Genomic DNA, 129,087 nt, shown 5'->3' with positions numbered 1-129,087 from the left:
GGACAGAGAGAGACAGAGCATGAACGGGGGAGGGGCAGAGAGCGAGGGAGACACAGAATCGGAAACAGGCTCCAGGCTCTGAGCCATCAGCCCAGAGCCCGACGCGGGGCTCGAACTCACGGACCGCGAGATCGTGACCTGGCTGAAGTCGGACGCTTAACCGACTGCGCCACCCAGGCGCCCCTGGAGGGGTTGTCTTTTAAAAGTGGCTAGCAGCCTTCTGGGGTTTTTTTTGAGGTGGATGTTTCAATTCAACAAATACACTGTTCATCTCACCTGAGTGTAGAGGTTCATCGTTCTGGTTTCAGCACGTTAATCATCTGTTACGATAAGCCAGGTCTGAATCCGGGGGAGCAAATGACTGGAGAGCCAGTGATTCCTAAACTCACTCTTACAGAAACTGGTATTTTTGTTGTTTTTTTCTTCCCCCTTGGGGGGAAGGAGGTGGGTGGGGAAGGGGCGGAGATTTGCTGCAGGCTGCTTGCAGGAGATGGGGCGAGTGCAAGGGTGCAAGGTGCATCTTCTCCATCTCTGCACAGAATCAGCACTGGTGGGTCACGTGGGGCGTGGGGGCTCTAGGGCGTGGAGGCGGCCCCTCTGACCTGGAGACTTACAGCCTCACCATGGGCACTGTGCCATTAGCAGTGGTGGCCCTGGGGCTCTTAGTGGTGGTTTGGGGGCCATGGATCTCAGCCAGGGAAGTCGGGGCAGAAGGACACAGTCGTGACTGGGACTAATTGGGGAACCCTTTTGAGGACTCCCTGAAAGACCCAGGGGAAACTTTCAGGGATGGGACTGAGCACTGACATTCATCCAGCATCTCAGAATCACTGTGATTTGAAGTAGCAATCTGAAAGGGATCAGATTGGGGCGCCTGGGTGGCGCAGTCGGTTAAGCGTCCGACTTCAGCCAGGTCACGATCTCAGGGTCCGGGAGTTCGAGCCCCGCGTCAGGCTCTGGGCTGATGGCTCGGAGCCTGGAGCCTGTTTCCGATTCTGTGTCTCCCTCTCTCTCTGCCCCTCCCCCGTTCATGCTCTGTCTCTCTCTGTCCCAAAAATAAATAAACGTTGAAAAAAAAAATAATTAAAAAAAAAAAATAAAAGGGATCAGATTTCACCCCAGGCTGCTGAAAACTCAGTGCACACGCATGGTTTCTTCAGAATGATTCAGGAAGACGGACAGGGTATTTTTACCCTTATTTTATGGATGGGGAATCAAAGTCTCAAGCGTGTCTTTAATTTTTTTTTAATGTTTATTTATTTTTGAGAGAGAGAGAGATTATTTATTTTTGAGCAGGGGAGGGGCAGAGAGAGAGGGAGACACAGAATCGGAAGCAGGCTGCAGGCTCTGAGCTGTCAGCACAGAGCCCGGTGTGGGGCTTGAACCCATGAACCATGAGATCAGGATCTGAGCTGAAGTCTGACGCTCAGCTGACTGAGCCACCCAGACGCTCCTTGAAGAGGCTTGGCTTTAAGCAAGAAATGGACTTGGCCCCCTGGCCCAGGGCTTTTCTATTTTCGTTGAACACAAAATTCAAGTTGCGGGAAGGTACGAGGGGACATAACAGGCCCATCGTACAATTCACTGGTCCTAGGTGCGAGGTATTTATTACATTCAGTATGGGCATCACATTTTAAAAGGCACAAGAGTAAACTCAAGAACTCCCCGGACTTAAATAAGCTTCACGAAAGCAGATCAAGCCTGACCTTTTCAATGTTACCTCCCGTTGCCCAGCAAGACTTGGCACGTAGGTGCACAATAATTATTTACTGGACAAATGAATGAATCCTGGGGATGACGAAAGACCTAGAAACCAAGTCATTTAGGAGGTTGCTGGAGGTGCTGAAAGCACTGAGGGGAGGAAGAGAGCACAGGAGAACTGTCTTCAAGTATGAAAAGCCACCGCACGAAAGAGGGATCGGACTGATACGTGTAAGTCCAGATCAGAGACAGCCGGGGCGCAGGACAAGAGCCAGTGGGCAAAAGCTAGAGTGACGCCAGTGTTGGCTTAGAGTGACAGGACAACTTGCAACACTTAAAACTGTCCAAAGGGAAAACGGAATGTTAGGAGCGACCGTCACAGGCTCTGCTTTGGGAGGTTTCGCTGTGCCACTTGGGGTGCAGGCCGCTGGTGCTGGAGGGTCCCAGGGGCCCATCTCCCCACGGGCTCCTGTGAGACCAGGCTGCGGTGGTCTTCACTGGAACCTTCTGTCTGCCCCTAGGACGAGCCAAAGACCTGTGGGCCCCAAGAGCCCGTGAGCCCTCCGGACAGAGTGGTGCCCCACCCCGGGGCCCAGGGTGGATTCCTGGAGAAAGGTGCTGGAGGTCGCATCACTGGCGTCGCTGGTGGAGACCAGCTGTGTCAGGAATTGCGTTGAAAAGTGAGCCCAGGGCCAGGCTGCTGGGAAAGGAGTGAAGACATGAAGAATGTCACTAAAGGAACTACAGGACTTGCTGGCTGATTTAATGCTGGGGGAAAGGAATCCTGAACTTTCCAGCCTGGTAGTTGGACCTTCACAGCAGAAATTGGGAAGGAGAGACGTTTCTCAGATACTGACCGAGAGAGGTACCTTGGAACCAGCCCGGGGTCTGGGCGAGAAATGGGATGGTGAACTGATGCAGTGTTTGCAACCCGTCAGTGTAGACTGGACGCATAAAACCGTGTGGGCAGAGGGGCTCTGAGATGAGGAGTTGGGCAGAGTATGGAGCCGAAGAACACACACAAAAGCCACGGTGTCCCAGAGCCCAGAGTCCCGGCTTCAGGCCTTTGGACACATCCCCAGCCACTGGAGTTATTAGTTTCCCGTTGGGTACTTTCTTAAATACCACGGGTGCTCCGCTGGGACCCCACAAGGCTGGTGTCTTCCCACAGTTGGGCATCGGTCTGTTTCCTGTCTTTCTAGCCTGATTCCCCCTGAAAGCGGAGCCTGAGAAGATGGACTTGCATGCCGGCCACCTCCCCTGGGAAATGATCCCGAGGAACTAGAGAGAGGACCGGGCAAGAGAAACAGGAAAGGGAAACGTCACCCCAATTGGCTTTGGGTAACCAGGGCTCAGTCCTGCCGGGGGTCTTCCAAGAAGCCGTGAAGACCACGCCTGTGACTTGTTTGCCCAAGCAAAGGGGGAGGAGACTCCCCACTGGTTCTTGTTTCCTGGTAGTGAGAGCTGCCCCACGGTGAGTGGGTTGCTGCAGGTTACCGATTCCACAGGTGACAGTAGAGAAAAGCCAGGGCAGAAGGCAGGAGATACGGGGCACAGCTGAGGCAAGGTGCCGTAGGTGACACCCTGTGTGGCTGGTTGCTGTAGCAACAGCTGGAGCAGAAAGAGGATGTGAGGCACGATGTCCCATCCCCGTATTCGGCATCACAGCGGGACCTCCCCCATCCATGCCTACACTACCCGGAAGCAGAGTTCTCTCTAGATTTTCTACACGACGATCTCCATGTGCACCACAACATGCTCAGTGCCGGGGGCCCGGGCACCCGTCACCTGCCTCTGGACCACCTCCCATGTGGCTAATCTCTTCCACGGGCCGCAGCCTTAACAATTGAGATGGTTGCAAATGATTAATGATTAGCTCAGCCTTGTCAGGGAGTAAAGTTGCTTTTGGTTGAGTTTCCTAAATTCCGGGACCCATACACTCTCCCTACAGCCCATCGGTCTCCCTGGCAGCTAGGAAAATGCACTAAGAAGCTGCTGGGTGTCTTCCCGCTGACAGGTGCAATCTCCCCACACCTTGTTCACTCCCAGCACTGGGGCTGGACCAGGAAGGAGGGGCGGACAGGTGCTGGAGGGACTGAAGAGCTGCTGACCTGTGACGGGCTGAGTCTCCCAAGATGCTTCTCCTCAGTGGGAAATGGATGGGAATTTCCTATATTCTGATCTCTTCAGGCAAGACTGAACTTATTGCTGTAATGGGAAACTCTTCTAGTGAAGGCTTGAGCATCCCATCCCCGCGATTTCTACCACTATTGGATTCTAAGCTCTTTATATTTACAGATTTGCTCTGCCTCACTCACGCTACTAAGTGTACTTTACTGAATTTCTATGAACAGGTTAAGTAGTTTTATTTCCTGACTTCTTGTGATTTTTCAATGACCCCCGTTTGGAGTTCATGATCATACAACCGCAGGGGTTTTCTGAGGTTAAGAGAAAACAGCAGCTTGAAGGCTCAGGAGGTGGATGGACTTTGGGAGTTCTGGAAATAGAGCCCAGACGTAGATTTACAGATCCTTGATGAGCCTGGATTGGCAGCTTGGATGACCTGATCCTCCAAGGATGAGTAATGTTGCTAGATTGGTCTCCTGCCTCTGGAAACACAGCACACAGAAGCTTCGAGAGGATTGGTCTCCTGCCTCTGGAAACACAGCACACAGAGGCTTCAAGAGTGAGTGGAAAGTTGCTGGTCATACCTTCTCAGGCCCAGATATGCATTCCGGGCCATATAGTTAGGAATCATCCTTATGGTTTAGAGAAAACAGTTGAAATTTCCTGATTTATATCAATTAGTTTAGATTCAGCCACAACAATAGCAGCTTCAAACAGACATATTAAATTGCTTCTCATGTACACAATCTAGTTCTAATACGTCAGCTTCAGCATTATCAGGGGTACAGGCTCTTTCCAGCCCTCTGTCTGCCCTTTCTAGACTGTGTGTCTCATCCTTCATGGTCCAAAATGATTGCTGGGGTTTCAGCCATCACACCTGACTTCTAAGCAGTAGGAGAGAGGAAAGAAAGAAGGCCCTATACCTTCTTTTAAAGACACTTTCCTGGAAGAACCATGCTGTTTGCTTATACTTCACTGGCTAGAACTTAATGGCCAGACCCAGCCGAAAATTAGTCCATTAGCAGGGGGTAATTCTACTTGGAATAAATTTGGGGTTCTGTTACCAAGTGGGAGAAACAGCATTGCTGTTAGGCTGGGCAGACATCTAGCAATCTCTATCAGAGAAAGCTGTATTTAGTAGCTGTGAAATAAACAGGTTTTGGGGATTTGTAATTCACTTAACTCTGTGTGGCACCGACCCTAGGCAGATCACTTTACTTCTTTGAGCTTCGGCATCTGCACTGAAAAAAGAAAAAAGTTAGACTTCCTGACCGATAGCCGTGGCTGTTAAACTGTGTTCCATGAAGTCCTGGGGTTTCTCGGAGGCGCCTCAGAGGCTAACGGAAGCACCTTGAGCTGAGACAGGAGAGGAGCCCAAGCCAGGACCTGCTTTTTTATTTGCTTTGTTGTGTTACCAGGGATCTCAGCAGTTGTAAAGTTCCATGGCCCCAGGGAGAAACTTCAGGAGCAATGGTGGAAAGTTTCTGGGTTTCAAGAGAAGCAAATCGAACAGGTTATGTGGGCTTAGGTTTCTGTGGTTCTAGAGACAGAGACACACATTTCTGTAATTCAGGAAACCCAGGCTCAGCTAAAAAGCTTGGTAATACTTTTATGATTTTGTAGGTAATGAGACATAATTTTCTTTTTTTTTTATGTCTATTTATTTTTGAGAGAGGGAAAGAGGGGGAGGGGCAGAGAGAGAGGGAGACAGAGAGTCCCAAGTAGGCTCTGTGCCGGCAGCACAGAGCCCGACGCAGGAGCTGATCTCACGAACTGTGAGATCACGATCTGAGCCAAAACCTAGAGTCAGACGCTTAACCGACTGAGCCACCCAGGCGCCCCCAGACATAATTTTCTTAACTCGGGGACGTTAGAATATATTTCCTAAGGGCTGGAGTGAAGAGACAATGAACTTTGGAATAAGATCCAGGCTTGTTCCTTTTCTGCTTTTTGCTGCTTGATACTCAGCCTCTCTGAGCCACAGTGTGCTCATCTATAAAATGGGGATAATAATGCCCGCTTGGAGGGCTGCTGGGAGAATTGAATGTAATTGAGTATAGGAAGCTTAGGCCATCTTCTTTAGTTGGTGTTGGTCTTCTTTAGTGTCACCCATTGAGCAGAGGGTCCCATACTGCCTGGGGTAGTGGGGAGGGAGAGCAGAAGTGATTCAGCCAATTGGTTCCTAAGGCTCAAGATAAAAATGATGACACCCGCGGTACCTGGGTGGCTCAGTCAGTTAAGCGTCTGACTTCAACTCAGGTCATGATCTCACAGTTCGTGAGTTCAAGCCCCGCGTTGGGCTCTGTGCTGACAGCTTGGAGCCTGGAGCCTGCTTCAGATTCCGTGTTTCTGTCTCTCTCTGCCCCTTCCCTGTTTGCACTCTGTCTCTCTCAAAAATAAGTCAACATCTTTTTATTTTTTTATTTTTTAAAAAAAATTTTTTTTTCAACGTTTATTTATTTTTGGGACAGAGAGAGACAGAGCATGAACGGGGGAGGGGCAGAGAGAGAGGGAGACACAGAATCTGAGACAGGCTCCAGGCTCTGAGCCATCAGCCCAGAGCCCGACGCGGGGCTCGAACTCACGGACTGCGAGATCGTGACCTGGCTGAAGTCGGACGCTTAACCAACTGCGCCACCCAGGCGCCCCAGAGTCAACATCTTTTTAAACAATGGTGACACTGGACCCGGGAGCATCACCCTGATGGTGTCTAGACTGAGCCCCTATCCTGTGGGGGTTTGATGTTCCAGTGCCCTAAAACCAACCAAGTCGCCCTGCTGTTGTTACTCTCTTCCCTAAATCATTAGTCTTTCCCTCCTTACTGGCTTTTCCCCCTCGCCATCCATTACATACTTGAGGTCTTTCTCATCTTGAGACAAAATTCCTTCTATTTCTAGGCAGATGACTGTAGATACCTGTGTCCTTCCTCCCGTCGCAGCCATGGCGTTGTCTGCGTGGGCCAGCTTCCCTTTCTCTCCACCTCTGCTCTGCCGGCTCTTGGGGAGGGGGTTTGTGCCTGACCTCTATATTGAATCTGCTCCTGCCAAGGTCATGAACATCCCCAGTAACTGGCTTCAGTTCTGCGGCCTGAATGTCCCTAGTTCCTGTGACTTCCTGAGGTCACTCTTTAACAAAGGAAGGTTCAGCATGCAGTTGTAAGTAGAATGTATAAGTGGGGTGTGAGCCCCAATGTTTCTGAGGGAACGTGGTGTGTGTATGTCTTTAAATTCTTGCAGTTTTCTCTCTTAAGTGTTCCCGTCCCAATTCCTGTGGCTGGTCTCAGCCTCACTCTCTGATGCGCGTTATCCCAGATATGAGCTCACCTCTTGTCTTCATACCCAAGGACAATGCTCACCCAGTGGCGCTGGGTGGAAGGGACTGTTATTAAAGTCTATAGATGCTTCCTGGGAATTATGGCACGGAGAGCGTGAACACTGAGTATCTGAACCCACATTCCTGATGTCCGCTGTCCAGTGAGTCTGTGGAAACTCTTTCCAGCAGCCTCTCTTCTTGACCAGTCTCCTGCCCTGTTGACAGAGCCTTCTTGCTCCCCACATAGAATTTCCTCCCACATTCATTAGCTTCCCTTCGTGCCAAGGTCCATCCCAGAGTCCTGTCTCTGAGGTCACCAGGGTACCAAGGGCCCGTGAAAATAACCCTTACCTTTCACACTAGGTAATTCCAGTTCCCTTTTGACTCAACTTTCCTTTTGAGGTGAGGGTGGTGAGGGTGGGTGCTGGGGGGTGAGCCTCCCCTGCTTTTACACTGTGGGCCCACGAGGCATCTTCCATACCAAAATGCAATCTCCCCTTGGGTCTCCACCTTCAGCCACGCAGAACACTGGCAGAAATTCTGAAGCCATCTTTTCTTTCATGGAGTCAGTGGTTTCCAAGAATATTCCAGGCTTCTCTCCCCACCAGTAGCGCCTGTGGATGGAGAGTGGAGAGCTTTTCTAGGGCAAACTTGTGGGATTGAGGTTTGTTTGTCTTGTCTCCCCCTTGCATTTATGTGGCCTTTCTGCAGCCTTGACCCCTCAGACCACAAACGTCTGTTTGACTGATGCTCTCCTCCCTGGGCTGTTACCCCCTCATGGTCTGCTGTTTCTCCTCTACCTCCATGCCTGTTCTTTCTGTCTTCTCCTCTGGTGCCTCTCCTGCCTCTTTTCTTTTCTTTTCTTTGCTTTGCTTTGCTTTTCCTTTTCTTTCTTCCCTCCCTCCCTCCTTCCCTCGCTCCCTTGCTTTCTTGCTTTTTTTCTCTTTTCTTTTAAAATAATTTCAGACTGAGGTGCCTGGTTGGCTCAGTCAGTAGAGCCTGCGACTCTTGATCTCAGGGTTGTAAGTTCGAGCCCCACGTTGGGTATAGAGATTACTTAAAAGTAAAATCTTAAAAAAAAAATTCAGACAGAGAGAGTATATTTGCACAGCCGTGCAAATCTACTTAACGCTGCTGAGTTGTACCCTTAAAAATGGTTAAGATGGGGGGCGCCTGGGTAGTTTAGTTGCTTAAGCGTCCGATGCCTGATGTCAGCTCAGGTCACAATCTCATAGTTTGTGGAATCAAGCCCTGCGTCAGGCTCTGTGCTGACAGTGCAGGGCCTGCTTGGGATTCTCTCTTTCCATCTCTCTCTGCCTCTCTCCAGCTTGTATATGTATGATCTCTCTCTCAAAATAAATAAATAAATAAATAAATATTTAAAAAAAATGGTTAGATGGCAAGTTTAAAGTTATATGTTTTTTTAACCACAGCTTTAAAACAGAATGCTGTTTGAGGGACGCCTGGGTGGCTCAGTTGGTTGAGTGTCTGACTTCGGCTCAGGTCATGATCTCACAGCTCATGAGTTCAAGCCCCACATCAGGCTCACTGCCGCCAGTGTCGAGCCCACTTGAGACCCTCTGCCCCCTTTCACTTCCCCTCCCCCACTCATGCTTCTCAAAAATAACTAAACACTGAAAAAAAAAAAGAATGCTGTTTGAAGGCATAGTTACATTGCAAAGGGGAAGGAAGAGATGGAGGTTGAAGTTCTTAGAGAAACAACGAACAAGTCAGTTTTCAACTCCATTTAATAAATATTTAGCATGTAATACAACCTCAAAATAATCTCAGATGTACAGAAAAATGTAAAAGAATGCCGCAGAAAATTCCAGTACACTCGTACCCTACTTTCCCAAGTGTTAACTTGTTTTATCATTATCCATCCATTCATCCATATTACTTTTTTCCTGAACTGTAGAGAGTGAATTGCAGACACAATTCTCCTTTGCCCCTAGATACTTCTATTGGTTTTTACTTTCAAGGGCATTCACTTACAAAGAACAATGCTCAAACTCAGAAAAACACTGATATTGTACTGTTGTCTAATCTGTAAACATTATTCCAAATTTTTCTAATTGTCCCAAAGTCACATTAATGGTAAACTTTTTTTTTTTTTCGCTTTTTTTTTTCCTGGTCCAGGATTTAACCCAGGATTATACACTGAATTCTTTAGTTATTGTGGTTTTTCCTTGGTATCCTTTATTTAAAAAAAAAATTAATGTTAATTTATTTTTGAGAGAGAGGGAGAGAGACAGAGTACGAGTTGGGGAAGGGGCAGAGAGAGGGAGACACAGAATCTGAAGCAGGATCCAGGCTCTGAGCTGTTAGTGCAGAGCCCAACACAGGGCTCAAACTCACAAGCCGCACGGTCACGACCTGAGCCGAAGTTGGATGCTTAACCGACTGAGCCACCCAGGTGCCCCTTCCTTGGTATCCTTTAATCCAAAACAGTTTCTCAGCCTTTCTTTCCTTTTTTTTTTTTTTAGCATTCTCTACACCCAACATGGGGCTCAAACTCATGACCCCAAGATCAAGAGTCATATACTCCACCAACTGAGCCAGCCAGGCACCCCTCTTTCTTTGTCTTTCATACTCTTGGAATCTTTGAAGGGCCTGCTTGGGATTCGAGCATGGGCTAGTTATTTTGTAGAATGTCCTTCAGTGAGGGTTTGTCTGATGTTCCCTCTTGATTAGACTCAGATCATGCATTGGGGCAGGAATATTACAGAAGTAATGTTTTGTCCTTCTTAGTACATCATATCAAGAGGCACATGATGGCTATTTGTCCCATTACTGGCAATAGTTATGCTGATCACTTCTTTTTAAAGTTTATTTATTTATTTTGAGAGAGAGAGAGAGAGGGGGGGGGGGTGGGGCAGAGAGAGAGAGAGAGAGGAAGAGAGAGAGAATCCCAAACAGGTCCACATTGTCAGTGTAGCACCTGACAAAGGGGCTCGACCTCATGAACTATGAGATCGTGATCTGAGCCAAAATTAAGAGTCGGACGCTTAACCGACTGAGCAACCCAGGAGCCCCTGGATGACTTGGTGAAAGTGGTGTCTTCCAGGTTTCTCCATCACAAAGTTACTTTCTTCCATCACAATTAATCAGCATCAGCTGTGGGAGATACTTTGGACTACGTGGAATTTCTGTCCGTCTCTAAATGCTGATCTTTCCTGGGCTCCATCCTTAGCCTCTGCTTTTCCCATTGGATCGTGTTCCTGGCTCCCGTTCCTCCTCTCACACTGCTGAGTCTCAGACCTCTGTCTCCGGCCAACATGGCTCCTGGAGACACAGCTCCCTCACCGGATGCCCCTCAGGACCGCTCTCCCTGGCTGTCCTTCCCTGAGCCCTCCCTCCTCTGTGCACTGATGTCAGCCCGGGCTGGAGCTCCCCTCCTGGACTTCTCCCTTTCCCTCAGCTTTGTGCACAGTCTTAAGTCCTGTGGATTTTATGTTCCTCATACATTGTACTGCTTCCTTGGTTCAGGCCATTATCATCACAGCCTCAGAATCCTGCCACTGTAGCCTCTTCCTGCCAAGAACATTGCCTTCCCTCTGATTCATTCTCCATCTCCATCATGGGAAGCAGGGCGAGCTTCCCAAAGTGTGGATCTGAGCATGAAATTCAGAGCAGGTGAGATGGGTATTACTTAGAATCCCTCAGTGCCTTCACATCACCCTCAGGATACCAACCTACTCTTTTTTTTTTTTTTTCCCTAAAGTCGTCTCCATGCCCAATGTGGGGTTTGAACTCACAACCCTAAGATCAAGAGTCACATGCTCTGCTGACTAAGCCAGCCTGGCACCCCCAACCAACTCCTTCTTGATGGTCGGGCCTGACTACCTCTCCACTTGCCCTGGTCACGTTGATGATTTTCATTTCCCTTTTGAGTTGCTCTCTCTCCTTGACCTTTCACACATGAGATCTGGAGTGCCCCCTCCCACTTGGACTCACTCACTGGCTCTCACTGTCATTCAGGATTCAGTGTAGACTCACTGTGGAAGACATTCCCTGTACCCCTGGGCAGGAGATATGCTCTTGCCAGGTGCTGCTCCCATTACCTTGAACTTGCCCCAACCCTACTGTGACGTTGTCTACACTGTTGAGATGAATTAGCTCTACTTTGATGCTTTCTACTGGGCTATGAGCTCCTCTCATCCAGAAACCACGTCTTGCCTATTCCTTGCTGGGAAACCTGAGCTAACATATTATGTGGCTCTAAGATACATGCTTTATAAACATTTGTGAATAGATAAGTTGGGTGAATGAGTGTGGGGGAGGGTGAATGAAGGCAGGACTCTGACATGACTGCACGGTTTTATTGATCTAGCAAAAGTAACCAAGGCTCAGGGTGCCTGGGTGGCTCAGTTGGTTAAGCATCTGACTTCAGCTCAGGTCATGATCTCCCAGTTTTTGGGTTCGAGTCCCACATTGGGCTCTGTGCTAACAGCTCGGAGCCTGGAGCCTGCTTTGGATTCTGTGTCTCCCTCTCTCTGCCCCTCCCTTGCTTGTGCACTCTCTCTCTCTCAAAAATAAATAAAACATCAACAAAAAATAAAAAAAAAAAAAAAGTAACCAAGGCTCTGGTGACTCAGATACTTGGGTTCTGGAGACAGGGTGGCCGGTTCTCAGAGCCCAGGTCTCCCAGGCCTAGGACACCAGGAACAAGATGAAATATTTCAGAGTACAAAAGACTTAATTAACGCAGGACATTCATCAGATATCCAAGGTGCCCGTGACCCAGGAGGACTGGGTTTCCAAGTTGCAAATGACTCCAAAGGAATAGGTTTCCAAGGCCCAGGTGACTCAGATAGGGTTGGGCTTCGGAGCTCAAAAGGGGAAGTGATAGGTAAGAAAGCAATCAGCGAGGTTTCTGCCCAGGTGGCCAACCACATGGCTGAAACCCTCCATTGACTTGGCAGCCAGTTCAGCCTACGGTTTCCTAGGGAACCAAGGGCCAATCTGTAGTGCAGCTCGGCACGGAGCCAGGGACACTTTATGAGGGCCAGATGGCTGGAGTCCGGGCACTGTCAGTGCTGCGGGGTGGGTGGCTGAGGGTCCGGGGGTAGGACTCAGCCCTGGAGCTGGGAGAGCCTGGAGAGGGCTGGAAACTCACATCAACCACACAGGCAAAGGGCATGGGAACAGAGGAGACCAGAAATATGGGTCGGTGTTGAGCGCATGGAGCCCAAGCCTGGTGAGCAGGCTGGAGCCAGGGGCCATTGCTTTTAAAAGTCAAGAAAGTGAGTTAAACAGGGACTCAGAGTGAGTGACCACACGGTTGGAATCTGGGTCAAAAATATTATTTTGCCCCCTGAGAGCAGGAATCTTGTCATGACCTGGAGCAAAAGAGTCACACGGGTCAGACTGAGAGACAGGATCAGGGGGGCTGCTTGAAGGTCGAGGTAATCGTGACTCATTGAGCCCCGGAGGAGAGTTCTGGTGAGAGCACTGGCCATGTGGTTTTTAGTTTATTTACTAGGATTAATGGCTACATGAAGCCCTGATGGTTAAAAAGAAAATCATAAGGAATAACAAGCGGACAGTGATGATACGAGGCATCTTTGCTGGATCCCTAGTACCCTGGACACCTAACCCGGCTGGAGAAGGTGGGGCAGCTTGTCTGGGACGGCCCCTTGCCAAGCGGACCTGGGGCAGCGAGGGGCTTCATGGGAAGCTGAGGAGCCAGGAGCGAACTTCTACCTGACTTGTCCTGAGAAGGCAGGAAATGACTAAAACGGAACCTCATCGCCAGATATTTTCTGTCTTGATTTTACTCAGTAGATAATGTCGGCGAAAGGCATTCCGAGCATGCGTGCTGGCGGTCTGGGTTCGGCTGAGTTATGTAACGGGGAGGAGGACCCGTTTGTGATATGTGGTTGGAGATGGGTGCAAAACGCTCCGTCTGTTGGATTTTTTTTTCCTGGTGGCAGCAAGAACTGGGATGTAGGCACATCCGGGCAGCGATCTGAGGAGCTAACGGACAAGTGGAAAGGCCAGGACCGCTTACAGTCAGGAACGTGAGCTGGAAGTCCAGGCAGGGAACCCCCGCCTCCGGCAACGAGGGGCTCTGGACTCCGAAGTGAGCGTGGGCCAGGATGCCTCTGATACGCGCGGGATGGGCTGCTTCAGTGCGTAAGGGTAGGGGCAGGGAGACAAGTCAGAGAACTGAGCAGACCGGGTACCGCGTGGGAGGCAGGCACGAGAGGGCAGAAGACACGTCAGCTTCTGCTACCATCCCAGACCCTGCTCGTGGTTCCTCATTTTCTGTAGCATCGTAAATGACTCCTCTTTTTGAGTTTCAAGGCTCCTCACCACCACCACCATCATCATCATCATTGTACCATTGACTGAGCACTTCCCATTTGTTTAGTTGCCTCGCTTAGTTCTCATAAAACAGTACTGGGGAGGAGCTGGAAATGAGTAAACTGGAGGCTCAGAGAGATTAAATGACTTGCTGAGGGTCCCTGTTATTCCATCATTACCTTGTAAGTGGCAGAGCCAGATTTTGAACTAAGGTTTGATGGGTTCCAGACTCTATATCGTAGCCTAGAGGTTAGGAACCCCAGCTGTGGACACAGTCGCTAGTTGTGTGACCGCAGCTACTTAGTTTTCTCATCTGTAAAATGGGGATGATGGTGACAATAGAACTACCTCATGGAGTAAGTGGGGGACCATAAAATATAACTACTTGAGGAACAGGGTTGCCCAATGTAGCAGATAAAAATACAGGATGCTCAGGGTGCCTGGGTGGCTCAGCCGGTTAAGTGGCTGACTTCGGCTCAGGTCGTGATCTCGCAGTTTGTGAGTTCAAGGCCTGCGTCGGGCTCTGTGCTGACAGCTCACGGAGCCTGGGGCCCGCTTCCGATTCTGTGTCTCCCTCTCTCTCTGCCCCTCCCCCATTCATGCTCTGTCCATCTCTCAAGAATAAATACGCATTAAAAAAATTAAAAAAAAAAACGGTGGATAATATTTTAGAACAGAAAGTCTTGCAATAATTGGGACACACTTATACTAACAATTATTCTTTGTTTATCTGAAGTTCAAATTGAACTAGGCATCCTGTGTTTTATCTGGCAACCCTGTCGGGGAGGCTCCCTAGGCTGGCCTTGACCCATCGCCTGGTGTGTTTTGCAGGACCCTCTGCTCCAGTGGGACTTGTTTCCTCCCTGGCCTCCCCGCCTCCCTGCTTCTGGTCCTGCTCTTACTGGCCCCCACGCCTTCTCCTCCTTTTCTCCTGGCCTCCTGAGCCTGTCTTTCCCTCCAGTTTCCTCCCGGGGGTCTTCTGAGACTTCACAGCATGCTCCCCCCCCCCATAGATCCCACTGAGATCCCCACCATGCCATTTAGCTCCTAGGTATATGGGCCAGGTTCATTTGTCATTCTTCCAGGTGACTGAACCTGCTCTCTCTAACAAGGCTCCATGCACCTATCACAAAGGGCTCTGTCTTCCAAGACCAGAGCGTGGACAGGTGCCAGTAAGTCCTGACTACCGCAGCCGTTGCCCAAACGGACCAGAGGGAGGGAGGGAGGGAGCCGCTTCCGTTTTCCTAGCACTGCTGGGGTTGTACCGTCAGATCAAACCAGAAAGTTTCGGCATCTCCAGAAACCCCATTCGGCCCTCCTTCCTCCCCAGCCCGCAGCCCGTTTCACTTCTCCTTCCCATAGAGGGTAGAGGCTTGGACAGAAGCTTGTTTTTTCTCAGCCAAGGAGGTGGCACCCGGTGTGCCTCCCTTCAACTGCGATAAGGAAGCCACAACCAGCCCGGGACCCTTTGAACGCGGCGAGAAGCAGGATGCCAACAAAGATACTCTTACACCTTTGCCACAGTGCGTCTCAGGTGGCATCAGGTGTGCGCTGAGTGTCGGGGCCTGCCTGGCTTCTTCCCCTGGCCCTTAGGCCAGAGTGGACACACCGTGCTCTTGGATGGACACGCTGACCCTTGATACTCTGTCATTCCCGCTTTTTGTCTTTTTCTTCTTCCCTGGCCAGGTGCGGGCTCTTTTGCAAAGGCGTGATTCATAGGCTCCCTTGATTCATAGGATCCCTTGCCTCCCACACTTACCATGCTGTGTTACTAACTCCATGCTTCTCAAACTAGTGAGCCTGAGTCACGGGGAGGGCCTGTGAGAGCACATATCACAGGACCCCGCCCCTGGAGTTTCTGATTCAGTAAGTCTGGGCTGGGGCCCGAGAATTTGCATTTCTATGGAGTTCCTAGGTGATGCTGAGGCTGCTGGTCCCAGACCACACCGAGACCCACGGTCTGCAGATCTCTAGGTCAGCGGGAGTGGAGATTCCGAGAGGCCCCTTGACCCTCAGCTCCTGATTTTCAGCATTTTGGGAAGATGAGGCATCCCAAGCCAGCATGACGGTCCCCCGAAGGCCCCTTTATCGTGGCTGGCATCCCTGTAGCATAAAGGACTTTGGTATTTGCAAATTTGGTAATCCCGTCCAGGGAGGCCTTCAAGAGGCAGGGCCTTGTGAGGGATGCTTCTAGCTGAAAGGGCAAGTCTTTCCCACAACATGCTCATCATCCAATGTGGAAACAAATGAGAAGTACAGGTAACGATTGTTCATTATGTGACCGTCCCCCTCAGGAGTGGGTTCTGTGAATGCTCTTTCCCCCGCCTGCTGGGAGGAGGTGGCTGGTGGCTCTGAGTTGAGTCTCTTTCCAGAAATTGCCGTCCTTGCTCAAGGTCACCCGCCTTCTCCCAGGACTTCCCACATCTACTGACTGGTGAGTGCTGGGGTGTGGCTCCCTTGCCCCATTGCTAGACACCGATGGGCCATCTCAGCTCCAGAGCTCCTATCGGGAGAGCTGAGGCCTTTGTTGTGACCACATCACACCCCAAAGCCTCCCTAGTGCCGTCCTGTTTCCCTCTGGCCCCATCAGCGATGAACCTTCGGGCATTCCCAATAACCTTCTTGTCTGTCTCAGAGTCCGATTGCCTGGGAACCTGGCCTAAACCTGTTTGTCCCTAAATCTGGGGAAGCTAGAACAGATGATAAAATCTTCTAGACGTTAGAGGAGGGTGTTGTCGTCAGCACCTAGTGTTCACCTGCAGGAGGAAGTAGACGGCTGTGGCGGAGTCTGACTGCCTTTCCCCACCTGCTCTTGTAACCTTGGCAGCCTGCTCTGAGGTCCCAGGCTTGCTCTCTCCAGGCCTTTGACCCAACTTGTCTGCTCACCCCCTTCCACTTGGACTCCTGTTCCCTTCACACCCTTCCTCAACCGTGACCTTTGGTCATTCCCATAAAAGCCACTCAGGTAGACGCCATCTTCAAGAAGGAATGAAAAGAGGGGCACCTGAGTGACTCAGTCAGTTAAGCATCCGACTTCAGCTCAGGTTATGATCTCATAGGTTCATGAGTTCGAGCCCTGCGTTGGGCACTCTGCTGCTAGCATGGAACCCACTTTGGATCCTCTGTTGCCCCCTCCTCTGCCCCTCCCCTGCTTGCTCTCTGTCTCTCTCAAAAATAAATAAGCATTAAAAAATTGTTTTTAATACAAAAATAAAAAAAATATTTAAAAAGAGAAATGAAAAGAATGTCTGGAAAAAAAAGATACTGAAACTCTGTGGTGAATCTTGGTAAGGTCCCCTATAAAGTGCTGTGAGTGTTTGTGAAAACCAGGAGTGCCTTAAAGTTAAGGGTGAGGTACCCAAAGGACTTCTAGATGTAAGGATCCTTGTCCTTGAGAAGAAGGACTTCTGGGCTCACCTTGGGGAAGTCCCCGAAGGAAATTAGGATAATAGTCACAGGGGCCTGCAGGAGGCAATCAACAAACACTGGGGGAGGAAATGGCTGGGCTGAGCATCTCTCTCAGTCATTTCTTAACGAATAACACTGATGCTCTCAGCACATATTGGGACTGTAAAAATATTCCCACATTTGTACAAGGCCTTTGCAAGCCACGACCCTTGATGACTTTAGAGGCCCCCAAGTCCTACAGAAAAGGAAAGAAGGAGGCCAATTTGGAAAGCATATCTGAAAAGGGGTCATCAAATACATCCCCTGAAAACATTCGTAACCCTCCCACTGACGGGCAGACGTAGGCTCTTCTCCCTTTGGGTGGGCATGTCCCTGAGTGCCCCCCTCTAAATGCCAGGCCCTGCTGCTCCTATAGCTCTCCAGTGTGCATAATTTCTCACCTGTCTCCCGCACAGCCTGTGAGCTCCTTTGGGTCAGGGGCTGTGTGTGTCCTTATGCCCCCCACCCAGTGCCTGCCACACCGGAGGGACTTAATCAATATTTATTGAGTGAGCAAACAAATGACATGTATTTGTTCTAGAAATAATCTAGCATGGGAAAGATAGGGCAATTAATTTTAGTTTGGACAAAACCTCATTCTTCCGAAATCCTTGAAGGTGATGCAAAAGAAACAAAAAAGGCAGAAATTTATGTTAGTGGCAGCACCAAAACAAGACTAATTAGAGCTGTGGGAGAAAAAAAGAAAAAAAAAAAAAGATGTTCTCTGTGAATCTGGGTTCATTTTATTCTCAGCTCCTTTTCTGGAAATCAGGGCTTTCTGTATCTTTTTTGAAACAGTGGAGGACACCGAGTGCAGAGAACATAATGACTTTCTTTGTTTTACTGGAAGGCTACTTTCTCCCCCAGTTCTTAGAGTTTGTCTGATTCTTGCAAATAGGCACAACTTAGATTCCTAACGTCTTGTAGTCCCATCTGCAACAAGAATTCAAGAACATACGATTATCGAGTCAACTGATAGTTTTAGAGTTAAATCTCAGATAAGCTCTCCTTTTACAGTTATTATATAAAGCATTCTAAGAGCAGCAACCTATACAGAGTACATTTCCATGTTTCCAAACATCAAAAGGATTTTAATTTTTTGAAGGCCATTTTTGCATCTTTCCCATTTAATATAGTTCTCTTTCCTCCAAGTTTCCCCGTCCCCTTCCCCCCATCAGAAATGTTTTGTTTTGTCACGTCTTCAATCTTTCATAACAATCTACAACTCTACCCTCAAAATTTCTTTAAATGAAACCAGGTACTTCAAAGAACATTCGAGAAAGGTCTGAAAAATAAAATAATAGCAGTTCAGATTTACTGAGATGAACGGAGGACAGGGACATTCCAAATGCCTTACTTACTTGGATCTTCACAGCAATCTCATGAGGTAGGTGTTGCCAAACTCTGCCCCCCCTTACACGTGAGGGTCTTGCCCAGGGTCACAATGGTGTTAGGTGGTGGGGCCAGCCTGCAAACTCTGGTGTGTAACTTTCTGAGCCCGTGCCCTCAGCCAATGTAACGTCCTGCCCAGCAGATTCTCTGACTGAGATGAGAAAGAGGGAAAAATGGGGGGCTCTTTCTCAGGCCCCGTCAACGAGAACTGAGATATTATTACTGCGTAAGGTGCTCTCCTATGGTCAGCTGAGCTCATCAGATCTGAGGCTGCTTGGCTGTCTCCAGCCTCAGGATCACTGGTGTTCGATGCAGAAAAAAGGGATCTGGTTCTTTCTCTCTCTCTCTCTCTTTCACCTCCATTGTATTCTGTTGCTATCTATCTTAAGGCTTCTTGGTGGATTCTCACCAAAAGAGAATTTCTTCTACTTCCGCTTCATAGACAGTTGAACTTCCTTCTACCCCTTATCCTCCCCCACTGCTCCCAGAAGCGATTGAGAGGTCAGAGGTCAATGACAGGAGTCAAAGGTCATCAGACTGGCCCCTTAAATGGTTGAAGGTCAGACAATTGAAGACTTAAAGTATGATAAAAATGTGTGCATCTGTGAGCCAACTAATTATCGGGCCTCTGTCCCTGTGGTGTGAGTGTAAGAGTGTGAGTGTAAGACACCCCAGATCTGGTGTTGACAAAACTACCAAAACACTGGCTAAAGGTGAAACCATCAGGGAGAAACAGAGCTTTCCAGAAAAAAATTTGGCTTCTCAGAGACCTTCTATCTTCTCCTTCTCCTTCTTCTCCTTCTCCTTCTCCTTCTTTTTTTTTTAGAGAGACAGGAAGATAGAATCCCAAGCAGGCTATGCACCTCCAGCATGGAGCCCAACGCTTGAACCCATGAACCATGAGATCTTGACCTGGGCCGAAATCAAGAGTTGGGTGCTGAACCTACTGAGCCACCCTGGCACTCCCCTTGGTTCTATCTTCCATTCACCAATTATAACCAATATTTGTGTTGGGCCTTCGATGAGCAAGGCACAAGGAGAAGGGCGTGAAGCACGTTCTATCCATGATAGCAGGACACTCGGGGTTTCTCCTCCTGCGGTGTAGCAGGGCATCACCTGGGCAGGACCAAGCACCTCTGACCTCTCAGATCAATTCTCCCCTCCTTCCGTTATTCATTTCAGACCAGACTCCCTTAGCATGCAACCAGACGCTCCGTTGTTCTTTTCTGGATAGAGAGTAGTCTTTGTCCTGGAAAGAGAGGCTTTGGGGCCTGCCAACTGAGAGCAACTCACACCTCAAAAGCAGATCAGGTTTGGGCTCTGTGTTCTGACTCCGGTTGTCCACACTCCCTAAGTAACTTCCCCGCTGCAGGAACTTCCGTGTCCAGCATCTGCATAGTGGCAGGGTGCTTCTCTCTTAGGATCCAAGAGGATTCGTGAGTGCGTGGTCCCAGAACGATTTTAGCGCCAATTCACAGGTCTTCATCCAAAAGTGTTTACTGAGATGGTTAATAATAATGATAATAATAGTTCAAGCCCCGCGTCGGGCTCTGTGCTGACAGCTCAGAGCCTGGAGCCTGTTTCAGATTCTGTGTCTCCCTCTGTCTCATCCTCCCCCATTCATGCTCTGTCTCTCTCTGTCTCAAAAATAAATAAACATTAAAAAAAAATTAAAAAATGATGATAATAAAAGAGTCATAAAGGGATTTATGGAGAGAGTAATATATTCACAAAAAGAAGAAGATTACACAGCCAAAGGTGTGGCCTCTTTTTGCCCTTTCTGTGATATAAACAGCTTCATTTTAAAATTAGAAAATAGAGGGGCGTCTGGGTGGCTCAGTCGGTAAGCGTCCAACTTCAGCTCAGGTCAGGATCTCGCAGTTTGTGAGTTCGAGCCCTGCATCGGGCTCTGTGCTGACAGCTCAGAGCCTGGAGCCTGCTTCAGATTCTGTGTCTCGCTCTCTCTCTGCCCCTCCCCTGCTCATGCTCTGTCTCTCTCTGTCTCAAAAATAAATAAAACATTTAAAAAATGTTAAATTCGAAAATAGAAATGCTATTTGATGAACATGAGCTTAGATGAACAAAGCACTCCTCATAGCATGATGTAGAAATAAACTTCTGCCTTGAGCTATAATGGAGCCACGGGGACTGGATTTACCCTCCCACCTAAAACAATTGACAAACCAGACAAGATGTATAAGAGAACAGTTTTCAGACTTTGTACAACAGGCAATGCAAAACAGTGATCACTGAAAGAATTGGAACCAATAAGGGGCACCATTAAATTCCCCCAGATTACTGCCTGGAGAGAGTTTCTGCCTGCCGTGTAAGGGAGAGGATTCTAAACAGAGCCTAGTGGTGTCTTGAGTTGAGAGAGCCAGTGTCAGAGTTTGGAGAGGCTGTGATGGTTAATTTCATGTGTCCACTTGGATAAGCCACAGTACCTAGAGAGTTGGTGAAACACCATTCTAGATATTTCTGGGAAGGTATTTGGTATGGACTGAAAATTTGTGTTCTCCTAAAAATTCATAAGTTGAAGCCTTAATCCCAGTGTGGTGGTATTTGGAAATAGGGCCTTCAGAAGAATGGAGCTCTCATGATGAGATGAGCACATGAGCATGCGAGACAATTTCTCTCTCTCTGCCATGTGAGGACACAGCAACAAGGCATCCATCTGCAAACTGGAGAGCAGACCCTCACCAGGAACCGAACTGGCGGGAAACTTGGTCTTGGACTTCTCAGCCTCCAGAACTGTGAGAAGCAAGTGTTTGTTGTTGAAGCCACCCAGGTATGGTGTTGGTCATAGCAGCACAGGTTGACCAACCCAGCATTTTTTTGGAATGGGATTAACATTTGAACCAGTGGACATCACCTCCATAACGTGGGTGGGCCTGATCCAATCAGTTGAAGGCCTTAAGAGAAAGACTAACTGCTCCAGAGGAAGAGGGAATTCTGCAAACAGGCTGCCTTCGAACCTGAGTGGCAACATCAACTCTTCCCTGGGTCTCCAGCCTGCCAACCTGCCCAGAGATTTTATTTGTCAGCCTCCATAATCTATAATCAATCACACGAACCAATTCCTTAGACTGGGAGCCTGCTGCAGTCTAACAGCAGGGCAGTGTGAATCAGTGAGGTGCTTTAGGAAGATGCCTCAAGCCGAACTGGAGGAAAGAGGGGCTAAAACTCAAGGCATCCAGGTGTGTGGTAAGAAGGAAGGAAAAGTGTGGGAGGGAGGCAGGGAAGAAAACAATTTTAATTTCTTTTTATTGATTTTTTATTTTAGAGAAATTAGTTAATTGTTAATTTTAATTATTAGTTCATATTAATGGTATATTATTATAACATATTACAATATAATATGTATCATTATTAATATATTATTACTTATTAATTTTGTATGTTAGGGATGGGTGGGGGGCAGAGAGGGAGACACAGGGTCCAAAGCAGGCTCCAGGCTCTGAACTGTCAGCACAAAGACTGATGCAGGCCTTGAACTTACCAAACATCAGATCATGACCTGAGCTGAAGTCAGATGTTTAACCACCTGAGCCACCCAGGTGGCCCGAGAGAGAGAGAGAGAGAGAGAGAGAGAGAGAGAATCTTAAGCAGACTTCATGCTCAGTGCAGAGGCCCACGTGGGGTCAGCCCTGAGCTGATACCACAGCCCTGGGATCATACCTGAGCTGATATCAAGAGTCGAGGGGCGCCTGGGTGGCGCAGTCGGTTAAGCGTCCGACTTCAGCCAGGTCACGATCTCGCGGTCCGGGAGTTCGAGCCCCGCGTCGGGCTCTGGGCTGACGGCTCAGAGCCTGGAGCCTGTTTCCGATTCTGTGTCTCCCTCTCTCTCTGCCCCTCCCCCGTTCATGCTCTGTCTCTCTCTGTCCCAAAAATAATAAATAAACGTTGAAAAAAAGATTTAAAAAAAGAGTCGGGTGCTCAACCAACTGAGCCACCCAGGCTCCCGGAGAAAACAATTTTAAAGAAAGATGGGGCTCCTGGATGGCTCAGTTGGTTAAGCATTCGACTTCGGCTCAGGTCATGATCTCGCAGTCTGTGAGTTCAAGCCCCGCATCGGGCTCTGTGCTGACAGCTCGGAGCCTGGAGCCCGCTTCGGATTCTGTGTCTCCCTCTCTCTGCTCCTCCCCCACTCGTGCTCTGTCTCTGTCTCTGTCTCTCCCTCTCAAAAGTAAATAAACATTTAAAAAAAATTAAAGAAAGAACTCGTAGGGCCTGGTAAGGACTATTTCTCATTCACGTGACTAGGATGAGGGCGTTAAAGGTGGGGTGGCAAAGCTCGGTGGAAATCCAAGAAGATAAGGGTTGAAGGTGCACGACTGGAAGACGGGTGATGAGCAGGAATGAGGAAGAGAAGCGGCCGTGTCTGAACAGGGATGGAGACTGAGGTCGGCTCGAAGCCTCCGAAGGGGAGCTCTCTGAAGGGAGGGGAGGTCTGAGGTGTGCAGAGAGTGGAAAGCAAGAGGAGTCGGCAAAGACCAGGCCCCAGAGCAGGTGCCGCAGAGAGAGGGCCGTGCAGGCCGTGGTTGGTTGAATTACGAAGAGAGCAGGGGCTGCCGCAGCCGAGAGGATACTTCTTTTAGAGAGTGAGTCATCATCGCTGCCCAGTGTTGCAGAGACTGAGTGGAATGAGGACGGGCAGAGGGCCCTCGTTTGGCATCCTTGGGCCTTGGTGCCCTTCCTGGAGCCCTTTCAGTAATTTCCTAGTGGTGCCAAGCACAGCATCAGGGACCGGAGAGGAAACAGAGGCTCCGAAGTTCCTCGTGGGGGGAGGGCACTTGGGTCAGTTCCTTCAGGAGTGACAAGCCCAGAAGCAGCTTATTTAGGATTCCTTCTGTTGTTGTCGTCGTCGTCCCGTGTCAAACCTTTCTTGAGCAGTTACTGCCCTCAGACACTCCGCTAGGCGGTGACAGGGAAACTCGGGCTTTGCAGAAAGAGAGAGAGAAAGGGGCTAATGGGGAGCAGGGAGGGAAGGAGGCACATGGGGGGAAGGGGACGAAGGCACAGAACAGTTGGCCAGAAGAGGGAGAGCAAGGGGGGTGAATCTCGGGTGGAGGGCACGGAGGGCCAGCCTGCTGCTGCTGAATGTAGAGACGCACAGGTGGTCTGGGAGGTGACGGGAATCCAGGGGGTGGGCGAAGTGTGGCCTCCATCTGCCCTGGGGGTCTCTGGGAAGCGGGTTCCCGCCTTTGTCCCAGGCGACTGTTGACCGAGTCCTAATCACTGCTCACTGAACGCGTGGCTGTCCTCTGCCTGTTCGACAAGTGCTGTTTGTTGATCTGGCAAAGGGGACTTCTGATTTCTGGCCCGAAGGTATCCCGGGATGTGAGAAAAAGGTATGTTTGGGGCTGGAGAGAACTCCTCATTACAAAACTTCCCTTGGGACATGGAATTTCAAGGTTTTCTCACTGAGGGGACTTTGCTCCTCGTTTTCCTGAATGACTCAAATGTTTGCTTCAGACAATGGCAGAGTATCTTGCTTGAATCATTGGATTTCTGTTATTTTTGTAAGATGTGGGTGGGCAATATGACTCAGTATTTTTCCAAGAGATGTGAAAATTATATTGCCTATTTTGGATCATTTCATGCTGAGATCTGGAACATTTTTCTTGACTTTCAAATCTTGAAGCTTGGGGAATTTTTGTTTTTATTTTGCCTTTCCATCATTTCAGATCTTTCCCAGACAGAAATTTAAGGGAAAACTACTTAGCAATAGCTCTCAGTGATGAAATAGACTTTGAATTATAACAGTCGACATTTCTTAAATAAAAGATTTGCTAAATCTAGTGATGTGGTTGTCATGTTGATTGTGAAAAAAATTGGAGAATGTGGGGGTAGTGGAGTCTTGAAGGTTGTTTAATTTTTTTTTAATGTTTATTTCTTTTTGAAGGCGAGAGAGATAGAGCGTGAGCCTGTAAGGGGCAGAGAGAGAAGGAGACACAGAATCGGAAGCAGGCTGACAGCTCAGAGCCTGACACAGGGCTTGAACCCACGGACTGCAATGTCATGACCTGAGTAGAGTCGGGCGCTTAGCTGACTGAGCCACCCGGGTGCCCCGAAGATTGTTTAACTTAAAACCTTGTCTAGTGCTTGAATAGCCTCAGACTAGTTTTCCAGCTTCTGCTTGGGCACCTGTCTCTGACAATTGAGTTCTGTGAAGGCTTCAAGTGACGGAGAACTCTTCGGGTACCAGGCAGTCCCACTTTTGTACGGCACTTTTCACACTGTCATCACCTGCCTCCTTGTAGCTCCCAGATGTGAAGTCCTCCTTATGATCCCATTCTCTGTGAATCTCCTGAATAATTCTGCAACAGAATGATAGTTTTTGAAATACTGCTATATTTTCCTTTTTGATAAATGAGGTCTTTTTTCCATCAGTCTTATTACTATCAGTGTTAGGACAAGAGGCTGAGCTTAGTGTCTCCCGAGAAGGTTAGCGTTAAGGGGTAAATTGTGTCCCCCACCCCCACCCTCCACCAAATTCACATGTTGAAATCCCAACCCTAGTACCTCAGAATGTGACTGTATTTGGAGATAAGGTCTTTAAAGATGATTAAGTTAAAACGAGGTCTTTAGAATGGGTCCTAATCCAATCTGACTGGTGTCCTTCTAAGAAGAGGATATTTGGACGCAGAGAGACACTAGGTCATGACAACACAGAGGGACAACCATGGGAAAGTCCAGCAAGAGGACGGCCATCTTCAAGCCAACAAAGAGGCCTGAGAAGAAAACAAACCTACCAACATCTTGCTCTTAGACTTCTAGCCTCCATAAGCGTAAGAAAATTCATTTTTATAGTTTAAGGCTTCCAGTCTGTGGTATTTTGTTGTGGCAGCCCAGGCAAGCTAATGGCTTTGTGGCAATGAAGAATGAGAAAGACATGCCCCTAGGGCAGTCTCTTTCAGAGAGAAATATTAGACGGGGAGGGGCACAGTCCTTCCAGCATGTGTGTTGAGAGCCCTCCCCCCACCACTGAGTGAGCATTAGCACAGAACGTGCAGAAACATGTCAGATGCTAGAGCTCTCAATGTCCCTCACCCCATGTTCCCAAGCCCCGAGTCAACTCTGGTGGGAGCCACTGAGGGGTGATGGAAGCATCCAGAAAGTTCTGGAACAGAGGTGGATTTACCATGAGGTCCATGAAGCTCTAGCTTCAGGGGCCTCCTACTTGCTGGAGCTCCTCCCAATGTCTTAGGAGGGGCTCTAGCAAGGTATTCACATATCGTGTTTTGGGGTTTTTTTGTTTATTTTTGAGAGAGAAAGCTCACGCAAGCTGGGGAGGGGCAGAGAGAGAGAGAGAGAGAGAGAGAGAGAGAGAGAGAATCCCAAGCAGGCTCCGCACTGTCAGCTGGGAGCCCGAAGCGGGGCCCAAACCCATAAACCACGAGATCATGACCTGAGATGAAATCAAGAGTTAGAGACTTAACCAACTGAGCCACCCAGGTGCCCCTTCACATTATCTTGTTTTTAACAAATTTGCAAAAAAAAAAATTTTTTTTGGTATTTTAATTTATTTTTTTTATTTTACATCCAAGTTAGTTAGCATATAGTGCAACAATAATTTCAGGAGTAGATTCCTTAGTGCCCCCTACCCATTTAGCCCATCCCCCCTCCCACAACCCCTCCAGTAACCCTCTGTTTGTTCTCTATATTTATGAGTTTCTTATGCTTTGTCCCCCTCCCTGTTTTTATATTATTTTTGCTTCCCTTCCCTTGTGTTCATCTGTTTTGTCTCTTAAAGTCCTCATATGAGTGAAGTCATATGATTTTTGTCTTTCTCTGACTGACTAATTTCACTTAGCATAATGCCCTCCCGTTCCATCCATGTAGTTGCAAATGGCAAGATTTCATTATTTTTGATTGCCGAATAATACTCCATTGTATATATACCACATCTTCTTTATCTATTCATCCGTTGATGGACATTTGGGCTCTTTCCATACTTTGGCTGTTGTTGATAGTGCTGCGATAAACATTGGGATGCCTGTGCCCCTTTGAAACAGCATACCTGTATCCCTTGGATAAATACCTAGTAGTGCAATTGCTGGGTCGTAGGGTAGTTCTATTTTTAGTTTTTTGAGGAAGCTCCATACTGTTTTCCAGAGTGGCTGCACCAGTTTGCATTCCCACCAGCGGTGCAAAAGAGATCCTTTCTCTCTGCATCCTCACCAACATCTGTCGTTGCCTGAGTTGTTAATGTTAGCCATTCTGACAGGTATGAGTGGTATGTCATTGTGGCTTTGATTTGTATTTCCCTGATGATGAGTGATGTTGAACATTTTTTTTCATGTGTTGGTTGGCCATCTGGATGTCTTCTTTGGAGAAGTGTCTATTCACATCTTTTGTCCATTTCTTTGCTGGATGATTTGTTTTCTGGGTGTTGAGTTTGATAAGTTCTTTGTAGATTTTGTATACTAACCCTTTATCTGGTATGTCATTTGCAAATATCTTCTCCCATTCTGTTGGTTGCCTTTTAGTTTTGCTGATTGTTTCCTTCGCTGTGCAGAAGTTTTTATTTTGATGAGGTCCCAGTAGTTCATTTTTGCTTTTGTTTCCCTTGCCTCCGGAGACGTGTTGAGTAAGAAGTTGCTGCAGCCAAGATCAAAGAGGTTTTTGCCTGCTTTCTCCTTTAGGATTTTGATGGCTTCCTGTCTTACATTTAGGTCTTTCATCCATTTTGAGTTTATTTTTGTGTGTGGTGTAAGAAAGTGGTCCAGGTTCATTCTTCTGCATGTCGCTGTCCAGTTTTCCCAGCACCATTTGCTGAAGAGACTGTCTTTATTCCATTGGATGTTCTTTCCTGCTTTGTCAAAGATCAGTTGGTCATACGTTTGTGGGTCCATTTCTGGGTTCTCTATTCTGTTCCATTGATCTGAGTGTCTGTTCTTGTGCCAGTACCATACTGTCTTGATGATTACGGTTTTGTGATACAGCTTGAAGTCTGGGATTGTGATGCCTCCTGCTTTGGTTTTCTTTTTCAAGATTGCTTTGGCTATTTGTGGTCTTTCCTGGTTCCATACAAATTTTAGGATGATTTGTTCTAGCTCTGTGAAGAATGCTGGTGTTATTTTTATAGATGTGGCATTGAATATGTAGATTGCTTTGGGTAGTATCGACATTTTAACAATATTTGTTCTTCCTATCCAGGAGCATGGAATATTTTTCCATTTTTTTGTGTCTTCTTCAATTTCTTTCATAAGCTTTCTATAGTTTTCAGTGTATAAAATTTTCACCTCTTTGGTTAGATTTATTCCTAGGTATTTTCTGGGTTTTGGTGCAATTGTAAATGGGATTGACTCCCTGATTTCTGTTTCTGTTGCTTCATTATTGGTGTATAGAAATGCAACTGATTTCTGTGCATTGATTTTATGTCCTGCAACTTTGCTGAATTCATGGATCAGTTCTAGTGGTTTTTTTGGTGGAATCTTTTGGGTTTTCCATATAGAGTATCATGTCATCTGCAAAGAGTGACAATTTGACCTTCTCCCGGCCGATTTGGATGCCTTTTAGCAAAAAGATATTTTGACGGCAGTTGGTTAAAACTGACGTCTCTTTCCACTCCAGTTTCCTCTCCGTCACATGTACCCTCCTGGTGGGTTGTGGAGGAGTGGTGCCCCGACAAGGAAGTTTGAACTGGGGTTTCCTTTTGTTTGGGTTTGTGGGACAGATTTCGATAGGTCGCAGTCGGTTCTGTGTGTGGTTATGCGACGGCAGAGCGAACCTGGAGTAGGAGCGGCTACCAGGCCGTGCTAGGAAACGCTTAGAACCAGGTTGGTACCGAACGCTGATTTCTGTGGTATAAATGCTCCCACCTACTCCACGCTTTTGGTGTCATCACTGTATGTGGGGCGGGAAGAGTATATACCATCGTCTAGTATAGGCACCGTATGAATACAGTAGATGTAAATAACTCCGAGAGCATAGTGATAGTAAAATGGCATGAAATAATTAGGAAAGGATGTGTCTTGAGTATTTATTATCTTTGTTTTTAGCATTATTTCATTATACGTTTATGTTATTTAATTTTTAAGAATGGCTATGATAGGGGCGCCTGGGTGGCTCAGTCGGTTGAGCGTCCGACTTCGGCTCAGGTCACGATCTCACAGACCGTGAGTTCGAGCCCCGCGTCGGGCTCTGGGCTGATGGCTCAGAGCCTGGAGCCTGCTTCCGATTCTGTGTCTCCCTCCCTCTCTCTCTGCCCCTCTGCTCTGTTCATGCTCTGTCTCTCTCTGACTCAAAAATAAACGTTAAAAAAAAAAAAAAAGAATGGCTATGATCAACAACGACCTCCCAAAATTCCTGAAAAGCTAAGAGTCGGCGCTGGTGAGCCACAACGAGCCAGCCCCCTCACAGCGCTGAATACCAGGAGTACTCCTACCGCCACTATGTTGATTCACTCCGTTTTATGACACGAAGGTTCGGGGCAAGAGTTGGTAATTTGATACGAAATATGTGAATAAGGGAGAAGAAACCAGTTTTTTTAAATGTATGGAGCCAGGGGCCAGCCAGTGGAAAATTCTTTCAGTCATCGGGTATGTGAGCTTTGCACAAATGATTTGGTTTTCATCAACGCCTAGTTAAAAGTTCCTGCCTAGGAACTTGCCTATCAAGAATGTTCTTGATAATGTGGGCTATAGCATCATAAATGCCCCATAGATTTAAAGGAGAATTTTGATGGTGTATGAGTCATCTATTGCTGTGTAACAAATTGCTCTGAAATTTAGTGGTTCAAAACACAAACATCTATTATTTCACAGTGTCTGTGGGTCCGGAATCTGGGGGTGGCTTAGCTGTGTCTCCTGGCTCAGGGTCTGTCACAGACTGCAGTCGAGGTATTTGATAGGGCTGTAGTTGGCTTGATAGGGGGGTTGATTCTGTGTCTTTTCTTTTTCTTTTTAATTTTTTAAAGTTTATGTATTTATTTTGAGAGAGACAGAGACAGCGTGAGTGGGGGAGGGTCAGAGAGAGAGAGGGAGAGAGAGAATTCCAAGCAGGCTTTGCACTGTCAGCACAGAGCCTGATGCAGGGCTCGAACCCATGAAATCATGACCTGAGCGGAAACCGAGTCAGACGACTAACCGACTGAGCCACCCCCGTGCCCCTGATTCTGTTTCAAGCTCACTTAAGTGGTAGTTGGCAGGATATAGTTCAACATAGTCTGTTGGACTGAGGACCTCAGGTCCTCACTGGCTTTTGATCGGAGTCCTCCGAATGGAAGAGCCTGCTCATTCTTTAGGTACTATTTACCTGAAGCAAATAGCTCCATCCAGCCGTGTGAATAAAGTCTGTAGTGCTCAGAGATTTTATTTTATTTTTTTTTATTTTTAAGTTTATTTCTTTATTTTTAGAGAGAGAGAGAGAGAGACAGCACAAGTGGGGAAGGGGCAGAGAGAGAGGGAGGGAGACAGAATCCCAGGCAGACTCCATGCTGTCAGCATTAGAGCTTGATGTGGGGCTGGAACCTAAGAACCATGAGATCATGACATGAGCCGAAGTCAGCCACTTAACCAACTGAGCCACCCAGGCGCCCCCAGAGATTTTTAAGGTAGCACGTCCCCCTCTGTTGAAAGCTGTCTAATGAGGCTTACTTCTGCTTGGGTCAGCTACTCTTACTACTCACAGTGTGGTTCTCAGACCAGCAGCGTTGTATAACCAGGGGGCTTGTAAGAACTGGAGAACCTCAACGCCCACCTCAAGCCTGCTGAATCAGAATCTGTGTTCTCACATGGCCCTCAGGTCACGTGAGTGTTTGCTAAAGTTTGAGAAGTTCCGTGCTCTACCATATCACAGGGCTCTTTCTTGCCATTTTGTTCACTAGAAAAACTGAAGTCTTTCAAAGGGCAGATAAGGCCTGTGTCATCTGCCCCTACTCTCTTACCTCTCTTATATCATCTCTTACAACACTCCCTTTTGCTCTCCCCACTCCAGCCACTGGGTACCTGGAGCTTACTCAGTGTATTCCTGCCCCAGGGCCTTTGCACTGGCTATTCTACCTGGAATACTTTCCCTCAGGTATCCCCATGAGCACTCCCTTATCACTTTCATGTCTTTGGTTATTTAGTCACTTTCTCAGCGAGGCCTTCCCTGGTCACCCAATCCAAAACTGCCATACGCCCAGGCATCCCTTGACCTTTCCCTAATTGAAGTTGCTTTAGACCTTACCACCTAGGATGTGAACTTCCTGTACTTGCATGTAGGTTCAGTTTTTTGTTTCTTTTTCTTTTTAAGGTTCACTACTGCATCCCTGGCTCCTAGAAGAGGGTCTGGGACATGGTCGTAATGAGTTATCTTGATCTACCAGGCTAGTAACCAGGAAGAAAATCAAGTTCATCGAGCCATACTGGCTCCTGCTGATTCCTATCACTCTCATTTCCTTTCTTGATGCACTGATTTTTAATTATAGAAATAATGCACACACATAGCAAAATTAGAATGATACAGAAAAGTAGAAAATGAAAATATAAAACGAAAAATAGACATTGTATTTCCTTGCCAAACTACTCCCTCAGTCTCACTCTTCAGAATTGTCAAGAATTCCTGTTTAAAAATTTTATGGTTATCACAGAACCTGAAATAATGTGCTTATACCTTTGTTTTTTGGTTAATCAGAAAGCGTCTACTAATGCCTTGCTATGAAAATGAAGAATCTAATACATCTTACAATGCCACCTACTTTCCCTACCAGTCTTTATTCGATATATTATTTTAGTTCTTTAGTTTTCCTATGGGGTATTTTACAATTTCAGATAAAATACTAAAACCTTTATTTCTGGATTTATCAAATTCTGGCAGATCCAATGGGCTCTCTGCTTTTCTTATCTGTCTCTTATTTCCTTATGTGACTTTCTTTTTTCTTACATTACCAAGGTTTACGTTCTGTTCTGTAATCATAATGATGGTGTGTGTGTGTGTGTGTGTGTGTGTGTGTGTGTGTGTGTTTTGACTATAGATTGATTCTACAAATAAAAATCATTAAAAAGGCCATTATAATATTATAATTATTTAAAAAAATTTTTTTCCAACGTTTTTATTTATTTTTGGGACAGAGAGAGACAGAGCATGAACGGGGGAGGGGCAGAGAGAGAGGGAGACACAGAATCCGAAACAGGCTCCAGGCTCCGAGCCATCAGCCCAGAGCCCGACACGGGGCTCGAACTCACGGACCGCGAGATCGTGACCTGGCTGAAGTCGGACGCTTAACCGACTGCGCCACCCAGGCGCCCCCATTATAATTATTTAAATATTATTTACCACTGAACCACCAATGATTGGCTCTATAGAAAAGGAATGGAATCCACTGTCACTAAATCTTAGAAGTTTCAAGAAAAATTGCTTAAGCATCAATACCTAATGTATCCCATTTTCTTTTCATCTTCCTTTACTTCTAGGTCATTCCCAGCTACCACTGTGTCTGGTATTTCAAGCCACTTTATTTCTTGGAGTCCTGATTTATTTTTCTGGAAGCTCTAAGTTGTTTTGAAAGCTACTCAAATACCATTTTCATGTAGGATAGGTGTCAAATAAATTTTCTAAATTCTTACAAGTCCCAAAACATCTCTATTTGCCCTTCTACTTAGTCAACAGTTTGGCTGAGTATAGAATGTTAGGTTCAAAATCTTTGCTTCTCAGAACTTGGAAACAGGACTGCCTTTATTGGCATGAGACCTGTGCTCTCCAAGAAAGAAAATAGCATGAAGTATTATAAGCCTTGGTAGCTGGGAAGGACCAGGAAATAAAGGAAGCACAAAATAAGAGGCCCCCGTGCTTAGAAGGACCCTGTGCTTGGAAGTGCCCACCCTCCCCTGTTTGGTATAAGACTCTCCTGTCACCATCTTGAAATTCTTAATACTTTTTTATCATGGAGTCCCACATTTTCATTGCCACTGAACCCTTAAGTTATGAAGTTGACCTTGCTTAGAAGACATTCAAGCATCTGGCAATCTTGGTAAGTCTGAAGTCAGACTGATTCTTATTCCTTGGTAAGTAACATGCTTCTCTTTCTGGAAACTTTCCACATACATACACATAGATATTTTAATCTGAATTTTATTAGGGATTTTCACCAAATGCACCTAGTTCTGGGTCTTGTTATACCGCGCTGGCCTGGCATTCTGTGGGCCCCTTCATTCTGAAATCACTCATTCTTAAGCTTAGGGATATATATATATATATATATATATATATATATTGCCTTGTTGTTTCTGATTTTCCCCCCTTCTCCATTTGCTTTCCTTGAAGAACTTCCATTTGATGAACATAGGACTTCCTTCCTCTTCTGTTCATTTTCCTTCACATATCATGTATTTTCTTGTCTTTTGTATCATGTCCTGGGATATATCCTTGGGTTTATCGTCCAGATCACGAATTTGGCCATTAATTTGTTCATTCATTACTCTGCTCATTCACTTTTTTTTCTTTTTTTTAGTTTTGATAGTCATGTATTTTACGTTCCTCAAACTCTGTGAGAAGCTGGACTCCTTTGTCATAGCAGTTTGCTCTCGTTGCTTGACATTTTCTCTCAAGTTTCTCCGAGGCTACTCACTAGAATTAGGACAAAAATACATTTCTCTTCCTGAATTATACTTCTTTTAGGGTGAGTTGTTTTTGTGTGTGTGTGTTTCACGTTAGACCTCCTCTTTTATACCGTGGATTTTCTTCACATGCCTTTTCGTCCCTTCACATTTATAATACACGTTCCTGTGGGGCACCTGGGTGGCTCAGATGGTTGAGCATCCGACTTGCGCTCAGGTCATGATCTCGCGGTGGAAGAGTCTCCCGTTTTGTGAGTTCAAGCCCCGCATTGGGGCTCACGGCTGTCAGCGCCGAAGCTGTCAAGGCGGAGCCAGATTTGGATCCTCTGCACCACCCCCCCTTCAAAAATAAATAAACATTAAAAAATAAACAATACACGTATATATATATAAAAATATAGACGTTAGTGTTTGGCTGCTTTGGGGTTTTCCTGCAGTTGATTGACGTGGTTCTTCCCTGTATGGGAGCCCTGAGTGTGGGTTTTAGGTCAGTGGGTGAGGAATATTTGCAGGCATTCTGCTGGTCAGGATGTGGGCAGCGTGCAAGCAGGTTGGGGACCTCCTCAATTGTCAAAGTAAGAAGAGCTTTATTCTGGGAAAATAGCAAGTTAGCGTGTTTCTATCCTTGGCTTTTACTCCTGCTTCTTCTCTTCCTTCTTTTTCCTGGCATCTGTTGTGGAGGCCTGGAGTTAGTTTTAGCTGTGCTGCGTGTCTCCCGGCCCTCAGTCCCCTTATTAAGAGCCCTCCTGAGGCACGTTGCCTGCCGGTTTTCGTGTACTTTTTTTTTCTTTTCTTTTCAAGTTTGTATTTAAATTCTAGTTAATTACCTTACAGTGCAATATCGGTTTCAGCAGTAGAATTGAGTGACTCATCACTTCCATACAACACCCTGTGCTCATCATGACAAGCGCCCTCCTTAGTCCCCATCCCCCCACCTAGCCCACCTCCCTCCAGCAACTTTCGGTTTGTTCTCTGTTGTTAAGTGTTATGGTTTTGGCTGTTTAGAGAGCAGTTCTAGCTTCATCCCGGATTCGAGGTTCTCACTGTGGTCCCAGATTCCCTGTAGCCGCAGCAGCAGCTTTATCAGGAAACTGCTGGAAATGCAAATTCTTTGCCCCACCCCAGCCCGACTGAAACTTTGGGGGTGGGGCTCAGCGATTTAGGTTTTAACAAGCCCCAAAACAAGCCCAGTAGTGTGACACCTATTGGCCTAGGGCGAAGCCACCGCTGCCAGCAACTCTGTTTCTGAGAAGGAGAGGGGAGGGTACACCTGCTCCAGCTGGTTCTCACGTTCTTTAGTGAGTTGCTTTGCTGACTGTCCCATGGCTCACTCCTCTATTACTTTTTGTGGTGTGGTTTCTTGTTTCTTTTTCAATCAAACCCCATCTGCTTTTAAAAAATTAGCAATTTAGGGGCGCCTGGGTGGCTCAGCCGGTTAAGCGTCGGACTCTTGGTTTCTGCTCAGGTCACGATCTCAGGCTTCGTGGGTTCAAGCCTCACATCCGGCTCTGCGCTGGCAGCGCGGAGCCTGCTTGGGATTCGCTATGTGTCTCTGTCTCTGTCTCTCTCTCTTTCTCCCCCTCTCTCTGCCCCTCCCCGACTCGTGCTGTCTCTCTCAAAATAAATAAATAAGCTTAAAAAAATTAGCCATTTAGGGGCACGTGGGTGGCTCAGTCTGTTAAGTGTCGCATTGCGACTCAGGTAATGATCTTACCATTTGTGAGTTCGAGCTCCACATCGGGCTCTGTGCTGCCCGAACCCTGCATTGGACACTGACAGCGCAGAACCCTGCGGGTGCCCGCTCTCTCTCAAAAATAAACATTTAAAATAAATAAAAAATTAGGAATTTTGTCATAATGATATAAGCAACAGATCAAATAGTACAAAAGTGACTTGCAATGAAAAAAGCAGTCTTCTGCTAACATCACTACACCTTGCTGCCCTCACCCATGCCACCCAGACTCATTCTCTACTGGCAACTGTTTTGAACTCTTTCAGCCCCTTTTTCTGTTATTTAACTCTGTATTTCTAAAAAATTTTTAAATGTTTCTTTATTTTTGAGACAGCGAGAGCATGTGCGAGGCGGAGGAGGGGCAGAGAGAGGGAGATGCAAGATCCAAAGCGGGCTGTGCACTGACAACAGAGAGCCCGATGTGGGGCTTGAACTCACAAACCACAAGATCATGACCTGAGCTGAAGTCAGACGTTTAACCAACTGAGCCACTCTATAACTCTGTATTTCTTTTTTTTTTTTAATTTTTTTTAACATTTATTTATTTTTGAGACAGAGAGCATGAACGGGGGAGGGTCAGAGAGAGAGGGAGACACAGAATCTGAAACAGGCTCCAGGCTCCGAGCGGTCAGCACAGAGCCCGACGCGGGGCTTGAACTCAGGGACCGCGAGATCATGACCTGAGCCGAAGTCGGCCGCTCAACTGACTGAGCCACCCAGGCGCCCCTATAACTCTATATTTCTAAATAACATACTTATAGGGCTATTTCTCAATGTATCAACTTTGAATATTACCATTATCATGACTTGAGCTTAGATCAATAGTCTGATGCTTAACTGACTGAGCCACCCAGGTGCCCCTATATGTATTAGTTTTTTTTTTCTTTTTAAATCAATAACCAGACTTTAAATAGGATTCACTACAGAACCTTATAGTGTACTGTTTTTCGTTTACAATTTGAGTTTGTCCTAATGTTAAAATCAACCAATTTTTGAATTTGCTTCTTTTTCTTTTTTTTCCTTTCTAAAAGTTTATTTATTTTGAGAGAGAGAGAGAGAGAGAGAGAGGGAGAGGAGAGAGGGAGAGTGAGAGGTAGAGAGAATCCCAAGCAGACTTCCCACCATCAGCGCAGAGCGCGATGTAGGACTTGAACCCATGAATCGTGAGATCATGACCTGAGCCAAAACCAAGAGTTGGATACTTAACTGGCTGAGCCACCCAGGAGCCCCTGAATTTGCTTATTTTTTTTAGTGTTTATTTATTAATTTTTTCCCCAAATGCTCCAATATACTTGTCACACTCATCAGTTGTATTTTGTTTGTTTAAAATACCATTTCAAGCCATTTGTCAGTTTCATTGTTTTTGTTTTTGTTTTAGTCCCTGGAGACCTTCCTCTCCTAGCTGTCTGCCTTTCCCATCTGACAGGTTGCTTTGCAGGCTTCTGCTCAGCTACACTCCTGGGGTTTCCCTTAACCATTTTCCCATGTTGCGTGAATCTTAGCAGGAAGTATTTAAGCAGGTCAGCGCCAAGTCATTCTTCCTTGAATTGTATGTCAAATTCCTGGCCTTCTGGCCTAGTCCCTGTGATTAGGTCATTCTTTTGATGTATTTCAGACAACATAGGCCTAGTACCTAACTTTGCTCTAGTCAGTTTCCTCGCCTAGGGAAGGTCACCCTAACCCTAGACTCCAGTCCCAAGAAGTGGGGGGCGGGGGGCTGTTATAGGTGTTCACAGACTTACTTGATGCCAATGGGCACCTCTGATTCTTGAGTTTATTATTCCTTAGATTCCACATTATTGGGCCATCTTCAGCACATAGAGGAAGATACTGTGAAGTCATACAGACCTGGGTGAAGAGCTCACTGGTTCCTCTCACTTGCTGCCTAACCTTAACCTGCACGTTAAGCCTTATTTCCCACACTAGAAAAGTCTGAGGATCGGGGCGCCTGGGTGGCGCAGTCGGTTGAGCGTCCGACTTCAGCCAGGTCACGATCTCGCGGTCCGTGAGTTCGAGCCCCGTGTCAGGCTCTGGGCTGATGGCTCGGAGCCTGGAGCCTGTTTCTGATTCTGTGTCTCCCTCTCTCTCTGCCCCTCCCCCGTTCATGCTGTGTCTCTCTCTGTCCCCAAAATAAATAAACGTTGAAAAAAAAAATAGAAAAAGAAAAGTCTGAGGATCATCCTACTCCCATTAAGATTGTTGAAGACATTAAATGAGAGAATGTATACTAAGCATCCAGGATAGTTCCTGCATAGAAATACTAGCTCTATTCTCCATGCCCTATTACCTTGTCTCTGATCCCACAGTAAACAGCTTTCTTTGCATTGCCAACTGGTTTTACTCTTTCCTTTGCGCAAACTGACCCTCATACATATGAACCTACATCTGTCTCTGGCATCACCTACCCCTGCCTCTCTCATACTTTGATACTTCCCTTTGGCCCACTCAAAAACTAAGTCTAGTTTTAAACAGAGAACCTTTCTAGTCTTCCCAATCCTGCTACAAATAAGTCGGGTCAAATCAGTACTTAGTTCCACATGCCATCTTTTTTTTTTTTTTTTTTTTTTTTTTTTTTTTTTTTTTTGGCAGAGAGTATTTTCTAGCTCAAAGATGTCTTCTGGTAAGAGTGATGAAAATGAAATAGATAATTGGGCAAGTTTGCTTTGTCATCTGTCAATATTACACCATCAGCCCCAAGCATCCTGCCTATGCCTTCCTTGTTCTTTTCTCACTCTTTTTCTCAGAGTCCCTTTAATGTCTTTAACTTTTTTTGGCAAGGCCTATCCCATCCCATGCTTTAATCTTCCTCATATCTTTTATACAAGTCTGTGCTGCAGTTCTGTATTTGTTCTTGATTGAATGTCCCTTTGTCCAACTTCTCTGAAAATCTTGGCTTTCCAGGGCTCCTTGTGTACCACACGATTAGCCCTTTGCTCACTATTTTTACTCCTGTAAATTATAAGTTACTTAAAAGCAGGAGCCATTTGTATATTTCTTTCATTTTTCTCCATCACATCTAGCATACTGCCTTACATGAAACAGACCTCAGCAAAATCTTATTAACCCACTTTATTTTTGTTATTATATGCTCCGGTAATTCTTAGTGCATTTGTTAAAAGCATCTTTAAAGCTATTCTTTCTCAAACATGTGGAAATGCAAACTTCTTTCCCATAAATGGCCCTAAATATTAAGGCTGACTGTACATTAATTACCATTTTTAAGTACTTAAGCAAAAGAGAGCTGGGAATTCTAAACTCTATCTCCTATACTATGAAGAAAGATGTTCAGTGGCATTTTACAGTTTTTGAGCAATTAGAAAAAACTAAGGGGCGCCTGGGTGGCTTAGTTGGTTGAGCATCCAACTCTTGATTTCTGCTCAGGTCATGATCCCAGGGTCGTGGGACTGAGCTCCACTTCGGGCTCTGCTCTGAGTGTGGAGCCTGCTTGAGATTCATTCTCTCCCTCTCTCTCTCTCTCCACCCTGCTTCCCTGCTCACCCACTCGTACTCTCTCTCTCTCTAAGAAAGAAAGAAAGAAAGAAAGAAAGAAAGAAAGAAAGAAAACAAAACATAACTGTAACTTCAATTTTGGTCTTATTGTTAATTTCTCAATTAGGGTTTAGAGAGGAATAAATCTGTGGGACAATAAACTCAAGAGGCAGGACTCACAATTGAACTAAATTTATAGACTTACTAGGCTGTAAATATAGTTACGCATAGGCCATAGGTGATATATGAGGAATTTAAAGACAATGAACAATATCTGTACTTATTACATATATATTGAATGCTGCAGTTTTCAGGTCACAAAAGAATTACCTGTCATTTGGGGTCAGTTTGAAAGAGATTCTTTGCATTTTAGAAATATTTATTTATAGGTTTTTAGGAGTGACTACTGATTGTTATCAATCAGAAATGAGGATGAATTACCCCTGAACTAGGAATGGAAACAAAATTTAGTAAGAACTTGTCCATAATTTTCTATTATGGTATTTATCCAGTTTTTCTTTATATCTGCAGTTTTGTTAAACACACTGCCTTGGGTGCTTAAAAAGTGTTTGTGGTTGTTGGTACCCTGGTGATTTTGCCACTGTCTCTTATTCAATCCCTTTTAAAGATATACAACCTGACTTGTTTACTAGTAAGCACTATCTTGATTATTTCATTTGCTTCTTATAGCCTGAAAACTCTAAAACCAATATCTATATCTATATCTGTATCTATATCTATATTTATAAATATATATATCTACTTGAGATATATATATAATATATATGCACACAGTAAATATATATATATATAAGTATATGTTTACTTGATATATATGTATAGTATATATGTACTTGATATATATGTGTCTATATATATGTGTAGACACACACACATATATATATACACACACACATATATACATACACAACATACATACATACATGTGTATATATTACTTGATAGATACATCTACTTGCAGTGAGAGTAAAACTTCCTTATGTTGCTTGGAAAGTAAATTTTTAATATTTCAGAAATAGGGATGGTGAAGGACATAGAGCTTCTTTCAATGTTTGTCTGCCCTTTAGAACTAAACATGTCCTGATCTATCCCAGTCTGGATTAGCTGACCCTCCTATGTGCTGCTACAACTCTTTGTGTTTTTCTCCACCACAACACTTACCATAATGTGTTATGGGTTTTTTTTTTAAGTTTATTTATTTTATAAAAGAGAAAGAGACAGAGAGAGAGAAAATCCCAAGGAGGCTGCATACTGTCAGTGTAGAACCTGACATGGGCTCGACGTCACGAATCATGAGATCATGACCTGAACTGAAATCAAGAGTTGGACACTTAACTAACTGAGCCGCCCAGGTGTCCCCTGCTATGGTTTTATATTTACTTGTTTATTTATTTATTTTTTTACAGTGAGAGCCCACTGGGGATAGAGGATGTGTGTTTCATCCCTGGTTTTCTTAGCAACTATCAGATGTATGTAGTAGCCAGTCACTCAATAATGATGAATGAATGGATGGATAAATAAGTTACTTTACTTTTAAATTTAGCCAATCCCTCAGGCTAATAATGTTACACATATAGACACAGACCTGCATAATTTTCCGGACTTAATCATTAGTAATATGTTGCTCACCCCACCAGGCATACCTTCTTAAACTGCATCAAAGTATCACAGAAATCAGAATGGGAAAGCATGATCTAGTGCCCTGCGTAGCTATATTTTAGCAACTGGGTTCGTATTTGAAACATGGAGACCTTGTAGGTAATGTACACAACAGTGTTTTGGAATAAACTTTATTTTTTAGAACAGTTTTAAGTAGTACAGAGTTTCCATATGCAAGTACCAAGTTTTTCCTATTATTAACATCCTACATCTGTCTGATACGTTTGTTGTAATTAATGAACTGATATTGATACATTATCTTTAATTAAAGCCCATGATTTATACAGATTTCTTTAGATTTAATCTAATGCGTTTTTTTTTTTTTCCCCTGAGGATCCCATCGAGGGTACCACATTACATTTAATTGTCACGTCTCCTTAGGACGCTCTTGGCTGTGACAGTTTCTCAGGTTTTGCTTGTTTTCATGATCTTGGCCATTTTGGGTATACTGGTCAGGTACTTTGTAGAATGCCCCGCTGTAGGAATTTGTTTGATGTTTTTCTCATGGTTAGACTGGGGCACAAGTGGAGTTTTTTTTTATAAGGATCTAACATGGTGGTTATCAACTTTTTTCTGCTTCCATGTTGTACACATGTGCGGCACACACCCATGAGTAACATCTCCCACTAGATGACAGATGGAGGGGTGGAGGCACAGTGTTAGGAGCACTTCGAAAACTTTCTGGATGTGCATATAGATAGTCTAAAAATGTGCCACTCCCTGTTCCTGTTTAGAAGAGCCATATTTGGGTTTTAGAGTTTAATGAAATAATGGTCCTATAGTACTTTGCTCTCTGGAAGACAGGTGAAACTCTAGAAGGCATTATAACAAGAAAAGAAACTGTAGAGATATTCAGAATAGGAAATCATTGACTACATAAGTATCATTTAACTTCTGAGCAGACTCAGGAAAGAGGCTGTATTATTAAACTTATGAAAAATTACAAAAATACAGAAAAGTTGAAAGATTAGTCCATTGAACATTCATGTACACATCATTACCCAGATTCAACAATGGCTAACGTTACTGTACTGTCTTCATTCATCTCCATCTTCTCTTTTTTTTCTAAATCTTTCAAAGCAAGTGCTGATGTCATAATGCTTCACTTTTAAGATATTTATTTATTTATTTTTAAAAATAATGCTTCACTTTTAAAACCTCAGCATGTGTCTTCTAAAAATGAGGACATTCTTCTATAAAACTACAATATCGTATCACACCAAAGAATATGAATGTTTTCTTAGCATCATCTAATGCCCAGGTTATATTAAAATGTCCCCAATTATCCCCCAAACTGTCTTTTATAGCTATTTTTTTGGAATCAGGATCAAGGTTCATGAATTGTGCTTGGTTCTTTTCGTTCTTTAATTTTTTTTTTTTTTTATTTGAGAGAGAGAGCAAGAGAGAGAGCACATGAGCAGGGGAAGGGCAGAGGGAGAGAGACAGAATCTTAAGCAGGCTCCATACTCAGCACGGAGCCCGATGTGTAGGGCTGTATCTTACAAACTTACTTGGCTGGGGCGCCTGGGTGGCGCAGTCGGTTGAGCGTCCGACTTCAGCCAGGTCACGATCTCGCGGTCCCTGAGTTCGAGCCCCCCGTCGGGCTCTGGGCTGATGGCTCAGAGCCTGGAGCCTGTTTCCGATTCTGTGTCTCCCTCTCTCTCTGCCCCTCCCCCGTTCATGCTCTGTCTCTCTCTGTCCCAAAAATAAATAAACGTTGAAAAAACTTACTTGGCTGTGGGAACCCTGCAGTCCCCAGAATATTTCTTAGTGTTACTGCTCCACAGAATCACCATCAATGGGATACCTCCCACACTTGATACATCTGTCTTTGTTCAGGAGCCTTGAGGATAGGCGACCCTCCCTACCCCTACCTTTGAGGGATGGGACTTTTATGTACCTTGGCAGGTTGATGAAGAAAACAAGTTGGGATAGGTAATTTCTTTCAGGACCCCAAATAAATTGCATAGGACAAATGGTCTATAGCCTTCATCACCATAGAAGCATCCAGAGCTACTGCTAAATATTTTACTAATATCCCTTCTTTTGTTAAAAAATTTTTTTTTCTCATTATTCAATTTTTTCCTGTAAGTATATAAAGTTTTGGGAAGCAGGCTCTTTCAGTTCCTGAATTTGTAAGAAGGAAATTATCCCCTAGAAAAAAAAGTATGGGTACTGGCTGAATATCTGGGTAACACACAAGTAGTATGCAAATTAAATTTTGTGTATATAAAGGTACACAGTATCATCAGGATTGGGGGTGGGTTTTGAACAGCATTTTGAAGAAAAAGGGAGAGAACAGCAGACATGATCATGGAGCTAGACAAATATTGGTGGTAGTAGGAAGCAGAGTTGTTAGGTTGGAGAATATATTTCTTTTCACAGAAATGAGGGTTTAAGGATAAGTGCAGTGTTAAAAACAACCAACAGAGCAGCTTAGGTTTGATATGAAAAGTAAAGGTCTACTTCAGGTACTAGGGTATCTGCAAAGGAGAAAAAGGCGGAGGGAGCCCCACAGTCATTGCCGACCAATGCTAGCAGGGAGCTGGGTGTCTTTCTTCAAGATATTTTCTTTCGGAATTTCTCTCCCCCTTGACTTGGGATAATACTCTCGTAGGCTTCCCTTCTAACTCTCTAGATGCTCTTCAGTCCTATTATTGTCAATAAACGAGTAAAATAATTATTCATAGTTACAGCTAACAGCTACATGGGTTATTAGGCACTAAGAATTGTGGCCAGCATTTTGTTATCTCCTTTAATGAACCCAACCCTGTGAAGTAGTTATTCTTATCAACCCCATTAAAATGAGAAAACTTAAGCCCAACAGTACGTTGTCACAGAGATAATAGACTGTAGAATCTATGCTCTTAATTACCATGCATGGCGCTTGTCACTAAAATTTTGGCATTATTCAGACGTGTGGCCTTCATCCCTTTCTTCTCAAGGTCAAATACTTGTGTTTACAATTTCTTTAACCTTTCCTTACAGATCGTATGCCTTATAGTGTTTTTATTCTTGCTGATTTCTTGATGTACCTTTTAAAACGTTGCATTTCCAAACTAGAGACTCCTCTAAGTAGGCCAGGAAGAAATACACAGAAATGATGTTAGTATACTTCTCATTGGATCCTATCAGCTGGGGCACAGTTTTGATTTGTCCCATTACCAATGGCCTTTAATCACTTAAGATGGTGTCTGCCAGACTCTCTCCACTGTAAAATTACTCTATTTCCCTTTATAATGAGCAAGTATTTTGTGGGGACATAATCTGAAAGTATGTAAATATTCCAATCTTTTTCAAATTATCAATTTATGTTATTTACCTCTGTATGGTTTCCTGTGCTATTCAATAGGTTATAATACATTATTATCATTATTTATTTATTTATTTATTTATTTTAATTTTTTTTCAACGTTTATTTATTTTTGGGACAGAGAGAGACAGAGTATGAACGGGGGAGGGGCAGAGAGAGAGGGAGACACAGAATCGGAAACAGGCTCCAGGCTCTGAGCCATCAGCCCAGAGCCCGACGCGGGGCTCGAACTCACAGACCGCAAGATCGTGACCTGGCTGAAGTCGGACGCTTAACCGACTGCGCCACCCAGGCGCCCCTATCATTTTTTATTTTGAAGCTGGATTTGTCAAAGATTTGGCCAGTGGGACCCAAGTTGGCCTGTGTCCATTTGACATGCCCCATTATTCTTTGAGCGTGTCCTTATTTTCTGGCACAGCTAGAGGCTCCAGGCTCATCCTGTACTTCTCTTCTCCAGTCCTGAAATCAGCCAATTTGCCAAAAAAGAAAAATAAGGAGAATGGTAGAGAAGCCAAGATCCGGGGGCACCCGGGTGGCCCAGTCTGTTAAGCATCCGACTTCGACTCAGGGCATGATCTCACAGTTCTTGGGTTGGAGCCCCGTGTTGGGCTCTGTGCTGACAGCTCAGAGCCTGGAGCCTGCTTGGGATTCTGTGTCTCCTTCTCTCTCTGCCCCTCCCCCGCTTGTGCTCTGTCTCTCTCTCTCTCAAAATTAAATAAACATTAAAAAAAAGAAGCAGCCAAGATCTGGACTAGATGTACTCATTGTTTTGTTTTGTCACTACTCTCAGTGTCGACAGAGTATATACTACTTAAACACCTATATAAATAATTGACACCTCCATTGTCAGTCCACTACCAAAAGGCTCATTCTAGTTTTCTTTCCATATATTTGTAACTCTCTTCCTTAATAGTGAGACATATGATTCCCATTTCCCTTATTTACTTATTGGATCAATACTCTTATATATAACCAATCTCCCACCACCAATATTGCCCCCTCTTCTGCTTGGCTGCTCTCTTCAACCTACCCAGGCTGATTTCCCAAGGTCAGATAGCCCCTCAGCAGGGAGAGGAGAGCACCCTGCACCGGACCAGTTCCCTGTGTGGATGCCCTTCTTACCCCAAATCCAACATGACAGCTCTGGCTGCCTCTCCTTCCCTTACACTCGGCTGTGCTCTCCCCTAACAACACACATCCTCTACAATGTACTTTTAAAAATACATTATCTGGCAGACCCTGGGTGGCTCAGTCAGTTAAGCATCCAACCTCGGCTCAGGTGGTGATCTCCCAGTTCGTGGGGGCTCTGTGCTGATCGCTCAGAGCCTGGAACCTGCTTCGGATTCTATGTCTCCCTCTCACTGCCCCTCCCCCGCTCGTGCTCCGTGTCTGCCTTTCAAAAATAAGTAAACATTAAAACAAATTTAAAAATACATGATCTCTTTTGCTTGTTATGAAAACTCTGTGAGGTATTATTATCCATAATTTTTCTTTGAACATATCTCCAAGGGATCTAGTTGAAGAGAAATGGAGTGACTCGCCCAATGTTGCACAGCTTATACATACGTAAGGTCTGAGTGTGGGGCTTCCACTCCATGATGCCTCTAGACATATGCCAAAATTACAGTAACTTTTTTCCTTTTTCTCCGGTATAAATGTTTCGAACGCATTCACTTTGTGGTCAACTCTGATTTCCAGGTGTTTCTTTGCCTGCAAAATACGTGCCAGGTAGTGGTGTGGAAGAAAAAGGATTGGCGCATAATCAAGAAACTGAAAGTTTAGCTCTAGCTCGGATCGGTGAGACTTCAGGCAAATTACTCACTTTCCTCGGTTATAAAAAGTAGGTTGGATCTGCGATTCTCTGTCGGGCTGGCTGAGATGGGAGCCATAGGGCTTTCCCCATGATAGAAATTACTACGAAATTCAGCTACAAATATCTGATTCAATAATCCTTAACGTGCCTTCCAATTCGCGTAGTTATGATTCCAAAGCATTCTTTCTCTATTCAGTACTTGTTAGCTGTTTTTATTCTTATCAATCTCACCTTTCATTCAAAAATATTTATTAATGGCCTGTTACGCGCCAGGTACCGTATTGTCTGTTTTTTTTTTTTTTGTAGTATTCCTTTCCCGAGGTGTCACTGTCATTTAGAATTTTATCCCTGTCTTCCGAACTTGGGACTCGAAAGCATTCGCATCTACGTCGTGTTATTTATAACACGCCAGAGTCCTTTGCAGTCCTTTCTCCACCCAGCACACTTCACGCTGGTCCCTCTCGGCTCGCTGACATTAATGAATTCCTCTTGAGAACCACCTCCTTCACCTATCAGCGGCTCCATCAACACTAATTCCCTAGCTGGTCGGTGGGAATTGGAGTGGGACGTTTTCGGGTCTCAGGAACTCCCCAGCACACTCGGGCACCTCGGCAGGGCTTGGCGTGCTGTTAAACCCTCGGCTCCGGCCCGCAAAGGTCGCAGGGAGGCTGCTAATTGCCTAAGGATTCTCCCCTCGTCGGGAGGTGGCCCTGGCGGGGCTCTAACTTCCTCGGTTTCCCTTCCCGGCGCACAGACGCAGCGTGTGCCGCTCTCCACTGCGCAGGAACTTCCCCGGCCTCAGCTCGCACTCAGAAACGCCGAAGCCGGCTTTTCGCACGCTCCCGCCGTCCTCCTCCTGTGGCCGCGCTCCCTGCGCCGCCGCGCGTGTCCTCAGGGAGCCTCTGCCTCCCTCCGCCTCCCCCGCCCCGAGTGCCCTTCAGCGGGTGCCCCCCCCCGCCCCCCGTAGCGCCCCCGCCCGGCCGACGCGAGGGGAGCGGGGCGCGCGCGCCGGCGGCGGGACGACGTGCGCGAGACGCACGGCCCCGCGCGGAGCGCCGGAAGGAGCCGGGCCGGAGCCTCGCGCGTCGTGCGCGCGCCGCCGCCCGCCCCCAGGCCCCGGCAGCGACCTCGCGCGCGCGCACTGAGGCGCCGCCGCCGCCGCCGCCGCCGCCGCAGCCGCCGCGGCTGCTGCTCCGGCTGCTGCAGGAGGCGGCGCTGGCTGGCGGCTGCGCTCGCTCCAGTCGGCGAGCGGAGCAGCGAGCGAGCGTGTGTGTGTTTTTTAAAGATGGCCGGAGCGGCGGCGGCGGTGGCCGCGGGAGCAGCAGCTGGAGCCGCCGCGGCAGCCGTGTCGGTGGCGGCTCCGGGCCGGGCCTCGGCGCCCCCGCCGCCCCCGCCGGTGTACTGTGTGTGCCGGCAGCCGTACGACGTGAACCGCTTCATGATCGAGTGCGATATCTGCAAGGACTGGTTCCACGGCAGGTAAATAAACCCCCTCCAGCCCCGCCGCCGCCGCCGCGGACGGCCACGGGCCAACCGCCGCCGCCGCCGCGCCGGCCGCCCGCGCCCCCCTCCGCCCGGCCGCGGCGCCGAGCGCCGAGGGGCCCCAGCTCCGAGCCCCCGGCCCGGGCAGCGGGGCGCGCGGGGCCCCGGGCTCGCCGGGCGCCGGGCGGGCTGAGGGGGGCTGGTGGGATCTCCCGGCCGGGAGAAGAGTCGCCACAACAAACGGGAACAAAGGGGGCCGGCCGAGAAGTTGGCAGGGGGAGACCGGGGCGAGGGGACGCGGCCGGGGCAGGCGCCGGCGGAGGCGGCGGGCGGAGCGCCGGCGGGGCCCGCCGCCCCTCGCGGCGCCCGCAGCCCGGCCGCCGCCCCGCCCGCCCGGGGCTCCGGCCCGGAGTCGCCGCCCGGCCGGCCGCCCTGCTCGGCTGGCCGCAGCGCCTTCCTTCCGGGCGGCGACCGGCTCGCCCCAGCTCAGGGTCTCCAGAATTTGCCCTCTTCCCCTCCCCCTCCGCGGTCCCCGTCGCGCCCCCTTCCCCGGTCTTTATCAAACTTCCTCGGCCGCGGGACACTGGGACGGGGGCGTCGGCAGCGCCAGCCCGGCGAGGCTCCGAGGAGTAAACAGAGCAACAGATGAGGCACTCTCGGGGACTTAAAAGATGCCAGTCGGAAGTTTGGGGCCGGGGGTCCCGGGCGGGGCGGCAGGTCGGCTCTGACCGTGCCCCCCACCCGCCACCCCAGCACACCCGGTCCTGGCGGGGGTGGAGTGGTCAGCGGGGCCCGAACGACAGCCTCTGGTCCCCAACCCCCTGAGTCGCCCCCGCGCCGCAGCTCAAACTTTACAAAGAGTGAAATTTCCCGTCGCTCAAGGGGCCGGCGACACCCGGACGGCCGGGGGCTCGCATCCGGGGGGCCTGGTGCGGGCGAACTTTGGCCGGCCGGTGGGCACTTTGGGTCGGGTGGCGGGGGCGGCGAGAGTCGCCCTCTGCCTCCGCAGCCGCCTGCGTTTCGGGTTTGACGTTTGTGAGAGCTCGGGCCGCCTCCGCCGCCAAGCCGTCGACTCGTGTGTTTTGTAATCAAAGTGTGAGGCTAATAAAGGGCGGCGCCACAGCCTCTTGACTCCGGCGTGGGAGGGATTCGCAGGCATTTAAACAAAGAAACTAGTTGGGGTTGGGCTCCCAAAGTCCTTATTTGGGTGTTGTGGCAAAGCCTGCGGTCACCTTTAGGTGAAGCAGGTTACGCGAGCACCGTTTGGTGTTGTATCTTAGCGAGAGTACGCTCACGGCTAATAGCAGATATGGTGACTGTGATTGTAGGAAGTGTCCTTTGATTGACAGCAGGACATTTAAATACAGCCTCCGCTCCCCCTCCCCAATTTTACAGAAACACTGCACGACCAGGCCAGATGTCTTAGTCTCCCTCTACTGGCCCTGGGAGAGAAAACCGCTTCTGTTACAGCGTTCTTTACAGTGTTTAGAGCTAGGTACAGTTAGTTTTACTTAATCTTCAAGTAGTTTTATTTAATCAGGTTGCACAATTCTGACGGCGACAACAATGACCACCCCCCCTCCCCTGCCAAATTGTCACTGTAAAAGAGGGACAGCGTCTTAATTTTGTATATCAGGTAATCTTTCACAGTCTGGTCTATGCTAAGGGAATATTATTACAACTTTGGAACATGTAATTAAGAATAAATTATCCAACGTTCTTTTTTTATTATTCCAAAGCGATTTTTTTCTGTATTTTGATTATATGTAAAGCCGAAATTTGAACATACCAAATTTTGCCAGTTCTATTTCTATATCCTCTGTTCCCATAACATATTCTAGGCAACCGGAGTAGATTATCCAAAAATCTAGGTTACATATAGAATAAAACCAGGATCCCTGGTGATTATGTAAATAGTTACTTTTTTCAAAAAACTATTTTAGCTGCATAAGAAATTTGTTCTATTGTGCGATGTAGAGATGTGATACATTAATAAATTTTAGACTAGAATTTTCTTAAATCTTAATTTAGGCAATTTAACACTATAGCCATGAAAAGCTGCAGGTAGGTTATGGAGAATTTTGTGACATTTAAGTATAAATTTGAAAACAGAAGTTTGAAGGGAAAATAAAGAGGGCATATATTGAAGGAGGGAGAGTGAGACCAAAACATAAATTTATCACATAAATTTGTGTGATTTCATATCTGTGGAAGTGACTCTGAAATGTTTTGTTTTGTTTTTTGACCAGCAGTCCTTGAGAATTTTAATGTGGTTTAGATGTCACAAGTTAGAAAATTTAGTAATAACGCCCTGCCATGCAAAAGCAACATCTTCTTAGCAAATTTCTTAATCAAGTATGGGTAATTTGGCAACATTTGAGAAAATAATGTTTATTGTACCATAAAAATGAGTGGTGGTTTTCTTGAACACCTCAAAATATTCTTTATTAATTATTAAACAAATATCATTTGCTGAAGTGAGAATTGGCCACTCAAATACTAAGGTACAGTTTTAATCTTCATGCTCCGCTTTCTTTTGGTTTCCAGGGGTGGTCTGTCTGCAGAGGAGGAGGGAGTGGGAGGGCTGATACAGAGAATTACCTTTACCAGGATAATTTTTTGATGATTTTATTTCTTCAAGTAGAAGAATTTTTTGAACTCAAGGGATCAGTGTTTTGGTATAAATTTGAGTTTACTCTATCTGGAGTTTCTGACATCTGGAAATCTGAAAAGTTTTTGCCCTCATTTAGCCTGACAGGGAAAGAGAGGCCCTTCCTTCATGCATTTCAGCCAGGCTGCAGAGTGGGTGGAACCAGCTTCCTCCACGTTTGAAGCTGTTGAACTACCGTATCCTTGGTGTTCAGGAATTCTTTCACTCCTCCTCTGGCTAAGCCTTTTTTCTAAGTGGGCGGGGAAAAGAACACTTGCCAGGGTACAATGTGTAATTGATATCCTAAGGATGGTGAGCTGAAGAATTAACAGGATTTTCTCATGAAGGTTCCTTCCAGCCTAGAGATGGAGTTCTTCCTCTCGGGAGTCCTTGGTGGAAGTAAGACAATGGAGATCTTTCCTGATAATGTCTCACCCCCTAATCTCTAGGCTAGAGGTCTTTCACATAGTACTCTTAATTTCATCCTATACAAAACTGCGTCACTGCCCTAATTAAATTGGATTATATCTTCTGTCTCCCCATAAGAATGTAAACACCTTTGTTTACTAGTCCTTTTAGTGTTGTATTCTCTTTGATTGACAAAATCAATATAGAAAAAAATGGGGAGTACAGAAAAATATCAAGAATACGAAAGTACCCATGTCTTCCAGGGATTACCACTATTTTAACATTTAAGGTATATGCATAGATTTAAAAAACTGGAATTCATTTTATTCATTCCACTGTTAACTTTGCTAACATATATTTTTTCCTGTGTCTGTAATGTTCTTTAAAAACAGTTTCAGTGGCTGCATAATGTTTAATTTCATAGAGGTACAATATGTTTTAACATCATTCCCCTTTTAGTTTTTTACCTTATTTACTGCTACTACTTGCAGTTCCTAATGATGGATGGTTGGCGTCCTTCTAAACCATTGTGAGCATTTCTAATATGTCCATAGAATAAATCACATGCGTTAATACATGCAAAACACTTAGAAGTCTGGCACTTGTAAGTATCCGATAAGAAATTTCCTTGAAGTAGAATTATTAGTCTCAGGGCACAGATCTTTTCAAGCTTCTGGTGCCTGTTGCCACATTGTCCTCCAGAAAGGTTATTCCAGTTTAGACTCTCACCAGCACTGCCCACTTCTAGTTCCCTGTGTCATCCATAGTCTAAAGTATTATTAAACCCTTCCCCCAGAACCAATCAAACATGTTGCCAGTCTGCAGATAATATTTCCACCAGAAGACATACCGAAGATTGTTTGCAGCTGTACTATTCATATTATCTCCAAACTGAAACAGCCTGAATGTCATCAACAGTGGATTTGATAAATTGTGGTATATTCATAAGACAGAGTGCTACCCAATGATTAAAAAAGGAATGCACTATTGATGCATGCAATAACATGGGCAAATGTCACAGATACAAAGTTGAATAAAAGAAGCCAGGCACAAAAGCGACTACTGTTTGAACCTAGTTATATGAAGTTCAAGTACAGGAGTAGTTGGGTGAGAGAAGTCAGACTGGTGCTTACCTCTCTGGGGCTATTTACTGAGAGGAGACCCAACCAGGAGAGCTTCTGAAGTTCAGGAAATGTTGTGTATCTTGATCTTGGGTGGTGGTTACATGAATGTACGCAGTTGTAAAAATTCACTGAGATGTATGTGCACTGGAGATCTTTCTTTTTAAGTTTACTTATTTTGAGAGAGAGAGGAAGGGAGAGAGGGAGGGAGAGAATATGAATGAATGAATGAATGAATGAATATATACTGGGCAGGCTCCACATTGTCAAGGGCAGAGCCTGCCCAGTGTAGGGCTCGAATCCACCAACTAACTCGGAGATCATGACCTGAGCTGAAGTCGGATGCTTAACCGACTGAGCCCCTTGGGCTCCCCTAAATAATTGCCTTTCTTTTTTTTTTTTTTTTAAACTTGAGAGAGAGAGAGAGCGCACATGCACATGAGTGAGGGGCAGAGGGAGAAAGAGACAGAATCTTAGACAGGCTCTGAGCTCAGCGTGGAGCCCAACTTAGGGTTCTATCCCATGACCCTGGGATCATGACCTGAGATGAAGTCAAGAATCAGCTGCTCAACCAACTGCACCACCCAGGCGCCCCCTGCACTGGAGATTTTTTAAAAACGATTTTATTGTTGAAGTGTACTTCAAAATTTAAAAAGTTAATAATTTGCCAATTTGGTAGCTGATGTATGGTATTTTGCGATTTTTTTTCTTGTCCCCGTCTTTAATGGGATTGCCGCCTGTGTTTTATTGTTAAGTATGATGTTGGCTTTGGCTCGGGGTTTGTGGTATGCGTGGTGCTGTTCTTGGTGCTAGGAGTATAGCAATGAAGAAGATGTTCCTTGCTCTCTTGTAACTTATATTCTAGTGGGGGAAGATAGATAAGTATATATTACAAAAGAAAAGGAAATTGACCAAGGAAAAAAAGAAAGGCTGGGAAGTAGTATAAAAGGCCGCTTTTATATGGTGTGATTATGGAAGGCCTTGAGGAGACATTTGAACACAAGAATATTTTTGATTTTGCTCAGGTATATTTTGAATAGAGGAGTAAACGATTTGACTTAACCTTTAAAAGCTTCGTTCTGGCTGCTATGTGGAGAATAGACAGAGAGGCAAAGGTGACAGGCAGACCAGGAAGACGGCTGTTGTAATCATCCAGGTGAGAGGACTTTAAAAGTTGGAATCAGTTTTGGTAATTTTCAGATGTCATAAAAGAATGAATGAAAAGCTTCGTTTACGAGAAAAGAAAAATTTTATCTACAATAGTGCTATTTGGTAGCAGTTTCTCAGGTCCTCACCTGAAGTCATCGGAGTCCTGGAATTCACTCAGACACTATTGAATGCTTTATACCAAGTGCTAGGCACTGTTGTGTTAGATGTATTAATTAGCTCATCTATTTCTCATAGTCACCTTGCTGGGTAAGGGTTATTGTTATCCTTATTTTACAGATGGGATCTGAGGGTTAGAGAGGTTACTAACTCTTCCAGCGTCCAAAGCTAGAAGGTCTTAGAGCTAGCATCTGAATTCAGGTGAGCTGACTCCTGAGCTCGCTCTCTTGACCAGTAGTGGGCGGTATTGGGTTTCTTCCCCCTAGTCTGTCTTTATCCTGGGATGGGGTGAGGGGGGGGCATTGGTGGAATAGATGCAACAGTTTCCAGAGAGATACATCTATAAACATTGTACTTTTGTTTTTGTTCTTTATTAAGTTATTGTCTTTGGCATGAATATATTAAAAATGGTCATAACTGCTTTGGGAGTAGCACTTATAAAATATTTGAGAAGTTTTATAACTTTGTTTTCATGCTTGTTATAATGGGTTTCTTATTTTTATTTACTTCTTTATTTCTTGTTACTTTATTACTTTTTACATTAGGGATAAAAATTATTTTTAAAATTTATTTTATATATCTTCTTAAAGGTGAAATTACTTTTAGTGTTACGACATAAACTTACTAGGTGAACGTGTATTTCCCTATAAGAAAACGAAAAGCCCATTTGAGGAACTTATCAATATCTTTTTTTTCCAAAGTTTTATTTATTTATTTTGAGGGAGAGTGAGCATGCATGCGAATGAGTGTGTGTGTGGGGGGGGTAGGGATAAAGGGAGGGAGAGAGAATCCCAAGTGGGCCCCAAGCTGTCAGTGCGGTGCCTGACTCAGGGCTTGAAATCAAGAACTGTGAGATCATGACCTGAGCTGATATCAAGAGTCAGATGCTTAACCAACTGAGCCACCCAGAAGCCCACCCCCCCCCCCGCCCCGCCACTTTCTTTTTGAGATGACAGTTTATCATAAGAAAATATATGAGCATTCTTTTCATGTGTTTGACTTATAAAAGTGAATATATGTGTACTTGATTTTGCTATTGAACAAAATCTGTTTTGATGTGGGAGTCATCTCAGGCTGCTTGGAGGCAGTGACATAGTTCTCTCATCAACTTTTTTTTTTTTTCTTTTTTTTCTTTTTTAACTCTCAGTTTGGGGAAGATTTCTGCTTGGTATGCTCTCATATCCTGTGTTCTTAGGTATGAAATTGATTTTACTGAATATCCAAGGGGAAGAATGCCTTTATATTTGATCTGAAATGGGGATTTAAGAATAATGGAACAGGTGTAGAGGAATTTGATTATAAAGCAAGCTTTACTTGGTTTGAGCAATTCAAACCCCACAATAATTTGCACAGCTTTTGAACAGTTGACCAGTGTTGATCTTGCAGCTGCTACCAAGTTTCTGATTCTTTTTGGAATTGACATTTTGTTACTATAGTGATTGTTTACTTTTCCATTAATATTATTAGTATTATACTTTTCCATTAATTATGGTGTGAATTAATAGAAACTTGGATGATTTTTGTGTGTGTTTCTGTGAGTCCTGGTTCCTTTTATTGGAGACTGGTTTTTAGAAATGAAGGTCTGGCATTAGATGGGCTTTTTGCTTGTAGGCGTTCTCCATGACAAAGCTAGGAAATTTATTATGCATACACAACTGTATTTGTTTCTGTTCCATCTATCTGTATGTTTTAAAACCTACGAGTTTTCATAATCATAACTTTGATGCTAATCTAATACTACAGAGTTCAGTTTAGCCTTCTCCCTTTCCTTACTTTTAACTTTTTTGTCCAGCAGTGGGTTGGACAGTCTAGCTCTTATTATCTGCAATATAGTTATGTTTTCTTCCATCCTAGTATGTACATAAAGTAGTTCTAGAATTGCTAAACCACACTGTTGTAATAGATTTACTAACTAAATTATAGCATTTGTTTGTGGTTCTTTTTGTTTTTAGTCTTATACCTACAATATCTTTAGCTTTATAATACCAAATATGTATCTATAATATCTAGCCTATACTTTCTAGCTATCTATAACATCTAGTCAAACACTGTTTTCCACACTTAGGTTCTGTTCTTTTGTCCCCCAATTTAGTGTGTCATGTCATTTATTTGTAATACAGTTGGGTTTATACGTTACTATTTGTGTTGGATTTTGGTTTCCTCCCACATCCTGGTTGGTTTAATTGTTGGTTTATACTTTGAGTATGTAAAGTATTACCATGATTCTGAGAAGTCAGAGTTACGTGAAAAGGTCTACTCAGAAGGGTCACACCCTGTTCATCTCTCCAGTACCTTTGCATCTCTTTTCCAGCTACCTCTCTTTAGTTTCTGATTTATCCGTTGTGGAGTTTTTGTTTTCCCACAAAATGTGGGAAGATTAATGTGTATTTTCTTGTATCTATTTCCTTTACACACAGGGTGGCTTATGGTGAGTATTCTTTGTTTTTTTTCACTTAAGAATACATACTGGAAATCATTCCATGTCTGTTCATAGAGCTCTTCCTTACTCTTTTTAACAGCTGTATAGTACTCCTTTGTGTGGATGTTCCCTGTTTTATTCATCCATTCTCTTGTATATGGGCAGTTAGATTGTTTATAGTATTTTGTGATTACAAATGGCTACCAAAAAAGTATAACCTTGTGCATATGTATTTTCATATTGTTGGAGGTATATTCAGGTTAGATTAGCAGAAGTAGGTTAACTTGGTCAAAAGATAAGTGCATATATTGTTTGTTAAGATTACCAGATTTCCCTCCAGAATTGTTGCACCATTTTGCAGTTCCACCAGCAGGATATGAGAGTGCATCTTTCCCCATGTTCTTGCCATCAGAATGTTGTCATGTTTTTTAATCTTTGCCAATCTGATAGGTGAAAAATAGTATCTCTGTGTGTTTCCCTAATTATAAATGAGTTTAAACAACATTTCTTATGTTTGAGGGCATTTTCTTTTTTTGAAGATTGTTTATAACTTTTTCTGACTCTGTCAGGTTTTTGGAGCTCTTTACATTTTAGGAATGTTAGCCCTTTGTGGCATATGTAAATATTCCTTCCATGGTCATAGTTATTTTTATAATTTTGCCTGTGGTGATGTTTTTTATGCCATGCAAATGAATACACACACACACACACACACACACACACACACATCACATATATAGTCTTATTTACCAGTCTTTTATTGGTTCTGGATTTTGAGTCATAATTAGCAAGCTTTTCTCTACCCCAAGGTTAAAAAGGATTTTAACGGTTTTCTTTGAGAACTTGTATGGTTCTGTGTTCTTTTACATTTAGATCCCTAATACATTTGGAAGTTATTCTTGTATATGGTATGAAATAGGGATATAGTTTTATTTTTTTCTAAATAAATTTTCCTGTCGCAGCACTATTTATTGAAAAGTTCTTGGGGCGCCTGGGTGGCTCAGTCGGTTAAGCGGCTGACTTCGGCTCAGGTCATGATCCTGCGGTCCGTGAGTTTGAGCCCTGTGTCGGGCTCTGTGCTGACAGCTCAGGGCCTGGAGCCTGTTGCGGATTCTGTGTCTCCCTCTTCCTCTGACCCTCCCCCGTTCATGCTCTCTCTCTCTCTCTCTCTCTCTGTCTCAAAACTAAATAAATGTTTAAAAAAAAAAAAAAAGAAAAAAGAAAAGTTCTTATTTGCCCCGGTAATTTGACATGCTACCTTTATCAGATATTGAAATTCTCTGTATATGTGAATCAGTTTCTCCCCTTTCTGTTATTTTCCGCTGATCTGTTTATCTACTCTTATACCACTACCATACTTTTAAGTATGGCTTTTATTGTATGTTTTAAAGTCTGGTAACACCAGTCCCAGCCTTGCAGTTAGTTATTTTCAGTGTTTTTCTGGCTATTCTTGGGGATGTATTTTTCCATATGAACTTCAGTAGCAACTTGTCTAATTTAATTAAAAGCTTGTTGATTATTTGAAAGCAAGAAACAGACTCTTAATTATAGACAACTGATGGTTACCGGAGGAGGGTGGATAGATTAAATAGGTGATGGGGATTTAAGGAGTGCCCTTGTTGTGATGAGCATTGGGTGATGTATGGAGTTGTTGAATCACTACATTGTATACCCGAAACTACTATAACACTGTATGTTAACTAATTGGAATTAAAATTAAAAGTTAAAAAAAAAAAAGGCTTGTTGATATTTTACTGGTATTACATTGAATTTCTAAATTAGGGAGAATGGACATTGTAATCCCAAGAACAGGGATGTCTCTTTATTTAGGTCTACTTAATGTGACTATCAGATACGTTTAAATGGTTTTTTTTTCTGAAGATTTTGCAAGTTTATAAGTTTATTCCTATATATTGTTTTCTTTGTTACTGTTGTAAATGGGCTTTTCTCTATCATTTGCTTGCTAATTGGTTATTGGTTGTATATATGAAGATTTGACTTCGGGAGTTACTTTTATTTCCAGCTATTTTACTAAAAGAATTGTTTGAGTTCGTTGTATTATCAGTTCACTAGAGGTTCCTATCATACCTATTCTGCCTCTAAATGAATTCTCTTATCTAATTGTACAGGCTTATCCCACTTGCAATATTAAATAGTGGTGGAGATAGTGGACATCCTTTCTTTGTTCTTGATTTTAGTGGAAAGGCCTCTGTTTCTTCATTAAATTAGATACGCTTTAGGCATAATTTATCCTATTAAGAGTCTCTTTAGGTTTTTTTTTTTTTAATGTTTTTATCGTGAATGAATATTGAATTTGTCAAAAGACTTCTTCAGCATCTATGAAGAGAACCGTATGCTTTCTCTCTTACATCTGTTAATATATACATAACATATTTTTAAGTGTACCTTATCATTGGCTGGCTGGGAAGAATAGCCTTGTGGGAAAATATTCTTCACTACAGTGTTCACTAGTGGATATTTAAGTTGTATTCCTGTGATGCTTTGTACCTAAGTTTAAAAATATTATTCTTATGTGGGTCTTGAGAAACTCAACAGAAAACCATGGGGGAAGGGAAGGGGAAAAAATATAGTTACAAACAGAGAGAGGGAGGCAAACCACAAGAGACTCTTAAGTACAGAGAACAAACTGAGGGTGGAGGGGGGAGTGGGGAGAGGGAAAATGGGTGATGGGCATTGAGGAGGGCACTTGTTGGGATAAGCACTGGGTGTTGTATGTAAGCCAATTTGACAATAAATTATATTTAAAAAGAAAGATAAAAATATTATACTTATCTAAATTTTAAAATACCACTGCTTTTGGTCATTTTTAGTATTAAACAAAATTGACGAATCGAAGCGACATAAAGGAACAGATATACACTGAGCAACTAAATGAATATAATAGGAATCTCTAAAGCATTATTAATGATTCAGGAATATCTCTAAAGCAGCATTTTCTAATCTGTGTTTTGTGAACCCCCGGGGTTTAAAGTATCCTGGGAGTTTCTTTTAATTTGTATTGGAAAAAGAGGAATAGCGTGTGTGTGTGTGTGTGTGTGTGTGTGTGTGTGTGTGTGTGTGTTTAATGCATTAGTTTGAGTGCCTCTGAGTGACATTCATGGGATAGTTAGTGGAAATCAGTTGAATGTTTCCAAGATTGAGTTACTGGGTTGGCTTGTCATTCAGCTGAGTGCTGCTAGTTACCATGATGGTCTTGACTTTAATTTTTGTTTTTTCTAGAGAAGATTTCAAACATACACAAAAGTAGACCGAATAATATAATGTGCTCCCAGGTAACCATCACTGTGCTTCAGTGATTATCAATTCATGACCAGTCTTGTGTCATTGAACTCTCCCTCTTCCCTTGCATTTTTTGTATTAAGATTTAAAAAAACTTTTAAGTAATCTCTCGCTCAAAACATGGGACTTGAACTTACAACCCCGAGATCAAGAATTGCATGCTCTACTGAACCAGCTAGGCGCCCCTGCATTTAGTTATTTTGAAGCAAATTCATGACAAATCATTTGTGAATATTTTAGCATGTGTATCTGTAAGATAAGGCATCTTATAGAAAAATACCGTATCACAACTAAAAATAATTGACAATTCCTTAATTTCATGAAATAGTCATTGTTCAAATTTTCACTTGTCTCAAAAATGTCATTAACTTTTTTTTTACTGTTTGTTTGAATCAGGATCCAAATATAGTCCACAAGTCTTTTAATCTGTAGCAGTAGTTCTCAACTGGATAGGTTTTGTTCCCCACCAGAAGATACTTGGGAATATCTAGAAACACTTTTGGTGGTACCGGGGTTTGGGGCCGGTGGACAGACAGGGGGAATTGCTGCTGGAGTCGAGTAGGTAGAGGGCAGGGATGCTGTTAAACATCCGTGCACAGCACGGCCCCCACGAGAAAGAATTATCCATCCCTAAGTGTCACTAGTGCTGCTTTTGGAAAACCCTCATCTACAGATTTTCCTCATGTCTCTTATTTTCCCCTTGCAATTTGTTTTTGGTCAACAGTGCTCTTTTATCCTGCAAAGTTTTCCACTTTCTGGATTTTGCTTATTACATCCCTGCTGCATCTTTTAACATATTCTTCTCTTTCCTGTAAATTGGTAGTTGAATCTAGAGAAGCTTGATCAGATTCAGTTTTTTCCCTTCAAGAATATTTTATAGGGGTGCCTGGGTGGCTCAGTCCGTTAAGTGTCCAACTGTTCAGTTTGGCTCAGGTCATGATCTCGTGGTTCATGAGTTCAAGCCCTGCATCGGGCTCTGTCCTGACAGTGCGGAGCCTGCTTGGGATTCTCTCTCTGTCTCTCCCTCTGCCTGTCTCTCTTTCAAAATAAATAAATAAACAAATTTAAAGAATATTTTATAAGTGGGAGGTATAGTCTTCCATCAGGAAGCATAAAATGTTTGATTTCTCTTTTTGTCATGTTTACTGCCATTGACCAATGTCAGTATCCATTCATTTATTTATGAGTGGTTCCAAAATGATGATAATTTACTTACGTAATTCTTTTTTATTTACTAGTTAGAATACTTCCGTAAAGAGAAGATTTTTCTTTATCTACCCCTTTGGTTACCTAGTGGTACAGTTTGTATAGGAGAGGCGGAATTAACTGTTTCTTTCCCTTTATCACTAGTTTTGGAATTAATCGGCTTATTAGCATTCTTTATTGATTATTCGTTAAAGAATTATTTTAATGTATAACATTTATCAGCTTTAAGCAATATAGGGAGGTAAAAAGATGAATACAAGAAAGGGTTCATATCTCCTTTGACCACATACCCTGTAATTAAAAAAAAACAAAACAAAAAAAATCTAGTGAGAAATTCAAGCAATATAGAAAGATGAAAAAATGAGAAGTGAAAATCTCTTGTCTCCTTCCTACAGTTCACTTCTCCAGCAGTAAACAACATTGACGATTTTGAGTCACCATCCAAGAAGGCGGACATCATACAGTACAGATGATTCTATACTGTGCTTTTTTTTTTTTTAATGTTTATTTATTTTTGAGAGAGAGAGAGTGTGAGACACAGAATCTGAAGCAGGCTCCAGGCTGTCAGCACAGAGCCTGATGTGGGGCTTGAACTCACGAACGGTGAGATCATGACCTGAGCTGAAGTCGGATGCTTAACCAACTGAGCCACCCAGGTGCCCCTGTACTGGCTCTTTTTCATTTATTAAAATATCCTGGAGGTTGAGGAGAGCTTTTTGTAACAGCATAACAGGTATCTCATTCTTCTTAAATGGCTGCATAGAATTCCATTCTGTGAATTTCCCATAATTAACCTGGTTCTCTGATGATGGATTCTTCATCTGGTTTCTCCGTTTCTTTTCTTTCTTTTCTTCTTAGTACCTAACTGTGCTGTAGTATGTGTTATTTTTGTATGTTTATCTTTATTCTTGACAAGCATTTGGGTAGCCTTAAGATAAGTTCCTAGTGTTACACATTTTTAAATTTTTTTTATCTGTAGTCATATTTTATTTAAAAAAATTTTTTTAAGTTTATTTATTTAGAGAGAGAGAAAGAGAACAAGCTGGGGAAGGGCAGAGAAAGAGGGGGACAGAGGATCCAAAGCGGACTCTGCTCTGACAGCAGAGAGCCCTATGTAGGGCTCGAACCCACAAAATACGGGACTGTGACCTGAGCCGAAGTCAGATGCTTAACTGCCTGAGCCAGCTGGGCGCCCCTGTAGTCATATTTTAAAATTTATGTTCTAAGGGGAATGTTGAGCACAACCAGGAAGCAGAAGGAACAGTGATACTAAAATATAAGTTTGGTGAGCTTAACCCTACTAACTATGCAAATTTAACATACTAATTTACCAAGGCAGTAAGTTGCATTCATCAGCTAATTCTAATACATCAAAATCAATATTAGAGAACATACAACGACATATCCAAATTGTATTGTATTATGGGGAGGGGGAATAAAACATTTTCAGAATGTTTTGTGAAGAAGTGCAGAACTTCTCTTCCTTTGTAATTTAGAAGTATAGTTTTCCTTGAGCTCAAAACACAGGCATTTCAAATATCTAATATTGATTCCCATTTATCAGTTAGCAATCATAACAGCCTGACATGTGCAGTAAATTATGACCTTGTTCAAGTTGGGAGAACCTATACCATTGTAGATAATTTGGTGGTTTTTTTTTTTAAATTTTTATTCATGTTTGTTTATTTTGAGAGAGAGAGAGAGCATGAGCAGGGGAGGGGCAGAGAGAGAGGATCCTAAGCAGGTTCCATGCTGTCAGTGCTTAGCCCGTCATGGGGTTCCATCCTGTGAACTGTGAGATCATGACCTGAGCAAAGTCAAAGGCTTAACCAACTGAGCCACCCAGGTGCTCCAATTTGGTGTTTTTTTGTTTTTTTTTTATGTGCACAAGCTGTTGTCAGATAAGCAGTTACTATTTGACAAAGAAATTGGGATAATGTCCACTGTGGTCCTTTTGATTTATATAGTGTTTTATGGATACTTTAGTATTAACAAATATAAAAAAGAAAATTAAATGGTCCTGGGGATCTGCTTGGAGGTCCTGGAGATATTCTTACTGCTCAGGAACTCCACAGACTATTTAAAAAACAATAGCAAAAACAAAACAACAACAACAAAAAACAAACCCAACAACTCCACATGAACAAAAGTCAGAACCGAGTGAGTTTGGATAGCATCCTAATTTAGTAAGTGACAAAGTGTGGGACAAGGCACCCTGGAAGCAGAGGCTTTCTGGCCAGTTCCCATCAATGACGTCAGAAACTTTCTGTGGCCTTCTGGGGAGGCCACATCAGAGCCTTCTCCCCCCAGAAACTGCTTTGTGGGTTCATGGGTTTTTCTTCTTCTCTGTGAGCTCCCACACTGCCTCACCTATCACATCACACACACTATATTGGAGACATGTGGTCAGTCCTTTTTACTTCATTGCTTTCTGAAGGAATTGTGGGGTATAAATAGTTTCATCTGCAGATTAGAGGAATTTGAGTCTTTTTACTTAATTTAACTTGTCACAGATATGACTCATATTTCTCTCTTAGAGTCTTCCCTATTTCAGTACTTTTTTAAGGCTGATTTTTTGTGTGCCTGGTTCTTTGAGTCACTTTCTTTTTTTTGCTAGGCTGTCCTTATTTTCTGTATATCAAAGGATCAGATCCCATGGTTACTGGGAGAGCAGAGTCTCTTCTGTTTGACTCAGGGAATTCTTTCCCCAAACCTGCTTTTCCAACCTTCCAAATGCCAAGTAGCCTGTGCTGGCCTCCGCTCCCGAATTTTCTTGTTCTTGCCTCTCCCTTTGTGGGCATCCAGCCTGTGGTGGGAGAGACCGGATCCCCTGATGTGAAATTCTTTTCGGTGTCCTCATTCCTTGAACCCCTTGTTCTAATTGTTCATCCACAGCCTTTCACGCACATCTTTTTCTCAGAATCACCTTGTTGGGGCTGCTCGTCTCTTCGGGAGTGTTACCTGACCCAGGCAGTTTCTCTTACTTCTTGCCAGTCGCAGAGTGCTTGTTTCCAGCCTTAGGCCTGGCCCCAGGCCTGCTGCATGGTTCTTTCACCAGCTCCATGCTTGGAGAAGTCCTTTTGTTTCTCTGGACAGAACAGAGGAAGATGATGGCATGGCTTTTTAGGACTTTAAGGTCAAGTGGCGTTAGGATATGGGTGACTTTTCTTCCCTTTCTGTCTCTTCCTCTCCACCACATCAGTGAGTTTTCGTCTTATTGATCACCATCATGGTTTCTGCTGTATCTGTGTACTGCAATATTTATTTAACATTTTTCTTTGAAACGGCTTTAAATGGATTTTGGCTTTTTTTTTTTTATTAAATTTTTTTTTTCCAACGTTTATTTATTTTTGGGACAGAGAGAGACAGAGCGTGAACGGGCGAGGGGCAGAGAGAGAGGGAGACACAGAATCGGAAACAGGCTCCAGGCTCTGAGCCATCAGCCCAGAGCCTGACGCGGGGCTCGAACTCACGGACCGCGAGATCGTGACCTGGCTGAAGTCGGACGCTCAACCGACTGCGCCACCCAGGCGCCCCAAATGGATTTTGGCTTTTTAAATTTAATTTCGTCCTGAACAAAGGTGTCTGTTAAATCGCATGTTTGCAGTACTCACTACATATTTGAATTTTTGTGAGAAAAGATGTATGTATTGAGATAAAGACTCTTTATCACAGAAAATGTGTATGTGTAAGATTGACAGAAGGGTGGTGGTGATTGATGACAGGGTAATTACAGACACAGGGAAAGAATACACATTTCCTAAATTTTTTTAAATGTTTATAGAGAGAGAGCATGAGCGGGACAGGGGCAGAGAGAGAGACACACACACACACACAGAATGCAAAGCAGGATCCAGGCTCCAAGCTGTCAACACAGACCCAGAAGTGGGGCTTGAATCTATGAACTCTGGGATCGTGACCTGAGCTGAAGTTGGACGCTTAACCGACCGAGCCACCCAGGTGGCCCCAAGAATACACATTTCTTTAAGGGAAGTAAAGGATAGAAGAAGAACTTAACCAAATGAGAATGGCTTCATACAGCAGGAGGCCCAGTGGCAGGACAAGCCGTCCTGGCCTTCAGTTCTCGTGAATGTGTCCTGTTGCCAATGTAATGCCATCTGGGAACTGGATCCTATCAGGTTGTCCAGCCTTTCTAACGATGGTGGTGGTGCTGGATGGGGCTCTCTGGATTCCTCCCTGATTTAATGGTGGCCTTGCCTGCCCAGCGAGTAAGAGTAACTGCTCTGAACCACAGCATATCCCTTAGCATTGAGAGCAAGACAGGGTGACTTGAAGATCAGCTGCTCAGACGTACCATCTTCCTATGAGGCTCTCAAGCCGCTTGATGCAGGTTTGCGTAACTACACTTTGGTAGACCCTGAGCTGGGTCAGTATAGAGTCACTGGAAGCTGTCTGCATACCCACTGGAAAGAAGGGATCTTTAAATGAGGACATGTAGCATATCTGTTTTGTCAGAACAACATGTATTCTTGAAATCAATGACATTTTTTCCTCTTTAGTGCTTTTTATTCTAGTCATTGTTTTTGAAGTGTCAGTGCTATACATCTTGTATTCAGTCATTTGTATGTGAGCCACAGTTGCCGAAGTTTGCTGTAGTATGGAGAGATCTCTTTTCAGATTCTGGAAATTTCTGGAAATGTAACTTTCCAGAAAGAAAAGGAAACTGCCAAAGTTATTGGGAATTATCTTTAGGTATATTAGATCCTGTCCCTTGTCATCTGTTCAGGGACCTGGCTTCAATAATTGTACCCCTTACCCCATATTGTTTTTTCTCATTAGCAAGTAGTATATAACCTTCATTTTTTAAAAATGAAGAAAAACATCCTTAACCTGACACTCCCCTTTCATCTGCAGCCCCCATTTCTTTACTCCCTTTACAGCAAATTCATCAAAAGAAGTGTCCATGTTCACTGTTTCCAATTTTGTTTTTGTTCTTTTTCTCTATCTCTTCTTTGCTAATTAAGGTCCCATTCTCTCTGAACCCAGTCGGACTTTCATCTTTACCACTCTGTGCCAACGGTCTTGTCAAAGTTGCTGGTGAGCTTCCCCTTCCGTGGCTTCCAGGGAATCCTTGTGCTGGGTTTTCTCCAGCAAGTCCTTCTTATCTTCCTGATCTTTTAACACTGGAGGATCCCAGGGGTTAGTCCTCAGTAGCTCTCTCTTTCTAGCATTTATCTCATCCGTGACTTCAGCTTTCATCTGTATGTGGATGATTCCTAAATTTTTATCTCCTTCAGAGACCTCTCCCCTGAGCCCTAGTCTTGAATATGTAGTTGCCAACTTTATGTCTCTACTTGGATGAGTTGTAGTAGTAGTCATCCCGCCCTCTAGTGTGTCCACAGTTGAACCCAGAGCTCCCTTCCCAGTCAGCCCTCTCCTCCTCCTGCAGCCTTCCCGGCCTCTGTCAAAGGCAACTCTCCTTCAGGGTGTTCAGGCCAGAATCGTTGGAGTCATCTTTATTTCTTCTCTTAGTCTGTGTTTTAAATTCTCCAGCAGAACGCCGTTGGCTTACCTTCATGGTCTCATCCCTTCACATCGCTCCCCTTACATAAATTGAGGTTATTGCAGTAGCTTTCTAACTGGTCCCCTTCCTTCTGCTGCCATGGGAACCAGAGTGACACTTTTAAAATATAAGTCAGGTCTTGTGACTCTTCTGCTTGGAACTCTCCAGAGAGTCCCATCTCCCCCAGAGTAAAAGCCTTCTGTGCCTCTAAGAACACCATGTCCTCCACTGCTCCTGGCCAACAGCGTCCCTGCTTTCTTGTTTCTTACACAGGCCGACTTGCCTCAGGGCCCTTGCATTTGCTTTTACTTCAACTCAGAGCATTCTTTCCTCACATACCCCAGGGTCTGTTCCACACTTCCTCTAGGTTTTTTCTCATTGTCATCTTTTCCCTAACTACTGTAGTATAAGATAGAAAATCCCTTACCCTCTGGCACATTTTTTTTTTCCTCTACAGCACTTGACATCAGACATATACTGTATGGCTGCTTGTTTGTTTTTCTGTCTCCCCAAATAAAATGTAAGCTTCAGGAGTGTAGACACTTGATTTTCTTGATTTTATCATTGTTACATTTCAGGTGTCCTGATAGTGCTTTGAATGAGTGAATGGCTGAGTCATAGAAGGCATTCTGGGTTCACTTTACGGTATGGAGTTTATCCCTTGATGAAGGAAAGAAGATGTCACCTCCACCTGCTTGCATTTCTTTTTCTTGCTCTCACCTCCCGTGCTGTACATTGCCCTCGAGGGGTCTCTTTGTGACTTAATCTCTTCTACCTAATCCCAGCTTCCTTTGTTTTCTTTTCTCATTCCTTGAGCCACCCCCCTCCATAACCCCTTCTGTATGCTCCTTTTTCATCCCCCTTGTTCCCCCCCCCTCACATAATTTAGTGTAGCACTTTCCTCTTAAGCAAAAGTCTCTGGAAATTCCCTAGTCATCACCATGATTTCTTCTTTAATTTAAAAACAGTTCCTGAGGTGGGGTGCCTGGGTGGCTCAGTAGGTTAAGTATCCAGCTTCGGCACAGGTCATGGTCTCACGGTTTGTGGGTTCGAGCCCCGTGTCAGGCTCTTTGCTGACAGCTTGGAGCCTGGCGCCTGAGGCTTCAGATTCTGTGTCTCCCTCTCTCTCTCTGCCCTTTCCCTGTTCATACTCTGTCTCCCTCTCTTTCTGCCCCTCCCCTGCTCACACTCTGTCTCTCTCTCAAACATTAAAAAAAATAAAAAAATAAAATACAATAAAAATAGTTCCTGAAATGGTACTTTTTTCTGTGGAACCTCTCTTAGGATAGCTAAGATATTTTAATCCCTTTTGTCTAAAAGATTGCCCTCTTTCCATCTGCTTCATGTTTCGTTCTTCTACATAATGGTCCAGTCTCATAAGAGATTCAGGGTAGCTGAGCCCAGAGTTGAGACTGCCCTCAGTGGTGGAACAAAATTTGTCTTGAAAATTCATCAACTTTATGTATGTCTCTGGAGCTGATACATAATATGCTGCTAGGAATGATTATTTTCCCCTCCGGAGAGCTGCCGAGGTCCAGTGATGGTTCTTCCCCTCCTACACAAATCAGTTGTGAATTTCTTCATCAAGTTGGACAAATTTTCTTTAATTTTTGTTCAGAAATATTACTTATTAATATTACTTAATATCACATATTAGTATATTGCATATTACTTAAGTAATTAATATTATTAGTATTACACATTAGTGTCTTTTACTTAATTTATACCTAGTTACTTATGATAACTTTATTATATTTTACATATATACTTGTTCAGCATTTGTCCCCGAGAAAATGGAGGAATAATAGGGAGAAGGGGGAAGAACTCAATGAGTATTGAGATGAGCATACACGTACCAAGAATGAACAAGTAGGTGCGCACACTAGTGTGACTAGACTGGAATTTTGCATATGTAGCAGGCTCTGTAGGAACACTACCCTTGTTTCCCCTGGCGCTCTGTGTTTCAGTCTATTTCTATTTGTCTTTATCTCCCTTTTTTTTTTCTTAATTTTTTAAGTTTATTTATTTTGGGACAGAGAGAGAGAGCGCACGCGAGAGCACACCGGCGAGAGAGCGAATCCCAAGCAGGCTCCACACTGGTGGAGCCCTACACCGGGCTCAAACTCACAAACCATGAGATCATGGCCTGAGCTGAAGTCAGGAGTCAGATGCTTAACCGACTGAGCCACCCAGGCGCCCCTCTGTCTTTATCTCTTGAAGACTTCTTGCTGAAAGCACTTGAGACTTGGCCTGAGGACTTTCTCCAGCTGTAGGAGCTCAACACCTTGCATTTGAAATAGGCTGGAAATGCTGGGAAGTTAATGCCCGGAGGATAGCCATCACCATTGTCTGTTGGGAGACTGGATAAATAACCTTGCTTTCTCTTCCTTTGGATGGGACCATGTCCCTACTACACAGTCTTCCAGCTGTCCCAAAAGGGGTGAATGCTCATTAGGGTTTGCACTGTGGCTTCTTCCTGTCCCACTTTTACACTCCTCTGCTAGTGCTTCTTGCGATCACTGCCATGTGAACATCTGCATTCAGGTTTGTGTATCAGGATCTGCTTTTAGGAGAATCCCACCCAAAGCCATAGAAAATTATTAATGAGAAGAAAGGTCATAAATGAGAGATACTGGGTTTGAAAGTAGAGTTTGGATTCCCTTTATTAAATAGTAAATAACAGGGGCGCCTGGGTGACTCAGTCGGTTAAGCATCCAACTTCGACTCAGGTCATGATCTCACAGTTCATGAGTTGGAGCCCCGCACCGGGCTCTGTGCTGACAGCTCAGAGCCTGGAGCTTGCTTTGGATTCTGTGCCCCCCTCTCTTTCTGCCCCTCCCCTGCTCATTCTTTGTCTCTCAAAAATAAACAAACATTGAAGAAAAATTTATAAAAGATAAATAGTAACAGATTTTTTACCTGATGGTCATATTTGTGTATTAATGCCTGTATAATAAGTGTGCTTTCATTTACTTGTATCTGTGTGCAGATGCACTGGGAAAGTTACCTGCAAAGTACAACATGAAAGCCACTTACTTACCTCATTGAATAGTTTTCTGGTCCTGCTACCTTAAAAAGATGTCTTGTTTGATAAGATTTGACTTTGAAGTTGTTTGCTACTGTTTTAATTTATTTCTCCCTTTCTTTATCCTTTCTGAATCCCTTTTTCAATATGCTAGAAATATTCTGTAGTGGTAAGTAACCTTTGGCATGGGTCCAGTTGCAATCAAGTGCTAACATTTCACAGATTAATTACCATATAAAAACTAGCAGCCGTTTTGCTATCTTTGAGGAATGATGTGGTCTACTGGAATAAAATTTCCCTATAACTGAAGATTCTCCTTGTGAAATGTAGTTGAATGTCCTCAGAAAAGTTGCTCTGGAGATAAAATTCCCCATATGTCAATTATTTTTAGAAGGATTTTGGTGGGCATATTATGCTCTACTAGAGAATACTGCACTATTGAATTTTGATGACTAAGCATCACAGACCTTGGTTTGCTGTGCCGCATGGGCTGCTGGCATGTGTTGGACCGTTTGTGCACTAAATTGCCTCAGACCGGTGGTATTTATTGGTAGTGTTTCATCTCCTAACTTGCTATACTTTCCTGCTAGCTCTTACATTCTGCTCCTGTTTTACTGTGTTTTCTTAACTGGAGAGAAATGTAAGATTTCAAGTGGAATCAGACAACGGGTCTTCTTAAATTGCCCACTCTGTCATTGTGCTACACTTGTAATCAAGAATCAAGCTATGCCGAGGGATTTGGCAGTTACCGTTTCAATAGGTCTGGCAGGAAAGGTTAGAATTTTTAAAGTGTGCTCGTGACGCTGGATAGTAGCCTCAAATGCAGAAGCTCTGCCTGGGGAATGAGGGTAGTGCTGGCTCACAGGTAGTCTGACCCGGAGGACACGCAGATGGCCGGGGTGGTGATAGGCTGTATCTTGCCTCTTAGGCAGTCTTATTTGACTATGGAATCGTTTTGTGAGGAACCTTACCTCCTGTGGGACAGTTAAGACATGCTCTTTTGGAGACTGCAGTCTTCACTTAGCAAGGTTCTGATAACGCACAGATTTCAGTTACCATGTGAAGGAAAACTGTTATTTTACCTCCCCGGTATGCTGACACCTGTCTTCGGGCTTGTCACCACATGGTTGCAAGAGAGCTGGCGAAGGTCTTCTTAAGAGCATCCAAAGCAGGAGGGAAGGAAGGGGTCGAAAGCAATCTTTCTGTCACGTGGCCTTCTCTTTTATGAAGGGAGAAAAACCTGTCCCTGAAGTGCTCTACCGTACCTGCCTCTCCATCTTACCATTGTCTTGACAAACAACTGTGAATAAGGTACTGCCCTGGCCTCCCTGCCAGGATTTTACATCTGCAGTTCCTCAGATACCATTGCTGAGGATTGCTCTGAGCTGGCTGCAAAAGAACCACCTGGGGAACTTGTTAACAATAAAGGTTATTGGGCCCCACCCATTAACTTTTCCCTGTAGATCTAAGGTGGGGCTCAAGAATATGTTTTTCGTTTTAAAAATAAGCAATGCGCGGGCGCTTGGGTAGCTTAGTCGGTGAAGCATCCAACTCATGTCATGATCTCGCAGTTTGAGCCCCGCATCAGGCTCTGTGCTGAGAGCTCAGAGCTTGGAGCCTGCTTCAGATTGTGTCTCCCTCACTCACTCACTCTCTCTCTCTCTCTCTCTCTGCCCCACCTCTGTCTCTCAAAAATGGATAAAAACGTTAAAGAATGAAAAATAAGCAATGCACAGCACAAAAGATTTAGAAAGTTATATGGTAAAAAGCAATTCTCTCTTTCCATTCTGCATCCATTCTGATTTCTTTCCCAGAGGCAATCACTTGTACCAACTTTTTGCATATTGTTACAGACTTATACTCTGCATGCATTTGCAAACATGCATGTGTGGTTGGTTGGCCGGGTGGGGGCATATTATACAAATCTGCACCTGGCTTTTGTTTCTTTCCAGGATATCTTAAAAGATCTTTTTCTCTGTCTCTCCCCACAGAGCTGCCTCATTCTTTTGAAAGGCTGCCTCCTAGCAGCTTATAAAAACCCTACGGGGGATTCTATTGTACAGCCAGGTTTGGGAGCCACAGATAGTCTGAATGTTAAAGGAGGTTAGGAAAAGTTTTCTTGAAATGTTAATGCTTTAAATCTTGCATTCCACAGCAAGGAACTAGACTCAGCAAACATTTTGTGTACTTCTAGATTCAGGTTGCTTTAGAACAAGTTTTTACATAATGTTTACTTGATATGGTTATTAGGTAAAATTTGTCAGTCAAAAATACATTAAGGCAGTAGTATTATATGTATTATATATATGATATATATATAATATATAAGGCATTATAATATATATATATAAAATATATAAGGCATTATATACTGATATGCATACTGATAACATACTTTTAAATTTCTTCCTTTATTAACTTAAGAAAATTGCCAAGCAAACCTTTATGAAATTGCTAATGTTTATCCTTTATTGACATGGCAAGTTTTTTCTCCCCCCCCCCCAAATAATTTACAAAGTTCTTACATGTTCACATCGTATTTGCTTTGGGATGGCGTTTATTCGTTTATTCGCTGTTTCACTGGTTACAAATAGAAGTGCAGTATAGTCTAGCTCCATGAAATAGCAGATCCTCACATAGCGGATCCGCTGGGCATTGTTTGCATTATAGCTTCCCTTAGTCTCTGCAGACATACCTTATACAGAGCCAGACAGGCAGAAAGTAGTTCGCCAAAGAGAAGCAAGACTATTAGCCCAAGAGGTCGAATGGCTAGTGGAATGGCCACAGGCTGGTGAAAGGCAAATATGTTTCGCTCTTAGGGTATTTCGGAAATTTTAAACACCTTTTCTTTCTTTAGAACATTTTAATAGAAATTATTACCTTCGTGAGAGAACAGTTTATTTGTAAAGATCCATTTCATCCATTTACCATTTACATTGCCTACTCGGTACTTAGATGTCAGGCAGTGACAGGCAGAAGGAACATGTTTTTGGCACTCAAGAAGCAAACAGTGCAGTGTGTCAGCATTTAAAATGTATTCGATGTATTCGATAGGTTTCACAAATTTACCTTGGAACAAATTTTGTTAGAAGCTTGTTAACAGAATGTTCGGCTTTTAAGGGGTGCATTTTGTACCAGCGAGCACACCTGTTGGTTCTTCTACCTCCCCTTGTTTTTCTCTCATGTTCTTCGTTCTGTTCTTCAGTAACATAGATGTTCTCATTCAGCTGGTTGGAAATAAGTTGGGAAGCCCTGGAACAGTTGGAAGCATAAGCCAGCTGTTTGAGGTAGAAAAAGTGTCTCATTTTCTGAGATTATTATGAACTGAAGGAATTTGGTTCATAGTATGCACTTCATTCAAAACCCTCGTTAAATATAGTTAAGCACATAATATGCCAATAAATAGCTTTAATATGTCAAAAATAAAATCTCCCCAGCAGTTGAAATATGCCATACTTGACTTATAAAGAAAAGCACTTAATTTTATGAAAATAGCTTTACATGTCAGCAAGAAAATAATAGAAGTTGGGCTTTTTCTGAACCACAGATTTAATCATAAATTACCATTTTGAATTTCATATGTGCAAATTATAAATTTTTACTTTAGCAGATACCTGTTAATAATCTCAGGGTTAACACACTGCACAAAATGTAATTTAAAAATGGAAGTGCCTGGGGCACCTGGGTGGCTCAGTCGGTTGAGCATCAGACTCTTGATTTCAGCTCAGGTCATGATCCCAGAGTTGTGGGATTGAGCCCCCCCATTGGGCTCCACACCGATTCTCTCTCTCCCTCTCGAAAGAAAGAAAGAAAGAAAGAAAGAAAGAAAGAAGAGAGAGACAGAGAGAGAGAGAGAGAGAGAGAGAGAAAGAAAGAAAGAAAGAAAGAAAAAAAGAAAATGCCTATTGGCATCCTTGTACTTTTAGTAAGAATGTCAGCCTATTAAGCCAATACTAGTTAGCAAAATAAAGTTTTTGGACCAGCAAAACTAATGTTCTACAGTTTCATTCTAAGCATTTTATGTATATTTTATTATTAGCTCTAAGAGGGAAACAAGTGTCATTATCTCCATCTTTACAAATAAGACAAAAACAGGCAGAGTCAGTTGCTCCAAGTCGCACAACTACTTAAGTGGAGTAGCCAGGATTCTAATATAGGCTGACTGAGTCCAGACAATGCAACCATCAAAATCAATCAGAAATTGAAAACAAAGTATCTCCCCTCACCCCCTTAAAGAATGGCCATTTGAATATCTAAGTGTTCTCTGAAGAGACATCGGGAAGAAAAAATATTAAGCCAAGTTTCCTGCTTACGCTCAAACCTCATAAATAAACCCAAATCTATACTAGCTATGACCGCTCTCTGATAGAAATGTAATAATATTAATGGCTACCGTTTATTACTTAAAATATTTACAGTGCCATTGCTTACTATTTGCCAAGCCCTGTGCCTTACGTGTTTACACACATTGTTCTATTTGATCCTAGGGGAACTCCTGCCCAGAGAGATTAAGAAACTTGCTCAGAGTCAAAACTCTGAGAGCTAAAATCAAACCAAGCCTTTCTAATTCCAGAATCCGTGCATCTCACTGAAGCTAGTCCACACTTGTTTATCTTGTGGCAAGGACCTAGGCCGGGTAGATATTGCCTGGCTTATCGCTGTCCCATGAGCCCACTGACCTCAGAGTTAGAATCTAAAAGGAAATATGAAGGCGGGTTATAAACTATCTTCTATGTTCCTGGAGGTCATTCACTTCAAAGGCTACTTCCCAGCCTCTTTGATGACAGTGTGGGGCTTTGGAGGTCGTAGTCGAGTAGTTTGGTGCTTTGGGTGAGAAGGTGGAGTTTTGATACACAGGTTAAAACTTTTGTAAGGAAGGAAAATTTTAAATGAATGAATTTCTTTACTAGAGCCTTCTATCATCCAAGAAAGGATGAAAAATCTACTAATTCATATGTTGAAAGATCTTTCCCTTTTTTACCAACTGTTTGATGCCTTTAGTTATTGTACCAAATTCTTAAAAAAAATTAAAGCTGGATGGACTTTTTTTTTTTTTTTTTAAGTAGGCTCCATGTCCAGTGTGGGGCCCAATGTGGTGCTTGAACTCAGAACCCTGAAATCGAGACCTGAGCTGAGATCAAGAGTCGGGCACTTAACCCACCAAGCCACCCAGGCAGACACCCCAAGCTGAATAAACTTAAAAAAAAAGTTGCTTATAACTTTAACACAACGTATTAGTTTTCAGATAGGTATTCTGCATAGTTAATAATCAGTAGAAATTTGCTGGGATCATGGTGGTGTGGGGACACTGTACTTAGCCAGGAGAAATCTTGAGCTCAACTCAGGAAATAGAGTATGTAAAATAGTTCAATATCAAAGTGTGAAAATGTAGCAATAAAATGTTGAAGGACTTTCTGTGGGGTGATCCAGTGAAGTTTCACCGAGAAGTTGGAATTTGAGTTGAGTCTTTGAAGACTAGGTAGTGTGGATTGCTTGGTGAAGAATGGAGAGAGAATTTGAAGCAAGAGGAATGATATCTAATGAAGTCCACAGGACAGTAAGATCTTAAAGAATTTGGCCACCCACCCTTCCAACCACAAGAGTAGAGAATATAAATGGGAGCATTATCTAAGAGGAAAAAAGAAAGAGCATGGCAGATCCTACGGAATTCTGGTTAGTCATTAATTCAATTCTGTTCTTGTCAAGGGTCCAAAAAAAAAAAAAAAAAAAAGCCAGCTAAGCAACAATTTCAGAAGATTAAGACAATAGAAAGTGCTAAAGTTGTCACTGTCCCACTCACCAAATGGCAATAGGGCTGTTCTTCTATAGATGGAAGCTATTCAGCAAAGGTCAGATTGTCACCCCTATAGAAAACCACCCCCAACACATACACACACTAGTCTAATAAACATTTAAAGTTTTGCTGTTAGGAAAAAGGGCGATTTGTATATGAAGGAAAGTTTTATAAGAGAAATAAATGGAGAGACTAAAGGGTTGACAGTGATTCTTACAAAATTTGCTTTCAGAATTCTGCATTTTGTGTGTCCTACTCTATTTGCTTTTAACATACCTGTTAAAGCTGTAGTGATTCTAGAATTCTCTTAATGTAGGGTAGGAAGTGGGAAAAGTTATCCCTCCTCTGGGAAAGAAACTGAAATGTATGTAGTAGTTCCTTTTACTGCCCTTCAGAGATCTGAAATAACCTTCTTGGTTTGGGAACATTTAATTAAAAAAAAAAATCTTTTTTTAATGTTTGTTTATTTTTGAGAGAGAGAGAGAGAGAGAGAGCAGTGCAAGCAGGGGAGGGGCAGGGAGAGAGGGAGACACAGAATCCGAAGCAGGCTCCAGGCTCTGAGCTGTCAGCACAGAGCCTGACATGGGGCGTAAACTCACAAACTATGAGATCATGTATGACCTGAGCTGGAGTCAGATGCTTAACGAACTGAGCCACCCTGGTGCCCTGGGAACACTTAATTTTTTGTGCTTAATTTGATTTTTTAAAATGATATTTTATATGATTAAAGAGATTTAAATAATTTATCAACTTATTGCTTTAGTAAAAAAATAGTGTACCAAATTTACTATAAAGTTCTGAAATTAAAAAAAGTTTTTTAAATTTTATTTATATTATTTTTTTGACAGAGCTCATAATTTACTGGAAATATGGCCTGTGAAACCATTACAATCCAAATTGGTAAAAGATATATTCTGAACTTTATAACAGAAGCTATAGAAAGGAACAAGAAAACCTAACTCAGTTGTCAGCTGTGATTGGAGTCAGGCAGGCAGTGATGGTCCACAAAGTGGTGATTTCTGAACCAAGTTTGAAGCACAGGTAGGAGTTAGTAGATCACACACATAGTGGAAGAGAGTATAGCTTCACCTCATGCAGACATTTAGCTTGCTTGATAATCATGAGGGCACATAAGGTAGTAAGAGGTTCTTCAGTAAAATGCCATTTATAATGTTTTGGTTTATTTTTAGTTTTTATCTTGATAAAAACTTAAAATTCTTAGACTCTGAGAAAAAAAATTTTTTAATGTTTATTTTTGAGACACACACACACACACACACACACACACACACACACACACGTGAATGGGGGAGGGGCAGAGAGAGAGGGAGACACAGAATCCAAATAGGCTCCAGGTTCTGAGCTGTCAGCACAGAGCCCGACGCAGGGCTCGAACTCAGGAACCTCGAGATCATGACCTGAGCTAAAGTCAGACGCTTAACCGACTGAGCCACCCAGGCACTCCAGGTTCTGAAATTTTAAAATGAATGCTGGTGAAAATGTTTTGCTAGTTGATGAGAATTGTCAAAACCTGAAAACATCACTGACATTTTAGTGTAAGAGATTATATTGGGGAGGGGGGTGAAGAGTAGAAGCTGGAGAGAGGAACTAGGGATCTTTGGGGATTATTAGCTAAGTTTTGCCTAAAGGGTCCTAAATTAGTTCAAATGGCCCTATCTTCTTCCCTAAGCCTTGTGGGAGTCACCCTTATTTATGTATCTTAGCTATTGATAGATGAGTTTGTGTTATATGTTGAGTTAGATTTTCCAGGACATTATTTTCTTACTTAATTTGGTGTAACCGTCACTATTTAAGAGGAATGTGGCCATAGTTGAGGTATGACCTGACAAATCTGAGTTTCTGGAAGTGTCAAGTTGGCTTCTGTGCCTTTGAGTTTCTGTTCTGGTTGGAGTGTAGCCTCTACTGCTGGCACCTCATGAACCTCCCTTTCGAGGCTTGGTTTGGAGCTCTGACTGGATACAGAGAGAGCTCTCCCCCATCTCGCTTGCTTCTCTGCTGCATCTCAGCACGCTGCTACTGCCCGTAGCACTGTCAGAGAATCTGCTTCCTTGGATGTTTCAAGCTCTAAACGTTCCGCTACTTGAGCATAACCGCTGCCCCTCGCGGATCGCTTGCTCACGGCCTCCGCTGAGACACATAGGACCACACTGAGACACCTCAGACCATCTGACCATTTTTTCGCTTTCACTACCTTTTCCCGTCTTCATGCCCCTTTTGTCCAGCTCACACTGCAGCGTCCATCATTATGTTAACTTCCTTGGAAATACCCTCACCTCTCTCTCTGGTCTTTGTCCACAAAACCCCAGCTGTGGACAGACCCACTCTCCTTCCTTGGGCCTGTGTTGAACACTGCTGAAAAAACATCGCACACATGGGCAGAAGTGGTTTTACTTGGAATTTGTGGTCACAGACCTCAGATGGACTCTCAACACTGCCTGGCAGTGTGACTGTGTTTCTTGGTCTTTCCTTCTTCAGGTCAGCAATTTTATACTTTCTTCCCTAGCTCCTCACGCCTCACGCCTTTCTTTTCTCACACTGTCCACACTCAGCTGATTATCTCACACCAGACTAAGCTGAGAAAACCGAAGCCTTCAGGCTATAGTGTGATGTCCAATTTATCAATTTTTTCCTTTGTTCCGTGTGCGTGTGGGGCTGGATTCAAGGCATGAAGATTTACTCCTCTGCTTTATTTGAAGAGTCTTATAGTTTTAATTTTACATTTAGGTGTATGATCCATTGGAGTTAATTTTGGTATACGTATATGGTGAGGTCCCAATGCATTCTTTTGCGTCTTTGTTCATTTCAGGAGCATTTGTTGAAAAGACTATTCTTTCCCCATTGAATGGTTTTGTCATTGTCGTCGAAAATTAGTTGATCCTAAAAGTAAGGCTTTATTTCTGGGTTCTCAAGTCTGTTGCATTGATCTGTGTGTCTGTCCTTATGCTCCTACCACACAGTCTTGATTGCTGTAGTTTTATATGTAAGTTTTGAAATTTGGAAGTTTGGATCCTCCATCCAATGAATTTTAACCTTTTCTTTGGGTTATAGAAACCTTTTTGGGTAATAAGAAACCATGGGCCCAGGACATGATACATGAATACGTAGAAAATTTTACATAGGGTTTATTTTATTGAAGTGGAAATTTATAGTCTTTCAGTTAAAAAAAAAAAAAGCTTTATAGGGACACCTGGGTAGCTCAGTCGCTTGAGGGTTTGACTCTTGATTTTGGCTCGGGTCATTGCCCCAGGGTCGTGGAATCAAGCCCTGCGCCGGGCTCTGTGCTGAGTGTGGAACCTGCTGAAGATTGTCTCTCCCTCCCTCTCTCCCTCTCCCCTGCTCACACACTCTCTCTCTTTTAAAAAAAAAAAAAAAAAAAGCTTTTTAAACAATTAGCGTATTCACCTTTTGCTTTCTATGGAAATAAATGAAATAAATCTAAATTGGACAAAAAAAAATAAAGCAATTTTCATTCTGCTCAAAAGTAAATTGCACTTACCTGATTAAGGTACATGGATTGAGTGTTTGAATGGCAATGTCATGTTATTTATTTATTTATTTATTTTTTTAATTTGTGTTTTTGAGAAAGAGAGAGACAGAGCGGGAGTAGGGGAGGGACGGAGACAGAGGGAGACACAGAATCCGAGGCAGGCTCCAGGCTCTGAGCTGTCAGCAAAGAGCCCGACATGGGGCTTGAACTCACAGTGAGATCATGACCTGAGCCTAAGTCGGATGCTCAACCGACTGAGCCACCCAGGCGCCCCTGTCATGTTATTTTTGACAGCTGGTTCTAACTTTTTTGTCTTGATTGCAGCGAGCTCTACTCAGAGTCTCAATGACTTTATGGTAGCAGATGTACTGGATGGAGTTCACACATGAAAGTAGGCTTGTTTGCGGATATTCAGAGATCTCTAAGATTTTTTTTTGATATTTTGCTATGGTCGTTAGATTGCTACATTTAAAAGTTTTTGTTGCTTAATTTTTTTAGGTGGTTGTAAAAATAAGATAGAATTTTATCCTTAAAACATTTTAATTATGGGGGCATCTATGTGGTGTTTTATTTCATTGTTTAGCTTTATATTGTTCATATATGGAAATGTGATTGCTTTTTATGTGCTGATAACATATCTAGCAACCTTCTTATTGATTCTTATCATTTATGTATAGGTTCTTTTGAGTTTTCTGCATATGTAACTGTAGCATTTGCAAATGGTAGCTTTTTTTTTCTTTTCTAATTCTTAAACCTTTTAACCTTATTACACCAGCTAATATTCACTAGAACTGGTAAGCTCAGACATGCTTCTTTTGTTCTTAATCTCGGACCAATTTCATGTTATTTGCATAGAATTTTTTAGAAGTATCCTTTAACAGATTATGGAAGTATCCTTCTAGTCTTGATTTTCTTAGAGGTTTTGTTTGCTTTTTAATCATAAGTAAATGTTGAATTTTGTTGAGAACTTGTCTTGCATTTTTTTAAATGGTCATAAGTTTTTTCTTTTAATCTGTTTAATGTAGCACATTTCACTGATTAAAATATTTAGTGTTAAAACCACCTTGCATTCCTGAGATAGGCCAAACTTGGTATTTGTATGTTTTCTCATAAATGAGAGTGGTTTGTAATTTTCCTTTCTTGTATCATCCTAAGTTTTAGTATCAAGTTATGCTATCCTAAGATGAGGTAGGGAGTAAGGCTTTTTTTTTTTTTTAACGTTTATTTATTTTTTGGGGGACAGAGAGAGACAGAGCATGAACGGGGGAGGGGCAGAGAGAGAGGGAGACACAGAATCGGAAACAGGCTCCAGGCTCTGAGCCATCAGCCCAGAGCCTGATGCGGGGCTCGAACTCATGGACCGCGAGATCGTGACCTGGCTGAAGTCTGACGCTTAACCGACTGCGCCACCCAGGCGCCCCATGGGCGTTTTGTCCTACCCTCTGGTGCAAGTTTTGTTTTTTTTTTTTTAATTTATTTATTTTGGGGGGGATGCCTGGATGTCTCAGTTGGTTAAGTGTGGGACTCTTGATTTCGGCTCAGATGATCTCATGGTTGGTGAGATCAAGCCCCGTATAGGGCTCTGCACTAGCATGGTGGAGTCTGCTTGGGATTCTCTCTCCCTTCCCCTCCCCACCCCCTTTCTCCCCCTCCCTCTCCCCCTCTCCCTCTCCTTCTCTCTCCCCCTCTCTCTGCCCCTCACCTGCTGTCACACACTCTCTCAAAATAAATAAAATAAAACAACAAAAAAAGTTTGTTTGGGGCGCCTGGGTGACTCAGTTGATTAAGTGCCCGACTTTGGCTCAGGTCATGATCTTGAGGTTCTTGAGTTCAATCCCCACATTGGGCTCTGTGCTGACAGCTCGGAGCCTGGAGCTTGCTTTGGATTCTGTGTGTGGCTCTCTTTCTGCCCCTCCCCCCCTCTCAAAAATAAATAAACATTAAAAAAATTAAAAAACAAGCTTGAGAGCAAGACAGTATGTGGGTGCACATGTGCGGGAGGAGCAGAGAGAGAGAGAGAAAATCCCCAGCAGGCTTGCACTGTCAATGCAGAGCGCTATGTGGGGCTTGATCTCACTGACCCTGAGATCATGATCTGAGCTGAAATCAAGAATCCAGTGCTTAACTGACTAAGCAACCCAGATGCTCCTCTAGTGCAAGAATTATTTACTCTTTGAGTATTTGATAGAATTTGCTTGTGAGGCCATCTGGGACTGGGATTTTTTTTTTTTTTTTTTTTTTGGTGGGACAATTTTAAAAATTACTAAGTAACAGTTACAGGACAATTCAAATATTCTATTTCCTTGTGATTCAGGTTTGTCTGTCTTACCTATATTTTCTAGTCTCTCGGCATAAAGTTGTTCATAATACTTTCTTTTACCTTTAATGTCTATAAGAATCTAGTTTCTACCTCTTTTCATTCCCAGTATTGGTTATTCGTGTCACCTGTTTTTCTTAAACTTGCTAGAGGTTTTCCCAGTTTTGTCTTTTCAAAGAATTTTTGGCTCCGATGCTCTGTTGCATGGTTTGTTTTCTGTGTCATCAATTTTGCTTTTTTATTCCTTCTATTTATGTTTTAAGGCTTATTTTGCTATTCTTTTTGTAACTTCTTCAGGTGGATGCTTATTAATGTATTGATTTCAGCCTTTTCTAATGCATGCACTTAAAACTGTATATTTCTGGGGCGCCTGGGTGGCTCAGTCGGTTGAGCATCCAACTTTGGCTCAGGTCATGATCTTGCAGTCCGTGAGTTCGAGCCCCGCGTCAGGCTCTGTGCTGACTGCTCAGAGCCTGGAGCCTGTTTCAGATTCTGTGTCTCCCTTTCTCTCTGACCCTCCCCCATTCATGCTCTGTCTCTCTCTGTCTCAAAAATAAATAAACGTTAAAAAAAAATTAAAAAGAAATAAAAACACTTTACTTTGTAAGGGATATTTAAAAAAAAACTATGTTCTGTTTATAAATTCTGCATCCCACAAGTTTTGTTATGTAGCATTTTCATTAGTGCTCACTTCCAGATAATTTCAGTGTTTCATTATCTGTTGACTTATGGGTTACTTAGCTGTTTATTTCTTAATTTCTAAGCAATGGGAGATTTTCCATTTAGCTTTCTGTCATTGATTTCTAGCTTAATTGAACTGTAGCTAGAGAGTTCCTAATTTCAGACCTCCAGAATTTGACTGTGGTCCAGTGTATGGTAGCTTGTTACCAATGGTCCATGTATGCTTGAAGGAATGTGTGTCCTGGAGAGGTTGGGTAGAGTATTCCATAAATGTCCATTAGTTCATGTTTTTTTTTTTTTAAATCCTGCAGTTCAAATCTTGTATATTTAGATTCTTGTTTGACGTGCTTATTCCATCAGATACTGACAGAGGTGTCAAAATCTCCCAGTACAGTTAGTTGTTCTTGTTATTGTCCTCCTGGGGAACTGAAAGTTTTAGGCTTTATCGCATATTTTTTACTTTAGATTTTGTGTTGCTTAATTTTAATATAGCGTACTTTCTTTTGATTACTATTTTCATGGTATTTATGTGTCCATCCTATTACTTTCAATCTTTCTGTATTCCTGTTTTATGTATGTCTCCTATAACTAGGGAAGTCCAGCCAGGTAATCTGTAGCTTTTAATTGGAACAGGTTAATCCATTTTCATATAATGTAATGACAGAGGTCATATATTTTAATTTATACCTCCATCTTATTTTGCTGTCTCTATTTCTTTTCCTCTTTTTTTCCCCCTCCTGTTTTTGAATTGATTTTTTAAAAATAAATTCTTATAAATTCTATTTCTGCTTCGGTACTAGTGTGGAAGCTATACTTTCTTTTTTTTTTTTTTTTTTTGAAAAAAAAATTTTTTTAATCTTTATTTATTTTGAGAGAGAGACAGAGTGTGAGCAGGGGAGGGTCAGAGAGAGAGTGAGACACATAATCTAAAGCAGGCCCCAGGCTCTGAGCTGTCAGCACAGAGCCCGACGCGGGGCTCAAACTCACAAACTGCAAGATCATGACCTGAGCCGAAATCACTTAACCCACTGAGCCACCCAGGGGCCCCTGGAAGCTATACTTTCTATTTCCGTTCCTTTAGTCATCTCTCAAGAAATTCTAATAGGCATTCTCAACTTAAGGTGATGTTAATCATCACCTTTCCTGTCCTTCCAGGATAAGTGCCTGAAGAGTCTGTAACTCCGTTTGTCCTTTCCTTACTCAAGTGCTGTTGTTGTGTGTTTTAGTTATTCTATATATTTTTAAATCTCACATGACATTATTTTCGGTAGTGAGTCTCCATGTAAATTTACCCATATATTTATTACTTTTTTTAGCTTTTCACTTTTTTCTTGCATCCAGACCTCTCTGTGATCATCTCCCATTTTCCAGAAGTATGTCCTTTGCATTTCCTGTGCTGTGGGTTAGCTGGAGGTGAACTCTCAGGTTTTGGTTCACTACGAATCATTCTCCCCGCTCCTTCTTGAAACATATTTTTAACTGAATACTAAGTGCTAGGTTAATAGAATGCTAGGATATAGGAGGAAGGGAAGAGGAAGAGAAGAGAAAGAGAGCATGAGAGCTCTCTAGTGTCTCTTCTTCTAAGGACACTGATCCTGTTGCATCAAAGCCCCACCCTTATGACCCCATTCAGTCTTTATTACTTCTTAGAGGCTCTGTCTCCAAATACAGCCACGTGGAGGGGTTAAAGCTTTGGCATGTGAACTTTGGGGGGACACAAACATTGAATCCACGTTAGGTGACATTTACATAATGGTTGAGCTCTTATGGCTTATAATTATATTATTTCTGATGTCTCTACTGTTACTAGTGAATCATTTCCCATGTATTTGGGCATACTTTTGCCCCATAATTATTTAGCAAGTGTGTAGGGAAGAGAATAAAATTTGTACATATGTTTCTGGAATCTACAAAATTTGTTGGTGAGGTTGTTGTACACTTCGCAGCTAAATTCTAACCATCTATTACAGTTAAGTAAATATTTTCAACTTATTTACATATTGATTCTATTTTTCTTTATCTTAGCTGTGTTGGTGTAGAAGAACATCATGCTGTTGACATTGACCTTTATCACTGTCCCAACTGTGCAGTTCTACATGGTTCCTCCTTGAGTAAGTACTAGAAGCTTAAATAAAAACTGAAGTTTAGAATTTAATGTGTACAGGGTGCCTGGGTGGCTCAGTCAGTTGAGTGTCCGACTCTTGATTTTGGCCAGGTCATGATCTCATGGTTCATGGGATCGAGCCTTGTGTCGGGCTCTGCACTGACAGCTTAGAGCCTGCTTGAGATTCTCTCTCTCTCCCCCTCTCTCTGCGCCTCCTCCCCTCATGCTTGCATGTTTTTTTCTCTCTCTCTGAAAATAAATAAACAAAAAATAAAAAGAATTTAATGTGTACATGATAATGTTTTAATAATACTTTCACTAGTTATGTTACATCCACTAAGAACTGTAGGGAATATTTTTCTGAAGATACTGAGAATGCACTTTCTGTCTGAATTATTGAATAACTTATTTCATAAGTCACAAAGATTAAATGAAAAAATATTCTTAATTGCCAGTGCAAAGCCCCCAAATTCAAGGACATATATTCAAAGTTTTCAATTTGAGAAATGTGAAAAATTTGCTAATTCTAGAAACTGATATCAACTGCTTTTATCTCTTTATAAATAAATTAAAAAAACCTTTCAGTAATATTTGGGACAGACTTTAATGCACACACATGCATTATATTTTTAGGAGAAAATTAGGGCATCAATATGCTAAAATATTACTTACGTTTTCTGAATTTGGTCATCAGTTTGAGTATGGCCTAGAGTCCTGCCCAACTTGAAGCCACACCCCGTCCAGTCCCATTCTGAGGAAGACCGAAGCCAGACCAAGTGTCTGCCTGCACTCTTCTGCCCCAGGGGCAGGACACAGGCAGGGAAGTTCACACATCCTCTGGGGTGTACCAGCGTCACACACAAAACGATATTTTACAGATACTTCAGAAGAATAGACTGGAATGTTAATGGTCATTGTGCAGATGGAAAGTAGGTTTTGAAGGATGTTACAACTTTCTTTTGTAAAAAATGTAGACTACAAACTAGCATTTTTGTGTTCATGAGACTAGAGGGAAAAACCAGGCTTAATCATTTTGCATAGGAAGAAAACTCTACCTGCACATACTTTGATACACACTTGAGTGAGATGTAGGTGACCTATCCAACCTTTTTAAATGCAGCTTTTTTCCTAGTATTTTTTTCTTCATAGAAATTTTTTTCTGAAGTTGTGGGCAAGTAATTACTTAAGAGAAACTTACTAGCAACTGACTGCTTATCTGTTAGAAATATTAGTAATTTATCTAGTCTCTTTGTAAGAGATTGAGAAATTTAAGCTGTAAGAATACATTAAAATATTTCCTTGTAATCTACAGGTTATCCATTTATTAGTTACACAGTATAAAATTTGAGGTTAACAAATTGGTAGAATTGTTAGTGTAATTGACCAGTTTATTGTCATAAATGTTTTTAAAAGTTCTTATTTTGTGTAGCCGTGAAGTATGTGGCATATAACTTGTAATAATTATTGACCAAGTATAATTCTTAGAGGGAATAACCAATACTGGGTTGTTATTTCAAGAAAGGAAACGGAACTAAAATTTATAACAGTTTTAGTTTAGAATTCAAGTATGTAATCCCAAAATGAAATAATTTGAATTTAATTTCTATGAAATACCAGTGGGTTAACTATGATATGTGATGCACTCTATTTTCTATTTTTCCTGTGTGATTTAATTTTTTAAAGAGCTTGTCATCCTCACTAAATTGATTTCACAATCCATAATGGATCACGACCTGCACTTTGAATAACGATGCTTCAGAGAGAAGCTTGACTACTGCCTGGCCCTGGCCTGTATGCTTCTCATCCTTGAATAACATAGGTCAGGCATTGGTTATCTTCTGGGCAAGAGTCCAGCTCTGAATACCCACAGGGAAAATGCCCAAGATCCAGTAATTTGTTTTATCTTGATCTAAGGCTCATTTTCCCCACCCCCTCACCCTCCACCCTCAACTTGGGTCATCCCTTTTGGCCTCTTTCCCTCTGCTGTTAAGCCTCTCTTGCTGGCTACCTAGGGCTTCTGTCTTCTCAGAATTCCCTGGGAATTCTTATTATAGATACTATTAGTCAGTATAATACCCACTTGGTATAGTGAATTTAGACTTGACCCTTTTAATGGGAATCAGGAACTCTATTCAAGGGCAAGTATCAAAAAAGGCCAATACTTAAATACATACCTCAGTGCTCCTCAGGCACATGGAAGCCAAACTCAGCATTTTCTCTCCCTAGGACCACTGCTAGAATATTCCTTCCCCTCAGATATTCAGCCAGCTTCTTGCAGTGGCTGATTTTATGTGTTAAGCCTGTTGGCCTAACAGGACATTTATAACATTCTGTTAACATCATGCAAGACTGCTTATTTAAAAGGAAAGAGAAGTAATTGGCAGCTCATGGGATGCCCCGGACACTGTGCTAAGTACTTGACCTCTGTCATTTCCTTTGGTATTTGTAACACCTCGATGTGAGAAAAATACTATCTAACCAGCTCTTTCACGTAGCTGTTTGGTAGAGCTGGGGTTTGAGCCCATAGCTGTCCAGTCCCAAATCTGTTCTAATTCTAACCTGTTCTGCCGAAATGAAAATTAAAACAATGTAATACCATAGTTTACTTATCAGATGGGCAGCCTTTTCTTTTTCTTTTTTTAAATGATGATGCTCACTGTTGATCCAGGGTTTTGAAATGGCTGCTGCTTATATGTACACTGGTAAGAATATGAGTCACCTACTGCTTTTCTGGTAAGAGTATGAGTTACCTACCACTTTTCTGGAGGCAGTTTTGCAGTATGTAGCAAGTATCTTCATAATATTGAATCTTTCTTCTAGCATTTCTAAGAATTTATCCTGAGGAATTAATGAGGGAAACAGATTTATGTATATGAATATTAATCTTAACTTTGTTTGAAGAAAGATTCAGAATGAGCTAAGTGCTTAAGAATCAAAAAAAGGATTATGAAATGATGCATCTACATCTACGTCTTAAAATTCTAGGCTGCCTTTAAATTGCTTTTGAATATTTAATGAGAAAATGCTCCTGATAGAATAAGAAAGGTAAGCAGGATGAATATCATGATCCCAGTTGAAAATAAAATGGGGTTATGAATCTATATAGATGTAGAACAGAAGCCTGAAATGAAACACCCTTGAATTTTACAAGTAATTTGAATGAGAACAAAATAACACACGAAGGATACTAGGAAATGGTATTTTCTAGGAAGGTTGCTTTAAGATTCTCAGTTTTTCTCATGAGACTTTTAAAAAATGGGATTTATTCTTCTCTATGTTGAGGGTCTGACTGCCACGAATTACTTGGGAATCTTGTTTTAAACTTTTAGATATGAATAAGGCTTGTTTCCTCCCCTATTGGGTATTTAGTGTGACTTCTTATCCATATGAGGATCCAGTATTATTTTACTATTATGATCTTTGTAAGGTGCAGGTTTAAAATAACTTAGATTCATAGAGTTGCCCCCGCCCCATGTTTTATTATGACATTGTTCTAACATACAGGAAGAGTTGAAAGAATTTTGCAGGAAGTACCTCCAAACTCACCATCTAGGACTCTATTAACATTTTACGTTATTGCTTTACTGCGGTCTGTGTAACTATCCCACTGTCTATTTGTGTATCCACTTTTTTTTTTTTTTTGGATGCATTCTAAGCTGGTTGCAGACTTCAGTACATTTCCCAGAACCATGAAGGTTTTAGGCTTAAGAGTGATTTTCGAACTTAAAAAAAAAAGATAGAAAATTGACATCTTACACCGATAGCAACAGAAGGGACGTATGTGGCGCTGCCCTGGTGGAAGCAGAATGAGGTCTGGAGTTCCCTTTTCGGCCTCTTCTCCATCTTCCACTTTATCAAGGATTTCTTGACACAGTTTGAAACACAGCCCTCCTGCCTTCATTTCCACTTGAGAAAACTGGACCCAGTCGTGTTCCGTGACTTGCCCAAGGTTGTGGAGTAAGTCATGGCTGAACTAGGAGTCAAATCCAAGTCTACTGATTTTGATTGCCGTGACTCTTGAAGATCGTAGCCGCCCAGAGCTGTAGCATCACAGGATCTTAGCGTTAGAACTAATCATAAAGTTATTTGTTCTGTCATTCCTCTTGTTTTCCTTTAATTATGATGTAGCCACCTGCTCTTCTTTTGTGGCAGTATAAGCATGCTTATTTTGGGAATAGATCTTGACATAAAAGAGAAGGGAGCTGTGCTGTTGGAATAAATTTCCGATGTGGGATCAAAGGTCCTATCCTGAGAGGATGACTTGGATGATCCGTAAAAACCATATTATGACTTAATGGTCTAGTGAAAGTCATGATTTAAAATAATTGTGATATTTTATAGTATGTGTAAATGTGGCTATTATAATGGACTCCACCTGCTAATTTGAATTTGTTTTCATTAAAAATTTTTTTGAAATAAAAAGATTTTTAAAAATCCACGGTTAATTGCCTGTAATTGCAGCATTACACAAAGTAAAATTTACCTCTTCAGCGTGGAAATGCATTAAAAAGCAAGTGTGTTTGTACTTAAACAGTTGTTATTTCTGATTATATAGAATATAACTTTTAGAAAGTGCATGGTGTCACCAGTTACCAAAACTGTTTTCTTTTTCTAATCTGAAAATCCAGTGAAAAAGAGGAGGAACTGGCACAGGCATGACTACACCGAAATTGACGATGGCTCCAAACCAGTGCAGGCTGGGACCAGGACTTTTGTTCAGGAATTACGTTCTCGAGTCTTCCCAAGGTACGGAAACTTGTTGTGACCAAAGACAATTGGAGAGTGTTACCTGGTAACGTGACATTATCTAAAGCAATGTTTTCGAATTTCAGGTTGCAACCCCATTATTCTCAGATTTTTACCTTTTTTTTTTTTTTTTTTTATAAATGAAATAGAAAATATCGGCATGTTGTTAGCAACAGGAATAAGTAAGTGCAGTTTCACGAACTATTGTGTCCTATATGTGTACTGGGTCACCTTATAAAAATATATTCACTGTTGATCTCTGTCCAGAAACTCTGCGATACACTAAGCCTGGTGCTGGGTTCCTTCTGCTGTACAGCTGCTGCTTCTCTTTCTCTTTTACCTCATCTCTTCTGATTTTCAAACTTGGGTTTTTTCTTAGGTAGTTTGCATCTCTCTCTCTACCCTAGGGCTACCAGAGGGACCCATAACCATGGCTTGGCCTCTCTGGGGGCAGCAGGACTAGGCTTCTTGATTTTTTAAAGTTAATGGAAAGTGTTTGACTTATCTGTGGCTCAAAGAGAGTCAAAAGTATGATCCAGCTTTGAATCATGCTAATTGAGATCATTTCCTGCTTGCTGCCTGACATCTATTTAAAGTGATAATGCTTAATAGCCTTTTACACAGATCATATCCAGGCTTGTGAAAGAGGGGAGGCACGATTTAAATTTAAATCACAACATCACGTGCAGCCTCTTATGGAATTATTTCAGATCCTGTGACTATAAAACCCTTGACGTTGCCTCACAGCCTTTACATTCCGGTCTGTCCCCTTCCCCTTAATCCAGAAACCTAGAATTGATACGTGCCTCGTGTTGGCTCCCTCAGGTCTACTGAGGTTTCCACAGTGGTTTCCACATGACTTTTGTGATATTAAAGTCCCTAGTCTCAACATTTCTCTTTTCTCAGTTTCAAAGGGGTTAGGAGAATGTTTGTTTTCCTTGATTGGTTCAGAGTCTAGGGCCAGAGTTTCCGGCCTGGGCCTACGGACTGGCTTCAGACAGGCATGTGAGTTTCTTACAACTGTATAAACAGTTCAGTGTCAGTATGTGAATGTACATTTTTCAGGAAGAGGAGCCATAGCTTTTATTTTTTTCGAATAGGTTTGTGACCCAAAAGAATAGTGTTAAAAATCCTGGCTATGCCGGTGGCTTCTCTGCCAAAGTAATCACTAACGAGAGCAAGTTATGGAGATGGTCACAGATGTCTAAATTGTAATTACCATTAATTAAAGGTCTTTGGTTTTCTTTTGTTTAACTCTGTAAACCTTCATATCATTTAAAACCAGAGAGTGACAATAATTAGTTAAATTACACATACTTGATGTGATTAACACACCAAGTGTATAAGATAAAGTGAATGGGTTATCTTTCTCCTCCCCTGTTTTAAGACTTAGTGTAAGCCTTTTGTCTACATAATTACATTTAAGATACTTATGTTTAGGAGCGCCTGGGTGGCTGAGTTGGTTAGGCGTCTGACCCTCGATATCGGCTCAGGGCATGATCTCATGGTTTGTGGGTTTGAGCCCTGTGTCAGGCTCCGCACTGATGGTGTGGAGCCTGCTTGGAATTCTGTCTTTCCCTCTCTGTCTCTCTCTGCCCCTCCGCAGCTCATGTGTGTGTGTTCTCTCTCTCCCAAAATAAACTTATAAATAAATAAAGTATTTTAGTATATAGATGTATGAATATATAAATATATATGCATCTAATTTTTTAAATGGGGTTATGTTATGCAAATGATGTGCAGCTTTTTTAATTCTATTATATTTCATTTGTGTCTTTCTCTATGTGTACAAAAATGTACCTCCCTCCTTAACTGCTGTGTAGTATGCAGTTGTGTATATTCGCCATAATTTACTTAACTGTCCCTCTGTGATACATGTGTAGTTTGTCACCAGTTTTTTTCTCTTGCAGATACTAGATTTTAATAGGTTTAAAAAAAAACTGTATTTTGAAGCACTTGTGTTTATGTATTTTTGATCGACAGGGGAAGTAAAACACCAAACGTTAAAGATCAGGGTGTACAAGTGATTCGAAATTCTCCTTTAGGTTGGAGTTCAAGGAAGTGTTTGATTGTCAGAGGTTGGGGAAGGAGGGAAACTGGGGGGTGGGGGGGAGTAGAAGGTAGTACAGAACTCAGTGAGTCTGGTGAAGGAGATCTACACCCTCCAAATGTAAGACTATCCAGGAAAAGTCTATCTCATTTTGGGGAGCCTCAAACCGACCTTTTCTTATTGAGAGGGTGGACAGAGCCAGTAATTCAGAGAACTGGTACCTCTTGTCTTCTCTTTGACGGCTAAGCCACGGATGACATCAAGACGGTTAAGGTCTCGTTGTGTAAATGGAAACTCTTGTGATCTAACCTATAATGCAAGGGTTGCACTTATTGAATGTACGGCAGCTGCATTCTGGGAGCAATTGGGAGATAAAATCTAGAACTTCCCTTAAGGAGATCTTCAATTTATGGCAAGAGAGAGGACAGTGAGAAGGGGCAAACCACACTTAAGTGTAATGCCTGTGGAGTGTTAATCATCAGAGAGGGTGTGTGGGGTTATCCTTTTTTAGTGGCTTAAGGTGACTGCTTACTGGAACTTATGAAATACTTGTGGTACCAGATAATTTAAGTCAGGAGTTCATTCTGGACGTTTGTCTCAGTGGGCAGGGACTGTGAGAGCCAGTCTGCCTGTGTTGTGCAGGACAGCAGTGAATTGTTCTATGGCCATGAGACTTTGAAATGTCTGACAAGTATTTATGTAGAATTTTATAGCCAGATGGAATCTGATCTGTTTTACTTATCCTGACACTAATTTTTATTCTGACGTGCCCCTTCCCTTTTGCTCTTCTGATTTCCTACACGACTTGTGTTGAGTGGCTTCTGATCTAGTTACTTTTTTTAAATTCAGCCACTCATTACAACAAATTGTAATCACCCTATTATTATATTCTCTCTTCTAGCATAGTTTTCCTAAACATTTACATCTTGAAATATATATATTTTGCTGTAATTTTTTTCTCTTGTGTTAGTGAAGGCATCTAATACATCTGTTTTTTTTCCAATTATATGTATTGGACTAATTATGAATTTTACTTTAGGATAGTAAAAGAGACTTTATAAAAACATTTTTTATAGAATGGAGAATTCGGTACGACAGGTTGAGAGCTGCTGATATGGACAATAATGCAGTGTATGAATTAACCCATTACCAGACTATTTTTTTAAAACTGAACTTAACAACAAAGATGACATTTTATCCTTCTGTTTTCCTTAGTGCCGATGAAATCATTGTAAAGATGCATGGCAGCCAGCTGACACAAAGATACTTGGAGAAACATGGATTTGAAGTTCCTATTATGGTCCCCAAATTAGATGACCTGGGACTCAGGCTCCCTCCACCTGCTTTTTCAGTCATGGATGTGGAACGCTATGTAGGTACGCACTTGATTCCTTTAAGTACTTGGGAGAATGCGGTAAAAGTAATAGTGGTATTGTCCTAATAACATGAGAAGTTAAGTGAGGAGATGTTAATTTAGTTCAGTTTTCTGGGTCAGGAAAAGTGAAATTCAGTATCACCTATATTGAAAACTATTTCTTCTCAGCAGACCTACAATTACCAGGAAAACAGAATGAAACAGTGTATCTATTCTTATTTACTCAGGCTCACCATGCTGCTTTTTTTTGTCATCAAATTCTCTGGTACTTGCTTAGGAAAAACGTAACTGAGGTGTAACTGTAAATACTAAGAAAGACACTGGGAAGCCGGACGGGTTCATTCAGAGAGGAATCTCTGGGTCCTGGTGTTGTAGTGGCCTCCTGTGTGTAGAGAAAGACTAGAAAAAAGAGGAGACCATTTTCAAGGCTGTTTTTATATTAACGACTTGATGATATTGCCACTTAATGATGTATGGACTCCATTTGTGATGTTGAGGCCCAGAAAGGCTTAAGAAACAGGAGGGAAAACCATTTATGTCTTGCCATCTTCTTGACATTTTCAGTCATTTTGTTCGTTCTCATCATGCTATTTATAGATAAAACTGACTCTGTAGATCTCATTCCTTGTCAGCTGTAGATAGAGATTTTTTGAGGGTTAGATCTCAAATCTCCCTTGACTCAGAATTGTACATTTACTGTGATACATTATCTCCTGAGTCTGAAATGTCTGAGGACTTCTTCTTTTATTGAGCTGCTGGTTGACAGTTTTTATTGATAACTGTTTCACTGAGGAAACCCGGTTAAATGTCATGACTTCACATTCAGCTAATTTTGAGTTATTTGATGAATCAGGGGATGAGGCTGAGGTTTAACCTGAACCTGTTTGCATAAATAGCACTGTAGAGTCAGTGGCTAGCGAAAAAATATTCAAATGACTGGATAGCTTCCTTTTCAGCACTGCAAGATGCCTTGGTTAACAATCGTATTGCCTCTGAAGTATAAAATAAAGTCTACTAGGTAATACTTTAAAGTTAAAGTAAGAAAATGGCATTTATTTGAATTCTTTTTCAAATTGGTTATTGCCGTGTTTTGAATTCCGCTTGTCCTGTAGCACATTGCAGAACTGGTGATGCTTCCCGGGGGGACAGTGCACTGGTGTGCAGGCGACACCTCATGGTTTTATAGGAAAGTTATAAGTTAATCCCAATTCACAACTCCTCTCACATGCACTAATAGGAACTGATTTTTGCTTCCTAACCACTGGCTTTTTTCTTGAAGCAGAATATTAGAAGAGGAGACCCTACCTGGCAAGCAGAAATTGTCTGTTGTGGTTACCTTGCTCACTAGTTCCGCAGAGACTGATTGGTTTTTCTAAATGATAGAATCTTATAGAAGATACTTCTCAAAGAAGTTATAGAAGCAAAAGGAGGAAGTCAGTCCGCTCATTTTATGCGTGAGGAAATGGAGAATCCGAGCATGTGGTGCACTTTGCACGTACCAATAGAATGCATTTTTGTCAGTATGAGCTGCACACGAAAAATCACTAGCGTATGGAAAACTTTGTAAACATTTAGGTTTTCACACTCAGTGTTAATGAGTAACTCTGTCTTCATTGCTTTATTCTTTCCCTCAAAAACTGCCCCCTTTTTCAAAAGTTCCAGTTGGACTTAAAAAGCAAGAATACAGGCAGATTCTTTGTCTAGGCTATGTTAGTTTTATAGCTGGCTGAAGTGAATATGGTCTTTTAAATATTTTTGTTTAGGGCATCTATTGATGTAACTCTTAAGCCCGATAATAAGACTATAATTTTTCTCTGCAGGTGGTGACAAAGTGATAGATGTCATTGATGTGGCAAGGCAGGCAGACAGCAAAATGACACTTCACAATTATGTTAAATACTTCATGAATCCTAACAGACCAAAAGTGTTAAATGTGATCAGCCTTGAATTTTCAGATACAAAGTGAGTAGTTCTGGACATTTTGGTTTAGTCTTCTCAGTGTTAGCTGAATGTAGTTAAATGATACATTTATTTTAGTAAGAACTATAATTATTACTTCTAAAGTGGTCCAGTGATAGCAATGTTGTGCATTTTGCTTTGGCACACACAGAGAATATTTAGAAATATGATGAATTTTAAACTTTATTGGTGTTAACCTTGAGTTCCAGTTAATTTCTTGGTTTGGGTTGAGATGGGGGATGAAATTTTAAGAACTCATTTGCATGACGTGGGTATATGTATATGCATGTGTTTGTTTTTTTTTAAAGGATGTCTGAATTGGTGGAGGTCCCTGATATAGCCAGAAAACTGTCCTGGGTGGAAAATTATTGGCCAGATGATTCAGTTTTTCCCAAGCCATTTGTTCAGAAATATTGCTTAATGGGAGTTCAAGACAGCTACACAGATTTCCATATTGACTTTGGGGGAACTTCAGTTTGGTACCATGTCCTCTGGGTAAGATTGGTATATTTCTCTGTTCCCTTATTGCCAGAAACACATAATCTTGTTTTTCCAGGAATGCATTCGTTTGCTATAAATGACATTTGTAAAGAGGGAAGTTTTTGTGCTTTTTAAGTAGGATCTATCATTTTACCTTTAAGTATTATGTTGTTGGTTTTTAAGTCTCAAGTAATGGAGGGGCCACCATGAGTTTTTAATTTATATTTAGATTCCTTTTTTTTTGTCTCCATCTTATAAGTTGGTCTCTTTTAGCCTTTTGTCTCTGTTTCCTCTTTCTCCTAGTCAATGATCAGTTAATCCCTGAATCAAATACCTGATTATAGCAAAATTACAGTAGTAATTGCTTCTGATCTTAAGGGCAGGCCAGGACAGCTAGTTGGATAAATTGGGAATGCCCACAAAGCTGCTGTTTTTTCTTGGCAGCTTATATTCACCTTGCTTTAGCTAGAATTGCATTATTTGGTACAGTAGCCACTGGCCACACGTGGCTAAATTTAAGTAATAATAATTAAATACAATTTAAAATTCAGTTCCTTATTTGCACTAGCCACATTTCAAGTGCTCAGCAGCCACATGTGGCTTATGACTCGTGTATTGGATAGCACAGATAAAAAACATTTCTATCATCACACAAAGTTCTGTTGGACGGTGCTGGTCGAGAACCACATCTTCATCTATATACAATGCCTGTGCATCTGTGATGCTCTGGACTGTATTTGATGCTGTGTCCTTGAGCTTCTGTTCCTTTTCTCTAGGAGAAGGCAAAGGGTTAGTTGATGAAATGAAGTTTATTTATAGGCCTTTAAAAATAATCATATTGTAGATCTTAGGGGCAAGGGCAGAGTTTGCAGAGATGCCTCTCTGTGACCTGGGCCTGTTAACATGTATTTACTTGCATACTTTGAAAATGAGATCAGTAAGATGTTCATGATTCTTTACCCTCCTCTCTTCTAACTGCTTCTCCGATGCTGTCTTACTGACTTCTGCTCGGATTTTGGCGGGGGAGGGGAGGAGTTTTAGCTTTTGTGAAGATGTTTATTAAGGGCAAGAGCTATTGATCAGGTTTGTGAAAGGTGTCCTTTTGAGCCTAAAAAATCTGATAATTATGTAATTTAACTTAGATCGTTGTACTGGAAAATTGCATCACTGTAGGGCGTCTTAAGAATGGTGCTTTTTTTTTTCTTCAAAAATAGTGTGATTGCTTCCTTCTAGGGTGAGAAGATTTTCTATTTGATAAAACCAACAGATGAAAACTTGGCACTCTATGAGTCTTGGAGTTCATCTGTGACCCAGAGTGAGGTGTTCTTTGGAGATAAAGTGGATAAGTGCTACAAATGTGTGGTAAAGCAGGGACATACATTATTTGTTCCTACAGGTAAGGCTTTAATCCCATTCCCGTACCCCGTGGTTGATACTCAGTCACATGAAGCTGGCTTTTTATTAGAACCTCTGGCTTTAACATGCTTGGAAAGTAGCTTTGCATAGCCTGAGAGATAATCCTGATTTTAGACTTTTCACTGCTTTGTCCGTTAGAGGGCTTCTCTTGTAGTTAGGACCTGTTTCAGAATTGTGTTTTTTGTCATTTGCCTTCATTTTAATTTTTATTCAGATAAAATTCACAAACCATGATATTTATCCTTTTAACATATAAGAGTGAGTGGTTTTTAGTAGATTAACAAAGTTGTGACCCATACCACTTCCAGAACATTTCATCACCTCAAAAAGAAACCCTGTACCAATTAGTTGGCATTCCCCATCCCCCCCCCCCCCCCCCGAGCCCCTGGCAACCACTTAATGTACTTCCTGTCTCTTTGGATTTGCCTGTTCTGGACATTTCATTTATAATATGCGGGGTGCATGGCCTTCTGTATTTAGCTTCTTTTAGTTAGCATAATGTTTACTGGGTTTATCCATGTTGTAGCACATGAGTGCTTCATTAGTTTTTATGGACAAATGATACGCCACTGTATAGATATACCACATTTTGCTTATCCATTTGTCAGTTGATGGACATTGGGTTGTTTCCGCTTTTTGGCTATTATGAATTGTGATGCTTTGAACATTTGTGTACAAGTTTTTGTGTGGAGCTATGTTTTCATTTCTCTTTGGTTATATATATACCTAGTAATGGAATTGTGGGTCATACAGTTTATGATGTTTAACTTTTTGAGGAACTGCTAAACTTTTCCAGATGGTTGTACCATTTTACATTCCCACCAGCAATGTACACATGTTCTGATTTCTCCACGTCTATACCAATGCTGTAATTATCTTTTTTATTTTGAGTGTTCTAGTAGGTGTGAAGTAATGGTATCTTATTATGGTTTTGATTTGCATTTCCTTAATGAGTAGTGATGCTGAACTTTTTTCTTGTGCTTAATGTGGCTATTTGTATCTCTTTGGAGAAATGTCTATTCATATCCTCTGCCCATTTTTAAGTTGGGTTATTTGTCTTTTTATTGTTGAGTTTTAAGTGTTCTTGATCTATTCTGTATACTAGATATATGATCTAGATATATCCAGATATGTGATTTGCAGGTGACTCTCCTATTGTGTGGCTTATCTTTTCACTTTCTTTATATGTTCATTGTAATGTCCTTTCCACAAAATTTTGAAATTTTGATGACACCCTTTCAATTTTAATTAGTCGGCTCTACATTGCTGCCAAAGGCCAAGTCTGCTTTAAGAATCTGGGCTGCTGTCCTGGGACATTCTGGAGACAGCGGGTATATTTTGAGGGACCCTGGGAAGGGATTGAATACCAGCCTTAGCTATAACCTCAAGTATAGGTATCAGGTCAGTCACTTTGAGTTGTGACTGAATGCAGGGTATGGACTCTCCAAGCCCGTGGTTTTGAGAAGTATGTTTTTCTGATGTGGGTCACCTTCCTTAATGGCTGCAGAGTTCACAGGGATCTGTCGCCGCAGGTCTGGCTTTGTTGCCTTGCCTCTGGTGTATATAACAATAAATATGTATTGAATAAATGAAGAATAAATGCCTAGAACTGCCAGAATTTAGAAATCTCGATGAGTATCGATATTTTTATTGTGAGTGGGTTCAGCTCCTCCCTTCAATCCTCTTCCCAGGGCACCCTTTTATAACAAATATTTTGTTATGCCCTCTTCAAAATCTTGAATTCATATTCTTTGATGATATAACCTCCAGTAACCAATAATTTCCCCCAAAATGTAATGCTCTAACTAGAATAGAAAGAAGAAATTAAAAAGTAATTTATAGTAAAATACAATTTTATATGTGCCTGTTCAGACAAGTGTATGATTGGCAACTGAAATTCTTTAGCATTGGTGTAGATTAATGGTTCTCAGATATCACTGAGCATTAGAATCACCTGGAAGGCTTATTAAAACTCAGATTGCTAGGCCTCATCCCCAGCAGTTCTGATTTAGTAGATCTGGGAAGGGGGGGGCTGAGAATTTGCATTTCTAACAGGTTCCCAATTGATGCTGATGCTGCTGGTCAGGGGACCACACTTTGAGAACCATTACCGTAGGGACTGTTGCTTTTTTCCAGGGTAGCTGGCAGCTGATAAACTTTCAAACAAACTATACTTTCCTTCAATTTACAGAGTAGGTTGTATTCCTGGGAAATTGTGCCAAATGTGCAAAAAATACTGTTTACATATATAATGGACTTACAGTTTCTAGACTTCAACACTTAATGACAGATTTTGTACCTGTGTGAGTGCCCAGGAGAGAGTCCTGACTAGTGCAGGACAGGACAGTTTCTTACTGCGTGGAGTGGCCTGCTCATTGCATCATCCTGGCTCTTTCATTTCCTTCATGAAATGACAGTAGTGCCTCCTGATCACTGAGACAATCAAAAAAGGTCCTCCAAACTTCCCAAAACATCCTTTATAGACAGTGCTGCCTCTGTGGAGAACCACTGATGTATATATAGGATCCGTAGCTGACAAAAATTTCTAATTTGTGATTTCAGGGTGAAGCTCAAGGCTTTGTGTGCCTTTGAGCACACAAATGGGCACCACATGAAAGTCTTTAAAGAAGTTTTTTTCGGGGCACCTGGGTGGCTTAGTAGGTTAAGCGTCTGACTTCGGCTCAGGTCATGATCTCCTGGTTTGTGAGTTCGAGCCCTGCGTCAGGCTCTGTGCTGACAGCTCAGAGCCTGGATCCTGCTTCAGATTCTGTGTCTGCCCCTCCCATGTTCATGCTCTGTCTCTCTGTCTCTCAATGATAAATAAACGTTAAAAAATTTTTTAATGAAAAAAGTTTTTTTCATGTTGTGTTGCAGCATGATGAGAGATCAAAAAATGAAAAATATAAAGAAAATGGGTTCTATTTTAGTAGCTGATTTTTACGTGCAAACGTGTGTATTTATTTATATTTATATCAAGGCTTTATGTTCAGCATATGCATATTTCTTTCAAAAGTTAGGCATCATCTCTTAGAAATGATTCTTTCAAAACATTTTTGTGGGGGAAAAAAAAGACCTCATTTTGATTGTCAACATTTATATTTATAGGACCATAACCTTCCATAATGAAATGTGGGTGATCTACCTTTTTCTTCTTAGAGCCAGGCCTCCAGCTGAGTTCTACTCTTGCTCCTCTGCTTAGTCCCTAAGGCACCACTCGTTTCAGGATGACACTAGAGGAGGGACGTGCTCAGCCAGTCCCAGGTTCATTTCATAGACATGTGCTCAGCTCATTCTAGCCACATTTGACTACTCTCGGAGTAAAATCTTCAATGTGAAGTTGGGTTGTGTTTTTAAACTAAAAAACGAAAACGGCAATAACCACAAAAACCATCACCTATCCTGTACCATGATTTTGTTTGATTGGATCGATGCGTTTGTTTCCTCCAACTCAGCACAGAATCTGGCATATAATAGGCATTTAATGGATACTTAAATGAATGTATCTGTAGATCATAATAGACATTAACTTCTCTAGCTCGGGCGGAGTATGAAGTAAACTGATGTTGATATTGTGAGTTTCTTGTCTCCCAGATAGATAGCACATTTGTTTGGTTTAAATATTGAAAGATCACTGCTTTATGTTCTTTTAACTATTTCAGGGTGGATACATGCTGTGCTCACATCTCAGGACTGTATGGCTTTTGGAGGGAACTTTCTGCACAACCTTAACATTGGCATGCAGCTCAGGTTTGTGTCATCAGTAATTTAAAGGATCTTTTGTTTTTTCTTAAATAGGGCATTGTTTTAAAGTTTCCAAAAAATAAATTCAGCAATATATTTTAATTGAAATCTCACGAAGAAAGGCCCTGAGAAATTATTAGAAATAGGACCTTTAAACAAATGTATTATCTTCAAATTTTGTCAGGAAGGTTCCTTGATGTATTTCAACTCTAAAAACAAAAAGAATCATTTATTCAGTTTGAGACTAAATGTATCCCTGAATTTCAAAATTTTATAAAAATGGGTGGGTCCTCTCCTTTGACTGTTTTTACAATAAGGGAGATGAACCAAATCCCTCAGGCTCAGGTGTGACGGGGCTGGGGGAAAGTAATTCTAGGTTAGTATTGCTGAACACCTGCTTTAGTTTTGCTGTGGGTAAAGGATTAGCAGCTGTTTCCCCTTCTGTCTGAGAATTTGACCTTTGGATGCCTCTGTTCCCCTTGGTAGCCTGAAGAGAGTAGAATGTTACCAGGCTACATTCACTGCTTATGGTAAAATGATTTCTGATTGAGTAACTGCATCACGACTGGGAGAACTAGAGATACCTAGTAGGAAGCCATATCTTTGGGCTTTCCTGAAAGTGGTGACTCTTGTAATTTGCCATACCCACGGGGAACTTGGAAGCTATGTGTCCTTGGAGTTACTACAGAAATACTGGCTCTTATGGGTCAGGAAGCTCTAAGCCAGGGCACCTTACACACCTGTCAGATGTGAATTTTGTTTCTTTACCTGAACTGTCCCTGGGGGAAAGATGGCTCCTGGCTATATGGACTGCTGCCAGGACTCCCACGGAGGACTGACACTGTGACAAGCTGTGGTTCCTGTCTTCTCACCTTGACCAGCGCCGATTGTGTCCTTGAACCTGAATGCTTAGTAGAGCCTGAAGAAAACTCCCTGAGTGGGTGTTGCAGTGTTGTCCAACACAGGGAGCTCTCTTCTAAGCATACTATTTTACTTATTACGGTGGAACCCTTATAAAATTCCTTCTACCAAAACTGGGATACAAATTCCGAGGTTCTGATCTTCTGGAAGACCGGTGTTATTCTTCAGTGTACTTTTGTTACGGTCAGTCAGACCTGGATAAGATCACAGTTCCTTCTTACTCAAATGAAGCAGTGCTTAGTAATACACCCTACTTGATAGGGCTTATGTGTTGTGGCCTGCTTGCTTTTATTTTCCTTGAGTTGGTTGCCTCCATTTAACTTTGAAATGCTGATATTAATACTAAATTTCTTCAAATTTTATTTAGGTGTTATGAGATGGAAAAAAGGCTAAAAACACCAGATCTTTTCAAATTCCCTTTCTTTGAAGCCATATGTTGGTTTGTAGCCAAAAATTTGCTGGAAACCTTGAAAGGTAATTACTAATCTTCACATTATGATGTATGATGTTTGTAAATTCCACTGAAAGCCACTGAGAGAAAGGCCCTTTTTTATTATGGTGTTGCCCCTATTTGGCTTTTGAAATCCACGATTTCTCCCTGCCAAGAACCTTTTTAGCAAATCGGAGTCTCTAGTCCGTGGCCTTAAAAATCAGATATATGAAGAGCTGTAGCAGAACAGCATAGGTTATACTGAAAAATGTTCATTTCACCTTGGACTCTAGTAGCCTGCATACACTGTCAGGCATGTAAAAAGGCCTCCCTCACAAAAATGGAGTTTAAGCTAAGAGACTGTTACTGTAATGTGAATTTTTTATGTCCTGAAAGAATCAGGTAGCACCTGTTTCATTGACCTTAATGACGATTAGGCTGGCCAGTTTCAGGTCCCTGTTAGCACAAAACAGCTGAATGTCAAGCTATGAGTCTGTTGTTGAAAAAAATGTTTTTTTGGGAAGGGGAAATTCTTTAATTTAAACTTAGAAGCTACCGGGCACCTGGGTGACTCAGTCAGTTAAGCCTCTGACTTGGGCTTAGGTCCTGATCTCACAGTTTGTGGGTTCAAGCCCCGCGTCAGGCTCTGTGCTGACAGCTCAGAGCTTGGAACTGCTTAGGATTCTGTGTCTCCCTCTCTCTCTGCCCCTCCCCTGCTTGTGCTGTCTCTTTCTGTCTCTCAAAAATAAATAGATGTTAAAAAAAATTTAATCTTAGAAGCAACTTTTTTAATGTGGAATTTCATATTTTGGTGTTTTATCTTTGGTTTAATAATCTTTGAGCAGTCAAGTTTGGCACAGATTGCCATGTCTACTTTTATCCATGTTCTCACTTGTGCTCATGAGAATACAGTTTGTCTGGTTTTTGTGTTGTCTGACTTTTCTAGTCAGTTTGTAAATTGTGCTATTAAATTAACTCTCAGAAGGGGGCGCCTGGGTGGCTCAGTGGGTTAAGTGTCTGACTTCAGCTCAGGTCATGATTACATGGTTGGTGAGTTCAGGCCCCTTGTCGAGATCCTCTGTCTCTCTCTGTCTGCTCCTCCCTGACTTGCCTTCTCTCAAAAATAAATAAACATTAAAAAAAAATTAACTCTCAGAAAAACAGATAAAAACATAAACGGTAAAGTCTGTTCTAAACATTTGTTTCTTTCTCCATTTAAAAGTTGCACAAGAATAAAAGGTAAAATGAAAAGAAACAATCAATAACTTCCCAGGATAGAATGCACAGAATTAAATGATAAAACTCATTTATGTTTCTTTCCTCAAGACACACACACACACACACACACACACACATCCCACAACCTCCCTCTCTTTGAAAGGAAAAAAAAGAACAGTAGGGCTCCTTCCCACATTTGCAGCAGTGGAGGTAGATGTCTTAATGTGGTGCAGGTATACCGTCATATATATGATGGAGGAAGGAGACCATGGATGAAGAGGATTGGGTGCTTTCTCCACAAGACCAGTCTCCAGAAATGCATCCTAATCCTAAATCCCTGACTCATTGAGTGTTTTCAGGTTTTGGTGAGGCTGAGCCCCACCTCATCTTCAGTGAGCATGCCTTGATGTCTGGACTGCAGGAATCTCCCGGTGGACCATACATAGAGTTGCCGTGTGTGGTTTCCAGTAAAGTACTGGGTAGTAGAAGCCTACATAAATAGGAACACTTACAAGTACTTATAAAAATGTTTATAAATGTCCTTGGTTTTTGGAAATAAAACCCTGTTACTGAACTCTCCAGATAAGAGATTGGCAATTCAGTACTCAGAAAGTTCAGAGTCTTTTTCCATCTTTTCTCACTAACATACACCCAGCCCTCGAGTGATGCTTTTCCTTTTTTTTTTTTTTTTTTAATGTTTATTTACTTTTGAGAGCACACAAGCAGAGGGGCAGAGAGAGAGAGGGGGACAGATGATCTGAAGCGGGCTCCATGCTGACAGCAGAGAGCCCAGTGTGGGGCTCGAACCTGCGGACTGCAAGATCATGACCTGAGCCAAAGTAGGACGCTTAACCATTTGAGTCACCCAGGCGCCTCAAGTGGTATTTTTTCCTAATGTCCAAGAGAGGTTCATCAATCAACTTTTTGGAACAAATTAAAAAATTTATCTGAAAGACAAAATCTTGCTGTTCCTCTTGCACCCACAAACAGCAAATTGCTTAGAATATTGATTTAGCCTTTGTTTCAGGCCATTGAGAGTTCAGAAATACAGAGGTCTGATTGAAAACATGGCCCTGTACATTAAAGACTTAAAAAGATTTACTATAAACGGATATTGGTAGCTCAAGTTTTTAAATATTTTTATTTCATCAGTACAGGATCAGTATGGGATAGGATAGCCGGCAACACGAGCGAGGCCATCAAATCCCACTAAGTCTGGGGCCAAGTGGCCGTTGTACCAATTGCTCATCATCCTAGGCATTCAATCCTGGAAGCGGGAATGGTGGTCTTGTCACCCCACATTATGTTCTTTCACCCCTGACCTTTTAACTTGCCATCGGGGCCTGTTACTTACCAGCTCTCAGACTGTTATTAGGCTTATATGATGGGTAAAATGAGGATAGATTGTATGAAACTTAATTGTGTTTAGTGTCAGTAATAATACAGCAATGAACTAATTTTGGACTTGTGTAACTAAATTAGCCACTGGACAGAAGTAAAACCTTTTGCTTTTGGTTCACCTTACCCAAATTTTAGACCATATCATACATAAATAGAATACATTTTGTGTGAGTTTTAGATAATTAGTTTGGTTTAAAGACTCGGAAAAGGTATGCGCATGTGTGTGTGGTGTGTTTATCTTTATAATCATGAAATATGTCATGCCTATAGCTGACTGTGTAGACAACACACGCTGACTGTGTAGAGTGCACGAGCTTAACAGTTTAAATAATTACAAGGCTCACCTGGAGAGCATAAACAGCCTTGCCAAGACGTTTGAAACGTCCAGTTATTTTTCCCACCGCTCCCCCACCTTCCCTTCTAGAGAGAACCACTGTCCTGACTTTTGTGATAATCCTTTTCTTCCGTTTTATCACCTCTGTCACAAGTGATAAAATAGCACAATGTTTTCTGTTTTTAGAGTTCACGTGAGTCGATCCATATGACATTATTTCATGATTTGTCTCTTCCTCAGCACTGTGTGAGCTTCTTTTTGCCTGGAGCACCTAGTACAACTATGCTTAAATGTAATTCCATTTCTTTTTCTTTCTTGCCTTTTGTTTCACTTTTTTCCTCTCTGGTAACTTGGAAGTTAACGCACTCTGATAGTCGGTGGTTGCTCAGCGTCTGAAGTTAGCCCTTTTCTCCGTTGTAACTCCCTTCCCCGCTCCACTTCCCTTCCCACAGAGCTGAGAGAAGACGGTTTCCAGCCTCAAACGTACCTGGTACAGGGAGTGAAGGCACTGCATGCTGCTTTAAAATTATGGATGAAGAAAGAAGTAAGTAGTTTTCTTTGGGGAAACGATGGCTTCTGTTTCTATGGCAAGATCCAAAGCGCGAGTCCCGATGCTGCCGCGGCAGCACTTTGAGTGGCGTGGTCAAGGGAATGGACGCTTTCAGTACAACGTGCGTTTTATCATACGTGGTGCACAGATGTCCTGGCTTGTGTTTACGTTGATGAGGATAGAGTACCTAAGTACTTCTTTAATCTTTAGCCTGAAAAGAAAATAATTCAAATATATTTAAGATGCTAAGAAAAGAACATGTAGATACAGAACGATAATAAATAACTTTGAACTCGTATCGTGTGCTAATCGCTGTGCTTAGTCTTTATATCCATAATCCCATTTAGCTCTCAGAGCAACTCTGTGAGGCTGTGATGCTCTCCTTATCCCTGTCTTACATATGGAGAAGCTGAGGTTCAAAGAGTTGTATATGACTTGCCCAAGAATACCGGAGGGTCTTGGACTAAAGCTGGGGCTCTGTAATCGCAAAGTACTCTTATCCATCTGCTAGACTTCTGTAAAAATGAAGGAAAAGGGAGGTCAAGGTTCAAGCAGGAGCTTCCATTTTCACTAAAATGTGGTCTGTTTGCATTGGAGTCCTGCTGCCTCCAAGAGGTCATCCCAGCTCCCCAATTGGAAGCTGTGTGTCCTACCCTTATGCTTAGTAGCATCTTTCTTATGCCAGTGGACTTCAAAGTAATGTCTGTAAAGTAACATATTCACATCCCCTTCACTAGGTTTATGAGCTTTTGAAGAACAGGGACTTGCCATCTTTATTCCCCTCTGTAACTTGACATGCAACTCTTTAATAAGTGATATATATGTGAGCTGATGAAAATACATTCCCATATTAATTTTTTGAATGCCTACTTGAAATAAAAATTCTGCTCTTAAGAGATACTGGACCCACATCAGGCTCTGGGCTGATGGCTCAGAGCCTGGAGCCTGTTTCTGATTCTGTGTCTCCCTCTCTCTCTGCCCCTTCCCCATTCATGCTCTGTCTCTCTCTGTCCCAAAAATAAATAAACGTTGAAAAAAAAAATTAAAAAAAAAAAAGAGATACTGGAGACAATAATTAATAGGTTACCCTTCCAATAATTTTTTTTCACTTCTTTTCACTGTATTATCATCGCTATATACCCTCTAGAGCAAGGCACTGTGGAAGCATTCAGGAAAGAGAAAGTTGTGTCTTCCCCTGTCAGGGACGTCATCGTCTAGATGACACATAAAAGTGTAAACAGATTACAAAACCGTACAACCATATCATAACAAAATAAAGGATATGTGGCAAAAACTGTGTAATTTGTTTCCTGCTGAAGACTTGAGATAAGTTCTTCTCAAACTCCCGTATTTGTCAGAATCGCCTTTAGAGCTCCCTAAAAACAAACTCCCTGGATCCTCCCTAAGAGATACTGATTAAATAGATTGGTGGTGGGATCTGAACCTCTGTTTTTAACAAACTTTGTAAGTGATTTTGGTGTACAGTGAAATTCATTAATAATAAATCCTGTTAATTCATCACATTCGAAGTGCTCTTTTAAAAGCATGATGTTTGCGTTTAACCGCCTGTTAACCTTGCTCTAGGATGAGAGGCAGCTTAGTCTAGTGGTCGGGAGCATGGACTCCGGAGTCAGGTGTTTGGACTCAAATCTCAGCTATGCTACTAATAAACTAGCGAACCCCTGTGCATTCTTTCCCTCAAATGTAAAGTGAGAATAGTACTAGCTCTGTCATAGCGTTGGTGAAAGGATGAATGAGTTAACACCCTCAAGCGCTTAACAGTGCAGTACCTTGCCTGGCACATAGTTAGCACTTGCGGTTACTGTTGTTCCTAGTTTGTTTTAACAAGTTATGCTAAAACCAAGGAGAAGATGTAAAGCAAAAGTAAAAACTGGTTTATCAAATGCATCTGAAGAATCAAAATGTTCTTAACAACAGTTAAGATTTAGAAACAGACATAAGAAATTATGGCAGTAGTTTGCAGTTGGATAGATGGGGTTTCTCAGCAATGCGTCTGTCCTACTGATGCAATCTTTTTCCTATTAAATTAGAAAAGAAGTTTCAAAAACTTATTCAGATTAGACCTCCTATAGGAAATAGGATTATTTTAGTCCCTGTGTTCCTACTTACAAATCCTTATATACTATGAATTAAATGCTAGACTTAACTTTACTAATTATAGTAGTAGTTAGAATTACAGTGGGCTTTGAGGGATAGAGTACAAGGTTACTTCTCAGTGTAAAGCAAAACTCACTGTAAGATAGTCCATCTTTAACTTGAGCTAAGAGGATTTCATGCTAATAAGGCTCTCCTTAAAGAGTATTAAAGCAACTCTGTGAACTCTGAGACCTGGCTTATTAGTATTTCGCTTAGAGAATCCAAAATTTGTTTAGTAAATTAGTTTTCACTTATTAAAGTGTAAATAACTTTGGTTGTCTTATCTTTGTTAATCCGAATCCAGCTTGTATCTGAACATGCCTTTGAGATCCCAGACAACGTCAGACCTGGACATCTTATTAAAGAACTTTCAAAAGTAATTCGCGCAATAGAGGTAAGAGTAGAAACTGTCAACTGAATGCTTGGTTACTGTCTGCTTTGAGAAGCAAACGCAGCTACCGTGACATTACAAACATTGGAAAGCACTTATACTCTTAGATGAAATAGAATGAGCTGTGTCTTGGAAGGAGTCTCAGGTTCTCAGGCTTCCAAGCTTCTACAGAGAAATTTAGAGTATTATATCATAATGAAGAAATAAAGAAGTGGTTACCAGGTTACTTGAATTTCTTCAGCTTACTCCAAGAATAAAAAAATACAAAATAAAAAAAATTTCAGATCCCATTCCTTTCTGCTATGCAGAGATGAGTATGTGTTAAGTAATTAGAGGAAGAGAAAAAAGTCAGGTGAGTTGAGCCAGGTCAGGCTCGTTGGGAAAGAGGGATGCTACTGGTGGGGAAAGGCAAGGAGACCCACGTGACTGAAGTATTAGAGCAACTTGGGTTGGTAAACCCCCCCTTGATAAAAGCCCATAAAAATCTGAGATTCGTTGTTTTAATTGTTTAATTAGAAAACTATTTTCGGTATTAAAGGGAATTTTAATTAAAGTAATTCTTCAACAAGGTGGTTCTGTTAGTGTCTCGCTCGAAGTGAAAGGAAATTAAGTGGAGGAATGGAGGCTAAGTGGTAATTTAACAGCTTAGATTCAGGCTGTGTTTGGGGAATGGAAAGAGGTATACATCTAAGAAACAATGAAATGCTGTGTTTAATATCCTCGGATAGAATATTTTATATAATTCTCAATGTGTTCCGATACAGTGGAAAAATATTTTCCGCTTTTAAAGAGTGGTGGTAATTGCAATAAAAAGATTTTATTTATTTATGCATAGAGATAGATTTTGAAATCAAGAGTCACATATATAATCTTAAATATATGTGTAGATACATAAATGCATAAATCTCATGTGTGATAACCAAAACTAAGAATAAACTCAGTAAGAAAGGAGATGTGGGTCTAGGGGCACCTGGGTGCGTCAGTTGGTTGAGCATCTGACTTTGGCTCAGGTCATGACCTCATAGTTCCCAAGTTTGAGACCTGCATTGTGCTCTCTGCTGTCAGTGCAGAGCCTGCTTCAGATCCTCTGTCCCCTGCCTCTGTGCCCCTTCCCCACTCAAGTGCATGCTTGTTCTCGCTCGCTCTCTCTCTTTTGAAAATAAATAAACATTTAAAAGATTTTTAAAGAAAGAAAGGTGTGGGTCTATATGAATAAAAAAACTATAAATCTTTAGTAAGGGAGGTAAAATAACAATTGAATAAATGTCATTTCTGAAATATGTCAATTCCAAATTGATATTACAAATTTAAAATGGTGAGATCTATCTGGAAGAATAATTGGGCAAAAATAGCCAGCAAAGTGCTGTTGTTGTTGTTGTTGTTGTTGTTGTTGTTGTTTAAATTGGAGGGTTGAGAGTATAGAAGGCAGCAAAATGACTGTAGAAAAATGTGCCAAGAAAATAAACAGGTATCTCACTAAAGAAGAAATAGAAATGGCCAATCCAATAAAAATATGAAAAAGATTCTCAGTATGTGAAAAAGTATTCAGCCATATTTTGCCAAATAATTTATGATTCCAAATGATCGTTCATCTAATTGGCAAAGATAAAATTCTGTATTCTTGTCCTGCTGGTCAGGAAGTGTAAATTAGCTTGCGCTTTCTAAGTGGCATATCCCTTAGCTGAGCACTTGCACTTAATCCAGTAAAGAAGAGGATTCTAATTAAACTTGGCATGTTGACCATACCTACTTATTGCTCTCACCTCTTGGAGCCAAAATGATAGTAAAAGAATAAAAACGATATTCCTGAAGACAAGGAGAATAATAGAAATGAACTCCAGCATGATTTTGGAAGCTGGAAAGAAGTATACAAGTGACCACCAATTTAACAAGCTTGAGAGAGCCAAAATCTGTGTGGGCAGTGGGTGAAGCCCAGAAGCAGGTCTTACTTGTACAGGAGAACCTTCAAAAAGCTCGGGAATTAGGGAGCTAGGACCCTCTGAATATCAGAGTGGAGGTGGGATTGAGAACAGGATTGATTACAGGTCTGTTTAAGAAATGAATTAATCTCCAAATCCCTGTCTTAACACATGTAGAAAACTAGGGATTTAGTGGTCTGCAAGGTTGGACTTGAGATTGGACTTGGGGACACTGAACCCAGCTGAGGGACGTGGGTACATACTGAAAACAAGGGGATTAAGTGACAGTCTACAGTGAATGATTCTTTTTCCACCCGACTCTCCAAACGCTGGCACCCTGGCCTATACCTCCCAGGCCAGGAAGAAGAGCCGCTGATAGTGACCGTTTGGAACCTTCCTGAATGGAACAACTCAGGCAGCTTCCTACAGTGAAACCCACCAATTGACAAAGCCCTACTTACACAGAGCTCCCAATTAGCTTTTTTCTTTTTACATACAGTAAAATGCACAGATCATAAAAGTACAGTTCGAGTTTTGACAAAAACAGGCAGTTGTGTAACCAGTACTGCAACTGAGATATAGAAATCATTTTTGTCATCCCAGAAAGTCCTTTCTCCCCAATATAATCTGACTATTAAAAGCCACCACCATTCAGACCTCTGTGGCTCTCATCATGAATTAGTTTGCCTGTTCTTGAATTTCAAATAAAGGCGACCATGTAGTGCATACTATTTTTGTGTCTGGCTTCTTTCAACTTAATGCTTTTGAGATTCATCCGTGTTGTTGCATCAGCCAGTAGCTCTTTTGTGGTTGCCGAGTGGTATTTCATTGAATGAATATACCATGATTTGCTTTCCATTCTTCTGTTGATGGATATTTGGGTTACATATGGATGTGGTCGGTATGAATTAAACTGTTATAAACAACGTTGTATGTCTTTTTGTGGTAAATATATGTTTTCATTTGAGGGGGAGGGTAAGTACCTGGGAGTAGAGTTATCAAGTCATATGGTGAGGTAAGTGAATTTCCACCTTATAAGAATCTGTCAGACCGTTTTCCAAAGTGGTTGTGCCACTGTCACCACTAAGGTATAGGACTTGTAGTTGTTCCATATTCTTGCTATATATTTGGGGTTTTCTGTCTTTTTAATTTTTGCTTTCCCAGAGATATGAAATACTGTTTCATTGTGGTGTTAATTTGCATTTTCCTGACGACTAATGATGTTGAGCGCCTTTTCTTGTACATGGCTGTTTATATATCTTTTCTTATGAAGTATCTGTTGGAAGTTTTTGCCCATTTAAGAAATTATATTGTTTTTATTATTGATTAGTAGGAGTTCATTATATATCTTGGACACAAATTCTTTTTTTTTTAATGTTTATTTATTTTGAGAGGACACAAGTTCTTTTTAAAAAATGTTTATTTATTATAAATAAAATTTATTTATTTGGGGGAAGGGCAGAGAGAGGAAGAGAGAGAATTCCAAGCAGGCTCCAGGCTCAACGTGGAACCTGATGTGGGGCTTGATTCCATGGCCTGGGACCATGACCTGAGCTGAAATCAAGAGTCGGAGGCTTAACCGACTGAGCCCCCCAGGCGCCGCTCTTAGACACAAGTTCTTTGTCCTTTGGCATGCCTGTGTTCATATATGATGAATATAGTGAATATTTACCCACAGCCTGTGGCTTATCTTTTCATTCTCTTAATAGTGTCTTTTTATGAGCAGAAATTTTTAATTTTGAAGAAGTCCAATTTATAAATTTGTTTTCTTTTATAATATTTTTTGTGTGTCCACTCTAAGAAATCTTTGTCCACCCCAAGATTTGAAGGTACTTTCTTTTTTCCTGGAAGCTTTTACATTTGGGTACATGGGCAATCTTGAATTTTCATGTATAGCATAAGGTAAATTAAGGCGTTATTTTCCCCCTACATATTTATCTAGTTCTCTTGCCACAATTTCTTGAAACCAATTAGCTTTTTAATTATGCTTTCTCTTTTGGGGTGTATGGGTGGCTCGGTTGGGCATCCGACTTCGACTCAGGTCATGATCTCGCGGTCCATGAGTTCAAGCCCCACGTCGGGCTCTGTGCTGACAGCTCAGGGCCTGGAGCCTGCTTCGGATTCTGTGTCTCCCTCTCTCTCTCTCCTTCAAAAATAAACATTTAAAAAACATTTTTTTTTTAAATAAAGAAATAAATGCTTTTTCTTTTAAAATGCATGGAGAACCAAGAAGAGTTTTGAAGGCAAAGACAAAAAATAAAAGAGAAAAAGAAAAAAAAAAAGTATTTGAAGGAAACAACAACCAATAAACAAACAAATCTTTAGGCCCAAACCCAAATATAATTGATATCTTCGAGAGAAGAGAGTAAATAAATATTGCTTCCATGAGAAAAGAACAGGTGGCTATAACAAAGAATATTTAAAGAAGAAAGGAAAGGGGTTCTTGGAAATTAGAAATATAATAGAAATAATATTTAGCAAAATCACTGGAAGATAAAGTTGGGAAAAATCTGCCATAAAGTTAAAAAATAAAATTAAATTTAAAAAGGCCAAATAGGACAGGACAATTAGAAGGTCATTTTACATAGTCACCATCAAAATAATAGAAAGTCCAGAAAGAGATAACGTAGAAAATAAGGAGATTATCAGAGGAATAATCCAAGAAAATGTTTTAGAATTCAAGGACACAAGTTCCTAGATTGAGACCCTACAGAGTGCTGAGTACACTAGGTGAGAAAAGACCTATGCCAAGGCCCGTAGTGGTCACATTTTAGAATACATGTAACGGAGTAGATTCTAAAAAGCGTTAGGAAATAACGCATTAGGAATCAGAATAATATCAGACTGCTCAACAGTGACACTGTAGAACTAGAAGACAGTGAAGCAAAGTCTTTTAACATTCTGGGGGAAGAGGGTGATGGGAGCAATGTCAGCCTACAAAAGTCTGTATTCAGCCAGCCATACTTTAAAATAAAGATGACAAAGAGGCAGGATTTCAAAAGGTTTGCCTCCCATGTACCCCTTCTCAGGAAACTCTTAGGTGCTGTTCCAAAAGAGAGGAAGTAAATAACACCAACAAAAGGAGCAGCTCCGGAATTCTTCCAACAAACACAGAATACCTACTGTGTGCTGTGTCCATCTAAGATGGGTATAGAACACTGAAGAAAACAGAGGCCGTGCCCATATGGAGCTGAGTAGGAAGAGGTTAGCCATAAATACTTTAATGTATCCGGAATTAACAAGTGCTATCAAGAAAAATAAAGAAGGGGAAAAGATAGAGAGTGACAGCCAGAGATGGTGGTGGGGGTTGCAGTTTTAAGTGGGTGGGGGTTGCAGTTTTAAGTGGCAGGTCAGGAAGGGTTTTTGATGAGCAACCAGCCAAGGATGGATCAGGAGAATGAAGGGCTCTATATTGGTTGTTAATCTGAAATTCAAATTTAGCTGAACATCTTGTACTTTAGCTGGTGTTCCTGTCCAGGAGGCATGTCACTAAAGAAAAATATAAAATTGATAGATTACCTAATGTGTTTGAATATTCTTCCAGTGGAGAATTTTGAGATCAGTTAGTGATAAGTACATAGAAAACAAAGCAGAGGGTGAGACAAATATAAATTCAAGGGAAAGTCAAAGGATGTAAAAGAAAGGAAATGTAATAAGTCGTGGCCCTCAGTCGTAAGTAATTTTCACTGAGTCCAGTTTACTGAAGGAAGAGGAAATATGTGTACATTTAGGAAAAGTGTACAAGGATTAAAACTTCATCTTGCGTAGTAGGAATTCAGTAATATCTAAAGCTGAAAAATCAAGAAATAACACTTTAAAAAAGTGTTTCTTTTTTGAAAAGTGCTTCTTTTCTTGAAAAGTGTTTCTTTTTGAAAAGTGTTTCTTGAAAAGTGTTTCTTTTCTTGAAAAATCAAGAAATAACATGATTAGAAATTTGTGGGCAAATAACTGAACAAACAACACCACCAGCACCAAAACAGCTACAAGAGTTGGAAGTGCTGGGTATATGTCCCCAAGGATTGAAAGCAGGGTTTTCATGCACGCTCATAGTAGCATCATTTACGCAGCCCAAAGGTGGAAGCAGCCCAGCTGTCCATCATGGATGGATGGGTGAACAAAGAGTGGTATAGACATCACATACACACCGGGGACTGTTACCCAGCCTTGAGAAAGAAGGGAATTCTGACACATGCCACACTGTGGATGAACCTTCAAGATACCGTGTTCAGTGAGGGGCGCCTGGGTGGCGCAGTCGGTTAAGCGTCCGACTTCAGCCAGGTCACGATCTCGCGGTCCGTGAGTTCGAGCCCCGCGTCGGGCTCTGGGCTGATGGCTCAGAGCCTGGAGCCTGTTTCCGATTCTGTGTCTCCCTCTCTCTCTGCCCCTCCCCCATTCATGCTCTGTCTCTCTCTGTCCCAAAAATAAATAAACGTTGGAAAAAAAAATTATAAAAAAAAAAGATACCGTGTTCAGTGAAATAAGCCAGTCACAAAGATACTACTGTTGTGTGGTTCCACTTACATGAAGTTCCGAGAACAGTCAAATTCATTGAGAAAGTAGAATGGTGATTGCCAGGGGCTGGTGCTGAGGAGGAATGGGGAGTTACTGTATTTGATGGGTACAGAGTTTAAGTTTGGGAAGATTAAGAAGTTCTGGAGGTGGATGGTGGTGATGGTTGCATCACAATGTGACTGTACTTACTGCCACGAACTGTACGCTTAAAAATGTTAAAATGGTAAGTTACGTATATATTACCATATATGTGGTGCAAAATCACGTGGATGTCACTACAATAAAAAGAAATTTGCAAGTGGTTACCTCAAGAGAATGGGAATCAGGGATGGGGAAGAGGAGACAACTGCTTTTCATGATACGTTTTATAGAGTTAATTGTTAAAACTACATAGATGGGTGACTTTGGTTTAAAAAACAGTTGCTGATTTATGCAAATATGTATGTGTGAAAAAATGCTTATCATAGGAAAGAACTGGAAGCAGCCTGTAATAACTACCAGTGGGTATTAGGTCAATAAATTATGCTATATCTATACGGTGGAACACAACCCAGCTTTCAAAATGGTATTTGAAATCAAAGAAATACATTCACAGTATATTACATGGGGGAGTGAGGGGAATAATGGTCTCAGCAAAGCTTATGTTGAGTCTTAGGAGTGTTATGATTTGGTCTTTGTTTTTTACATGATCGAACTGAATGGTTTTTGTTTTCTAAAATGTTTTTGTGGCTATTTAGTCAGGTATATATGGTGGCCTTGTCATAAAAACACTCTGAATTTAATTCTTAAAGGAGGAAAATGGCAAACCAGTTAAATCTCAGGGAATTCCTACTGTGTGTCCAGTTTCACGATCCTCAAATGAAGCAACTTCCCCATATCATTCCCGACGAAAGATGAGGAAACTTCGAGATCATAATGTCCGAACTCCTTCTAATCTAGACATCCTAGAGCTCCATACAAGGGAGGTCCTCAGAAGGTTAGAGATGTGTCCGTGGGAAGAGGCAAGTATTATGTTTCATTGTTACAGAAAGAGACTTGGCTGTTCCTGCAAGTTCTTTAGAAGGGTCATAAAAAGAAGAGTGTGGCCATTCTTGTTTTCTAATCTTTGCTTAGCGTTGTAGGGGTCAACAGTACTGATGCTTATGACAGGGAACAGGCTTCATTCAGCTTTGTAGGCAGCGGTGTAGAAGTAGGATGAATAGATCTCATTTATCTACGGACATGTTTATTGTTTACCAAATGCCCTGTGCTCTTCTAGGCTCTGAAAAAGCTACTGGAGTGAGCGAAACTTAAGTCTCTGCTATCGTGTGGCTTCCATCCTAGCTCAAGTTGGAAGGATGGAACATGAGGCATATACTACAATGCTGTAATTTCAGATAACAAGTATTATAAAGGAAGCCAGAACAGTAGAGCAAGAGAATAAAGGGCCTGGTGCGTGGCTGGCTACTTTAGCTGGGGCCGTCAGAGGGCCTCTCAGGTGGGGTGGCATTTGAGCTGGCAAACACTGGAAGAAGTCAGGTGGATACAAAGATTTGAGGAAACAGAGGGAAAGGCAATTGCAGAAAGCCTGTCCCTGACTCAACAGCACCAGCATGGGGGACTGTTGGACAGGAAGACGGTCAGAATAAACCCAGAGAAACTGTCAGAGAAATGCTGGCACAATGGACAAAGGGGAGAGGGCGGACCTTTGTAAAACATGGTAATGAGTTTGTGATGAGATGCAGATCACCCATCAATTTACATCTTAAGTAAAGGATAGGAATAATTTAAAATGAATAAGAAAGAAGTACTTCTGACTTAAAATATTTAAAGAAGTTCCGTAGGAATTGTAACAAATATTTTACATTTTTATGTAATTGTATTGATACTATTTTAAGCTTTTGTTGTTCTAAACCTTTTTAACCGATAGCCCTCTGGAAAAGACGTAGCTTATTATGGAAGGTTCTATTTATTACTAAAGAAAAAAATCACCACCAAAAGGAAATACTCTCTATTAAAAACCAGCTACTGTTGTTCTTTTATGTCACACAGCGGCCTTTGTCCCTCGTGATGGCAGGGTGGTGGTCTGTGAGTTGCTGATGGTGCCTCTTGGGAAGACTAGAGATTAGGTCAAGGATAGGATGACTGGGAGGGACTAGTGCTTCGCAGGAAGAAGCAAGGAAATGAGAATTAAAATACATTAAGGCACTGCTTTTCTAGCTTTTCAGCTTTCCGCAAGAGTGAAATGTCTTTAAATTCACTTTATGTAAATTTTACATTCTGCTTTATAGAATGTGTTTTATTGTCAATGGCCCTACAGAAAGATAAACCATATTTATGCTTTGGTTTTAGGAACCACATAGCTTTAGTGCCACACGTTGTGTATCCCCTGGCCTAGGGGGCTGCCTAGCACAATTTGGGATTCAGGGCCGTGGAGGAAGGTAGCAGTATACTGCATTTCTTTTGTCAGCCAGGCATGTTTGAGGGCAGATGCTAAGTTCAATTCTGTTTTTATACTTTAAGGACATCTTGAGCTCTAAACTGAATGGAAAATTTAACAAACATCTCCAGCCATCTTCCACGGTACCTGAATGGAGAGCAAAAGATAATGATCTACGATTATTGCTGACAAATGGAAGGATAATTAAGTATGTAAAGTAGATCACAGTGTCATACAGATGAGTTTTCGGTGGATTCCCTGTGTTCATTTAATCCCTAGTCCATATTATTGCACGCCTGACTCAAATACAGGGAAAGCATCTCGGTTTTCCACTCCGACTGTAAATTAGGGGAGAGGGTATACTATTTGGCTGCATCGTTGCACTGTTTTGTGACTTGGTCACTTTTCCCTCCATGTACAGGGATGAGAGACAGCCCTTTGCAGATCCAAGTCTTTATACAGCAGATAGTGAAAATGAAGAGGACAAGAGAAGGACAAAAAAGGCCAAAATGAAGATGGAAGAGAGTTCAGGAATAGAGGGGGTGGAGAATGAAGAATCTCAAAAACCACTTAACAGTATGTTTGTTTTAATGGTCGCTTTAAAGGTGTGCTTATTACCAATGTGATAATGTGTAAAGTATCTTGCTAACTTTAAGATTCTTAAATTCGTGGCAGGATTGAAAATTGTCGTGTCCCTAATACTCTTTTGAGAAATCTGAAGTGTTTCCTAGTAGTTTGTCCATCGGGGAAATGTGGGTGCGGATGCCAAGTGAGGTGTAATGCACAGGGAAGGCATTTTTAGTGACAAGGATACGTGCTGGTCAGTGACACCTTTGTCTAGTGACATTTTTTAGCAAGAGTCACATGAAAGCCTGTGCGTTTTATGGGCCTCTACTCCAAATAATAAAATAGTCACCAGTTTAATACAGCCTCATAAATAATTTTAGCTAACATGTATATGGTTTTCAGAATTAGGAGGCAGTACAGTTGGCTGGTCTGAAGCTGTTAGTAATCCATATATTGTTTTATTTGATTGCCTGTTGACAGGACGACCTCTGCTTGGTTACTGTCAGCATGACAAATGGTAACACTTCCTCCTTCTTGAGATCGTTCTTGTTTGAATGAAGTCTTCATTTCTTAGCATTTTTCAGAGCCTCTGTGTACGCTTCTATTTTAAAAAGTAGTTAAGTATTTTGATAATGACAAAAAAATTAACATCAAGTCCGTTTTGGATACGTCAGTTCCTGCTAATTCCAAGTAAATTTGGTGTGGCTGTGCATGTGTTCACACGCCAGGGGGAAGGCAGCTCATCGGTGGGATTAGCAGACAGTTGTCATGTGGTGATGCCACGTGGGAGAGAAGGGCAGTGGCAAAGCCTGGTTTTCACACTTCTTGAATTCGCCATCCACGTGAATGCTTTTTCGGTTTAGGAGAGTTATCTTTTTGTTTTTTGTTGAGTGAAAGAAAGAATGCAAAAGGGAAAGTGAAAAGCATCTTGTAGCTAATTTTAGCGTCGGAGGTTTTTTTCTGGAAAGAAATACAAAATTTCCACGCAAATGAGGACTATATCATCATGTTCAGTAAATGCCACAAACGTTTTAAGAGTACAGTTCAGTCTGTATCATGGTCAATTAGGGAGAAAGTCTCTGGGGGAAGAAAGAAATGAACAAAATGAAAGCAGTGGAAAAGGGGAGAGCGGGGCAGTCGAGATAGACCTGGAGGCTGGACCAACTTCAGGTACCACCTTCTCATAAGCTTCCACTGACTTTCCTTTTTCCCTCTTCCTTTTCCTTTGTAGGGTTTTTTACAAGTGTGAAATCAGAACTCAGGAATCGATCATCAGAATATTCTGATATTTCTGATTCAGAAGACTCTGGACCTGACTGCACTGCACTGGTATGCCCAAACCCCTGTGACTACTGCAATCTTTGATGGAAAGATGAACACCTACTTTCCTTCACCTACGAGGAAAGTAAATGACAGCTTTTCCCAAAGCCTGTCTCCATGACCTTTGTGGCACCCGGTCTTCCCTGTAATGGTGATTACACACATGCACGTGCACACATACCCCCAGTCACAGACTATTTACATTTGATATATGTGGCTTTTGTCTCGTTTTAGAAAGGGTGGGTGGAAATACTGTTCTTATATTTCTCATAGGTTATGTTTCATTTTACTTTAAAGAAATCCTGTACTGTATGTTTTTGCACTAAGGAGTTACATACTGTAATTGCTAGAAACTTCAGCTGTCATATGAAATACAGAAATAATTCCATGATAATTAAGATTCTGACTTTGCCTAGACTGATAAAGTGTTTTTGGTTAGTACAGACTTACTCAGATTTCTTACATTATTTGCTTCCATTTAATTATTTATTATCTCAGAAAAATAATTTTACCACTGAAGAGTCTGAAAGTTCAGGTGATGAAAAGAAACAAGAAATAACATCAAACTTCAAGGAGGACTCTACTGTGATGAGGAACTTTGTTCAAAAGGGCCAGAAGCCATCTAGGAATGAAATTCCAGTTAAAAGGTAGGCTTGGGGTGCCTGGGTGGCTCAGTCGGTTAAGTGTCTGACTCTTGATTTCAGCTCAGGTCATGATTTCACGTCGTAGGATTGAATCCTGTGTCAGGTTCTGTGCTAGGCATGGAGCCTGCTGGAGATTCTCTCTCTCCCTCTCTCTCCCTCTCTCTCCCTCTCTCTCTGCCCCTCCCCTGTTCATGTGTATGTGTGCTCTCTCTCAAAAAAAAGTTAGGCTTATTGATGGTAGTAGTGTTATTACATTGTGATATAAATTATATGAAAACATTTTTTTATTTTAAATTTTACCAAAAAGTGTCAAAAGAATAAATAAACTCTTGTCCTTTTACTTACCTTCTCTTTAGGGAATGTCCTACCTCGACGAGCACAGAGGAAGAAGCGATTCAGGGCATGCTGTCTATGGCAGGGTTGCACTATTCCACATGTTTACAAAGGCAGATACAAAGCACAGACTGCAATGGTGAAAGAGACTCTCTCCGGGATCCCAGCGGCTGCCACAGCAGTAACCATGAGGTCAGACAGGTGTATCGCTGTGATAAACCAGTGGAATGTGGTAAGAAACATAAATTAGTCTCTAAAATGTAACATGCCTCCCCCAACTAATAGCTCTGTAATCCTAGCTGCAGTTAAAGATTATGAAGAAGAACTGTTGATCGGACATCTTTAGTTGGAGATGGTGTTACGCTTATTGGCCAAAAAATACATAATGTTGATGTATACAAGATGCAAGTATAAGAACTCAAAGTGTAAATTAATGGCTGGAGAATCATGTTCACTGGCATAATCCTACCAGTTCTGTTGCAAGATAGTTAGTACTGCTTCCCTTTCCTAAGCTGTTCAGAGTGGAAAGAATGTTGAGGCATCTCACATGGTCTGCTAGCTTGAACCATCAACCCTCTTTGCTTTCATGGGAGGGGAAACAAGTTTTGATCTCTTTCTGGTTGAGAATATTCTCTCTCCTACTTGAAAAAGAAGTACTGGGGAAGAGAAGACTCAGTGACAGTATTAGTGATGTCATGTAGTGTTTTTGTTCTCTGTGCCTTGGGTGAAGATTTTGTCTACCGAAAGTCTGAGGAAGACGGGTGGAGAAGACGGTACCACATTAAAATGAAATTCCTGTTGTAGAAATTGTGTTCATTCCCACCTAGTTGTGTGAATTGTCTGCCAGATACTTGACATCCATTTCATTTAGTCCTTGAAACAACATTTTGGTGTATGTAATAACGCTTTTATAGGAGGAGGCAAGAAGACTTAATAAAGCTAAGTGAACTTGCCTGTACTTACAGTACTTACATAGCTATTATTTTTTGGTATTGGAATTTAAACCCAGGACTGTCTGATCTCAAAATCTGGGCTTATTGTAGAAGAGGAAACTGAGGTTTAGAGATAACCTGCCTGAAGATGCATTGGTAATGGAAAAACTCAGATTCAGGTCTGGGTTTATCTGTCCACACCATTGTGTCTCCTTGTAATTTCTCTGGTCCCTTGAAAAGAAGGCTTCTAGGAAAATACTGCGGAATTCAGGCAAACATATGCCTTTATTCTATATGGAAAAATATACCAGTTTTAGAGTATGTTGCATTTGGTTTCTCATCTCCAACAGATGGCCTTAGAATTTGACTCTAGATCTTCCAGCATCTGGCACAAAACCTGTCATAGAAAGACAGTCTTGGAGAGAATTGAAAGGTTTAATGTGTTAGATTGTGAGCTGGTGGCTGTTTTATTCTTGGGAGGGAAACAAGTGTGGTGAGAGTATGTGCATAAGTACCTAAAGGGTTAACATACTGTTTTTGATTTTTGTTTTTTGTTTTAATAAAATGTCCACCTAAATGTACTTTCACTTTTAAACATTAGGCGAATTTTGTTCATTACGATCAAGTCTGTACGGAGATGATTTAATTAAAACATCTCTTTAGGGTACCATGTCAAGACTGAAGATCAAGACTTGAGGAGTTCTTCCTGGAGAAAACAGTTGGATACCACTTCCAGATTTCATCTTCAGGTATGTGCCAGGCTTGAAACATCAAAAGGAGATTGAAGATTGTTATTAACTCTTTTTGCTTTCTATTATTTTTTTTATTTTTTTTATTTTTTACTGCAACCAGTAATCAACCGTTCGATCTGTAAAGGTAAAAAAATAATTTACAGTTAAATGCACATTTAACAGCTCTCCTCCTTACGGGTTTCCGATGTAACAGCTAATGCAAGCCATGTGGATATAATGTGATCTGGAAAAGTATAGTTGATATAAGGAAAGTTAAAAACTCCTGAAGCCAACACTTTTAAGTTATGTCTGGGTAGAGTGAAAGGGAAAAAAAGTACCATGAAGATCTCTTTTTAATCTCTGACAGTGTTTCTTGAACATTTTTAGATAGTAAATTTCTTTGAAATTTGATGACAGTTATAGATTCTCTTTCCAGAAAAATGTTCATCATAAATACTGATTTTTGCATAGAATTTTCTCACGGTTTGTGTCCCATCCTTACCCCAGACCATCCACTGACTCCAGATTAGGAGCCCCTGCTCTAAGAGAAGAGACACTTGATGTCTTGGGATCCCAGTGTATTATTGCTTATACCAAACAAAATGAACCCAAAATAGCTTTTTGAAAAGCCACAGCCTTACCAGTAGCACCATACAAGGAAAGTGATATGACCTTTTGCTGCAAACCTTGGAAAATGACAGAGGAAGAATCAAAATTCTCATGTGGCAGAGTTGAGTCCCCTAACCTTCCCAACGTCAAGCATACTCTGAGCAGTGGAGTTTATGTGTGGTTTTTATTTTCTTCATTTGGCTTATCCACATTTTCTAAATAGCTATCGATTTTACAATAAGAAAAATAGCCAAGTTATTTTTTTAAGGCAAAGTTTCGTAAGTACAAGTTCTTTTAATAGAAGAATTTGCTCCAGAATCAAAGGTCAAGGAAGGAACCCTTTAACTATTAGTAATTCACTCATTCAGTGTATGATTTTATAGTACCTCACTGGTCATAAAATTTATAATTTGTTAGTATTATAGGATTCAATATTAAAAATAAGCTATTATTTGAATCTTTTGTTTTTTATATTTTTTTAATTTTATTTTATTTATTTTTTTTTTAATTTTTTTTTTTCAACGTTTATTTATTTTTGGGACAGAAAGAGACAGAGCATGAACGGGGGAGGGGCAGAGAGAGAGGGAGACACAGAATCGGAAACAGGCTCCAGGCTCTGAGCCATCAGCCCAGAGCCTGACGCGGGGCTCGAACTCACGGACCGCGAGATCGTGACCTGGCTGAAGTCGGACGCTTAACGACTGCGCCACCCAGGCGCCCCTATATTTTTTTAATTTTAAAGAGAGAGCATGTGAGGGAGGGAAGGGGGGAGGGAGGGAAGGAAAGAGAATCTTAAGCAGGCTCCACACTCAGCACAGAGCCCAGTGTGGGGTTTGATTCCATGACCCTGGGATCATGACCTGAGCCAAAATCAAGAGTTGTACTCTCAACTAACTGAGCTACCCAGGTGCCCCTGAATCTAGCTGTTGTTTTTATTGTTGTCTTTGAAAATAAAGAAGTAAAGCACATAATTAGCAAGATTGCCTTAGAAAATATCAGATTTCTTTTGCCTGTAAGCTAGAGAGGTTTTATAGAGAGGCATGTCAAATCATAACAATTGTTTTCTCATCCTCAGGCAGATTTGTAAGACTAATTTAAAGCAAGTCTATGTTTAATGCTGTTTTTAAAACTTATTTGACCATTACGGAATCAGGAATTTATTTTATGTCATACACACATATACAACTGGTTTCATGAAACATCACATCAGATGTATGCTCTTTTCAAGTTTGTGTTTTCCTTTCCTTTTTTAATTCTGGTGATGACCCTTTCCATTGGTTTCAAGACCTACCAGTCAGTAGCACTGTTTGTTTTTCCTAATGGTTCACTCAGTGATCTTGAAGAGACTGAAGGAAGAATTGTTAGAGAAAAATCAGACTTGGGGCTCAGCATCCAGGGGCTTTTCTTAGCACACAACTTAAATACAGTGGAGATGAAACTTAACAGAGGTTAGATTGTAAAAAAGATAGTGCATTACACCATACATGGGAGCTGTGTTATGCTAAGGAAATGGTAGGTCTACATACCCCATTCCCATGTTCCTTTCATGTCATATCATGGCACACGCACAGTGCCATGTTGCAGTATAATATACTTTATGTATTATATGTACTTATACAAATATATACATTTAGGGAAAGAGGTATTTATATACATAAATTCTAAGTGGGGTGCCTGGGTGGCTCAGTCGGTTGAGTGACCGACTTCAGCTCAGATCATGATCTCACAGTTGGGAAGTTTGAAGCCCTCATCAGGATCACTGCTGTCAGCACAGAGCCTGCTTCCTATCCTCAGTCCTTCCCACCCTGCCTTCCTCCCCTACTCATGCGTGCTCGCGCACTCTCTCTCTCTCTCTCTCAAAAATGAATAAACATTTAAAAAATATAAACTATGTATATATAAATTATAAATTATGTAAATAAAACTATATATGTGTGTATATATAAATACGTAAATAAAAAAGTTTTCTTTTGGACTTAAGTTACTGTGCAAACTTCAATACTTGAATCCCTTCGTGCTGTTCGGTTTTGGAGTGACATGGCCGTCCTGAAGGGGTGGTCTTCTGTGGCTGCCACATTTTACAAAAACCGCAGTTCAGTAGTCTATTTCTTCTCTCTCTTGACTTGCTATTGAATAGAGAGGGTAAATACCTCACTTATCTTAAAGGACTCTAAAAATCCGGCCTTATTTCCTTCCTTTTTTAGGATCTTAGTAGAGGCCAGAAATGCATCAAAAAGGAAGGTTCATCCGAAATCATTCAGAAGGTACAAAGTAGAAATTCTGTGGACAGCAGTGGCTCAAGCCCTCAAAATGGAAAGTATACGCAGAATTCAAGCTTGATTTCAGGGGCGTGCCAGATAAATAATGGCAGTATAAGCCCAGAAAGGCCAGTTGGTGAAACTTCCTTTTCAGTGCCCCTTCACCCCACCAAGAGACCTGCATCAAATCCACCACCTATCAGCAACCAGGCAACAAAAGGTAGGCTGAGTGTAATTTTGTGTGTGGCGGTGCTGCTGGCAGTTTCGATGGCCTCGTATAGTGGTTTGCCCTGCAGCTGCTGACAGCCTGATGCCTGAGGGATGGCGCGGTGATGGCAGCTTGCAGAGGTTGTTGTGCGAACAGAGATGCCCGTGGGAACAGAAGGATACCTAGGTCAGCCGTGAGGATTGGGAGTGGCTTTCTGGAAGAGGAGGTGGATCCCGAAAAGGGAGGTTAAGGGGTTAGCCAGGCAGGGTTGGGGAAGTGACAGGGTGGACCACAGTGAGGGTGAAGGAGATGGGATGTTTCTCAAAGGTGAGAAACAGTACGGGGCGGGTATTTAGGGACCCACCGTTTTGTCACTGAAGCACTGGATGACGCAGGAATCCGGTTAGAGCTCATGCTCAAGAGATCGGCAGGGATCAGACTGAGGGGCGGATGGCCTGGTAAGTCCTGTGAAGGAGGTTGGCCTGTATCTCTCAAGTGCTGAGGTGGAAGTTTGAAGCAACAGGATTCCAGGAGCGTGACTTTGCCCGATCGGAACACCTAAAAGCCTTGCTTTCCGTACAGCTCTCCCTTTAGGTCCTCCAAGTGCTGTCTGTCGAGAATGACTTTCATTGTGATTTACACTGTCGTTGGTGTTTTATAGGTAAACGTCCGAAAAAAGGAATGGCAACAGCCAAGCAACGTCTTGGGAAGATCCTTAAGTTGAACAGAAATGGCCACGCCCGTTTCTTTGTGTGACGGGGCTGCTGCTGTGGCCACTCTTCCCTTTGGAGACAGACTGGTTTCGGGGGCGCGGGAGCCTGGAGCTCCGGCCGGGCCCTCGCCTGACGCGGTTTGCATGTACAGTAGAGAACACTGCCTGAAGAACAAAATGAACCTGATGCTGCATTTTCACTGTGCCACACCCACTCAGCAATAACCGTTTTGGACCTGGTGGGGGAGAGGAAGAAGGAGGGTAGAACCTTAAAAAGAGACCTTGAACTGGGAAAGGTCTCTTGTCAGGGCTTGAATTTCATTTTGTTGTTGGTAGTGTCTTGATTTATTTTCAGTAGTAAGGTAAAGAATTATCAATAATTTATTTAACAGATTTTTTTTTTTAAAGTTAACAGCTTTTAAATTCTTTCTTTTTTAAAGCTATTTATTTGGAAGATTTCTGGAGAAATATCTCACTAATTTAGATTTAAGAATGTGAAAGTTTTTAAATTATTTTTGATAGTGTGTATGTTACATGTGGGGAGGAGCCACAGTAACAGTAACTAGTCTGGACTCTTAAATTTGATATTCAGGTTAAAGTCTTAAACAGGGATTTGATGCATTAATTATTTTAAATTAAGATGTATATGAAAATCATTTTATTTTATATATTTCATGTGTTTTTTATAAGCTATTAGCTTCGCTTTTGCTAACATCCAAGGTGCATACTGTTATCCAGGTCGATTACCTTACATCCCACCTTCCCTCTGCACTCCCCATCATTTTGTGACGACACAAGACTCTTCTCTTTGCAGGGAAACACTTTCGTAGCCAACGTGTAAGAATTACATAAAAGATCCCACATTTCGCATTTCGTTTGACATTGCAGTTTTCTTCTAATTATATATAAATAGGCTTCTTGCATTTTCATTTTTGCTGATGATATCTGGGTCCCAAAGAGAACAGCTTTAATATCTTTTTCCTACCTTTGGGGAAAGGATCATAAGTTTGGTTAAATTGTCATGTTTATAGTTTTTCAAATACATTTGTAACTACAGAGGGCCTTCTTCATACTGCTGGTGTTGGAGGGCAGGACGAGCACCTGCCACAGAGGTTATATTTTATGACGCTTTTATTCTGTGTGTATCTAACTTGTTGGAAAATATGAGATATGGTTTGACTTAGTATATTCAAATCTGCATAATAAGCCGTAATATAATAGGACTATACTATATTAAGTTGTATAGAAGCAAGCATGTTGGAGTAGATCTTTTGGGTGTATGTGTGTCTAGTTTCTTATTTCTTAACTTTCTAAGGAATTATTTAAGATACGGATCTGGAGTAAAATGGTGCTTCTTGCAGTTTCTTCCATATGTCCTAACTTAACCAGTGCATATTGAGATTAAGTATCTGGTCGAGCTTTAAGGAATCGTTTATCTCCTTTATGCACAGTTCTTACTAAATGCCAGTTTTCAGTTGCTCTAATAGCTTATATTTTCCCTTTTCTCCCCCATGGCATAAAAATAAGTGATTTCTGGGGGTGGGGCGGAGATATTCCCAATTCTGACAATAGAACATTTTACAAGTTTCTACAAAGAAAATATAGGCAAATAAGATAAAATTTATTTTTATGGAGAAGAAATATGGCCATATTGTGGATTTGTCTCTTTTTTACTCAGCAAGGTAGCAGGACATTCCCTTCTGTATTAAGTGTCACTTGAAGAGCTAAGAAAAAAACCTATACCATCATCTTTCATGGTTGTATTCAAATGTGTATTTTCAAAGAGAAATATTTCTTACTCTGTCTCTATTCCAGTATTTCATGGAATAAATATAAAATAGCTTATGAATTAGCCTTTCTGGTCCAAGCGACTGGACCAAAGTCTGGGTCTTAACTGGGTGTCAGGAAAAAGAATTGGTATGGAAATACTAAATGTCTATAAATGGCCTACTTAAACTCTGTCTACACTATGCCAAAACTAGTTAAGGAGATGGGTATAATCAGTCATTTGTTTGGTCATTGGATCTCAAGTTGTCAAAAGTTGGGGTTTGACTGATTCTCCTACCTCCCGATGTATTATTGTGACGTTTTGGTTTTCTGCAGACACCGTTTTAGTGTTAGAGTTCCCATGATTTTGTTTGGGTTTAAGAAATAAGAATTATAATTTCTTCTTCCGGCTACATCATGATCTGGGTTCGCTTTCTTTACATTTTTCTTAGCTCTAAGTGTTTTTAATTACCTGACCTCTTTTCTTTAGCTATAAAAATGAAAATCGATTTATTTTTATGAATTAAAGTGGGGAGCAGTGTCCACCCTGTGTACTTAGGCCAATAAATACTAATTTTAAGTAGCCAGTATGTAAAAGTATTAAGTGAAGGTACTGTGGATTCATTTTTGGCACATTTAGCCCATTAACGGGCTAAGTTAAAAAAACCAAAAAACAGCTTTCGGTAGTATAATATAACCACTGAAACAGAATTCATGTATCTTTCTCTGAATTGGTGAAAATTCAGCCTACTGGCCCAGTGAGTCTCCTAGTCAAAGGTCTTCTAAAGTTACTGGCTGTGATGCATCCTTTCATCTCATGGAAATGACTGAACTTTGAGATGACTGCAGCCAGGGTCTGGACTCCGCTGTGATAGACAACCTTTCATGTTTTCCTCTGTCTCCTTTATAAACCATACTACCACACGGACACTGCAGCATAGACAAGGAGACAACAGTGGTGGCATTTAGCTGATCATATGCAAATAAATAGGTAAAAACAATTGCGACTTAACATATGTGATTTTAATGGTACTAGTAGATCATGGTTTTTCTGTATTGATTCAAATAAGTGACTTCTGTTAACCTGGGACCCCCTGTACTGTAACTCATAATGTCGCACAACATGCTTTCCAGGGTTGATTAACGATGTAAATAATACAAAGCTGGCAGTTGATAGTAGTTTGGCGTCCTAGAAATACACTGAACTTCGTAAGCATCAGTTAAGTTTTAAGCATACAGAGTTAAAAATTCTGACTGAAATCGTCTTGTAAACTCAGAGAAAACAAGCCCATCTTTATCACAACTTAAATACTTAGCTTGAAGACTGTTCTGTTTTTTTAATAATCCTAATTATTGCCTTTTAAATGAACTCTACTGTATTGACTCATATACTAGCAGCAGGTATTTACGAAACACCTGTGTGCCCAGCACTACTTAGTCCTGTGGGGGAATTTAAAGTTGAAGTTGTGGTCTCTGCTCTTGAAGGTATCTTCTCCAAGAAATAAGCAGTATTAGTTTCATTTCTAAGCAAACTTATGCAAAAGAGGGCCCGTGTATTTAAAAAAAAACAAACAAACAAACATAACTTTAATAGTTTCAAAGAAGTGGAAGGTTTTTTTTTTTTAATTTTTAAAATTTAAGAAATATTTCAGAAGTTAATAATTTAATGTTGGTGGTAGAGGGGTGTGGTGTAACATGGAAGGGAGCACGAACCTGGGTTTTTGTCCCAAGTTCTACTGTTTATGCATCAGCTGTGTGTCCGGGAATAAGTCAGAGTCTTGGTTTTCTCATTTGTAAGTATAGACAAAAATGTGGTTAGGAAAAACATAGAAAAACATTCCTTAATTATTAACACGTCATACTTACCGAGAACTTATCATTATTTAAGTTACAACTGACAGTGCACATCTCTATGCATTTTTAAGTGAAAACTATTACTCATAAATTTTGTTTCACATACAATACATGCCCGGAGCATGGTACCTAAAAAATCAGAAGCATCTCTAACAAGGCATTGAGTTAAAATCAGAATTAGTGCTTGAAGTGGAAGAAAAAGAAATGAGCTAGTTTATGGATAAGGGTTTATGGATAACAACAAGTAGCTGTTATGATGGTTTAAAGGAACTCAAAGGTGGTTTGAGGTTTTGCTCAAAGAGGAATTAGGTCAGTGCTGCTCCACAGACTCTTCAGGTACTAGATAAAGGTAAAATAAGTCATGGAATGAAAATGGTTTAGCAGCTACCCAAGGAGCCGGGGAAAAAATATAAGATGGTCAAAAGATGGGAACCAACAAAGCCAGCTCGCAGTTGGCCACGAAAAGCTTGCTGGGTAGAGAGAGAACACACTGTAGTGGGAAAGGAGACTTGACTGGACATCTTCAGAGGAGAAGATTCCTTCTGCTCTTTTCAAGAGGTGCTGTCTGTAGTGATAGGGCTAGTCCCCAAAGAGTGGATGAGTAATTGTACGGCCCACTTTACTACTGCCAGGAGTAACTACACTTGATCTTAGCCAAAAGGCCGAGAAGCGATACCAGGAGTAACTACTACAGTATGTAAACATTTTACAATTTCATGTTAAGAAATGAGGGCTTAATAATGTAAATCTGAACATTTTTCAAAAATTCCTTCCCCTTCTCCCTCCCCCATTAAATATTAAGCTAATTGCTCCCTCCCTGCTAAAAATCGGCAGTCATTTTTGGATGTCCCAGACCTTCACCTAAAGCAATCTTGAGAAGGCTGAGCTTCAGATCGTTAGCTTAGGAAAAGAGTGTTGCCAGTAAATAAAGGAGACCAATGAAAGCCAGGAGGGCAGTGATTCGCCTGGGGTCACAGTGGATCCTAGACCTCAGGTCCCTCGCTTCCTGAAGCAGCCCCTGTTGTGTGACCTTGTGCAGCCTCTGCTCCTCCTGTGGTGGATGACGATGATAAGCTTACTAGAAGTCATGTGGAAAGGGAAAGAAATAATATGCTTACTACGTTGCTGATGAACAAACGTAATGTAATTTTAATACTGTAGCCTTACTAAAAACCCTTTTCATATTTTCATTTGTTTTTCAGTGAGCTTCCTGCCATAAGTCAAATATTTGATCCCCTTACAGAAACAAAATTTTAGAAGTAAGGTCGCTAAGAAGCAAATGCCTGTTTCCAAAGCAATCAGCTTATCATGACTGTGGTTTTATTCTTTTATAGTATTTTTTCCCTTTATAATGGGTAGGGGAATATGATACTCATTTGCCTGCATTCTACCCCATAGACTCTCCCACTCACCCTTGGTGCCCTTTCTAGTGTCCTAAAGCTTTGTCTTATCAAGTGGAAAATTAAGTTTTTTGTTAAAACCTTTTTGAAACTGCATACAGTGAATCTTCCAAGTTTATCTGCTCTGCACTATTTCACTAATAAACCCTGGCTACCACGTAGCCCTTGACCTCCAAGTAGTTTATAAACCTATGCAAGACCTGTGACATTCTGAATCCACTTTTATTTTGGAAATCAGTCCTAAATGGAACCTAATCATAAAGATAAACCTTGCCTCCACCCAGTTTTATTTTGGCCATTTCCTTTTCAAGATGTCAGCTCTTTGTCCCCAAGATTTTTCACCAAAACAATGGTCATAAGTGCTGGAATATATAGTACTTTGCAGGAATAAAATAACCCAGACATACTCTTCTTACGTTTCTTTGGTGGATTTTGGTTGGTGACAGTTACCAGCATTGAGTGCGATCTATAATGAGGAGTTGATTCCTTGCCTAGAATCATTTCTTCCCTCTAAGATTCATAAGTAACCTTTTATTTTTACAAAGCATACATATAACTTCCACACTATAGTCAGGGACCTGAGGTGTAACTTGCTAAGTGAACCCCAAGGTTATTTTATCTTGCAAAAGAAACCTAAACCAAACTAAGGGCCTTACATATATGGTTAGACTGAATCAAAAGCTATAATAACCTCAGTTTTCTCAAAAACAGCTTCTGACTGCAAAAGCGATTCATGCAGTTGTTAGGTGTGAAATAGCGCTGATCAGGGAGCACGGTGCACCCTTGCAGACTATTTCCTTCCGACAAGACTTTTCTACTTTTAATATAAATTAAGCCATAACAGTTTCATGCTGTGGAAAGAGGGTGAAAAGGTTCATTCTAAGAGATTATATAATATGAATTTTCACATTTACTGTGAAATGTCTAACTTTGCCAGTGCTTCAGCAGGTTTTTTTTGGGGGGGTGGGTGGGGTGTAGAGGGTGGTGATGCGGGGGTAGTATTGGTAATAGGGGTTTTAAATCTGTGAAATTTGAAAAGGGGACAGTTGTTGGCTATGGTATTTACTAGTTTTGTAGTAACGTTTTGCTAGCCTGACTGACTTTCCTTAACTGATTTTTATGCCCATGGTCCAAGGTGACTGTCACCCTTTCTTGTTTGGGGTGTCTGCGGAGTAGTGTCTTGTCTGTTTGTATAGGCAGTCGGTATGTGTGCACATGTGTGTCCTTTGAATACAGAAGCACACGGTGTGACAACAGAGTGGGGTGTGGCTGGGAAATGGGATGCGGAAGCTTTAAGAGCATTTTTTTTGGATTCGTAACAGTATTTCCCATCTTTTGCCTGCAGGCGGGGAAAGTGTACAGTATTTATTTTGTTTCTGTTTTCACTTTGTAAGTCTTCAAGTAGCTTACATTGGTTATTCTAGGGGAGGACAAGTGACTTGTTTAAAGTTGTATTTAGTATTCTTACTTTCCAATTTCTGTATTTTAAAATATTGAAATTAAAATTGTATTACTTCTGTTTTGATTTTTTTAGCACTCGGTGTATTTTTTGCTCATTTTGTTTGAAAGTATAAATGTTGAAAGTTGTATAAAATGTGTCTTTGAAAGAAAAAAAACCTGAATTCTATATCCAAATCTGACTTGCTGCTCCCTTTTTCTGTTTATTGACTCATAGGAGATTGGAGAATGTGAAAAGCTGTGTCACACTTCCGCTTCTTACTGTTTCCGAAGATTTAAATGTGAAGAGTAATGTGTCCTATTCTTTTATTAGATGTATCTCTGGGGAAGCAGTTGCTGAAAGAGGGGAAAGAACAACAAAGGCTAATTGGCAAGATGCTGCTGTGTTGTGGCCACGGATGGGGGTGTTTCCTGACGGACATTTAAGAGCACTCATGGTCCCCAGCCCGGTCACCCCACAGAGATTTCTTGAGCACGTGCGGTATACCGGGTGCTGTTCTAGTGCCGGTGCTACAGGAGCGAACGGAACAGCCCCGGTCGTCAGGGAGC

At 41.9% G+C, this 129,087-nt stretch overlaps 1 protein-coding gene across 1 annotated transcript; it reads left to right on the top strand.

Moving 5' to 3' along the window:
• Positions 1-46,131: 46,131 nt before the first annotated feature.
• On the top strand, positions 46,132-128,720 carry KDM7A (lysine demethylase 7A). The gene is made up of 20 exons (XM_047095729.1): positions 46,132-46,340; positions 81,648-81,733; positions 86,355-86,472; positions 89,738-89,898; positions 91,718-91,859; positions 92,165-92,351; positions 93,570-93,732; positions 97,412-97,499; positions 98,782-98,888; positions 102,250-102,341; positions 104,809-104,898; positions 112,118-112,327; positions 113,829-113,953; positions 114,167-114,321; positions 115,544-115,641; positions 116,131-116,279; positions 116,633-116,841; positions 118,205-118,290; positions 121,086-121,359; positions 122,009-128,720. Exons 1-20 carry the CDS (start codon positions 46,147-46,149, stop codon positions 122,101-122,103), a joined length of 2,829 nt encoding a protein of 942 aa, XP_046951685.1. The 5' UTR covers positions 46,132-46,146; the 3' UTR covers positions 122,104-128,720.
• The last annotated feature ends 367 nt before the right edge of the window (positions 128,721-129,087 follow it).

The sequence above is a fragment of the Lynx rufus genome, unplaced genomic scaffold (assembly GCF_022079265.1).
Source record: "Lynx rufus isolate CCGP_SWC_20201006 ecotype Redwood Valley unplaced genomic scaffold, mLynRuf1.p SCAF_4, whole genome shotgun sequence".
Taxonomy (NCBI): domain Eukaryota; kingdom Metazoa; phylum Chordata; class Mammalia; order Carnivora; family Felidae; genus Lynx; species Lynx rufus.
Note: the sequence above shows the minus strand (reverse complement) of the source record. Positions and strands in the feature narration are given on the sequence as shown.

What these genes read in the sequence shown, in the direction of transcription:
- KDM7A (XM_047095729.1), top strand. Translation starts at nt 46,147, where the DNA reads ATGGCCGGAGCGGCGGCGGCGGTGGCCGCGGGAGCAGCAGCTGGAGCC. An exon ending in TACATTATTTGTTCCTACAG is followed by an intron (nt 93,733 to 97,411) that starts GTAAGGCTTTAA and finishes TAACTATTTCAG; the next exon opens with GGTGGATACATGCTGTGCTC. An exon ending in ACAAATGGAAGGATAATTAA is followed by an intron (nt 113,954 to 114,166) that starts GTATGTAAAGTA and finishes CTCCATGTACAG; the next exon opens with GGATGAGAGACAGCCCTTTG.